At 40.4% G+C, this 144,179-nt stretch overlaps 6 protein-coding genes across 12 annotated transcripts; 1 reads left to right on the forward strand and 5 right to left on the reverse strand.

Annotated features, from left to right (window-relative positions):
* Nucleotides 1-4,065: 4,065 nt before the first annotated feature.
* On the reverse strand, nt 4,066-33,264 carry mylk4a (myosin light chain kinase family, member 4a). 3 transcript variants are annotated; one of them, XM_067361976.1, is made up of 15 exons: nt 33,040-33,264; nt 32,570-32,617; nt 10,748-10,835; nt 10,214-10,655; nt 9,526-9,782; nt 8,626-8,731; nt 7,987-8,080; nt 7,784-7,893; nt 7,236-7,377; nt 7,022-7,092; nt 6,790-6,918; nt 6,452-6,604; nt 4,936-5,014; nt 4,761-4,815; nt 4,066-4,633 (listed from the first exon to the last, which is right to left on the reverse strand). In XM_067361976.1, the coding sequence occupies exons 1-14, from the start codon at nt 33,175-33,177 to the stop codon at nt 4,762-4,764; spliced, it is 1,911 nt and encodes a 636-aa protein (XP_067218077.1). In that variant the 5' UTR covers nt 33,178-33,264; the 3' UTR covers nt 4,066-4,633; nt 4,761. The 3 variants fall into 3 exon arrangements, with proteins under 3 accessions (XP_067218077.1, XP_067218076.1, XP_067218075.1); XM_067361975.1 differs by lacking the exons at nt 32,570-32,617; nt 33,040-33,264 and adding an exon at nt 12,083-12,876 and having other exon boundaries at nt 9,526-9,779; XM_067361974.1 differs by lacking the exons at nt 32,570-32,617; nt 33,040-33,264 and adding an exon at nt 12,083-12,874 and having other exon boundaries at nt 4,068-4,633.
* wrnip1 (WRN helicase interacting protein 1) lies at nt 32,265-76,225 on the forward strand. 5 transcript variants are annotated; one of them, XM_067361979.1, is made up of 7 exons: nt 32,265-32,628; nt 53,850-54,044; nt 58,943-59,175; nt 72,003-72,226; nt 73,780-73,935; nt 74,107-74,186; nt 75,325-76,225. In XM_067361979.1, exons 1-7 carry the CDS (start codon nt 32,404-32,406, stop codon nt 75,604-75,606), a joined length of 1,395 nt encoding a protein of 464 aa, XP_067218080.1. In that variant the 5' UTR covers nt 32,265-32,403; the 3' UTR covers nt 75,607-76,225. The 5 variants fall into 5 exon arrangements, 3 of the variants coding, with proteins under 3 accessions (XP_067218080.1, XP_067218078.1, XP_067218079.1); XR_010891853.1 differs by lacking the exon at nt 32,265-32,628 and adding an exon at nt 50,290-51,731 and having other exon boundaries at nt 74,064-74,186; nt 75,325-75,393; XR_010891854.1 differs by lacking the exon at nt 32,265-32,628 and adding an exon at nt 50,290-51,731 and having other exon boundaries at nt 74,079-74,186; nt 75,325-75,393.
* Nucleotides 61,566-69,314, reverse strand: LOC137003010 (uncharacterized). Its single transcript, XM_067363017.1, has 3 exons — nt 69,255-69,314; nt 62,416-68,742; nt 61,566-61,903 (listed from the first exon to the last, which is right to left on the reverse strand). Exon 2 carries the CDS (start codon nt 68,509-68,511, stop codon nt 62,602-62,604), a length of 5,910 nt encoding a protein of 1,969 aa, XP_067219118.1. The 5' UTR covers nt 68,512-68,742; nt 69,255-69,314; the 3' UTR covers nt 61,566-61,903; nt 62,416-62,601.
* A 3,721-nt stretch (nt 76,226-79,946) lies between the features above and the next one.
* Nucleotides 79,947-84,391, reverse strand: LOC137003072 (gastrula zinc finger protein XlCGF57.1-like). Its single transcript, XM_067363104.1, has 2 exons — nt 83,372-84,391; nt 79,947-80,267 (listed from the first exon to the last, which is right to left on the reverse strand). Exons 1-2 carry the CDS (start codon nt 84,389-84,391, stop codon nt 79,947-79,949), a joined length of 1,341 nt encoding a protein of 446 aa, XP_067219205.1.
* Nucleotides 84,392-99,080: 14,689 nt separating this feature from the next.
* On the reverse strand, nt 99,081-105,056 carry LOC137003073 (gastrula zinc finger protein XlCGF7.1-like). Its single transcript, XM_067363105.1, has 3 exons — nt 104,795-105,056; nt 104,516-104,743; nt 99,081-99,166 (listed from the first exon to the last, which is right to left on the reverse strand). Exons 1-3 carry the CDS (start codon nt 105,054-105,056, stop codon nt 99,081-99,083), a joined length of 576 nt encoding a protein of 191 aa, XP_067219206.1.
* Nucleotides 105,057-107,378: 2,322 nt separating this feature from the next.
* On the reverse strand, nt 107,379-126,968 carry si:ch211-241e1.3 (laminin subunit alpha-3). The gene is made up of 32 exons (XM_067363106.1): nt 126,591-126,968; nt 123,772-124,062; nt 121,634-121,744; nt 121,385-121,503; nt 120,176-120,256; nt 119,897-119,991; nt 119,419-119,472; nt 119,164-119,315; nt 118,261-118,371; nt 117,976-118,087; nt 117,347-117,514; nt 117,025-117,218; nt 116,827-116,943; nt 116,483-116,637; nt 116,066-116,207; nt 114,012-114,111; nt 113,787-113,903; nt 113,296-113,466; nt 113,037-113,179; nt 112,249-112,455; nt 112,000-112,148; nt 110,698-110,860; nt 110,447-110,574; nt 110,083-110,236; nt 109,863-109,973; nt 109,639-109,781; nt 109,436-109,553; nt 109,168-109,305; nt 108,478-108,608; nt 108,071-108,202; nt 107,788-107,908; nt 107,379-107,695 (listed from the first exon to the last, which is right to left on the reverse strand). Exons 1-31 carry the CDS (start codon nt 126,966-126,968, stop codon nt 107,815-107,817), a joined length of 4,479 nt encoding a protein of 1,492 aa, XP_067219207.1. The 3' UTR covers nt 107,379-107,695; nt 107,788-107,814.
* Nucleotides 126,969-144,179: the final 17,211 nt, after the last annotated feature.

Consider the following 144,179-nt stretch of genomic DNA (forward strand, 5'->3'; position numbering starts at 1 on the left):
GGGATAACAGTACCTGGTTGGCCCCTCCTTGTCAGGGGCACAACAAATACAGTTCACCTAGACAGCCCCTACCCTGGGTCGGGGATGACTAGCAGGGGGTTGAGATGCCACTATCAAACCTGGCTCGTTGGTTGAACTTACACAACACAGAGGGTAGGCGTATGTTCAGTGTGGCACAGTGGGTATTAACGTTCCCATAGCGGCATCATCAACACAGCGTAGAATTCCACTTTGAAAGGGAAGGTCTGGGATACAAGTAACTTCAGTTCCCTGATAAGGGGAACGAGACGCTGCTTCTGTGGTGTCAATACTCGCAACACTGTGTACACTGTCAATATTCACTGCTGTGTGTGTGCACATGGATGGGTGAAATGCAGAGCACAAATTTTGGCTACATGTCACATATATACATTTACACATTAAGGCTTAATGCTGGTGGTCCCCCTGACAATGTTATTTATTGTCTTTAGGCCATAATACGTCCATCTGGTTTTGATTGTGCTTCCAGAACCCCCTCTTACTCTGGAGAGAGAGAAATCAAGAAAGGACTGACTGAAAAAGAGGAAGAGAGACAGTGGACAAACTTCTCATTTCATTCTAGCCACTCACATAATACCTGTGAAACAGACATGTGAAAAAACACCTGAAAAGAAATAATTTCCTCTGCTTTGACCAAGTGACATGCTGTTTGCATATTAATCACAGTAAGGCATTAACAGGACCAGGTTTGGATGCGTGAACTTTGCCCGGCCTCACAGACAGACCACATATCTTCTCTCAGTTTTCCTTATCAAAATCCCTGTTAAATTCTGCAGTTACTATTTGCTTTAAGTTGTAAAAAATTATATATAATATGAGGATGGAATGTATTTGTAGAGGACTCTCTAGAAATTATCTTTAATTGGCAAATGTGTCACCATATTATATATACACATTATATGGATATTTCAGGTGATTCAGTCAGATACATTGCTTCAAGTGTATAAAATCAAGCCATGCAGTGTGCATTTACAAACAATTGTGAAAAATGGTTCCATTCTGAAGAGGTCAGTGAATTCAAGTGTGGTACAGTGAAAGGATGCCACCTTTGCAATAAATTTGTTAAGTTTCATCGCTGCTAGATATTCCATGGTCAGCTATGAGTGGTATTATTGGAAAGTGGAAGCATTTAAGAACAGCAGCAGCGACGAGGAAGATCATGTAAAGTCACAGAGCGTGGTCACTGATTGCTGAGGTGTATGGTGCATAAAAGTCGCCGATGCTCTACTGATTCAATAGTTGAAGAGTTCCAAACTTCACTGGCATTAAAAATTAGCACAAAAACTGTGCGATGGGAGCTTCACGGAATGGGTTTCCATGTTCGAGCAGTTGCTTGCAAGCCTTACATTACCAAGTAAAATGCCAAGTTGCCATGGAGTGGTGTAAAGCACACTGCCTGGATTCTGGAGCAGTGGAAACATATTCTGTAGACTGACAAAACATGCTTCTCTGTTAGGCAGTCTGCTGGGTGACTCTGGGTTTGGTAGATGCCAGAAGAACATTGCCTGTCTGACGGAACAATTTTATTTTTAAGAAAGGAACCAAAAGATAAGAACTAACAAGATGTTATGTAACAGCTGTGAAAAAGTTTCATTTTTGACACATTGCCCCAGTTTCACAGACAAGACTTAAGCTTTGTCCCAGACTAAAATGCATGTTTGAGCTGTTTTAACAGAAAGCAACTTGTACTGACATTAATCTTAAAATCTGTCAGTGCCATTGTTTTGTCTAAAGATTCACTTTTCCTTTTGTATTTTCTAAGGAACATTTATGAAAGCTACTTAAATGTCCTAGTTGAACTAAGGCTTAATCCTGGCTAAGTCTAAACCCTGTCACAAATAAGAGAAAAACAAGAATACAAGAAATAAGGATGCAATTACATGAATATTTCACATAAAGACCTGCGAATTACTTATCATGCAAGAACTATAGCACAATCGCTATGTTAAAAAAAGAAAAAAAAAAGTTAGAAATACTGCAAATGTGCATTGTTTATATTCCTGTCAAGCTCCCATGGCCCATATTATAAACATTCTCTTACTAATCTGAATACATAACCACTTATGTATGACCTGTCAACCGAGGAACAGGCTTTTGCACACAGAAAGCATCTAACTGAGCTAATTATTCATGCTAACCAGCCAAACCTTAATCCATCAGGACTGAGGTATGCATTTTGATGTTTCAATAGCTATTGATTATTTGTATCATTGTTTTGATTGAAACTATAACTTTAAAGGAAGAACATTCTGCATACAGCTCTATAATGAATGACAAAATAAACCACATAAATGTGGTGGAAAAGTGTCTTCTGTCCTGCCCTCTGCTGGACACAAATGAGCGCTATGAAATGGGTTGTGACTGCTGCATTATGGAGTCAATGTCTCTGAAAGCTTCAGTTACAATCCAACACAGAAATGGAAGCAACTCACATGAGACCAACCAGATGTCTTCACTGGAAGTCCGTGTTCAGCTCTTTGGTAGGTCTTGCTTTTATTTAGCATGCTTTCACATGCTGTATTACATTTTTGAAATACCTAATGTAATACCTCAGTTCATGGAGAATTTTTGTCTCATTGTAAAAGTAAGTGTCAAATCCAAATCTCAGTCATTCAACACGTTTCTAGATTGGGCCCATTAACAAATATCTAGACATTAAAAATATAGGTAATGGAACACTTTACAACAAGGTTCATTAGTTAAACATTAGTTAATGTATTAACTAATATGAACTAACAATATGCAATACATTTGTTACTAATCTTTGTTAACATTAGTTACTGAAAATATGGTTGTTCATTATTTGTTCATGTTAGTTCGCAGTGCATTAACTAATGTTATCAAGATTTTAATAATGTATTAGTAAATGTTGAAATTAACATTAACAAAGATTAATAAATGCTGGAGAAGTGCAGTTTATTATTAGTTCATGTTAACGGATGTAGTTAACTTATGTTAACTAATGAACCTTGAAAGTAAAAAATAAATAAATTTTTGAATAATTTAATCAGGAAAAAAAAAAATTGAGATTTAAATCAAACATAACTTCACTGCTTAACCTGAAAGAGACTTAATCTTAATTAAATTATATTTGTCTCATCTCATTCAAAAGATCAGCTGAATAAAGGAAAAGGTAAGATTTTTTTTATTTCATTCATCTTTTTTTATTCTATGATATTCTTAATTTATGTTTACATGAAAAATACATTGTTATAAAATAAATTCTCTAAAACTAGACTTGCTTTTAAGATTGTTTTCATGTTATTTTCAAAATAAATAGTTCTAAAGTGCATATAATGCAATGTTACATACTCCACATTCAAAACATAAAGTGAAAAAAACTATATTCATATATTTTAGCTTTAGCATGATCAGTTTTCCATCAATACTCAGCTTGTATCCCTTTGCATTCCTGTAGAACATGTAAAACCTAAAAACAACATTTTTAACAACAATATTGAGTCAATAATCTCTCATATTCCCTAATAATTCAGGTATATTTCAATTATAATATTACGCATGTTCAAAAATCAGCATAAAACTGAGGAGACTTGAAAACTATAATGTTCTAGAGACAGAGCTTATTGGAGCATTATTGTGTTTTTTTTTTTTTTTTTTTTTTTTTTTGAGAGGAGGGAAGAGGAGGTAAAGTGTGCTGGTCATAGAATGTTTACGTAAACTGCTGAAATTCACAAGGTATGAACACCATAATAAACAATTGTGTGTTGTTGAAGTTACATTTATAATAGTCAAAAGCCCATGTTGTCTTTATATGTCCTTTATCAAACTTTCCTCCGGTTTCACAGAAAAGGCTTAATCTAATCCTAGACTAAAATGCATGTTTAAGCTGTTTTAACTGAAAGCAACTAAAAATATCTTAAAATATGTCAGTGCCATTGTTTTGTCTCAAGATGCATTTTTTTCAAGTGTACATTCATATACTATTATATATATATATATATATATATATATATATATATATATATATATATATATATATATAGATAGATAGATAGATAGATAGATAGATAGATAGATAGATAGATAGATAGATAGATAGATAGATATTACTTATATATCCTAATTGAACTAAGGCCTAATCCTGGCTTAGGCTAAGCCCTGTCTGTGAAACCGGGCCTTTATGATTTAGATTGCTTAATAGTTCAAGTATGTTTTTTGCACATTTTTCTAGTGCTTATTTCCTAATATATATATATATATATATATATATGTATATATATATATATATATATATATATATATATGTATATATATATATATATAACTGAACTGCCCAGTGCCTTAAAACAAGTGAATGGGCAAATTTTGCTTTCTACATCATTTTAAAATCTGCATATGAACCTGGAAGCAGTAAGATTATGAAGCCTGATTAAGATCTGCGAAATTCCACAAGGTAATTCCACCTTCCAAATTCTGGGGCAGCATCAGTTTCATGTGACACATAGTTTAAGAATTTCCATCAACTAACAACAAGGTAATGGGAAACATATAGTCAAATGACAGTTTATGAAATACATCTATATATAATATAACATCCAGTAATCCTCATGGTTCCACAGCAGTCTTGGTCCTTCTAAAAGGGGAAACAGAAAAAAAAGCGGTCAAATATCATAATGTCGCTTGCGGACACAAAAATAGCAAACAAAGTTCCTTAGATTCTATAAATTCCCTAGACTACGGCATATTGACAGTGTACTCACATTAATTTTCTGGTGGAGGCAGACAAGAGTTTCTGCGCGAACGGCACATATTTTTCTGTTAAGAAAACCAAGTCACTCTTAGAAAGCCCAAAGAAATCCCATAATTCACAGATCTTGGTGTACAACAGAACAATGTGACATCATTACAATGTCTTAAATGAAATGCAGACTGTACCTTCTGATGCAGGCGGAAATGGACGGCTGGATCAGACAGCCAGGGGTGCCTCAGTGCTTCTGTTGCTCCTATCCTCCAACTACACAAACGCACAGAAAGAACATCCATGGAACATAAAAACAAGGGTTTAGGTTTCAATCCATGTACTACTGTCATTATCTTATGAGACAGGAATTCTAAACTAAGTGAATCCAAAATGATTCACATGTATGTTCTATGTTCATGTTCTAACATGATTGGAGGGAATAACGATGCAACTGAATGCAGCTAACCAAATAATCACGCAATGGTGGCAATGGTGGCAACTACACCATTAGTATAGAAAAACATTGCAAATCCAGTTGACTGTCTCTTTAAAGGGGCAATATGTAGAATTCATAAACCCTTGTTATTTGGGACACCAGTGGCCATTAAGTGAACTGCAACCAGCAACTTAGTACTCTCATGCTCACACTTGTGCACATGTAACATACAAGAGATTCAATGCCCTGATATACTCATGGCAAAGTTCTTTTTCATTATTTTCTTAGAGATAAAAAATACGTTGGAAATACCTTTGCAGTGATAAAGCCTACTGTACTGTTAACCCATTTAAACCCAAGGGCAACTATAGTTGCCACAGTGTATAGTTGTCTTTTTTTTTTTCTAGATGTTATTCATGTTTTATGTCTCAATGACATGCAAGCAAACAACCAAAAAAAAAAAAAAAGGTATTCACTTCCTTCCTGTCACATGAGGCTGTCAACTTCCTACCCCAATTTCCAGGAAGCATGGTGAAGGCAAACCCTCTCAAAGAAAGGCAATTTTCATGTTACCAATAAGTATTTTTTGCTGATAAAGGTGTCAATATTTTTATTTATTTATTTTCATTTAACGATTTGACTGTTGGGGCAACTTAATGGCTGCATGTTGTTCTGCACAATGTTCAACTACTTTAAGACAAATGGATTTGTTGTTTGTTGTGTTTTCATATTCAAGAGATTATAAGCTAGATGCAGCTTTTTTGGGGTTCTTCGACTTTTATACATTATAAATTTGTTTATGAATAAAGATTCTTCTGTTGAAAACAGTTATTTTGGTGAATGAAGATACTTGCCAGGTCACTACTCCACTTTATTAATTTATCCATTGTAAAACCCGGACAACGCCACACAAATGTGGCTTTTTGTTAATGACTGTCCTACTACAGGATTTTACACAGAGCAACAGTCCAATACCAGTTACAAAAGACACTGTAACAGTCTGTCACAGGCAATTCTAGTTGCATTTTTCATTCATTAATTCAAATTATCCTTTGACTATGTTCTGGCCTGTCATCTAGTGGTGAAATTTTTTTTTTGGCCCGATGCCAAACTTAATTGCTGACCCCTAACTTAATTGCCGACCCCTGACCTAGGAAGTCAGGTCTCGTTTTTTAAGTTTCGTTGCAAGCTGTTCACATATTGGCAATACAAAATTGATACAGGAAAATTCTTAAATATAGCCCCTTTAATACATATGTTACTCTCTTGTATACCTTTTATCTACAACGAGCAGTTTGGAAATGAAATCCTTTGCTTCATTCGAGACTTCTGAGAATTCATCCTCCTCAAAGTTCCACTGGCAGGACAAAATGTTATTTAGCGTCTCATTCTCATCATCCCCGAGGAAGGGGGACAAACCACTGAGCCTATAAAACACAATTTATACACTGAAAAAAAGGTCTAGGATGTACTTTGACACTATTTACACTTAATTTACTTCTTTTTTTTTTTTACAACTTACTTAATTTACAACTTACTTTTTTTGTTAAAATGCTAATTTTAATTGTGCTAGAACATTTTCAGAGTGTGCCTGACAACACATGCAACTTACAGCATGTATGTGATAACACCCAGACTCCACATGTCTGTGTTGAATGACACAAAATCATAGTTGACCACCTCAGGCGAGAGAAACTCCGGCGTGCCGAAATTCACTCGTAACTTCTCCCTGGGCTGATACCTACAGAGAATGAAAGTTTCCCAATTCAAATGCACTCTACATACTATCCATGATGTTGCAGATATTTTTGTAACAAAGACAACAATGCCGTGACCATACTTACTTCCTTGCAAGTCCAAAGTCGATGATCTTGATTTTATTAGTTACTCTGCTGACACAAAGAATGTTCTCTGGCTGCCGGCCACAAGAAACAACAAGGTTACAGTGGTTATTTGTTCTAAAACTAAAAGGAATGTCAGCTGGTTCCCTCCTGTGAGGGTTATATTTTAAGATTTAAGTGTTTTTATTGTTGTATTGCTTTGGATCTCTGGTTGTACCTTTAGGTCTAGATGGAGGATGTACATTTTGTGCATGTAGCGCAAGCCTTCACAGATCTGCCTGATGAACATCACTGTGTCGAGCTCCGTCAACTTGTAGTTCTCGTCAATGATTCTGTCAAAGAGTTCTCCTCCATCAACACTGTTCAGGAGAAGGATCAACACAGAATTAGCTTTCCAATCCTTACTTTTCTAAACAACTGTAGTTTGCAGAGCTACTCAGCATTAGTTAAAGTATTAAGCTATTCATTCATCATTACAACAGTACGTTACATTAAAAAGTTATTAAAATTCTGAATAACACAAATGAAAGTGGATGAAACTTCAACTGTAGCAGCTTTTAGTCAGTCAAGCTACAACACTGGTAACACTATATATGTGTAATAACCCACAGCTCAAAATCATATTACAGACTAGCAGCTGATACTGTCTTATGATTGACACACAGCATTCAGACCAGGGGAAATAAAACAAAACCAATTGCATTCTGTTTCAATTACATTTAATGAGAACCAGCCAATAAGAATGCACCAATAAAAAGTACATACTATTCAAGTACAAGGATAATGTCATTCCTGGCCTCATAGGCTGCGTAAAGCTGGATCAAGTTGGCGTGGTCGAGCTGGTTCATAACCTGAATCTCATTCTTCACCACATCCTGTCAGATAAAGCACATTAACCTATTATTTTACAACTGAGCCTTTACATTACCTTTACATTTGGAAAAAAAATGCTGGTTGGTTTATTGTACCTTTTCTTTTTGACTCCTAGCTTTGATTATCTTGGCAGCCAAAGTAAGTCCAGAAGAATTTTCAATGCATCTATGCACCTGACCGAATCGACCTCTGCAAGGTAATAAAAGCAGTTATAAATGACAATTAAGACACCTAGAAAAGTCCAAATTATCCCTCCACTTATGTATATATAAACACGAACATACCTCTGCAATGACATTTACACATGTATAAGTGTGGCTTAAGTGTCCAAATACCTTTTGGAGCCACTGTATATGCAAAACGACATTTTAAAAGACTTATAGGCGCAGACCAGTAAAGACTTCAGGGACACTGTTATAATGCAGTAGGCGTCATATTTTTCAGATACTATTCCATTAACAACAAGAAGAACATTCCCTTTGAAGAGATGGATTAACACCTAGTGATTAGTGTCCAGCTGGCGTGGAGGTACAATTTCACATACTCTGAAATTGCTATGTAAAAATAACTGTCTTGACTCTGAAGTTATGAATCGGGTGAGTGGAGAATGACTGTGATGTTACGCAATTAGCCTTTGAGGGGATTAGCAGACTACACTGCCTGAATTTACACTGTCTCTAAAACATTCTGTTCTGAGAAACTGGTTCCAACTGCAAGAAAATACTTCCACAGACCCTCCGAGAACCTCCTGTCGGTTGATAGTGTAGAAGTTGTTAATCTGGTTGGGTTTGGCAGACACAACACGGTGTTTGAAGGGTGCTGGTGGAGGTGGGGTGCAATCTGCAGGACAATAGAAGATAGAGAAGGATGAAACGTTTGAAAAAGCATGGAGGTTAAACAGTTGGCATGCCTGTTGACCAGACACATATGTTGTGTTTTTGGAAGCAGCTCCCCAACATGAGATGCTCAGCTGCTTAACTAGTTTTCAAGACATTCTTGGTCAAACAATGCTAACCGTTATTTGTGATTATTACCAATTGACAGAAATGTTGGGACCTCTTTGTGACAGACTTATGTATATACATAAAGTCAAAGGTTTGGACATACTTAACTTAAATGTTTCACTGAGAAGTGTTTAAATTAGGGCTGCCCCTAATAGTCGACTAAATGTTAATCGATGAGTAAAGCCTTAGTCGACCAAAAATGTATTAGTTGGTTAGTCACAGGAAAAAGAAAATTCCAGTGGAAGTGACGAAGTCATGCAGTCCCATAAGGGACAGAACCAAGATAAATGTGCACTATCAGTTGACCACAGCTAGCTAGCAAAAATCAGCCTTAACCAGCATAGAACCAACATGGTACTGGTTGAAGTTAGTATTTTCGGTAGAGATATTACTTTGATATCTTAGATCATTAAAACATGATAAGAGTGTGTTTTATATCAACCCAATATTGTTAATTGCAGGGTAATTTTAGTATCATTGATACACTATTATAATTTTAGTTAATGATAATAACCATGGTAATTGTTATAGCAAACTGGTTAATAGGAAATGAATGGTGGATTATGTGATTATAAGACATATATTCCATTATTTTTATCAATTATACAAATGAACCACTGAGAATCTTACCAATGAAGAAGTTATCATTGTGATCTTCATCTTCATCCTTATAGGTCTCCTTCTTCAGTTTGCTGAAATCCAACTTGATTTCCACACCATCAGCTTTGAAAATACCACAGAGATCTTTGGGTTCCTGAAGCTCCTGCTCGCCCTGGTCTTGCCCCTCCTCAACCCTGCACTTCTTGTGGTCCTCCAAACCCAAATCTTCTTCTGTTACATGTCGTTTACTGATGGTAGTCACCTCATCCACCTGCTCAGACTCACTGCTGAAACAACAGACACATAAAAGTGGGTGAAGACATCAGGTCTCACTAATTATAGCCGTGCTGTTTGTGCCTAAAAAAAACTGTATGAATGTTTTCACAATGAAATAATTCGTAAACACTTTTTCTGACTCACAGTTAGTGTTCCAATTCATCTAAAAAGGTGTTTGATAAAGGTTCAGATCTGGGACATGTGTAGGCCAGTCAGTTTCTGAGTAAACCATATATGGACCTCCCCTCATGCACAGAGGCATGGTCATGCCAAGATAGAAAAGGGTTCCCATAAAATTGGAAGCACACAATTCTCTAGAATGCAGTAGGATTGAGGTGTGTAATGATTGGAATAGCCAAACCTCTTACTTAGAAGTGGGGTTTCCACATACTTTTGGTCATGTGGTGTATGACATGGAAACCACACCAGATTTACAACTCACCTTTGTGCTGAGGTCTCAGTTGGTGTAGTAATGTCAGATTTTGAAGGACCCTCAGTAGTCGTCTGGTCCTCCGTACATTCATCCTCCTGATCTTTGAGTATTTCAGTGGCCTTTAGGGGCATCTCCTTAGTCTCTTCTTCTGCTAATTTTTGTGTTTCACCTTGGATCTCCTCTATCTTTGGCTCTGTGTCTTTCATCTCATCTTCCTTCAGCTCCAGATTGACCTCCATCTCTTCTTTTGAGTTCTTCTCTTGTTCAGGTTCAAGCATATTGGCTTCCTCCAGGATAATGTCCTGCAGAATGGGAGTAACCGAGCCATCCTCTGATTTGTGCATGCCATTTTCCTGATGTTGGGATGCTTCAGAGCGTTCTGCATTCTCTTGATTCAGTTTCTGAACCTCTTTAAGCAACAGTGTCTGTTTCCTCAAAGAGACTGTAAAAACTGCAATAAGAACATAATAAAGAAAGAGTGAAAATGGTGTTATGTGTGTCACATTATTTTACTTTTTTTTTTTTTTTTCCTGCTGTATTTACCAGTTGAATCAGGTGGTTTCTTCTTCTGTGTCTTGAGGCCTTTAAAGCTCAGATGAAACTTTCCATCTTTACCTTTGTGGTCTTTTTGCTTTGGAGCAAATGAAAATATAGTAAAGAAATAAGATGAGAGAGTTAGTTTGAAGTGAAAATGTATTTGTTTTTATCTTCAACAAAATAAACTTAAAAACGGTAATGTGTACAGAATTTGTGCAATTCTTTCAGGGTCGCTAATAATTTGTGTAAAATGCATGGTTCATGAACCTACAAAGTTAGTACATTTGAAGCAAATATTTTTTTAAAATAAGAAATATTTTGATTCAAGATGCTTGAGCTTGTAAGTAGACTCAGGATGTTGGGCTCACATTCCAGAGTCACTTTAGAGTAGTAGATGTAGTTTTCTGTTACAGACACAATATAAATGAGATGGGTTGTTAGGAAGCACAGTTAGTAGTAGATGTAGTTTTCTGTTACAGACACAATATAAGTGAGATGGGTTGTTAGGAAGCACAGTTAGCCTTGGATAGCAAAATGGGATAGCAAAATGTTATATGAAAATAAACTGTTGGCTTCTCTTCTCGCAGTGATGCAGGAAGCAACTATACAGCTATGAATACAACAAAACACAGTGGGTAAATGAACGATAAAATTAATTTATGATGAAACAATCAATAAATATATTATTTGAAAGAATTTGAAATGTAACATTTATGCACAACATGTCATTTAAACAGTAGTTATAACAGAAGTGTTAGGGCATAAAATTGCTACATGGTCTCACTTGACTGTCATATTAAATACTAATAAGGAAGGCATAAATAGCATGGTTCCCCTAATGTGGCGCCATCAGTTGAAGTCTTTCCCTTACATAGCTTATGTAGGCTGATGATGTGTGGGGTATCTACAATAACACAACACATGGTATGTTGAAGGCCAAACAGGTGAGGGTGGGGGAGTAAGGCAGATGAAATTATAGCCCAACAAACAATTCCAGCTGACTTCATGTACATCATTTACATCGTGAAGACCAATTTAGTCATGTGCTTTAAAGTTAATCTAACTTTAGTGACTGGTATAATGGCCATACAAGTGTCTACATTTTAAAGACCTTTCAAAATGGCACCATACCTTCTATGTCAACTTGAGAAAGCTTCCATGTAATACTTGGAAATGTTTGAATCACAACATTGCTTCTTTCACTATAATGATGATGATGATTATGATGACATTTTCTTCATGGAACACACTTCAAGGAACACACAACAACTATTTTACCTCTTTGTATATAGCCAGACAATTGAGCATTGTCTAGCCTTCTTTACTGGATATTTAACTCACCTTGGTAAGGACAGGCTCACTGTTATTTGAGGATTGGTATTTAGTGATCAGTTTGATTTTACTATCCTTGGATTTGAGGGCTGAAGCTGTTTTGCTTTTTCGAGAAGCTGGCCCTTTGAACATAATATCCATGATTTTTGAAGTTTTCACTGTTTCTCCAATAAAGCTGACAACCTGCTGAATGCTCATCACCAGTCTCTCCATTCCTTCCAGCTTTTGGGTTTGCTGTTCTGAGCGTTGATTTACTGCCAACATGATGCTGTTCATTTCTTGGCACATTTCCTTCATCTCATTGGCTGGTTTTGTATGGATAACTGGAGGAAAATGGATCTCCTCCTTTTCCACTTTCAGAGTTTCTACATCTTTCTCAATTCCATCAATGTCCTGAGACATGCCATCGAGTCGGCTAAGCACTTTTTCCTGGATACTTATGAGTCTGTCCATTTTGCTGCTCAATGACTCAATCCTGACCTGGAGCAGGTCAATACCTGTGCTAGAGTCAGCAGAACTCATGGTAGCATTAAGAATCTCAACTAAAAACAACCAAGGAAAACTTAATAGAGAGTCACCGCTAGTAGATGAAGATAGCTCAGTCTGGGTATTCAAAAAGACATCAATAATCCAACAATAAACCAAGTAGAATATTCAGATGAGATCAAGGCCGGACAAAAACAATACATTTTAAATCCCCCAATAACAAATTGATCGTTCCATCTCTTCTTTACCATTGAACACTCTATGTACCTCTGTAAAGTGGAGGTCACATTAAGAATGGAATGAGCCGGTCTCAGTAAATGTAACTGGTATGGGGGCTTTTACGTCAGCAGTTCCCGGGGAGGGGCTATGTTTGGCTCAGGAATTGCTGTGTGACATCTTAGAAGCTTTGAGTGCTAAAGCCATGTCAGATTCCTCCCTGCCAGGTGTCAAAGGGGCCCCAGGGACACTCGGTTTCCAGAAAGGGCTGCTCAGAAAATGAATGGAAAGAAACTTGAGTGCTGACTTCTCTTTCACCTTGAGAGGTTCGATCAGAGACGTCATGTTATTTAAGATTTCACGTTTATGGAACTTCCCAGAAATTCCAGGGGCTCATATTCTGCAATCTGCAGGAATGAAGCCAGGAGTTGAGGAAGCCAAGAGCACATGAAGAGGTCAATCAAAAAATGATGGGAAAAACTGAACAAAATTACAGAGCTCCTAAGGGGACATGGTGATGGAAAAAAAATATGAGATGGAAGGTAAAATGCTTTTGCATTCTCTTGCAAAAGTATTGCGTTCTGAGAAACTTTTTTCTCTCACAAAAGAGTTCCTCCGAGAAATTTTGCAATCTCTCTCAAAAGTATTGCATTCCTCCAATTACGTTTGCATACATTTGCATTTTCTCTGCTGGTGGGTGGGTCAGAGCACCAAATTTGTATGGAAACCCCAGGGTTTTAAAAAAGTAAAAGCTTACCCATCCACAGTTAAGACAGTTACAGATCAATTTTAACTCCGAGGATGACATATGAAGCCGCTCTCGACCCTAACAAACTCTGCCCCATAATACAGTTCACTTGACCTAGTTGTAGTGTAGTAGTCCCGTGTGTATTTCAAATCAGTGTTCATTTTCTGTATTTCTCAAATGCCAATCTTACCAGACTAAAATGTCTCTTCCCAGAATAGCATGAGAACACTCAGAGGTGTCGCTCCAACACCATAGTCATCGTATCATAGCGACAGGCATCATTTGACCCAATGCCCCCTAATAGATGGCGCCATTGGATATCCGAAAGGCTAACAAACACAAATAAATTTGTAGTCTATGAAGCATACACAAATATGCTGAAATTAACAGATATTTACACAATATTTACTCAAAATGTAATAAATATTTGAAAAAAGAAAATATGCATTGGCCATTGACAAGCCTGTTGTTATTTTGGAACAAATACAACAGTTTTGATAATCAGCCAAGCAGCCACAGTTATTGATAAATTATATTTCCTATGTGTGACTACTCTTTATAGTTCACTTTGCAATTCTCCAGGGTGTATGTTTGAACCAGGGCTGCGCAAGTCTCAAGAGAAGGAGACTTCTGTTGTCTGTTTTCATAATGTACTGGCAGTGGACATCTGACACTGACGGTGCTGTGAAAATGGGATCAAAGTGAGACCTCATTTGCAACAGGGTGTGGATCACCTATCCTTGGACACCAACAGATGACAGAGTAGAAATGCAGACGGCAGTCATTCCATGTTGTCTAAGACAAAATAAACTGTGTAACAAGGCAGCACAAACGTGTTCAAGGACAAATTGAGGAATCAAAATACAATCAATCAACATCTACTTTACAAAAATGATTAGATTAACCTGGAACCTGGAAACATTGTTAGGGCCAACTATCTGACCACTGAATTAAAACGGAAACAAATGTTTAGCATATTTAGTAGATTGACTCCATGATTAAATGACAAACTGCCCATTGAATCATGAGAAAGACAAACATGGCAAGGGATAAAACACCCACAGTTTTCAAAAATATTTATTGACAAGTATGATTATTACTGACTTTCAGTTCATGATTCAGAAATGATGTTACATAATTCAAATCTAAATGTTGGTGCTGTCAGGGTACGCAATGTGAGTACTGTGTGTATAGGCAAGGACACCACTGTTCCAGTGTGAGTTAGATTGACAGCATTTGATATTTGATATATTTGATATGTCCAGCCCATCAGCATATCCAAGAAAAAGCACATCAGCTATCTTAGCCAGAGTATAAATCTGGACATTCGGAGTCAGAGTAACACAAAACTGCAGAGGACCATACCATTTCAAGACAACAAAACCATTAGGCTGAAGAGTAAACAGGCGCTAACACAAAACCTCTCTTGAGTTTATATTACTAGCAGTTTACAATGAAACCTGATAGATGGGAGGTAATACAGCCATACAGAGAATTAAGCCAAGTCTTACTGTGCAGTGCTGCGGTGAGCAAGTGACGAACACGGCTGTGCTGCTAGTTATGGCAGCATGGAAAAAAAGCTGCACAGCTGCCCAAGCTGACATAAACTACATTCAGGCCATTCATTTACTGATATGAAAGCTAAATAACACATGTTGTGCAGTAATGAATACTCAGCTACATAAATTGAGGCATACTGTGTCACCTCTTGGACAAGATGAGCCAATTTTTTTGAAGCCTGAACTAGTTCAACGAATGGGCTGAAATCGTCCAAGCACAAATTGTTCTTTTGGCAAGATGAAAAGTTGAAGTTGGGTAAATAGATACACACAAGAGGGCTATCGCTACAGGACATTGGAAGCACATTATGACTCTATGATGGGAAAAAAAACAAACAAAAAAAAAAACAATCCCATGCAAACTTGGATTTAAGTATCTGTTTTGTATGTCACCGATTAGACACCATCTATGTTAAATATCTATCTGTTAAAAACCTGATTAAGATGACCATTAAAGTTATTGTACAGAAATTAATTTGGTGTACTGTAAAACAAATAGAATACTGTACACAATAAAACACCAGTTACAATATATTTACAATGAAAGCTTCCCAGGTATTCAAAGGCAGGTGTAGTCCTGAAATACAGATTAAAATAATACTGAACCGATATTTGATCTTAACTTGACACGGACAATTTAAAGGTGCAGTGTGTAAACTTTAGCGACATCTAGCAGTGAGGTTGCGAACTGCAACTAATGGCGCACGCCCCTCACACCCCTCCCTTTCGGAGAAGCTACGGTGGCTGTCTGGCTGACATGTCATTGTCTGAGAGAGCAGAGAGTAGCTTGTGTGAAGCAGTGAGGTTTCTTCTTAAGCCCGGAGCACACCAAGCCGACGGTCAGCCATTGGGCAGTTTTTGTTCATCGACAGACTAAGTTTTCTCAGGGTGCTTTCACACTTGGTTCGATTGCTCTCCTCTCCCCCTGCCCCCACTGGATTGTGTTCACATTATATTATTTGGGTCCGACCCGCAGTTCGTTTGCGTCATCAAACCAGCAGTTGTTTACTCCGTTGCTTAGTAATGACGGCACAGGAGAAGGTGGCAAAAGCATAACATTGCCCTCCTCACTTTCATATTTTTGTTTTTGAACCATTGGTTTTGTTCATAAGAGCACTTGCCTCTATCTGCTGCGACTGTAGTACGCTGAAGGTAAGCAGAAATGAGAAAGGCTACACTACAGCTCTTTGCTTGCAGCACGTCAGTCACGCTCGTTGGGAAAGTGAGTGAAACACACGCACAAACACACAATTTTATCAAATAATATGCCATTAATAGCGGTTCACTTCTGCAATTTGGTATGTTTGCATTCATATCAGAAGCGAACCGTTTTTAAGCGGACTCGGGTACGGTTCACGGGTGCGCATTCGAGTTCAGAAGACAGTGTTGATATCATCCAAACGTACCGAACTGTTACGTCAATCAAACCCGGGTGCGCACCAAAAGTGCTAATGTGAAAGAACCCTCAGTGTTTTCCACACCGTCGGCTAAAGTTTGTCTTCGTCTCCTTTTTTTTCGGCCAATTCGGCGTCTGAGCTTGTCTGATCATTCTGATTGGCTGTTCAGCTACTCCAACCTGCTGGTACAGAAAGGCATTTCTTCTTATGCAGGCGCAGAATGGACATGCTACTTGGCCGTCGAGTGTTGAGTATCGGTTTGTTGTATCAGGGCAACTTTGGACCTAGACGCTGCCGACGTGAGCAAACCCCACAGTCTGCTTTCGTTGCCACTAGTCTGTCGGCTAGTCTGTTTCGGGCTTTACTTCTAACAAAGAATGGTCTCTGCTTCTAATAAACCAGACGACTACTACTACTACTTTGTGCGTATTCAACATTGTGAGGATGCAAGCTGCCTCTAAAAACATGAATGATTTAGAAGAACAACAACATAGTGATGAAACGCGCTCTGTGGAGTGTTTGTCCATTTAGGTCTGCTGTATAGAAATAGAAATGGCTCATTTTAAGGTAATAAAAACATAACGGTTCATTATGTAAGGTCTTTATGCACCACTGAAAACATAGTTATGTATAATATATTGCATTTCTGTCAATAGATCCTCCCAAATTTTACACATTGCACCTTTAACAAATAAATATAATATAAATTGTGTTTATTTTTGGATATTCCATTTGCCGTGACAACAATATTTTTGTTTATTTATTGTCACTGCGAGCAAAATTTGGGTTACTTTTATATGGCCCTCAGATAAATTTTGATGAAATTGTTACATCAGTGCACTCTATACCCAAAACCCATTGCTAAGTTTGACAGTACTTTGTCAATGTCAATTAGCTGATTGTGGTACATGTTAGTTGAGGAGTGGGCATGTTTGGCTAGAAACCGTAGTGTTCCTACACCATAAAATATTTTCAGTTGTTTTGTCCATACAATGAATATCAGTGTAAAAATTAATTATACAACTCCAGTGGTTTAATCTTAGTCTTATGAAGTCATACAATCACTGTTTTATGATAAAAACAGATCAATTTAAGTGGTTATCCACTCTAAAATGTAATATTCACTCTCAAATCCGAATACTAATCTAGCTTATAATTTAAACATGGCATTGTGTACATTGTATCTTACTGGCTCTTATGACAAATTGCTTGTGATCTTCCTTATTTGTAAGTCGTTTTGGATAAAAGCATCTGAATAGCTGTGTTGTCAATCTGAATAGCTGAAAAAGTCACGTGACATGCAAGAACATGGTTTGAATATTTGAAATCAGGTTCTATATACAGTACATGATTTGATCAATTATTTGATGTGATTTGAAAATTTTACTATACTACAATGTGATCATATCGCTTGAGAATATTACACTTTATGCTACCTTTACGTCCTTTTTGATGCTTGAATCTTTTGGAGTTTCAAATTTCATAATATTGGCAAAAAGAAAACAAGTTTAAACCAGAATGAGGGTGAGTAAATGTACTGTATGCATATGGAAAGAGAGAAGAACAGTTTGTATGTTGTTTATAATACTTGATTACCAGGAGTTCAAAAGACAGTGAGAGATGGATACATATAAACACTGAGTGTGCATGAATAAAGTGTGATGTCGCGACACCCATTCAGCAGGGGTGCCTTGGCAGGGCAGCCCCCTCCATCCAGACAGAACACTTTGTCCCAGGACATTTAGGGGTGGTTTGCAACCCCCTGGCCCTCAGTTCCAATATCAATTTGCCTGGAAACCATCCAACTTTCCAGTGACAGAACCAAGATATGACACGTGCCCCGAGGATATGTAACATATGAGCTGTACTCAGTGCTAGTGTAGTGCTCTGAAGCTCATGTGGATACAGTACACATACAACCTCTGTATGCTTTTCTACAGTAGAAGAATGGAATTTAAAATCAAATAAGGGGAGAAGAACTGTCTTTGCATATCATCACATCCTTTAAATAGCACAGGAGTTAAATAGCTTGAGCAAATGTTGACTTTTAGTGCCTCAGCACATTTGTGCTGTCATTATATGGAGTGGACTTTTTTTTTTCAGCAGAAAATATCTAACATTTGGATGAAAACCCCCAAGATTTGATGAGTAGCTAATATAAGGACCACAAATGGCTTGTAACTGCTGTGCCTACAAACAGTATGTAATGATTCTGAATATTATATTTTATTAGACTGTTCAGTTATTGCTTCAACAGTCCAGTTTATAATAGTTTTATTTTAGCTAAAGCTTAACTAAACCTTTATCTAAACAAAATCTGAAACAGATGCTATGACATATGAACAACAATAAATAAAATTTTACTATTGTGCTCAATCTATATTAAAGTGCACATTGTGCTATTTTAAAGGCTCATAATTTTGTTTTGGAGGTCTCCTATAACAGGTTTACATGCATCAAGGTCAAAAAAGCTTTAATTTTCTCATAATATACATTGTACATCACCACATTTTTCAATGATTCTCAAGTGACTCGTCAGATGATTCAGTCTATGGTGTTATTTTGTTGTGAAATGTCGAGAGCACATTATTGTGACGCGAGAGCATATCATTGTAATGTGCAAGCGCAAATCTGTCCGCTCACGCACAGATTTCCTTTGCTCTCTCGCAAACCTGGACGCGCGCTCTCAAATATACAGTGCTCTCTTATGAACTGCCTTTCTTCTTGCTCAGATATATCGTATGCACGCTCAAACTGTTTTCTGCGTGCTCAAACGTCCTGCGCGCTCAAACTGCACATGTGCGCTCACAAATCTCTCCGTGCTCTTGCAGCAATTACTTTGCTTTTGGATTAAACGTTAAAGACGTTAAAGTTACCAACCAATTAGAAGAGACGACTGATCCATGAAAATGCTACGTGTAATCTTATTGGCTGAGAGCGAACTGCGCCTGGAATTCTTTCGACAAAGCTGGATATTTCATTTCTTTACAATTTAATAATATTTATCAAATGTAACCTAGTCTAACTGCATCACATTACAGCTCAAACCCCAATTTATCTAAACAAACAAACAAAAAAAAATTTTGTAATAACAATTTATAGTCTATTACATTGTCTAATTTAATACACACTGATTTCAGCAATAAATGACCTTTGAAACTAATGTTATTACACTGTTCTGCCAGTAGGTGGTGACCACTGACTGTTAAAATGTATTTGATGTATCAGAATCATTAATTCAAGAAATTTGTTTTAAAACACTGGATGAAACATGTCTTCATTAAAGCTGCAGTCCACAACTTGTTTTGTGTTAAAAATTTACAAAAATTATATAATGAGAATATACAACATGAATCCATTTTCCAAACCGTGTTTTTGTCTTATCCTGAATCATTATGGTACACTTACAACAAGTGTTTATATTCAGACTATTTCAGACCAGACTGGTCGGACTCGCCGCAGATTATCATCACTGCGTGACTCGCCATAGACATACACGGAGAAAAGTAGCTCCGGCTAGAATGATCCTCCACAAGATGCATGCAGTTCTGTTTATTAACCGCTAGAGGGCCAAAAATCGTGGACAGCAGCTTTAATTTCACATGATATTGTAATGAATTCATTTAAATTAATACATATTTTTAATAGGCTTTATAACAATATACACATTTCTAAATAGACTGCAGTTCATAAGAGAGCACTGTATATTTGAGAGCGCGCGTTCAGTTTTGCGCGAGAGCAGAGGAAATCCGCGCGCGAGTGGACAGATTTGCGCGAGAGCAATGGAAATCCGTGCACGAGCGGACAGATTTGCGCTCGCGCATTACATTGAAATGCTCTCGCATCACAATAATGTGCTCTCGACATTTGACAGTAAAATAACGCCATGTCAGTCTCTCTAAATCCCTCCTTTTCATGAGCCTACTCTGATTGGCCAGATGGCCCAGTCTGTTGTGACTGGTCAACCACTTACAGTGCCTGTCAGAAATAAAATTCCCATTACCATAGCTGAACTTTAGCTCCAGAGGCTTCCTAAATCTTAGCGATTGTACACGCTGTAAAGACAGTAATGATGGTATTGATTTTACCATATCAATCCAATGATGAAACATTGGAAGAACTAGATATTCAACCCGAGCATCCATCACAAGAAGGAGCAGGACATTTCTTTTGAGCTGGTTTCAGTGGTTTCGTGTGTATGCATATTCCGTGTTTACGGATTTTTTTTTTTTTTTTTAGAACGGGGGGTGGGGGGGGGGTGGGAGATTGGCTAAGCTCTGGCTTGGTGTAGATGTGGCCTTAGTTTGTCTTAGAATATTTAAATGCACAAATTGTAATATTGTTACATTATGTTTGAGTTTTGTTTTCACTATTTTGCTCTGTTCTGTTTTTTCACTGTTACTTACTCTGTTCTCCTTGGCTGTTAATTAGTTCTATTACACCTGTTCTGTTTCATGCTTATTAATCCCCATGTATTTAAGCTTTGCGTTTTCCTTAGTTCTTGTTTGTATTAAAGTGATAGTTCACCCAAAAATGAAAATTTTATGTTTATCTGCTTACCCCCAGTGCATCCAAGATGTAGGTGACTTTTTTTCTTCAGTCGAACACAAATTATGATTTTTAACTGCAAACGCTGCCCTCTGTCAGTCAAATAATAGCAGTGGATGGGAACTTCAACTATAACAGTAAATAAAACTTGCTTAGACAAATCAAAATTAAAACCTGCGGCTCGTGACGACACATTAATGTCCTAAGAGACGAAACGATCGGTTTGTGCAAGAAACCGAACATTATTTATATAATTTTTACCTCTAATACACCACTATGTCCAACTTCGTTCAGCTTCCTGTTAGTGAGGTCAAAAAACGCTTTCTGGTGACGGAAGTGATGTCTCGCCCATATACTTCAATGAGCGCGAGACATCACTTCCATTGTCAGAGCGCGATCAGACCTCACTAGCCGGAAGCTGAACGAAGTTGGACATAGTGGTGTATTAGAGGTAAAAAATTATATAAATACTGTTCGGTTTCTCGCACAAACCGATCGTTTCGTGTCTTAGGACATCAATGTGCCGTCACGAGCCGCAGGGTTTAATTTGGATTTGTCTAAGGAAGTTTTTTCGACTCTTATTGTTCAAGTTCCCAATCACTGCTATTATTTGACTGACAGACGGCAGCGGTTTCATTTTTGGGTGAACTATCCCTTTAAAGTGGTTGTTCTATTTATCTACTGAGTGCTCTGTTTAGAGTTATTAAAGACTATTCTGATTTCCATTTCTTGACTTCCATTTCATTTAACATGCTCAAAGTGCTTGAACAATCACAACACTTTGGTCCAGCTGACCAATCAGAGCACATTCTGCTTTTCAGAAGGAAGGGCTTCATAGAGACAGGAACTAAACAGACCATTTCTGACAGACTGGGAAGAGAGGTGCTGCAATAATAGGCTCGTTTAAGATGAGCAAAATCTGCGCAGAACAGATCACCACAAGATGCATGCCGGTTAGAAATGTGTCCGAGTGTGGACTGCCTTGCTCTGATGTCATACCGATAAACTCTTGCATTTTTTTTATGTAATAAAGGGCAGAAATTCCTTGTACAGACACTTCCCCCGGAAGAGCATGCGTGCACACATCGACCATTGATAGCTTGCAGATGAACGCTAAGCAAAGGCTGCGCATACTCGTCACTCTTTAGCTCTGCTCACACGGCACACCTCCAGGTGCTCGGCTGTTTTCGGAAAGACTCTGTATAGCATATGTATATTTTATAAATATGATTAAACTAAAGACTTTTCAGAGATATGAAGAATGCACTACTATTCTATAGGTACTCAAGTTTAACATGAGATTGGCAGAAACTGTGTGTGGTACCCCCCTTTAAAGTAAAAAAAAACACATTTTTCGAATGGAAATAAATAAGTGTTACAGTACACTGGAGACGGACACAGACGTAATAGGTAATGTAGAGTTTATTGAACCACAGCAGAGCAAATGGATGAAACAGGTGAGTTAACAGATACTTGGAATTCGTGGAGTAGATATGAATGAGATAATTGCTGTCCTTTCTTTTGTAGTTGGAGTAATGCTGAAGACTGGAGATCGCTGGAGAACAATGGAGTTGGTGTAAACACACACACACAGCAGACGAGGAACACAATGGGAAGGAGACACGCTGGAGACAGGTAAGTATATGAAGAGTAGTCCTTGAGGTAAGCATCACACTGGGTATATACGAACGAGACCGGACAAATAGTGCTGTGTGTGTGTGTGCTTTATACTGGTGATGATGAGTGAGGTAATGAGGTGCAGGTGGCGGTGATCAGTACTTGGGAGATGGCGTGCGTTGTGATTGGTGGAGGTTGGAACCTTACGTGTCTGTGCCAGTACCCCCCCCTCCACGGCCCGCTCCTGAGGACCGAGAACCCCGACGCCGTGGTGGACATCCTCTACCCCGCGGTGCCGGCTTCTCAGGGTGATTGTCGTGAAAGGTTTGGAGTAAACTGGGATCTAAGATGTCGTTCCTTGGGACCCAGGAACGTTCCTCTGGACCATATCCTTCCCAATCCACCAGATATTCAAGTTGGCCACCACGACGTCGAGAGTTCAAGATCTTGTGAACCTCGTAGGCAGTTCCGTCCTCCAGGATGAGTGGAAGGGGGGGTTCGGCGGGAACCATGTCAGGTCCTGTGGGGGAAACAGAAGGGTAGTGAGCCTTGAGTAGTGACACATGGAAAGTGGGGTGAATACGATACCCTTGTGGCAGTTGAAGTTGGTATGTGACGGGGTTGACCTGCTTGATGATGGGGAATGGGCCAATGAACCTGGGACTCAGCTTTTTGCAGGGCAGGCGCATTCTGATGTCCCTCGTAGATAGCCAGACCAACTGACCAGGTTGGAAGACAGGGGTGTCAGAGCGTCGAAGGTCGGCTACCATCCTGCGTCTGCGTAGGGCTCGTTGCAACTGATGGTGAGCTGAGTCCCAGACCCTCTCGCTCTCCCGGAACCAGTAATCCACAGCTGGAACGTTGGAGGGTTCCCCATCCCAGGGGAACAGTGGGGGTTGGAAGCCGAGTACGCACTGGAACGGAGTAAGTCCTGTAGTAGACTGCTTGAGGGAGTTTTGAGCGTACTCGGCCCAACCCAGGAACTGGTTCCAGGAGTCCTGGTGGTCGTGACAGAAGGTACGTAGGAAGCGGCCTATTTCCTGTACCTTCCTTTCCGTCTGCCCGTTCGACTGGGGGTGATAGCCGGATGTCAGGCTAACGGCCACACCTAGGAGAGAGAAGAAAGATCTCCACACTCTCGATATGAACTGTGGACCTCGGTCGGAAACAATGTCCTCTGGTATTCCGAAGTATCTGAAAACTTGATTGAAGAGTACTTCGGCTGTCTCCATGGCAGTTGGTAATCCTGGGAGTGGAATGAGACGACAGGATTTAGAAAAACGATCAACTACAACTAGGATGGTGGTATTACCGTCTGAAGCAGGGAGATCGGTTATGAAGTCCACTCCTAGGTGTGACCATGGGCGTTCTGGAACGGGCAGAGGAAGGAGTTTTCCAGATGGCAGATGACGAGGTGACTTGGAAATGGCGCACTCCCTACAGCCCCGCACGTACCTTCTGACATCAGAAGCCATTCCTGGCCACCAGAAGCGTTCTTTTAGCAACGAGAGGGTTTCATTGACCCCCGGGTGGCCAGTACCAAGTGACGTGTGAGCCGAGTGAATGGTGGGAGTGCGACGTTTCCGTGGTAGGTAGAGCAAGCCTGGTGGACAGCCCGGCGGAGGGTTTGTGGAGGCATTGGAGGAGGGGATCGTCTCCTCAGACCAAGTGATGGGACTTACTATGAGGGAGCTTGGGATGATAGGTTCAGGTTCCTCAGTTTGTTCCTCAGGAGTCTGGGAGCATGGAGCATGGAGAGAGCATCCGCTTTAACGTTCTTAGTCCCTGGACGGTAGGAGATTGTATAATTGAAACGGGAGAAAAACATAGCCCAGCGGGCTTGTCTGGGGTTAAGTCTCTTGGCAGACCGAAGGTATTCGAGGTTCTTGTGATCTGTTAACACCAGGAAAGCATGTTTAGCACCCTCCAACCAATGCCTCCACTCTTCCAATGCGAGTTTGACTGCTAGAAGTTCCCTGTCACCGATGGAGTAGTTGACTTCCGCCGGGCTGAGCTTGCGGGAGAAGAAGGCACATGGATGAAGTCTACTCGGTGTCCCCTGCTGCTGCGACAACACCGCTCCCACTCCAGTCGTTGATGCATCAACTTCAACAATGAAGGGTTCTTCTGGGTCTGGATGTATGAGTAAGGGAGCGGTGGTGAAGGCTTTCTTGAGTTTTTCAAAGGCGTTGGTGGCTGCTGGAGTCCAGGACAGAGACTTGGGTTTATTTCTGAGGAGACTGGTGAGTGGATGGGTGATAGAACTGTAACCTTGAATGAATCTTCTGTAGAAGTTGGAGAAACCTAGGAATCGTTGGAGCTCTTTTATGGTTGTGGGTGCTGGCTAGTTAGTGATGGATTCCACCTTCCCCTCGTCCATCCGGATGCCACTGTGGTCAATGTGATAACCCAGGAATGAAACGGAATCTTGATGGAATGAACACTTTTCAGCCTTGAGGAATAGATAGAATTGACGGAGACGGTTGAGGACCTCCGCAACGTGTTGGCGATGTTCGGCCTGGCTCCGGGAGTATATGAGAATGTCGTCGATGTAGACTAGGACAAATCGGTGGAGAAACTCCCGGAGCACCTCATGAATGAAGTCCTGGAATACAGAGGGGGCGTTGACCAGTCCATACGGCATGACGAGGTATTCATAGTGTCCAGTAGGTGTTATAAAGGCGGTTTTCCACTCGTCCCCCTCACGTATCCGGATGAGGTTGTACGCGCTGCGGAGGTCCAGTTTGGTGAATATAGTGGCACCACAGAGATGTTCCAGGGCTGCTGGGACGAGAGGAAGGGGATAACAGAACTTCACCGTGATTTTGTTAAGTGCTCGATAATCTATACATGGCCGCAAGCCTCCGTCCTTCTTCGCCACTAAGAAAAAGCTGGAAGCAGCAGGGGAAATAGACGGTCTGATGTAACCTTGGGCGAGGGCTTCCTTGATGTAATCTTCCATGGCCTTCTCCTCCGGGATGGAAAGTGGGTATATCTTACCCTTTGGTACTGGTTCACCTGGAAGCAGGTCGATGGCACAGTCCCATGGCCGGTGTGGAGGCAGCTTGGAAGCCCGTTGTGGACAGAAGACATCGCTGAAGGGGGCGTAACACTTGGGGATATCCACTGAACGTTGTTCCATTGGACTTTCGATGGAAGTGGCACAGAGAGATAGATCAGGTGGAGATGATGGTGGAAGAGGAAGTTCCATCAGGCAACGTGAGAAGCAAGTGTCGCCCCACTTCAGGATTTCGCCCGATTTCCAGGAGATGGTGGGATTATGCTGCTCCAACCAGGGGCGCCCCAGAACCACGTCAGCCGTTGATTCCTCCAGAACCAGCATATGAGCTTCCTCACGGTGTAGAAGACCCACTTGGAGAGTTACTGGTCCAGCCACTTTACACACGCTCTTACGACTGAGGGGTCTACCGGTTATAGAGTTGATCTTGTAGATTGTCGGAGACGGAGTGGTTTTGAGTTGAAGTTGACGACAGATGGCCCCAGAGAGGAAGTTGCCGGCAGACCCCGAGTCGAGGAGCGCGACCACTGAAATACAGACATTGGCGGCAGTAAGAATGACAACAGTGGTGAGTGGTTTCATTTTATGTGTAGCGGGAATAATGGCACTCACCAGGGGTCGTGGAGGTCTAGTGGGGCATGCAGCAATGACATGCCCAGGTTCACCACAGTAGAGACAGAGACATAGAGTCAGACGACGGCGTCGTTCTTCAGAAGATAATCGTGAATGTTCAAGTTCCATGGGTTCTTGGGCTGGTTCTGGAGTGCTGACGGGTTCGGATCGACAGGAGGGCACGTTGATGTTGTACTGGTCCTGGTGCTCTTGGATGCACGCTTGCATGCGAGTGGCGCAGCGTATGGAAAGCTGGATGAACTTCTCAAGACCGATGTTATCCTCGCATGCAGCGAGATGCAGCCGTACCAGAGTATTCAATCCTTGCCGGTAGGTGGTGACAAGCGCTTGTTCATTCCATCCGCTGATTGCAGCAAGCGTTCTGAACTGTAAAGCATAGTCATAGATAGACATAGATCCTTGTTTAAGATTATAAAGTTTCTCACCAGCAGACGAATCAGTGATGGGTTTCCCAAACACCTCCCGGAAGTGAGAGATGAACGCTGAATATGATTGCGTAACTGCACCCTGTTGTGACCAGATGGAATCAGCCCACATTAACGCTTTACCGCTGAGTTGAGAGATGACAAAGGCAATTTTAGATGTATCACTCGGGTACAGGTGCGGCTGCATCTCCAGGACCAGTGTGCATTGCAGCAGAAATCCGCTGCAATCCTCCGCCGATCCTGAGTAGGGCGCCGGTTTGGCCATGGGACTGGCGTACGGAGGCAGTGAAGGAGGAATGTTGACTGTGCTACCGGTGTCCGCTGGTGCAGGTGAATGAACTGGATCAGGAGCTGGTGGTGGTGAATGAACTGGATCAGGAGCTGGTGGTGGAGAATGGACAGTTAATGTACGCCAAAGCGCATCCACCAGCTCCTGAAATGGATCCGGGAGGCTCATGCTGGGTTGACTGTATTGGTCCGGTCTTCTGTTACAGTACACTGGAGACGGACACAGACGTAATAGGTAATGTAGAGTTTATTGAACCACAGCAGAGCAAATGGATGAAACAGGTGAGTTAACAGATACTTGGAATTCGTGGAGTAGATATGAATGAGATAATTGCTGTCCTTTCTTTTGTAGTTGGAGTAATGCTGAAGACTGGAGATCGCTGGAGAACAATGGAGTTGGTGTAAACACACACACACACACACACAGCAGACGAGGAACACAATGGGAAGGAGACACGCTGGAGACAGGTAAGTATATGAAGAGTAGTCCTTGAGGTAAGCATCACACTGGGTATATGCGAACGAGACCGGACAAGTAGTGCTGTGTGTGTGTGTGCTTTATACTGGTGATGATGAGTGAAGTAATGAGGTGCAGGTGGCGGTGATCAGTACTCGGGAGATGGCGTGCGTTGTGATTGGTGGAGGTTGGAACCTGACGTGTCTGTGACAATAAGTACTTTGGACATCTTATACATTATATTTATTTTCATTTGAAAGCAACAGAACTTAAATGACATCCATTTTATCAGCAACACAGCACATGGGTGTGAATCCAACCTTTGATCTCTAGGTGTCTCATCCACTATGAAAAGAGAGAACTGTCCATCTTGCCTGCACTTTTTTCACTCCCCTCACTGCAGCCGCCTACTATTTCAGGTGAGGTGCATCTCAAACGAGCCTAATGTCAAATGTGAGAAAAATAATGTATTTTTTGACCATTCAAGCATGAAAACCTAGTTTAGTAGAGCCCAAAAACAAAATCAAGACTTTGAAAAAGGGCAAAATAGGTCCCCTTTAAGGATATAAGCCATTTAACTGCTATTGATTGCCTCAAACAAAAAATCTTGAATATCTTTCAAAGATTCACAATCCAGTGACTGGTTCAATCTGAGGAGAGTTAATCATAGTAGCCATGTAACTGGCAACAAAACTTCCTGGTGGCAAAATATAAAATTTATGTACTCTGACTCCTGCAAACTGCATAAAGCCAACCATGCAGAATGAACCTGCTGCTTTTTGCCAGTTGTTTCCATTTTTGTGTGCAATATGTTTTATATTCCAAGTATTATTGCCATCACAAGTTATATTACAACAAATGGTTTTAAAGACACTCTGTTGTTATTTCATATTTATTTACACACTCGTGTCATCGAACTGTTGTATAAACGCAATATCACACTCATAGCCGTGCAGTGTGGCACACTGTGATTACCTATGGCCGAATCACAGCCGTGCTGATAGCCATATCGCACAGCTATGAGTGAAATGTTGTTTATATATATATATATATGTATATGAGCAATATCACACGAGTAGCCGTGCGATATGGCTGTATATCAGCACGCTGTGATTCGTCCGTAGGCACGAGGCCGCAGGCCGAGTGCCGTAGGTAATCACAGCGTGCTGATATACAGCCATATCGCACGGCTACGACTGTGATATTGCGTTTATACAACAGTTCGACGGCACGAGTGTGTTAATAAATAAGAACAACAACGGAGTGTCTTTAAAACCCTCTTTTGTGCAGCACTACTTCCTTCCGCCATGGATTCAAATCTCAATTTGACAGTTGGACCAAGCTTCCGTTACTAATTCTAAAACGTCACTTCAGAACTAGTAACGAAGGAACGTTTCAAAACTCATGTTGTCAGTTGGACCAAGCCTCCGTTGCTAACTCTAAAATGTCACTTTAGAACTAGTAACGAAGGAACGTTGAGTCGCTTCATTGAAACACATTGAATTTTCTACAGTATTAGAGAGAGAGAGAGAGAGCGCGAGAGAGAGAGTAGGCTATTACCTGTGTCTGGTATATTGCATTACATTCATTCATCAAGTCGATGTCCATAATATTACATCCTTTATACAAGTCCGTTTGAATGTCCGCTGAGGTAAGCAATCTTTGTATTTGTCTTTTTTTCAGCTTTGGGAATTTTCCATCCAACACCACAGCGCTAAAACAACTTCCTTTTGCAAAAGTTCCTTTCAATTTAAAAGTCTCACTGACTAATTCTCCTGTAAAGTGTTGCCGCCATCTAATGGCGTATTAATGTAATGTTCACTCAATCCATATTACTTAATGGACATATTTATATAAAATAATATTTATTGAACAACATATAAGCACATGTACAGTTCAGTCAAACATAAAGCTCTAGTTATTAAAAAAAAATAGGTCACCATTTACGTTGGTACGTGGGTTTTACAAATATTTAACAAATGAAAAGGATTTTAAAGAGCTTGTGACAAAACCTCCCAACTCCATTGGATCCTCAAACTGTCAATCAAGCCTCATTTATCTGCCTCACCTCGTGAATGAAGTGCACACGCAGTTTGGACATCTCTGTGCAATGCGAAGGTAAATAAAGATCTGATGTTTGAAAAAAAAACTGTAAAGCGTTTTCTTTACTCAAATAAAGTTTAATGTTTTACATATTTGAAGCGGAGAAGAGTCTGATATGTCCCGTCTAGTTGTAGTCAATGTGCTATATAAGGATGTAACGTAACGTTTATTATTATTAAATTTAATATAGCACAATTCTACTTGCTCTGTAACAAATAATAGATTAATAAGACCAAAGATTGCCCGTTCTATGTACTCAAATTTAATTATGTCTCGTGTTTAACCACTATAAGAGCCAGCGGCAAATCCCCGAGGAACTGGCCGAGATGAAGCTGTTCTCGGCGGTTACAGAAGCACTGAACGGCCGCTGACGCACTCGAGATCGCATCTCAGAAAACGTCAAAACAAATTGTAAAATAGGCGCTGTCATTAAATATGAGTCACATATTTCAGGTCTAAACAACTACATTCTCGTCTAAAAAACTATTAAAACTACAGTTTGTGGTACAAGAAGTAGTATTTGTAAAAATTACGGTTGATTTGATCGGCCGCCATGACGGTCACTTCAAGCGGAGTGATACAAACGGTGGCAGTAGGAGTGCTGTTATCACTGAAATATCGCATGGCTATCAGCCAATCAGATTCGAGAACCAGACAGAACTAGACAGACAGAAATATATATTTATACAACAGTTCTGTCTGGTTCTCGAATCTGATTGGCTGATAGCCATGCGATATTTCAGTGATAACAGCACTCCTACTGCCACCGTTTGTATCACTCCGCTTGAAGTGACCGTCATGGCGGCCGATCAAATCAACCGTAATTTTTACAAATACTATATATATATATATTTATATAAAGGATGATGGATGGTGCAACTATTTGTTAACATATAGATGACTATTTCAAATTCAGCCACATGACAAAATAGGGTGGTCATCCCATTTATCCTAGCTGCAGACAATGAGCATACCAACTGTTTGTTTGGCAGCACTAAATCACCTGACACTACATAGTTCTGCCTCCCTTTGGTGGCCCTAGGAGAAAAAATACAATGGCATTTGCCATGCAAGCTAAATACAACAACTCAACAAAATTAGCTCAGAACAAACTGATAAATAATTAAAAACTAATCAAACTCTTTTCATATAGCAACAATAAGTGGCAAATGAAACATTTGGAAAAGCACTGTCTTCAACATAACAGAAGTGTATATGACTTCCTTCCTTCCAGAGGTTGAGTTTTCAGTGAAAAAGCAGAACTTTTCATTTAGGTTCTTTGACATTACAAAAAAAAATAAAATAAAAAATAAATCTAAGAAAGTAATATATTTAAAGACAAATATGTTAAAATCGGTCATATCATGCTGTGTGATGTGTAACTACCATGAGTAACTGATTATGAGTAATCATACCAAATAACAGTTTACAAGAAGCATCAGAGCACAAATGAATCAGTGTGTCGAATCTGCTGTTCGGAGCGACAAAGTCACGTGATTTCAGCCGTTGGTAGTTTGACACGCGATCTGAATCATGATCAGACACACTGATTCATTTGTGCTCCGATGCTTCATGAAGCATTGTTTTGAAATCGGCCATCACTAAATAAGTCGTTATTATGTTTTTTTGGTGCTCCAAAAATATTCTTGTCGATTTATATTATTATTGAACAACTGTACTCACATAAACTGATTTAAATATGTTTTTAGTACCTTTATGCATCTTGAGAGAGGAAATGTCATTGCTCCCTATGGAGGCCTCACGGAGCCATCGGATTTCAACTAAAATATCTTAATTTGTGTTCCGAAGATTAACGAAGGTCTTATGGGTGTGGACACTGGCAATATATTATAAATACATTTTGTATATATTCATTATATATTAATCATTTATTTGAAATACATCATAAGTCCATTTTTAAAAGTGTTTGAAAGATGGGTTCAAGTGTACTACAAGTGGTAACTAAATACATTTTTCTATACAGAGATGTTAAAAGCACATTTTAGTTCAAATTCATGGTGTCTCAAAATAGCACAGTTGAGTACACTTAGATGTTCTTAAGATTATCTTAAGGAGTACTAAAGAAGAGCTTTTAGTATATTAAGTACAAAATAAGTGCATGGAAATAGAGCACTGTACATTATGGAAGTGTAAAAGTGTACTAAAATAAAGTGTATTTTACTGCACTTTTTTTTCACCTGGGTAGACACTCCAACACTTTCCGTTTGCATTAAGATTATTTTTATTACCACACTGGCAGATATTGATCATTTTACTTAAGTAAAATGCACTTAATTTAGATCCCCCCAGGAAACAAGACTAAATATCATATATAATTTTCTCATATAGAAAATCCATCTTGATTTAAGATTTTTTTTTAAATTTACTTGAAATAGGATAAAAAATACTTAGTATGAAAAGCATTTTTGCAGTGTGAATGAGTGAGTTAACTTTTTAAACATCACTTGCACTCCCTCATTTCAGGATTAACATACTCAGAGTTTTCACTTAACCTCCTTTCTGAAACCGGCCCATGGTCAATCAAGTTCTCTGCTTTTAGCAGCCCTCCCTCCCCCACACATACAAACAAGCCACCAGCAACAATTCACACACACACACACCCAACCCCCCTGCAGATTGCTCAGGTAATGACCATATTTACACATGAATTGATGCTAATGATAGCCAAAAGACTAGCCAGTTAGCATCCACTTGGCTAAAGGAGGGTTACAAATCTCTGGGACTTCTAATGTTAACTCAAATATGACTTCAATAAGCAAAGAAAGTCTTCATTTGTACTGTAACTGTTTACTGATTGAGTTGGATGTTAACTGATGAATGTACTTGAAAAAATGTCACTAACAAATGGTCTATCAGATACTCAGATCTCAAGGATCAATGGATTACACGGCAGTTCATTCTCATATGAAACAAGAGACTATTCCGACCTCATCACATGGCATCGGTCAACATGTAAAGTCTTATATCTATGTGACTCACTGCATCAGGTGCTGACAACGTCTTTACGTCACTGCTGCTCAACACTATCTGTAAAACAGGTGAATGAGTTTATGTGACTATTACGCATCTAGTTTGTGATGAATTGACATGTAGCATTAAATCAGGTTGGTGTGCACTGCCAAATGCTTACATTGTTTCCAGAGGCATGCCTACACTTGATACGTTTAAATATAGCATTGTATCATTTAGAATTATTTAAAATTTTGTACTAACTTCTGTTAATAAATCAAATGTTGTAAAAAAGACAAGTCTGTACTTGAAAAAATTAAGATTTTAAAAAAATTAAGATTGATTTGCTTAAGCAGCTGCAAATGCATCAGATTGCAAATTGAAGGTATAAAATGAACAGAAAATAAAGATGTTCTTATTACCACTTTTTAGCTTTTACAGATTGACATCAGTGGTAAACATACATTCGTATGTATTACGTACATAAACAAAAAATGTACCTGTTCGTTGATGGAAGAGGAGGATCTGGCTTTTCTCCGGTATGAAAGAAAGTCCCAGATTTTATGCCAAATATACGATGCCATAAGATACACACTGCCAACAGTCCAAATGTCTCTGCCCTTGAAGAAACAATCCATTGTCACTGACTACTTGTTATTTCTTCTCATATGACTATAATGGGAAACTCTGGGTGGCTAGGACAAGCACATAATGTGGCTTTTGCAGTGTGATGGCCTCCCTTAAAACAACACCCCCTTTTTGTTTCACATGCCTTTGCATTCTGCAAGCCCCTACCTTTGCGACTACTGGAAGGACTAAAGGAACAAACCCATCTATCTCTAGTGACACTGGAGTGACAGGTGGAGAGATAAGGCTATTTGAATGGGCAGCTCTCTTTTCACTCTCACTCACCATCCTTGTGATATCTAAACAACTGTTATGCAATGAGTTCATGCTGGACAAGGCAGCCAATTTTCCTCTACTTGAGACACCAATGCTACAGTTAAGCTCTGATTGAATAAAAAGCATTGCCTATGAAATGATAAAATATGATAAAAATATGTTTCTGTTGAAGGAACATCGTATTTCAGCTCCTTCAACAGTAGCATATTTTTATCATTCACAAAGTATGCTCTCAACATCATTCTGTGAACGCCAAATATATACAGAATGCATTTCTTTGATTGGACACATGTCTGGCCATGATATTTTAATGTCATAAAGATACAAATAGTACATAGGCATCCTTCAGGTTGAACTATAATAAGTTGTTTTTGTCTTTTGGTTGTTTGTGGGCAACCCCTATTACATAAATCAGACATATAGTCCCAATCAGACTCTCGAATTAAGCTCATGGACCATCTAATGCATTTTGGACACTGGTGACTGGTCTTTACAGAACAATAGGGAATTCAGTGGTGCACAGGGACTTATTAGTCTTCAACAAAACAATGCTTTGTTCTCCAGTTGCTAGGATGATATAATAATATGATAATGAATGGAGATGTGACAGTATCAACCCCTTAGCCAGACTAAGAGGTGTCAGTGCATACTCAGCCCAAGGAAAGTAATAACTCCAGTGATGTTGATGGCGTTGAATATGTTGATGGCATTGAGGATGCAGCCGATCTCCTCAAACTTTATTTCTGCCTGACTTTTTGTCTGCAGGTAATACCTTTATAAGAAGCTGACAAACGCACCAGGGAGTGAGAAGGTTTAAATGAACAGGGGGCCACAGACACTAAGTTTTCAGGGAGGCCAAATTTCCTGAAAACATGGTGGTACAGTGTCTCCTCAGTCTCGAGAGCAATAATTACCAAGATAAAATAAGTATCTAATTAAGATAAATTTTGTTGTACTTATACTGGTACAGTGACAATAAATTATCTTACATCTCACATCTTACATAATTAATAAATATAATTAAGTAGATTATGTTACTATATTCATTGAACTGTCAGATTTGTGGGAGTCTTTGAGGTCCATCCAAGTTTGAACAGTAGAGTGCAGGTAGATGCTGTCCATCTGGGAGCAGTAGCAATCCTCAGTTATGCAAGATAGAAGAGACACAGACATTTAATCACTGAGATGCTCCATGCTGGTCACACGGCACAGGTCGTGATACCAATCAGATAACAGTGTGCCTGGCATCAGCTCAATCACACAATCCCAGGGACGGTGAGCAGGAAGCTGAACAGCATTTTGTGAACTGAATACATCATGGAAGTTCTTATATTCTGGAGGAATGGAGACAGCACAATCACTGTAAGGACTTCCCACAGACGTGGCATAGATGGAAACATTGGCTGGTGAAGAAGGAACAAGACTAGGAGGGGAAAAAATGGTGTGGCAGGGCCAGACACCCTTGCAGCACTGCTCTCCTCATGATCTCACCAGAAGATCAAGATACATTGGGAATACAAGGGAATGCTGAACCGGGGACCCGTACGGGTTCGGGTCTATTTAACATTGTGTGTAATACCCGAGCCAATCGGACTCGGAGATCACCAGGCCGTGTTCAGAGTCAGTCAGCACTGTGTGTGTTTTGTAACTTGCAGGCATGAAAATGGGTCAGGGGTGAAAAAGCTGAGAAGGATATTACCCCTCTAGGGGGTAAGAAAAATTTATATATTCCATATTTTAAAGCATCAATCTGATGCATTTTGAGATGCTTTTTTTGCCAACCTGGGGAGAGCTGGAGAAACTTAACTTCAGCCATGAGTCAAAAATGATTATGGCCTCCTTACTAAGTATTATGAAGGGGGATCGAGCGGGAATCTTTATTGGTGTCGATTTTCAGTCTCTTTTTAATGATAGGCTTTACGCATGTGTCAATCATCCCAACTTGCTATTTGGTCGAACTCTTCTTCTTTTGCTGTTGTTTGATTTGAGGACTGCGCGTGCACAGAGGCATCACCAGGTTTTTGCGTAGTTTAGAGTGACAAATCGTACCAGCGTACTTTGAAGTCAAAATGCGTATCCGCTACGCAAATTGCGTACAGGTTTGCAGGTCTGCTTATTGATAGAACGGTGGACCACTTTACCTTCTGCCTTGTCAGTCCCCTTACCTCAAAATCTACCTCCTCAAAAACGGTAGCGTTAGCTAATAATTTTCCACCGGAGCTTAAGCTAGCTGGCTAATGTTGTGTTCTCTCCTGCTGTGTTCAATGACTCAATTCGTCAAGCTGTAGCTAATGTTAGCTAAGTCTATGTCAACAGAGCTCCTGGGTATACTTAGATATACCAGAAAATATTAAAATTATTGAAACCATCACTCACCAAATTCAGTCATACTTGCAAAATATGAGCCGGGAAATGAGGTGAAAAAAACACGAGCGACCCCACCCATCAGAAGCAGAGCAGGCGGAGTTAATGCAAACGAATTATGCTCATTGAGTTCCCTTTCGTGGGAACTATCGACGCTGCGTGGTAACGCATTGGGAACCTTCTGCGTGATGTCGTCACTGAAGCACTCATGTATCTAGCAAATCGCGTAGCGAGACGTCAGAGACGGGTGACGTCACGGACCAGGAAGCTATAAAGCACACTCGGATGCAGAGCACGCCAGCTTCTGTGTCTTCAGCAAGCGCTCTATGTTATCTTGTGTGTCTTATTTGGTGTTGTTTGTCCTGCTTTGGAAAACATTATCTCTTCGTCTGAGGACAAGAGTATTACTGTGCACCACATATATATATATAAGACACGAACAAAATGGCGGAAGACAGACAATTTAAAAAGTGTGTTCACCCGTGTACACGATACATTCCTGACGGGGACACTCATGACATGTGTGTTGTCTGTCTGGGGGTTGAGCATGCACAGGCAGCTCTCGAGGGGGCTGTCTGTGTCCATTGTGAAAAGCACACCCTCAGAGTTTTAAGATCACGCCAGGCACTCTTTCACAATAAAGAGGGTGCTCCGGTCGGCGTTCCCCGCGGATCGGGTCCCGCTGTTGTTGAGGCGCAGCGGCGGCTTCATTCGTGGGGTTCGCAAATGGAGCTGGCAGAGGGGGTTGAGACGGGCCCTGCCTTATCTCGCTCCTTACCTGCCAGCCCCAGTGCCTCTTCTCAGGCAGCGGAAGTACGCGTAGCGGTTTCTTCCCCCCAGAGAGAGGCACCCGCGCTTCATCTCTCTTCCTCTGAGGAGGTTGATGTGATGAGCGTGGGGGAAGAGGAACCGCCATCCTCTTCCCCAGCACATGAGGAGCTCCTGGAGGTAGTGACCAGGGCTGTGGCCAAATTAAAAATTGACTGGCCAGCAGAGCGGGCAGACGTTAGACCAAAAAGTAAGCTGGATGAGCGCTTTCTGCCCGCTCGGTCACTACCCCAGCGTCGGGGTTTGCCCTTCTTCCCGGACCTCCACAACGAGGTCTCGAGGTCGTGGAAGAAGCCGGCTTCATTTCGTGTATTCAGCCCCCAGACCTCAATGTATAGCAACATCGTGGGGCTGAATCAGCAAGGTTATGCGGCGATGCCTCGGGTGGAAGAGACGTTTGCGGGCTATCTCTCCCCCAAGTCGGCATCGTCGCTGAGAACCCAGACGTTGCCCACCAAGCCATTAAAAACCACATCGGGCTTGGTGGGCAAGGCTTATGTGGCAGCAAGTCAGGTGGCTGCATGCTTACATACTATGTCGCTTTTACAAGCATATCAAGCCGACCTGCTGGGGGAAGTGGAGAATAGCGGGGAGGCCACGTATGAGTGCATCCAGGAAATCAGGATGGCAACTGACCTGGCTCTCCGTGCCACCAAAGAGACGGCAAAAGAAATCGGCCGCTCTATGGCAGCATTGGTGGCTACGGAGAGGCACTTGTTACAACAGTCGTCGAGAGGTTCCAGGAGGTTAAGAAACAGTCTGCGGCGTTCCAGAGGTTCATCCCCCGCAAACCCAGAATCCCTCCCCCCGAGGCTGTGGAGGAGCAGCCTCGGCCACCAACGAGCTCCTCAGCGCACCACAGAGCGCACCACAGAGCGCAGCAAAAGATCAGCATGGCCACCCGCGCTCCCCCGCAGAGAGCTTGGGGATCGGGCAGGCCCGCCCAGCCGAGGCCTTCTAGGGGAAGAACGGACCTGCGCGCCGTTATCATGGCCCATAAGGCTTTGAAGCGGTCCTGATGTCTGTGGGTCAGGAACCGATAAGGGCGGCCCCCTCCGAAGGGCGCCGGAAAAAAATATATCTAACAGCCGCTCCCCTTCGGCGCCCTCAGAGGATCGTTATGCCAACCCTGCCACTCAATGTGCGTCAGGGCCTCCGAGGAGGGCCGGTAACACGATTCGATTATCCTCTGCCGGTGCGCCGCTTCAGAGCATCGAATCGGGTGCTCAAGAAACACCAGAGGCCAGTCTCGAGAGACTGGTTCCCTTAGTAGTTTTTCTGGGGGAATGGAAACTTCTCTCGAATATATCAAAATGGGTGCTGCTCACTATAAAAGAGGGTTACAAAATTCAGTTCGGGTCTCGCCCGCCCAGATTCAACGGGGTTCTTCCCACAGTGGTAACCCCCTAGCAGTCTCTGGTTATGGAACAAGAGGTTACGACATTATTGCGAAAAGGAGCTATAGAAAGGGTCCCTCCTCTCAGCGATCAGTCAGGATTTTACAGCCGTTATCTCAATACAAAAGCTCAAGTTCAAGATGCTGACACTCACAGATTATAAACAGATTATACCACAGATCAGGTCTGAGGACTGGTTTGTGGCAATAGACCTGAAAGATGCATATTTTCATGTGTCCATCCATCCTTCTCACAGGAAGTTCCTCAGGTTTGCTTTCGGGGGCGAAGCTTACCAGTACAGGGTTCTTCCGTTTGGCCTATCATTATCACCCCGCACATTCACGAAATGCGTAGATGCAGCTCTGGCCCCGTTGAGGATCCAGGGCATTTGCATACTGAATTATATCGACGACTGGTTGATTCTAGCTCAGTCAGAGCAGTTAGCAGTTCAGCATCGAGATGCTGTTCTGTCCCATATGAGGAGGCTTGGGCTGAGGCTCAACGCCAAAAAGAGTGTGCTAGTTCCAGCTCAATCCACCAATTATCTGGGTGTAGTGTGGGACTCCACCACGATGCGGGCACATCTGTCTCCTGCTCGGGTGAGTGCCATTCGTATGGCTATGAAAGGGGTGAAGTTAGGCCAGTCACTCACTGTAAAACAGTTCCAGAAACTGCTGGGGCTGATGGCAGCTGCATCCAACGTAATACCTTTTGGCCTTCTGCACATGAGACCCCTACAGTGGTGGCTCAGGACCAGGGGGTTTTCCCCGAGGGGAAATCCCTTTCGCATGATCAAAGTCTCAAAACGATGCCTTCGTTCTCTGATCATGTGGAAAGACCCCCGGTTCCTGTCCCAGGGTCCCGTGTTGGGGGCTCCCAATCGTCGAGTAATGCTTACGACAGACGCCTCCCTCACGGGCTGGGGAGCGATCATGAGTGGTCGCTCAGCTCAGGGCCTTTGGGAAGACCATCAGCTCTCTTGGCACATAAATCAGCTAGAGATGATGGCAGTGTTTCTAACTTTAAAACACTTTCTCCCAGACCTGAGAGGCTACCATGTGTTGGTTCGTACGGACAACACTGCAGTGGATGCATACATAAATCATCAGGGGGGTCTGCGGTCTCGCCGACTATATTACTTGGCCCGTCAGATCCTCCTGTGGTCCCAAGGGAAGCTGCTCTCGCTGAGGGCAGCCTACATCCCGGGACATCAAAATGTGGGAGCAGATGCCCTGTCGAGGCAGGGGCCAAGGCCCGGGGAGTGGAGACTCCACCCTGAAATGGTGAGTCTCCTATGGAAAAATTTCGGTCGAGCGGAAGTCGACCTGTTGGCTTCGGGAGAGTCAACCCAGTGTCCGCTCTGGTACTCCCTAACACATCCAGCACCGCTGGGTCTGGATGCTATGGTACAGACGTGGCCGAGGCGGCGCCTGTACGCATTTCCCCCGATCACCCTGCTCCCGGGAGTTCTGGAAAAAGTACGCCTAGAAGGGGCCAATCTAATACTGGTAGCCCCATTCTGGCCGACCAGGATATGGTTCTCAGACCTAGTGTCATTACTCAATGGCTCCCCGATGGAGCTTCCTCTCAGACAGGATCTCCTGTCCCAAGCAGGCAGCACGATCATACATCCCCGCCCAGAACGACTGAAACTATGGGCTTGGCCTCTGAGGGGGCCAGGCTCGTAGATGCTGGTCTCCCAACCGAGGTTGTGGAGACCATTCTTAACTCCAGAGCTCCCGCCACGAGGAAGTTGTATGCTTACAAATGGAATTTGTTTTCTACCTGGTGTAGACAGTCAAATATGGACCCTGTCCTTTCTTCTATTAGCAGTTTGCTAAAATTCGTCCAAGAAAAATTCTCGGAGGGCTTATCTCATTCAACCCTAAAGGTTTATGTTGCAGCAATCTCAGCATATCATGCTCCTCTAGAGGGGACTATCTCGGTAGGACGAGACCCCCTCGTCACACGCTTCCTCCGTGGCACACTGAGGTTGAGGCCTCCAGTGCGCACAAGGGTGCCAACCTGGGACTTGGCTGTGGTCTTACAAGGGCTAGCTGAGGCTCCCTTTGAACCACTAGAGGAGGTTCCTTAGAGGTTCCTCACTCTGAAAACAATTCTTTTATTGGCCATCACTTCTCTGAAGCGGATAGGAGATTTACAAGCACTTTCCGTTGCTCCCTCTTTTCTTGAATTTGCTCCAGGAATGGTGAAAGCATTGGGAAAGGCCGGGGTATGTCCCAAAGGTCCCTACCAATGTCCCAGGCCCCATTGTGCTTCAGTCTTTCTATCCTCCTCCATTTGAATCTGCGGATCAGGAAAAGTTGAATCTGTTATGCCCAGTAAGGGCTTTGGATACTTATGTCCACAGAGCTGCCCTGTGGCGTAAGTCAGATCAGTTGTTTGTCTGTTATGGGTCTCCTAAAAAAAGGGGCCCAGCATCAAAACAGAATGAGCAAGTGGGTGGTCGAGGCCATCTCACTTGCATATGAAGCGGCCAGACAGCCTTCACCTTTGAATGTTCGCGCCCATTCAACCAGGGGTATGGCGGCATCGAAAGCTCTGATGTCAGGAGTCTCCATGAATGACATATGTAATGCAGCTGGATGGTCATGCCAGCACACATTTATTAAATACTATAACCTTGATGTTGGCTCCACTCCGGGGTCCTTTGTCCTGTCAAGATAACCTTGGCAAGTGCTTGAGCTACGGCTCAGTTGGGATTGCGTTCCCAATGCGTTACCACGCAGCGTCGATAGTTCTCACGAAAGGGAATGTCTCAGGTTACAGATGTAACCCTGGTTCCCTGAGTAGGGAACGAGACGCTGCGTCTCTTGCCGTACCCCTGCACACTTGCGAGTGCTTGCTTCAGACTTACTTAGAAGCTGGCGTGCTCTGCATCCGAGTGTGCTTTATAGCTTCCTGGTCCGTGACGTCACCCGTCTCTGACGTCTCGTTACGCGATTGGCTAGATACATGAGTGCTTCAGTGACGACATCACACAGAAGGTTCCCAATGCGTTACCACGCAGCGTCTCGTTCCCTACTCAGGGAACCAGGGTTATATCTGTAACCTGAGACGTTTTCCTATTCCTATTATCTGCAACAGTAATGCAAACACACTTCAAATCTCAGAAACTGCTTGCAGCCTTGCACACTCACATTTAAATAACATATTTCAAATCAGCAACAAAATCTAAGAGGAACTATCACATGAATGTTTTGTATGATGCTCAAAAATACGTTTAAAAGCTTTCAGATTGCTCCAGCTAACAGGCATGTGCAGTCTCAAGCGAGCCCACTTTCTTTCTCCTATTTTTATGAATAAACTGTCTTGTTAAATCTAAAATTTTGGTCAGACTTGGCTCATAGGGCACAGAAATGATCGCAAATAAGTAATGCTAACATCAGCGGCCATGTCACTGAACAAGCAATCGATATTATAGTTCAAAAGGGCAAACAGTCAAATTATTTTATTTTACGAATTGACTCGAGTTACAACAAAATGCAAAACTGCAAAGTCGCATTTGTCATTGTGACAGCAAGTGGACTTTTAAAGCTGGAATAATGAGTGGATTAAGCATTTCAATCGGCAAGAGAGGAATAACATGGATGGAACTTTCTTTGCAAGGAGGACTGTGCATCACAGTCTGGTACAAGGGAGAAGGCTACTATAGGTAAGACAATTTTTGCAACTTGTTTATTGACTTATTAATAGCTATTTGCTGTGGAATAAACCTATGTGCCGATCAGGTCCGGTCGGGTCTCTATCTTCCCAGCCAGGTTTGGGTCCAGCTTTCAAATAATAGACGGGTCCACGTTGGTGGATTTCTCAGTCCTGCACGGGTCCGGGTCCGGGTCCAACTTTCAAAATAAGAGTCGGGTCCGGGTCAGTTTTGTGTAGCACATTTACGAGTCTCTTCGGGTTCGGGTACGAATTTTTGGACCCGTGAAGACCTCTAGTCGGAGGCTCTCAGTATGGTATGAACCCACCCACCCACAGGATAACAGGGTTGGTCTGGTGCAGTGTTTTCTATAATCCTGAAGACCTTGAATAGCTGGTTTAGGTGTGTTTAATTAGGGCTGGAGCTAAATTCTGCCTGAAGGTGGCCCTCCAAAAACAGGATTGGACCACCCAGGTCTGGTGAGTTTACCAAGTGGTTATCTCATGAATTATAATTGTGTGATTCATCCACAGGCCTTGGCAGAGAAAGTCATGGACTTTTCACACATAATGACACTGGTGGTCAAACTGATAAACCCGATGCGAGTAAAAGCACTTTAGCATTGCTTTTTCAAGGCATTTTTGGATGAGTTCGATGCAGCGTACAGAGACCTACTAATTCATGCTGATGTCCGGTGTTTTTGGTGAGTGAGACATCATGGAATAAATTGCTGCATTTGTCTCAAACCCATTTATTCTCATTAATATAGAACAGGGTGCAGTTTTTGCTTTGTCAAGTGGAGTTGACATGGAGATAGTTGATTTGCAAAATGAAATAGAGCTGAAAGTCAGAAAAAGGGACAATGACTTTTGGGGACTTTTCAACAGAGAAAAGTTTCCGCTCCTCACCGCATATGCACTAAAAGTGAGTACCTACTTTGGATTCACTTACCTCTGTAAAATGCCGTTTTCACAGATAAAAATTACATTTTATGATCTGCTCACTGCACTGTTACAGTGTTGTTACATTGTTTTCTTGGTTGAATCAGTTTTAAAGTATAAACTCAAAGAATTTAATTTAATTCAAACAGGGCTGGCCCTGACCAATTTTCTGCCCTGGGCAAGATTCTATCTGGTGCCCCTTGTACTGCAGCCAATACCACCACTAATAATTGTGTTCATACACTCACACAGAAACTGTATATACTGGATTATATGTGACCATTATATTATATTTTATTGTATTATATTATATTATAAAAAATTGTGAAACTATACAAAGAAGCACCTAAACCACATTATACCCTTGTTACGGTTGTACTGGTTTGAAGAGATGAGGCAGGTACGGATTTCCACAATACACAATACTTTAATCCAAAAGGCAAGGAGAACCAAACATACAACATAAACATAACATTAAGACGGACGAGGAGTGAAGGGAGTGAGTGCAATATAAAGGGAGTGCAGATAATAGAGTCCAGGTGCAGGTGATCCGTGATGATGAGGAACTGACGAGGGAAGTGAGTGCAGGTGTGGAGAACAGGAGGATCATGGGAAATGGAGTCCAGGGGAACAAGGGATCTGTGACAGTACCTCCCCCTCCCGGTAGGCGCGTCCTCGCGCCGTAAATAGAATAACCGGGAGGGGGGGGCGGGCGCCCTGGACCTCATGCAGGTGCCGGGGGATGAGTGGACTGGAGTGGAGGTCTCCAGGGCGGATCCATGAGCCACGGCGGGTCAGGAGCCTTGGCAGGCCACGGCGGGTCAGGAGCCTTGGCAGGCCACGGCGGGTCAGGAGCCTTGGCAGGCCACGGCGGGTCAGGAGCCTTGGCAGGCCACGGCGGGTCAGGAGCCTTGGCAGGCCACGGCGGGTCAGGAGCCTTGGCAGGCCACGGCGGGTCAGGAGCCTTGGCAGGCCACGGCGGGTCAGGAGCCTTGGCAGGCCACGTCAGAGGCCCACCCACATGTGTGGCGCCCACATGTCCCCCACCCACGGGTACTTGGCCCCCCCCCAAAAAATACTTTGAGAGGTTAAGGATCATATAGAGGAGTCCAAGGAATAAAGTCAATGTGTGGGTGGAGGAGCATGGAGCTGGTTTGGCGGCGGAGACTGGAGAACTTGGCTCGGCGGCGGAGACTGGAGAACTTGGCTCGGCGGCGGAGACTGGAGAACTTGGCTCGGCGGCGGAGACTGGAGAACTTGGCTCGGCGGCGGAGACTGGAGAACTTGGCTCGGCGGCGGCGGCTGGAGCGGCGGGCTCGGCGGCGGCGGCTGGAGCGGCGGGCTCGGCGGCGGCGGCTGGAGCGGCAGGCTCGGCGGCGGCGGCTGGAGCGGCGGGCTCGGCGGCGGCGGCTGGAGCGGCGGGCTCGGCGGCGGCGGCTGGAGCGGCGGGCTCGGCGGCGGCGGCTGGAGCGGCGGGCTCGGCGGCGGCGGCTGGAGCGGCGGGCTCGGCGGCGGCGGCTGGAGCGGCGGGCTCGGCGGCGGCGGCTGGAGCGGCGGGCTCGGCGGCTGGAGCGGAGGGCTCGGCGGCGGCTGGAGCGGCGGGCTCGGCGGCGGCGGCTGGAGCGGCGGGCTCGGCGGCGGCGGCTGGAGCGGCGGGCTCGGCGGCGGCGGCTGGAGCGGCGGGCTCGGCGGCGGCGGCTGGAGCGGCGGGCTCGGCGGCGGCGGCTGGAGCGGCGGGCTCGGCGGCGGCGGCTGGAGCGGCGGGCTCGGCGGCGGCGGCTGGAGCGGCGGGCTCGGCGGCTGGAGCGGAGGGCTCGGCGGCGGCGGCTGGAGCGGAGGGCTCGGCGGCGGCGGCTGGAGCGGAGGGCTCGGAGGCGGCGGCTGGAGCTGAGGGCTCGTAGGCGGCGGCTGGAGCTGAGGGCTCGTAGGCGGCGGCTGGAGCTGAGGGCTCGGCGGCGGCGGCTGGAGCTGAGGGCTCGGCGGCGGCGGCTGGAGCTGAGGGCTCGTAGGCGGCGGCTGGAGCTGAGGGCTCGTAGGCGGCGGCTGGAGCTGAGGGCTCGTAGGCGGCGGCTGGAGCTGAGGGCTCGTAGGCGGCGGCTGGAGCTGAGGGCTCGTAGGCGGCGGCTGGAGCTGAGGGCTCGTAGGCGGCGGCTGGAGCTGAGGGCTCGTAGGCGGCGGCTGGAGCTGAGGGCTCGTAGGCGGCGGCTGGAGCTGAGGGCTCGTAGGCGGCGGCTGGAGCTGAGGGCTCGTAGGCGGCGGCTGGAGCTGAGGGCTCGTAGGCGGCGGCTGGAGCTGAGGGCTCGTAGGCGGCGGCTGGAGCTGAGGGCTCGTAGGCGGCGGCTGGAGCTGAGGGCTCGTAGGCGGCGGCTGGAGCTGAGGGCTCGTAGGCGGCGGCTGGAGCTGAGGGCTCGTTAAAAAAGTCAATAAGCCAGTCCATATCTGGCGGCTCGCACAGGGTTGGAGCGGGCTCTGGAGATACAGGAGCGGGCTCTGGAGATACAGGAGCGGGCTCTGGAGATACAGGAGCGGGCTCTGGAGATACAGGAGCGGGCTCTGGAGATACAGGAGCGGGCTCTGGAGATACAGGAGCGGGCTCTGGAGATACAGGAGCGGGCTCTGGAGATACAGGAGCGGGCTCTGGAGATACAGGAGCGGGCTCTGGAGATACAGGAGCGGGCTCTGGAGATACAGGAGCGGGCTCTGGAGATACAGGAGCGGGCTCTGGAGATACAGGAGCGGGCTCTGGAGATACAGGAGCGGGCTCTGGAGATACAGGAGCGGGCTCTGGAGATACAGGAGCGGGCTCTGGAGATACAGGAGCGGGCTCTGGAAAGACTGGAGCGGGCTGCTTCCTCCTCCGCTGCTTTCTGGACCCAATTGAGGAGTGTGGGTCCAGCGTTGACCAGGAAATCAGTTCACTGGAGGGATATGCGGAGGGAGAGGCAGGCTGACCAACTGGCCTGGCCACCCGTGTTTCAGGAGAGACTGGACGAGATGAACACGTATCCTGAACCTCATCACAATAGAAACTAGATCCGTTTAAATATAAAATTAGATTAATGGTTTCGCTCAGGGAAAAATAATCTTCAGGTTCATAAAAACGGATAGTGTTCTCGTCCAGTCCGTCCAGAAACAGGGTGATTAAACGTGCCTCAGACCAGTTAGTCAGAAAAGCTAGCTCTACGAACTCCTCCACATACCTCTCCAGTGAACGTCCAATCTGGAAGAGCCCGATAAGGCGATCGCCGGGTGACAGGGTGAGAGGCGTTGGAGGAGCAGGAGCCAGGGAGCTGGTCAAAGTCTCCATCTTCTTGTGGAAATCCAGTCTATATAGGTCCGTCTTTCTGTTACGGTTGTACTGGTTTGAAGAGATGAGGCAGGTACGGATTTCCACACTACACAATACTTTAATCCAAAAGGCAAGGAGAACCAAACATACAACATAAACATAACATTAAGACGGACGAGGAGTGAAGGGAGTGAGTGCAATATAAAGGGAGTGCAGATAATAGAGTCCAGGTGCAGGTGATCCGTGATGATGAGGAACTGACGAGGGAAGTGAGTGCAGGTGTGGAGAACAGGAGGATCATGGGAAATGGAGTCCAGGGGAACAAGGGATCTGTGACAACCCTAAATACAAGAGTGATTACATCCAGTGTTGGGTGTAATACATTACAAAGTAATTAGTTACTGTAATTTAATTACTTTCCTTTGAAAAGGTAAGAGATTACTCCTAATTTTCTGTATTTAATTAGGTTACTTCTGATGTAATTGCATTAAATACTGTATACACAATAGAACAATTATTTATATATATATATATATATATATATATATATATATATATATATATATATATATATATATATATAAGTAACAACAAAAAATTGGATCAGTAAAGTGAGAAACATGATAACTCTCTACTAACTACTGAAGTCATTGTAAACTTTTGAGGTTTTTATAAAGTATTGGATAGTAATAACTCAAGAGTTACAACATAATTCTAAAGGAACTACTACCTTTTTGGATCAGTATTCTACAATGAAGATCGTAATAACCCACTAGTAATTAAGTGTTACCAAATACATCAGAAGCAATTACTGTACAAAACCGTACAAAACTGTACAAAAACCTCAAAAGTTTACAATGACTTCAGTAGTTACAAGAGACTACCCAGCCTCCCTTTTCTGCCTCCTCTTCAAACTTCAGCTACTTCCTCTGCCCAGTCTCCACTGTCTCCCTTAAGTCACTCGGATCCTTCTCCTGGCATGGATCCACCTCTGGCCTTCCGGCATCCAGCTGCTCCTGGACAAAGGTGTCCCCAGGCTCCGCCTCCAACCACTGATCCCGTCACTCGGCCCGTCATCCATACTCCTCCACCTTGGCTCCTCCCTCCCTTGGCTCCACTGGGCTCCCTCAATCCTCTAGCTCCACCTCGGTCAGACGTCACATCACCTGTGCCATCCGCTGCACTCCGTATCTCCACCCCTACGGCTCCATCTGGCTCCAAGAGTTCTCTCTCTTACTGATGTCCCAATGCAGATTCTACATGTTGAATAAACCAAAAAAAAAAAAAAAAAAAAACAGACCGCGTCCGACTAGAGCCAACAGTGGAACACACCGAAAAAACGAATTCAGTCGACACTCAAAAATGGCCCAACATAGCCCAACGACCGACCATCGGCTTGGTGTGTCCCTGGCTTAACTTGGATCATGTGTGCCTTAATAACCAGTCACATTACAGCCTTGATGTCACTGAATTATACAAGATATTTTAGTGAGAACGACGATCGATGCACACTTAACTCTGATATTATGGAAGACACTGCTGGATTCGGTGGTCGAATGGTCCGTTGTCCTGTTTGAATAGTTCCAATGATCTTACTGTATAACCACAGCTGCACGGTGGTGTTGTCGTGTGAAGGATCTTCAAACAATTACCACTGTATATGAAGGATATAATTTGAGGAAAACTGTAAGATTTGCATGTTTCCTTTTTAAAATACTTCAGTGAAGCGCTGAGAAAGACAATTGTATTTACACTGCAATAAATAAGTAGGCCGATCTGTTTCCACTTAAAAATATAGCCTATAAATATCCTAAAAGATATATTCACCTTATCAACAAAACTTCATAAATTTGATTTGAATTGTTTAAAACAATTAAAATACTATTTGGCCAGTGGAAATTAATAAATCAACTATATTCTAAAACCTTTATCTTAAGTATTTAATACAATTTTGTTTTTATGCGTATTTTGATATATTTATTCTAAAACATAAGAATATTGGATGATTTTTAGCAATGTAATGTGTATGGCACAAATGTTAACCATGGTGTCACGTGGATGGGAACATGCATGGAAATAATATGCAGATGAGGTTATGCATAGTAAAACTAGGCGTCATAAGCTCCATATATGGTGATTTCAGGGAGGAGACAGGGTGGAGACGCACGAACGCACAATCTTCCGCTGACTGGGATTTATAAAGGGATTTGTGTGCAGGATCTGGCATACGCATGGTTTTATAAATCTGATTTTTTTTTTGTGCATACGCAGAATCTAGCTTTTGCGTGTACGTAAACTTTTAGGATTAAATCTACGCACAGTTTTATAAATTACACCCCAGGTGTTAACGGGTGTGTCTCCATTGGTTACTTGATACAATGGACCAAAGGTAACAGGTGTAAACAGGGCCTAAGTATAGTCATTCAAGTTGCACAAGCCACTCCACTAGATGGCAGCCCTGTGCCTTGCAATCTAGTGGAGTATACACATTACACACTAATGAATGGGAAAATGCTTGTATCTGAAGCTAATTGCATTGCAGTTAAACATTTTATAAGATTCAAATCAATAATCTTACTGTTAATATAGCAGTTCTCTGAGTATTGCTACAGGAACACAGGGAATGACTGGCATGGAATTCAAAAGGTTAAACCATATATAAATAATATGTATTTCAACTTTGTTTGAGGTAATAAGTGTTTGTGTGTGCATATGTCTACCTGTTCACCCTTGAGCTCAATATGTTTTAGCTCCCAGAAGCGGCGCAAGGTCTTTACCCTCTCCAAATAGTGGAAAAAGGCCAGTTTTCCCAAACTTATGCTTTGGCACTGATGCACAACTTTCAGTCTGGCCTGTTTGCATTGAGGAGATTCATCTGGAGTCTCTGTGTTTTTGAGCAGGGTTAGTTCAATCACTGGCCTTTCATGGCTTGGTTTCTTTTTAGGGCTAGATGCATAAAAAAGGGGGGAAAAGTGAAATGAGTGCAGCAGGAAGTAAATGCACTTAAAACCAAATAAAGAAATTAAAAAGTAGTATTATAAATGTTCTTAGGCCCAGTTGTTAGACACAAGCCATGTTATATATGAAAACAGTTATCAACAGTTAACACAAACCACTTTGGAGTGGACTGACTTGCATTCAGTTGTTTTAAATCAATGCACAGTATGAGAACCTATAGTTCTTAAGCTAATGGTTACTATAGCATTACTTTACATCCCACATGTGTAATTTAAAAAAACTCAAAATTTAAACTTTATTTCGTAAAATTACAACTTGATATTTAATTGTGTCACATGGCTTATAGAAATGATATAGGTGTTGTTTGACATCTTAACGTTGTCATACTGTATGAAGTACACTGATTTAAATCTCAGTCCTTCCAGCAGTCAGACTTCAACGTTTGTTTTTAATTAATTAAAAGGAACCTGCTCACAAGAGCCATTTCTTTATGAACTGAAGTAAACTCTTTCGAATGACACCCTGCTGCTGTGTTTGTTTCACTAATGAATAAGCAGTGCAGGAAACTCATAATAACCTACTTTAGTACCCTAATAGATTGTATTCACAGCAGGGCCATCTTTAATTTTTAACAGGAATGAAATCGAGGCTGTGAAGGACAGACACCTCTTCAGTGGGTTATACTGTTATTTAAAGGGTTAGTTCACCAAAAGTGAAAATTCTGTCATTTATAACGCAAATTAAGATATTTTTGTTGAAATCCGATGGCTCTGTGAGGCCTGCATAGCCAGCAATGACATTTCCTCTCTCAAGACCCATAAAGGTACTAAAAACATATGTAAATCAGTTCATGTAAGTACAGTGGTTCAATATTAATTTTATAAAGAGAATATTTTTTGATGTGCCAAAAAACAAAATAACTACTTATATAGTGATGGCCGATTTCAAAACACTGCTTCAGCTTCGGAGCAAGAGTCAGCGTGTCGAATCAGCGGTTCGTCAAGTGATTTCAGAAGTTTGGCGGTTTGACACGCGATCCGAATCATGATTCGATACGCTGATTCATAATGCTCCAATGCTTCCTGAAGCAGTGTTTTGAAATCAGCCATCACTGTTTTTTTTTTGGTGCACCAAAAATATTCTCTTCCCTTTATAATATTAATATTGAACCACTGTACTCACATGAACTGATTTAAATATGTTTTTAGTACATTAATGGATCTTGAGAGAGAGGAAATGTCATTGCTGGCTATGCAGGCCTCACTGAGCCATGTGATTTCAACAAAAATATCTTAATTTGTGTTCCGAAGATTAACGAAGGTCTTACGGGTGAAAAACGGCATGAGGGTGAGTAATAAATGACATTATTTTAACTTTTGGGTGAACAAACCCTTTAACGTGTTTTTGGATTGTTCCATTTGCGACGGCCCGATACCGGCTTGATTCCGGCAGTGTCGGCATGGTAATGGCTGCCGCGTCTGGCCCGATTGACTCGGGCCGGAATCGGGACAGTGAGTGCACCAGGCATTCGGTCCGAGTGCAGCAGATGGAAGCGGGCCGCGTCTCCGGCAGGCGAGAATCTATCCAGAACTGGCCCGATTGTATTTTCTGGGAAAACACTGCAAAATATCTTGTCAAAGAAATTTCAGTAGATAAAAACACCCAACAACATGAACTGTGGAAAAGTTATCAAGAAACTTACAGCTTTTTACAGCGGATGCCATTGAAAAAAAATTCCATCTCACAGCCTCGTTTTCATACCTGTCATGGCTAAGTTCTGGGACCTCCTTGACTGTTTAAATCCTGTTTAAAACATCAAATAAAGTCAATGTGCAATCGAAAATGCAATAATACAGATATAAAAAGAAGAACACAAAGCCAGGGGGGTAGGCTAAACACGTAAAAAGGACTCACATATAGAAACGTGATAATAGCTTTCTTATTAGGCTATGTGAACGAAACATATATATTTGAATTTCTTTTTCAAGGACTAACACAAAGGCTGGGTTCTACTTACATTTATGTAGCATATGATATTTAACAAAATTAAAGCATAATATCCTTTATTTTTATTTGAGGGGATATTGGTAAACTCAAATATAACGTTTTCTAAATACAAACGGAAAGTGGGCGTGGAACTCAACTTTGCTGTCACTAAAGAATCTCGCGAGACGAGATTACTATTCTCCCGCGTCATAACCTCTCGGAAAAGCGCTTTTTTTTTTACACGTGGGTGAATGTCAACAAGACGCGAAAGGTGATTTTTTATCTCGCGCCGGGACTCGGGAAATAAGCACAGGAAGTTAGTGTGGACATGGCGGAGAATGAATCAGATACTGTAAAGTGTCCGGTTTGCGCGGGTGACTTTGAACCGGGCAGAATTAATGCGCACTTGGATGAGTGTTTACAAAGCAGTGATGTTCATCGCCACACAGCTGATCAGGAACCATCTGGACCACCCTCCAAAAAACCCCGCACTAGCACTACTGACACCCGTCCTTCTGCTGTATTCTCCGTGTTTCAAACCAGATCTAAAGCGACTGATCAGAAACAGAAGCTCGCATCATTGGTCACATGCAAAGAGAGTACAGAAGTCTCCGTCAGTCCTGACGTGAAAGTTACGGGGAAACTTGAGTGTCCAGATGTACCAGCTGCATCTGCTGCCTCTTCACCAAAAGCATTACGACTGAATAATGACAAACCCCTGGCAGAAGTCATGAGACCCAGCACTCTGGAGGAGTATTTCGGCCAGAATAAACTGATTGGAGAGCAGACCCTGCTGAGATCCCTGCTGCAGTCACAGGAGATCCCTTCTCTGATACTCTGGGGACCCCCAGGCTGTGGAAAGGTCTCTGGTTTGTAGTTAATTCACCCATTTGCACTAGATACCTTCAAACCTTATGCTCTATTAAAGTCACCATGAAATCAAAACTGACAATTCTTATTTTTTTAATGAAATATTGCAGTATTTATTATAAATTATTAACTGTCTCCAATCCTTTCCATTGTTTGGTGCCTTTGTGGAAATACTACTGCCTAGTTGTGATGGTCTTGTTATGTTTAAGAATACTGCACACGTGATAGTCACTATACGACTGTGTAAGTTACTTGTCTCAAACAGGAAGTAATATTCAGATATTATACAGTTTGTGAACCCCTTGCAGAATCTGTGAAAATGTGAATAATTTTAACAAAATAAGAGGGATCATACAATATGCATGTTATTTTTTATTTAGTAGCTACTGTCCTGAGTAAGAGATTTTCCAAAAAAAAAAAAAAAAAAAGGTTTGTGAAAAAAAGGTTTGTGAACCCTTGATTTTTAATACTGTGTGTGGTTACCTGGATGATCCATGACTGTTTTTTGTTTTGTGATGGTTGTTCATGTGTCCCTTGTTTGTCCTGAGCAGTCCAAACTGCCCAATATTCTTCAGAAAAATCCTCCAGGTCCCGAAAATTCTTCAGATTTCCAGCATCCTTTGCATATTTGAACCCATTCCAGCAGTGACTGTATGATTTTGAGATCCATCTTTTCACACTGAGGACAAAAGGTTGACTTTTTTTTGAAGAAGAAGAAGAACATTGGGCAGTTTAACTTCTCAGGACAAAGAAGTGACTCATGAACAACCATCACAAAACAAAAAAACGGTCATGGATCATCCAGGTAACCACACACAGTGTTAAGAATCAAGGGTTCATAAACTTTTGAATGGGGTCATATTTATAAATTTAGCTTTTTTTTTTTTTTTTTTTTTGTCTTGTGGACTTTGTGTAAACATTGTTTATGTAAAATATCTTATTCAGGACAGTACTAAATAAAAAAATGGCATTTTGTATGATCCCTCTAAATTTTGTTAAAATTATTCACATTTTTACAGATTCTGCAAGTGGTTCACAAACTTTCAATCAGCACTGTATGTGGGTAAATCTCACAGAGGAATTAAAATGAAAATAAAAGTACAATTTTATTCAATTAAAAATAACAAATAAGCACTATTCCCCCCAATTATCATTACAGTTAGAAAATAAATTATTTATGCATTCATATTTTGGCCATAATAGACCATTTAATGTCTTCTGTACAGATCTTTTCATTGTAGATGGTTGATACGAGCCTATATCAGTAATATTATTAAGATTAGAATAATTGATTCTGGTCAAAAGTAATAACAATTTTGACCCTGGACCACAAAAGTCATAAAGGTCTATTTTTTGAAATTGAGATGTATGCATCATCTGAAATCTGAATAAATAAGCTTTCCATTGATGTATGATTGGTTAGGACAATATTTGGCCGAGATACAACTATTTGAAAATTTGGAATCTGAGGGTGCAAAAAAAAAAATAAAAAAAAATAAATAAATCAAAATATTGAGAAAATGGCCTTTAAATTTGTACAGATGAAGTCCTTAGCAATGCATATCCACTTACAAAAATACATTTTTGATAGGAAATTAACAAAATATCTTCATGGAACATGATCTTTACTTTGATCTATATCCTAATGATTTTTGGCATAAAAGATGAATCAATAATGTAGTATTGTTGGTGATTGCTATAAATGTATATCTAGAAGCTTATTTTCAATTGCTGTGATGGATGGTTCACTTTGTGATGTGTTAGTAACCCAGTGTAATGGAAAAGAGGACAAACTAACCTGGAGGATTCAGAAAAGTATCTGGTTTTACTCATTTATTTTGTAATTTTATAAATTGTCACATGGATCTGCAGCAGAGGGTATCAAATTTTGGGGTCTGCTCCCCTCTACATGAGTTTACTCATATCGAATTTTGCTTTTTCACTTTTTCAAATGGAAGCAATAAGTTGAAAACAACAGACATGTTTTGAACTTGAGTCAAAAGTGATCACATTTGATAAGCCACTTAGAAAAAAAGAACAATCATGACAAGATCTAAAGATTCTCGTAAATATCACAATGTCATTTTGTTTTTCTGTTTTTTGTTTACAGACCACCTTGGCCCATATTATTGCCAGTTCCATTAAGAAGAAAGGTACAGGACGCTTCATCACACTCTCCGCCACCAATGCGTCAACCAATGATGTGCGTGAGGTGATCAAACAGGCCCAGAATGAGCTTCGTCTGTGCAAAAGAAAGACTGTTCTGTTCATCGATGAGATACACCGTTTTAACAAATCCCAGCAGGTCAGTTACATTACATTAGAGGTACAGTGACCCCAAAGTATTTTGATGTCAGCGCATTAGGTGAACGTTTGAAACACTAGAAACAATAGATCTAGTATTGAAATTGAAGACAAATCCTATTGTGGCACTTTGTGGTTCAAAACATTATTGGAAAATGTTGATAGTTGGTGTGATTCTCTACACTTGTGGTTCCTCTGCTAGGACACCCGTGTGAACTTGAGGAAAACTGATTTCATACGGTATATCAAAAAACAAACAAACAAAAAAACAGCTGATTCTTACAGCATTTTAGATACAGACACTTGATTTAAAATTCAGATGTTTTTGAATGCAGCTTCAGTCTCCAAATATCTTTTGCAACCACTGTATGTCAGTAAATGAAAATTTATTTTTGTAAAATTTGTTGTGTAGGTACACCTGGCACAAGATCACTCTGTAAGCATGTTTATTTGTGTATGCCAGGCAGCCAGTATAGTTTATCCTTAACGACAGTTCCAGTGGCCTTAAAATACACCCACAATTATATTTGTAAATGCAATAGTCCAGCCAAGGGTATACCGTTCTCATTCGTTCTTATTTAGCTTGGATTCAAAGAACCTGAACCATATTTCAAAAATAAAAATAAAAAAGAGAGAGAGAGAGATTTATACTCGAAATTATTGTGTGCCTTAATTGTTTGCTGCCAAAATACCAAAGTGTCCTCATTGAGCTTATTTAGATCTCAAGCTGGAAACTATTAGACAGAAAATATGTGGTATAAAGATGAGGTCAACAGGAAGATAAAAATAATTTTGTACCCCATCTACAGCACTCTGCCATGTGCAAATGTCCGATTAATCAAACAAACAGCTACTTTAAATAGAACCCTGTTTGTTTAAAGCATTTTTTTTATTCATTGACTCAAATTAAGTGGGTAATACCTATATCCATTTATTTCCATTTATCTCAAATGGTTGGCAAAGACACCCCCGATGGACCAAAGTTCCAGAAACATCCAGAGCCATTAATATCACAAGAAACTATCTTGAAGCAATTTTGGATGCCCATTAAGGGACATTCAGACTTTTTGCCCACACACCAGTTTAGATGTGGAATCTATCAGCAAGGCTTAACTGAAAAACATATGTACTGATAAATAATCATCAAAAGCTGTTCTTATTCCTATTCTGATAAGAAAAATGTGTAAAATGCATGATTTCTAAATGTACGGTTCATTGTCAGTAAAGGCTGGTTAAAAAATATTGATTTCTCAATTTTAATTGATTGTCATTTTGAAGAAACGATATTGATTCTTAAATCTCAAGAATCAATCTTTCAGTTGATGAATGAACAATGCATCAACAATTCAAGCGCCCGAACTTTGTAGTGTGCCTCCCCTTCAATTAATCGCAAATAAGCTTTGTGCTTTATTACTTATGATATGAAACAACAATTCAGCTTTCAAATTCTGTACATTTTATTATGAAATTCAAATAATAAATACCATTATTTAATGAGGCATGACAGATTAGAAATCTTCAGTTCAAGCGAAGCAGTAGCGTGAAGCGCACATGAATCATCTTTTCTGTACTTTATTGCTAGTTACAGCATGAAATAAACTTGAATGAACATCAGAAGATATGTTGAAAGATACAGTATAACTTACTGAAATCCCTAACATGTCTCATGTAATCACTCAATCAGTGTTTCAACTCCTGAAAGATGTCTTGTAAACAATTATATTTACCTCATTAAAGCCAGTGTCAAAAAAACTTGTTAGTCAGCTAGAAAAATGATCTTAGAGAGGAGTATTTTGATAAATATATGCACTATATATTTCATATTCATTTTATTTCTACTCAACTTGTTCTTCAATATTTAATTTATTTTTGAATAAATCATCCTGTTTTAAGACAGTCACCATTTAAATGTTTATATTTAAAAAAATAAACGAGCAGGAACATAATCATGTCATTATTATTATTAGAAAAACTTCCTTATGTGTAATTTAAATGTGAGTAGCCTACAAATCAGTTAATTATAACCATTAATATCATAGTGATGTACCAATTAGGATTCCATGTAAAGTTTAGCTTTAAGAGATTTTTATTTATTTATTTATTTTTGCTTTGTTTTGATAGTCTCCAATTAATCAATATCAAATCGAATCGCAAGCTTGTGAATCGAGATTGAATCGAATCATGAAATTTGTGTCAATGCCCAGCCCTATTGTCAGTGTTCATTGTGTATGGTCAATAGTGTAGCGATGTATGAAGCAAAACTCACTAGGCATGTGACGGTATCAAATTTTCATGTTGTGATAATTGCTGAAACTTGTATCACGGAATACGGTATTATCACAATATTGAAATAAGTTGCAAAAAAGTGTTGTCATAGTATAATAAGTTTAAGAACTCCTTTTCTTATAACAAAAAAGAACTCTGAATGTTTAAATACAATAACACAATACTATAAAAAAAAATTAAAATGTTTCAAACAGATTAAAGTGCAAAAGAATTATAAAGAACAACGATAACACTATATAAGGTCACATTATTTAATGCATTAACTAAGATTAAGAATAAGCAAAAGCTACATTTGTTACAGAAGGTATTATTTTTTGTTAATATTAGTTAAAAAATGCAACTGATCATTGTTAGTTTTAGGTCCAATAAATAATAATTACAACTTCTGATTTTAGTAATGTTAATAAACATTAACTAGAAATTAACATTAAATAATATTGATAAATGCTATTTCAAATATTGATAAATGCTATAATAAAAGTATTTTTCATTGTCAGTTTGGTAATAATGAATTGACATGCTAACTAATGAAGCCTTAGGTCATCAAGTGTTACTGAACAATCACAAATAATCAGAAAATTTTTAGTCATAGGGCATGTTGTAGTCCATATTAAAATAATAAAAAAAATAATAATTTGAAAATAAATAGCCTATTAAAAGGTTAGTTCACCCAAAAATGAAAATTCTGTCATTTATTACTCACCCTCATGGCGTTCCACACCTGTAAAACCTTCATTAATCTTCGGAACACAAATTAAGATATTTTTGTTGAAATCCGATGGTTCAGTGAGGCCTGCATAGGGAGCAATGTCATTTCCTCTCTTAAGATCCATAAATGTACTAAAAACATATTTAAATCAGTTCATGTGAGTACAGTGGTTCAATATTAATATTATAAAGCGACGAGTATATTTTTGGTCCGGCAAAAAAACGACTTATATAGAGATGGCTGATTTCAAAACACTGCTTCATTAAGGTTCAGAGCGTTATGAATATTTTGTGTTGAATCATGATTCGGATCGCATGTCAAACCGCCAAACTACTGAAATCACGTGACTTTGGCGCTTTGAACTGCTGATTCGTTACAAAACATTCATAACGCTCCGAAGCTTCCTGAAGCAGTGTTTTGAAATCGGCCATCACTATATAAGTCGTTATTTTTGGGTTTTTTGGTGCACAGAAAATATTCTTGTCACTTTATAATATTAATATTGAACCACTGTACTCACATGAACTGAATTAAATATGTTTTTAGTACATTTATGGATCTTGAGAGAGGAAGTGACATTGCTGGCTATGCAGGCCTCACTGAGCCTCGGATTTCAACAAAAATATCTTAATTTGTGTTCCGAAGATTAACGAAAGGTCTTACGAGTGTGGAACAGCATGAGGGTGAGTAATAAATTACATTATTTTTATTTTTGGCTGAACTAATCCTAAGTATGAAGTATTTGGTGCTGTGATGAACAACATTGGGAAGGCAAAAAAACATTCAATGGCTGTTTGAAGCATTTTAAATACTGTAGTACTGCAGTTGCTTTGTTTACAGGGTTTCCGGGGTAACTGCAGCATTTCTGCTGTTCCATCAGTGCCCTCTGCTGTCAGAGAGTAAACATGCACTTCCATCTCCTTCACACATTCCGCCATGTGGTTCTCATGCAAGTTTGGGTTTTTTGACGCCGCATACAGCGGTATTGTGCATTTTATATGGTTGATAGGTAAATTATTCTTAAAATGTTATATAAACATTTGAGTAATTCATAATAAATATTTATTTGCCCACAGTAACAATATAGTGCATATTCATTATCGTGATATATCGTATTACCGAATAATACCACATGTCTAAAACTCAAACAGAAGTCAATTTCAAATCAAGCAGCCTTCAATGAATGTGTATGACTAACTTGAATCCAATGCGAAATCTGAATGGGCAGATCTTTTGCTCTGAAATTCCCGAATGGCCAGAAATGACTGGACTAGAGCTGGCTAGTTTGGAACATTTGTTTCTGGAACATGGCACATTTTCTCATCGTTTCGGCATAAAAGAACAAGGCAGTCACACTCTGATTTGCACCTTTACAATCACTCTGAGATTAACTGAACAAGGTGGTCTCGGCCTGATTGAAACCAAGCTCTGGAGCGGTTTGCTTGTGGTGAGAGAGCCATCCGACCCAACACACCAGTGAACCAAGTGGTATTATAATTCATAAATCGATAGTGTGTTATGTAAAAAGCAGCAGTCTCTGATTATGTAGGTGAGCATATTAGTTATCACAGTTGAAAACCAAAGAGCGTCTCTTCATCTTAAATGTCATGTAATTGCAATTCTCCAAAACCATTGCATGATTGCACTCACATCACCTGCATAAACCCATGTTGGTGCCCTTTGAAATGTTGCCTTGTAAAAGCAAAACAAACCAAGAAAAAGCAAACAATCAACAAACCCCTTTAGCCTATTATGCTTTTCCAAGACAAAGATATAAACACTGTCATTCTTACTTCTAGAACATACTCACCTTTGATATTTAGCCATTTTTGGAATGCTTGGTATCTTCTCTTTCCCCCCCATGTTACCTTACTTCAATATTTCTCTTCCTGTTCTTGCGTCAGGACACCTTTCTGCCTCACGTGGAGTGTGGGACAATCACTCTTATTGGGGCAACCACAGAAAACCCGTCCTTCCAGGTCAACAGCGCGTTGCTCAGTCGGTGCAGGGTTCTGGTCCTGGAAAGGTTGTCGGTGGAAGCGATGGGCTTGATTCTGCGTCGGGCTGTAGACTTTCTCGGACTGCAAGTATTGAATGGGGATCCAGTGGAACAGGACTATTCTGAGATCTGCTCAGAGTAAGTGTCAGTTGTGCCCTTTTTATCACAGTTTATCACCCGAACAGAGGTAGCTCTTCCACCCACTTTAATGCCTCATTTTGGTAGTTTATTAGCTTGTTAGTCATTTGGATTGGTAAGTAGGACAGTTGTCTCTAACCCTGAGCTCATGTGGACCAGCTGTGAACTGCTCCGGATCAGGTTTTAGGACCCTCAAGAGTCATGAAAGCACCTGCAGTAAATCCAAAACGCTTGGAGCCGGTGTTGAGTTTCAGTGAACCGAATGTTCTCATTGTTTTACGAGACTCCGTCTGTAGAACAACCTGTGACTTGGATCTTGCTGATGAGTATAAAACATAGTTGATGAGTAGCACCACTAGTGTAGGGATGGAAAAGAAAGATCTGAAGGTATTTAATGACAGCTACACTATATTGCCAAAAGTGTTGGGACACCCCACCAAAGCATTGAATTCATGTGTTCCAATCACTTCCATGGCCACAGGTGTATAAAATCAAGCACCTAGGCATGCAGACAGCTTCTACAAACATTTGTGAAAGAATGGGCAATTAAATTAAAAATATATAAAATAAAATAAATTCAGTCATTTAAGTGAGCCTAAACCTGCAGCTCAGAACAGAAATTGAATTATTTTCTGTAAAAAAAAAAAAAAAAAAGTTGCAGTCACTTCAGTGAGTTAAGCATTTGATCAGCTAAAGATATAAAAATATAAACAAATATTAATAGTTATTGTATGATATAATAATTTTATTTTTATATTACAATACTAATATCCATGATGTCTTTATTTCTTGCTATCAAACGTTAAATCATTGAGCTTTTATTTTGACAAAAAAACCACAGGGAGATCCAGGAAGATGTTTATAAACTACACTCTTAGTACAGATGGTTGGTGCACGTTGCGTTCCTAAATGCAAATTATAAGCGACTCAAACGCAGCACTTGCAGAGCAGCATTTTCTATGAATCGAAATCTGTTTTACTCTATGCAGTGCGTCAGACTATATATTTCTATATTTACATCACAACCTTTGCGATTTGATGATCGCAGTAAGACACATCACATTCTTACATCCATGCATTGCAAAAATTCATAAAAAGTTACTGGGCAACTGGTGAATAAGTGTTTTAGTGCTGATTTTTACTCGCATTTTGCGTTTTGAACCCTGGCGATCATGCTAAGTGCCCCGCAAATGGCGCTGCGACTTTGCGCAGCTCTGTCAGAAGCAATCCGTGAATGAAATAAAGGTATTAGATAATGTAACATTTGCAATTTATTAAGTAATTGTTAAGGCCATTTTGAGATTTCAATCATCAGGGAGTACCAGCCACCTCACTTCATCTTTTTTGATGGGGGAAAGCATTTCAGGGGTTCACCTGCTTCTGCCATCCTACACACACAAACATACAGGTGACTGACTTACTGACTGCTCGCACCAACATAGGGGGAGGGGTCGTGTTGCTACCTACTCTGCACACAGCCTGGAGGATTCCTGCACTTTGTGTCTGTGTTGCGACATAAAAAAAGAGCTCCTACCACAGGATCGGTATCACGGAAAATTATTGTCATTATAGCCATAAAAATCATTATTGTCAAAATAGCTGGCAACGAAAGTGAGTACACCCAAAGTGATAACAGTTGTATGTTGTTTAACCATGTTCTATTCATCATGTTCATGTTTTTGTCTGCTTGACAGGACCATACAAAGGTGTGGATCTTGTATTAGAGCAGTTAAAATTTGGTGCTTTGAGTACAATTATCTCATACTGATCACTGGATGTTCAACATGGCATCTCATGGCAAAGAACTCTCTGAGGATTAGGTTATAAGAAGATCGGTAACACCATGAAACTGAGTTACAGTACAGTGGCCAGGGTCATAGAGAGAGGTTTTCCAAGATGGGTTCCACTGGGAACAGGCCAAAGAAGTTGTATCAAAGCAGTTGAGACCTTGTGCTGTGCATCAGGTGCAGAAGCTGGCTCCAAAAAACAGATGCATGAGTGCTGCCAGCATTGCTTTAGAGCAGCGGTTCCCAAATTGGGATATTGGTGAGTTTTGACGTTCATTTAATTCTTCCCTGTCTTAAAATAACATTAAAACAGAGCATGTATTTCTATCAGGCACAATGCCGTAAATACATGAAATCTAATCAAAATACCACATATTTTGTGGTCAAAACTGACTGCATCCATTTCCACATAAGCAGCTGCACGTATACGGGTGGTATACTGCAGAGTCTGCTGCCTTAGCAAATCGCACTACATTACTGCCGTTCTCGACAATGTACCTGTAGATTTAGCACTTACTAGCATGAAAAACAAATAGCCTGGCACAGAAGGTGCATAAAGATCAATTTAGAGATTCAAACATACCAAAAGAGATTCAAACTTACCTTTTTGTGAGTTCTTGTTTTTAATGTTGATTACTTATTACACAAGCAAGAATGCAAATCCAAATATCCACATGATTGCTAATGTGACATTGATTTTATACAACAGTTCAACAACCAAAATGTTAATATTAAGTGATGTAGTTCAATAGCAGGTTTGAAAAGGTCGGACTGTATTAGGTGATGGTCTGTTTCTAGCTTTCCTCAATGGGGTGTCGGTTAGAACACACTGAATCAGATCAGTTCCATGAAAGGGGGTTTAATGTTGACAATTTGGGTGGTACACAACACAGCAGTACACAGGATTTACAGGCTTTTGTGTGTATAAATTTAGGTGTGGTCTACAAAGGAAAGAAATAAAGATATATATTAACAAACATCTTGGCTATTATTACACAGCATTACTTCAATTAACAGTCACAAATCTCTCAAATAAAGAAGTTCAAGTTAAATCTAGAATTAAATAAAGAAATCACCATACAAGCCATGAATTCTTATACAATACTGCCACCCAGTGGTCAAAAACGGGAAAACATTCAAAACGAAACTAATCGTAAAATTATTCAAACGAGCAGCATGTAATCAGGAACATCGCGTACACAAACTATAAATAGCAGATATATCAGTAACAAATGTGATGATAATACATCCATACATAGGTATCAAACACTGATTACAAGATATATCTTAGTAATATTGAATATAATCAACATATTCATGGGCACTCGACAGTACGCGATAATGGCTTCAATGATGATAAATACTCGTCTGTCATGAACAGTATAACATTGTACTAATGCAGTACCTACACTTAATCAATATTTATCAACTATTGATTATGTAAAGAACTTACATTTGTTTATCAACGCACACGTTGCATACACACAGCGCCCTTGCACCTTCTGCTGAGTCACTCTCTCTTCAATGATGACTGATGGAATCAGCGCATGCGCACAGAACTCGGCCTTTCTAACACAGCCGCCCCCAAATTTGGTCCCAAATTTGCTCCACTGAAAGGCGGATACTATATGGGTTACCATTAGTCTCTAGTTTGGATGTGATCTTCTTCATCTTGGATCTCTGGCAGAACAATCAAGCGAGCGATGGGTCTTGTATAGACTCTGTCCCTTATCTGTATCTCAGCTGTTCGTACTCGATCATCAGCCCCAGGGAATACATTTACTACTCTTCCAATCTGCCAGAACGAACGTGGTAACTGGGGGTCAACGAGCATTACAACCATGCCAGGTTGGATGTCTGCTGATGGAGTCTGCCATTTTGTCCTGGTCTGAAGTTCAGGTAAGTAGTTCTTTATAAAGGCTGTCCAGAATCTGTCAGACAATACTTGTGAATGCCTCCACCGACGTCTTCCCAGGAGCTCAGATACTGGGTATATAACCTGAGGCAGGGAACCATCTGGCCGCCCCATCAAAAGGCAGTTTGGGGTGATGGGATCCAAATCAGCAATATCCGCTGAAACATACCCAAGAGGTTTAGAGTTCAGGATGGCCTCTATTTCTATGAGGACAGTTCGAAGCACTTCTTCAGTTACTGTGTCTGATCCCAGGGTTGTGTAAAGTGCAGCTTTGATAGAGCGAATCTCTCTTTCCCACACTCCTCCGAAGTGTGGAGCAGCTGGAGGATTGAAATGAAAGCTAATCTGCTGCTTAGCCAGTTGCTGTTGTAGATCGCCACTGAGCTGACGGAAGGCTTCTTTCAGCTCTGTGTTACCTCCTCGGAAGTTGGTGCCTTGGTCTGAGTATAGCTCTGCTGGTTTCCCACGGCGACCTATGAAACGGCGAAGTGCCATGAGAAAAGCATCACTGTCTATGGATGTCAGAACCTCAAGGTGCACAGCCCGAGTGGTCAGACACTTAAAAAGAAGTCCCCATCTCTTCTCTGTACGACGTCCCACTTTGACCAAGAAAGGTCCAAAGCAGTCCATTCCAGCTGAATGGAATGCAGGCTTGAACAATCGAAGCCGAGGTGGAGGGAGATCAACCATTTTCTGAGAGGCTGGCTTCGACCTCCATTTGCAGCATTCAGGACACAATCGCTGGTGCTTCCTCACAGCCTCTCTCCCTTTCAATATCCATACCTTTCGACGAAGCTCAGCGAACACTCGCTCTGGTCCTGGATGGCAAAGGCGAGCATCGTAATCCCTTATGAGCAACCGAGTGTTAGGGTGACTGGGATCCAATACAATAGGATGTAGTGTGCTTGGGTCGAGTCCTTCCGCACGTCTTAATCGTCCTCCAACACGTATTAATTCACTGGCTTCATCGAATTCTGGGGAGAGACAAAGTAACCAGCTGCTGGAACGAACGGGCTTACCATTCTTCAACAGCTGGTAGTCATCAGGGAAACTGTCCATCTGGATCTGTCTTAGTACAGACATCTCAGCTTTTTGGTAAGCACTTGCTAGAGTGGAGCCCCTCTGCTCTGCCGCCCCCTGAAGCTCCTGTGCTACTGCTTCAACCAAGTCTTTCCAGCTACTGAACTTGCGGCCATCTGCTGTCAGCGGTGCTGAGTTAATCATGCCACAAAAGGCACTACGCTTTAATTCTGTGGCATCCTCAGGCTCTGAGCTGTGCATGACTGGTGGTGATGGCCAATTACTCTGAGGTTGAATGAGGAATTCTGGTCCTTGTATCCACCGATTGGGTACAGTGAGGTCCTTCAGGCTCTTACCACGGGTAAGATCATCCGCAGGGTTCCTGGCAGAGTCAACATAATGCCATGATTTGAGATCAGTTAATTCTTGAATCTCTGCCACCCTCGTTCCCACAAACACCTTAAAGCGGCAGGATTCAGAATGCAGCCAGTGGAGGACAGTTGTTGAATCTGTCCAGAGAATGACTTTCTGGATGTTCAAGGTGAGCTCTTTCTCAGCTAGTTTGGCCAACTGCGCTCCTATGAGAGCAGCGCATAGCTCAAGTCTAGGAATTGAGCACTGCTTACGTGGGGCTACACGTGACCGGGCCAGGAGGAAGGAAAGGTGTATCCTCCCACTAGGATCCTCTGAACGAAGGTAAGCAACTGCCCCGTAAGCTTTCTCCGAGGCATCTGTGAAGATATGAATCTCACGTGTAACTTTCGGTGTGTCCATGCTGGATGGAGTGTAGCACCTAGGTAGGACTACTTGAGGTAAGTACTGAAGCTCAGTTTCCCACACCTTCCATGCCCGCTGAAGACCCTCAGGAAGTTGTGGATCATCCCAGTTCCTATCCTTAGTCCAGAGTTGTTGAACAATCACCTTGGCACGTGTAGTGTACGGAAGAATAACACCAAGGGGGTCGTATTGACTTGCTAAGACACGATATATGTTCCGCATAGTCAGAGCATGGTAAGTAACAGGTCTGTGCCGGAATCCTAGACAGTCTGATTCACAGAGCCAATTCAGTCCCAGGGTGCATTCACGTGGGTCCACTTTATCATGTGAAAGCCACAGCTCTAGCTTAGAAGATCTGGCTTCTGGGGGTAAGTGACTGACAACCTCTTGCACATTGCTGGCCCACTGGCGGATATCGAATCCTCCTGTTGCCAGCAACTTACGAATTTTGTCTAGTAACTGTCTTGCTTCTTGAGCAGATGGTAAGCTCTGCAGACAATTATCCACATAGAAGAATCTTTCAACAGAATGCCTCACATCTTCATCTGCTGTGCTATGTGACAAGACGTGCCTTTGAAGGGCGAAGGAGGCACAGCAGGGACTGCATGTGGTTCCGAACGGCAGTACTTGCCATTCATAGATGTCAGGTGGGTCATCTCGTCTCATGTCGCGCCACAGAAAGCGCAGGAGGGGCCTGTCCTCAGGTAGGAGGAGGACTTGGTGGAACATTCCACGTATATCGCCGCTAATCGCCACACAATGCTCCCTGAAACGAAGTAGAACACCCAGAAGAGAGGGGCTCAGGGTTGGACCAGGCATCAAGGAATCATTAAGATTCAGTCCCTTATATTGGAAGGAGCAATTGAACACAATGCGGTCCTTGTCATTGTGGCTGACTAAATGGTGTGGGATATACCAGGTCTCTTCTGTCACATTGCTTCCACTCGATGAGAGTTTGGTAACTGCGCCATTCAGTACTAACTTCTCAATCTCCGCATTGTACACTGCTGCTTTCTCTGGATCTTGGGCCAGTCGTCGTTCCATGCTCCGAAGACTTGGCATCACAGCTTCTTTGGGGGCACAAAAGAGGGGTGAATTCTTTCTGCGCAGCAAGGGTGTAGCATAGCGGAAGATACCATTCACCTCTACGCGGGTTGTCCTGCTCTCTAAGAGATTAATGGCCTCCTGATCCTCCCTGCTCCTTGTCACCTGCTTTTCACAGCGGAAAGGCAAAATATCAAGTTGCCATAACCTTTTAACGTCTCCTATGAGTTCTAGTTCAGTTGGGGTGAGAGACAGGAAAAGGCACTGTTGTGGCTGCAATTGGGTCTCCAGGATTTTGGCTGGTCCCTGCAGTGTCCATCCAAGCCTCGTCTTTATGGCGGCTGGACCACCAAGAGGACCAATTCGGACAGGTGCGATAGGGGTGATTAGGTGGGTATTATCAGCACCGATGAGAAGTGAAGGACTCACTCTTTCAAAGGCTTGCAGTGGGAGATCTTTCAGGTGCCTGTATTTCTCTAGCAAACTCACTGGATAAGAGTGATCGGCCAGACCAAGGTGTTTGGCAGTGAATGCTGCATTGATCTTGAATGTCTTCCGAGGTTGAGTTGCAGGAGATATGTGGAAGTCAACTGAAGTACCACTGATGGTCTGCACATCTTGGCGGACGGTCCGCAAGGCTATATTTTCAGCTTGACCTTGTATACCAAGTACACGAGCAGCATCAGGAAGAAGAATTGTGCGCTCAGACCCATCATCCATAACAGCATAAGTGTCAAGCGTCTTGCCTCCATAGCGCAGCAGAACCCTGATGACCTTAAGCAGAACACGTTTGCAGTCAGTGGGTCTATCCAAGTACAGTGTCTCAGTAGTTGAACTAACCAGGCAGGAACCCTCTCTGGTACACCTGGTGTTGACCTCATGCAGGATTTGCAAGTGCTTCCCTTTGCAGATGCTACAAGGCTTCTTCAGTGTGCACTGGGCTGCTTGGTGTGCACGTCCACATCGCCAGCAACGATGATTGGTTTGGATCCAGTCAATCATTTGCTGTTTATCAAAGGACTTAAAGGTCAAACACTGACTTAGAAAATGGTCATCTTTATCACAGAAAGGACAGAAGGCTTTAGGTGAGACTTTGGGTTTCTCCACCTTAACTTGGGCTGCTGCAGGGGGTACCTTTGTGACCGTGTCATTTGCCCCATGAAGGATAGTTGCTGTACGAGCAGTAGGTTTGGTTTCTCGCCTGCGTTCTGGTCTCTGCTCTGGTCTTTGGCTCTTGTAACTGATCTGCGACTCACTGCTTTGGCACCAAGCCTCATACTGGAGCCACTTAGAAAATTCACGGAGGTTATACACCGACCCCTGACGGTGGTACATCTGTCTTCGAAATCCTGATCTCATTTCAGCGGGTAACTTACTCAACAGTCTCTCCACATGTGACCCACATTGCAGCTCAGATTCTCCTTCATCTCCAAGAGTCTCCAACATACCAACAAGAGCGCTAATTTGTAGAGCGAATCTGTCAAATGCCTCGATATCTCCTCTTCGGAGATCTGGGGAATCCATCACTTTGGCTATCTTCTTAAGTGCTAACTTGTGTGGCTGGCCAAACCTCTCGTTCAAAGCAGCCATAGTATCTGAGTAAGGGAATGATGAGTTGAGATAGGAATCTGCCACCAGACGTGCTTCATCTAGCTTCAGATGATCTAGTAGGATTTGGTATCGGAACAGTTCTGTGGCATCTGGTGGTAAAAGGTTATCAAGGGCTATCTTCAATCGAGTAAACTCGCTGGGATCTTTAGTACAGAAGTTAGGGATGGTTGGCACTGGACCTCTGTAGGTGCTTTCTTGTCCTGCAGGATTCAGGTTAAGAAAATTAGTTCTAGGTGCTAACTTCAGCCCAGTGGGTTGCTTGTACTGATAACGCTCTTGTTCAGGATATTCCATTGTTTCCTTAGGTGATTCATACAATGTTCTTGAATGCCAGTGAGGGACAGGAGTATTAACATAGAAGTCTGGTATTGGTTGAGCTGTATTCTGATAATTGGTTTTATCAGGATGCTGCCAGGGAGGTGTATTATGGTGAGGAGGTTCACCAGTCTGAGCTAAATCAATGCGTGATTTAGTAGGTGTGGCAGCCAGGATATGATCTTTCATAATTTGAAGTTCACCCATCATTGTTCCCAAAATGTCTAGCATGTTTGTGGCACTCTGAGGCTCTACTGTTCTCTCCATTGCTGTGTTGGACATAATATGATAACCAGTCCCTTGATTCAAACTAAGTGAGGAGCTACCAGGGTTGATATGAAAGGGTTGGTATGGGCCCAAGGATGGAGATAACATAGATGGTGGATGGTAGGATGCTTGCTCACGATGTGGGATTCTCTTAGTTTGTGGAGTGTAAGAGATCTGAGGCGAAGGCGTGGACTGATGCTCTTCCCATGGCCGATGATATGGAGAAGACTGAGGATGATGAACTGGCTGCACTGGGCTGTATCTGGCACTAGGTGGTTGCAGTTCAGTATTATCCATAACTTGAAAGGAAGGAGCCCTTTCGCCGACCATGGACCATTTATCCACTGTATCCCATGGACCTTGACTTATGGGACTCGATACTCTGGTAGAGGGCGAAGGAATGTTCTCTGCAGCATCTCCAAGAACCTGTGTATGCTGTGTTGTGTCAGGTAATGCCGGCTGGCTAAGTACTCTATGACGCACAGTCGTAAGGTCAAAGTCTTTAAAGTAGGCAGGAGGATGAACCTGACGTTTGGGTCTTACAATCTGTGCTGATGCTCCTTCAGGTTGCATTTGGCCACTGATCAAGGCTTTATCCATGAGAAACGCCAGATCCGGCTCGAAGGACCATGAGTTCAATAGCAGGTTTGAAAAGGTCGGACTGTATTAGGTGATGGTCTGTTTCTAGCTTTCCTCAATGGGGTGTCGGTTAGAACACACTGAATCAGATCAGTTCCATGAAAGGGGGTTTAATGTTGACAATTTGGGTGGTACACAACACAGCAGTACACAGGATTTACAGGCTTTTGTGTGTATAAATTTAGGTGTGGTCTACAAAGGAAAGAAATAAAGATATATATTAACAAACATCTTGGCTATTATTACACAGCATTACTTCAATTAACAGTCACAAATCTCTCAAATAAAGAAGTTCAAGTTAAATCTAGAATTAAATAAAGAAATCACCATACAAGCCATGAATTCTTATACAATACTGCCACCCAGTGGTCAAAAACGGGAAAACATTCAAAACGAAACTAATCGTAAAATTATTCAAACGAGCAGCATGTAATCAGGAACATCGCGTACACAAACTATAAATAGCAGATATATCAGTAACAAATGTGATGATAATACATCCATACATAGGTATCAAACACTGTTTACAAGATATATCTTAGTAATATTGAATATAATCAACATATTCATGGGCACTCGACAGCACGCGATAATGGCTTCAATGATGATAAATACTCGTCTGTCATGAACAGTATAACATTGTACTAATGCAGTACCTACACTTAATCAATATTTATCAACTATTGATTATGTAAAGAACTTACATTTGTTTATCAACGCACACGTTGCATACACACAGCGCCCTTGCACCTTCTGCTGAGTCACTCTCTCTTCAATGATGACTGATGGAATCAGCGCATGCGCACAGAACTCGGCCTTTCTAACAGATGTTCTTCACAGTATTGTCAGTATTTGCTCTATTTTGCAATGAAATAGTTCCAATGAAAGCCACAGCAGAACTACAACATACAGCGGTGTTTAGTGAAGGAATCGTTCGTGAAAGTCATTAATTCAATGATTCATTCATAAATACAGTCACTTGCTTCTTTACTGAATGACCGAATGACTCGATGACTTGCGCATTAAGACAGTGACTTACCACCACCTACTGGCAGTTTTAGTATTTAAAAGAATCACTTTTCACATTTTTATCATCATTGCATATTTCTCTATTGATTTTTTTTTTATTTTTTTTATTTTTTTTTTTATTATTATTAATGTTGTAAAGGTATTATAAGCATACAAAAAATGCACTGGAAAGTCAGTTTAGGGGGCAGATATTGTCCCTTAATGGAAAAGGTGCAGTCTGTGGAAAAGAGGGGGTATGCAGAAGGATGGTAAATGCCTCAGGGGGTACTCCATTCTTAAAAGTTTGGGAACCACTGAGGTTGCAGAAGCGGAAGGTCAGCTTGTCAGTGCTCAGACCATACGGCGCACACTGCAAGAAGTGCATGGCCATCATCGCAGAAGGAAGCCTCTTCTGAAGCTGACTGACAAGAAAGACGGCATACAGTTTGCTGAAGACAACCTGTCCAAGAGCATGAATTACTGAAACCATGTCCTGTGGTCTGATCAGACTAAGATAAACTTGTTTGACTCAGATGATGTCCAGCATGTGTGGCAACGCCCTGGTAAGAAGTACCAAGAAAATTGTGCCTTGCCTACAGTCAAGCATGGTCTGGGGCTGCATGATTGTTGCTGGTACTGGGAAGCTCTGCTTCATTGAAGGAAACATGGATTCCAACATGTACTGTGACATTCTGAAGCAGAACATGATGCCATCCCTTCTGAAACTGGACTGAACGGCAGTTTTCCAACATGATAACGACCCCAAACACACCTGTGTGTATATATATATATATATATATATATATATATATATATATATATATATATATATATATATATATATATGTATATGTATGCACACACACACACACACATTTTTACACATTTTTATCTAATTAACTACACAATGTGGTGATTAATTAATCTAATGATCAAATTTGGCTCAAATTTACATCTGAACACCGGCTCAGTATTGGCCGACGCTGTACACGTGAGCGACACATACATGTGATGCTGATGCAGGAGCCCTTATACATCAGCCAGTTGAGATTTGCTATACAGTATCGGTTTACATTATCACATGCTTTACTAAAGAACAATTAGATGAACTAATCAAAACAGGAATTTTTAATGAAAGTCATAGATTTACTTGATGAACTTTCATATTTCCATTCAAGTTCAAAGTAGCCCTGCATGCCAAGTTTTTTTTTTTTTTTTTTTTACTTTTCTTTTTTTCACTGTCATAAATGTAGGTAAGATAAGACCAGAGTTATGCTCCATTTAAACATTAGACAACATCCAGACTCTCTTTCTCTCGTCTGCATGCGTTTCATGAGATCAATATCCATTTCACCTGGTAGGACGCTCTGTTCTTGTACTTGTATATTTCAATGATCGAACTGTCATAACTGCCTAAAAGAAACCAGCGCAGCAGCTTATTAATGATCTGCTGAAGACCAGGGTATTATTGAGTGTTACAGTGTCTGTGTTCCAATGAAACCCAACCAGCCCAGCAATGCTAAATCTTGTATACCAATAGACCAGATTGTAGTGTGGTACAAGGTGAGCCCCTTCTTTCATCTCTGCTGGTATGTGGTTTATGGATGGACACCTTCATCTTTGAGACACAAAGTTATGTAGTAATAATGAAAACAAAGCAAAATTACCAATGTTTCAGATCTTAAGTTGCAGCATGCAGAATTAAATAGATTTTCACATTTTCTGAACTCAGCATCACCTGAGCCAAGGCTTTGCTATGTTGTTTCAATGGTGATCTGGGTTGTTGTTGGGTTTTTGCTTCCTGGCCCAAATCAAAAGGGGTTTGGGATCTGGCAAAGCCACTGATGAGTTAACAGAGCTTGCAGTCTACAGATATTTAATGTGTTAGTTCACCCTCACCCTCATGTCATTCTACACCCGTAAGACCTTCGTTCATCTTCAGAAAACAAATTAAGATATATATATTTTTTATATATATAAAATCCGATGGCTCAGTGAGGCCTCTATTGCCAGTAATGTCACTGAACCTATCAAGATCCAGAAAGGTACTAAAGACTACTACAGTGGTTCTACCGTAATATTCTAAAGCGACAAGAAAACTTTTTGTGCGCTAACAAAACAAAATAATGACTTTTCAACAATATCTAGTGATGGGTGATTTCAAAGCACTACTTTAAAGCTTTACGAATCTTTTTGTTTTGAATCAGTGGTTCGGAGAACCAAAGTCACATGATTTCAGTAAACGAGGCTTCATTTACATTTTTCATTTACAATGAGGCTTCATTTAGTAGTTAATGAACTACTCCTTTGAGAATTTATAAAAGTGTACTTAAATTATATTGTATATTTTGATATTTGATGTAATCTTTCATATTTCTTGAAAAAGGGTTGGGAAACACTGGTTTGTTGAAGAGGCCTGAACTCAATGTGCTGTTTTTCTTCAGATTTCAGGTGTGTATTGAGCAGAAAGCCCTGGACACTGTGGCACACCTGTGTGATGGTGATGCCCGAGCTGCTCTCAACGGCCTTCAGCTGGCGGTGCAGGCGTGTGTTGTGCAGGTGCGCGTGGCTTCCTCAAAACCCAGCGACAGCCCTCAGCAAATAATCGTCCGTGAGCAACACATTAAAGAGGGACTTCAGAGATCCCACATTCTTTATGATAAAGCAGGTATGTCCTGTTTGCACTTAAGCCACTGTCCAAGAATCACTCCAGTCAATCTAGTGCAATTATTGTGGCTAACCTAACCTGTAACAAAAGATTACAAGTTTGATCCACACAAAATAAATCCAGCTGTTGAACCACTATAGTTGAACAGCTTAAGCTTTTTTTACCACAAAAAAAAAAAAAAAAGTTTCATTGTGGTATGCTTTTAGGGTCTTTTCAGGTGTGTCATACATTTTATTAAAGTTAGGGTTTATTAAAGTATTTGGGGTTACACTTTATTTTAAGGTGTCCTTGTTACAGCGTAACTACACATTTAAGTACTGAGTGATATTAACATCATGTACTTACTATATAATTAGGTTTTGTTTTAGGGTTAGTTGCATGTAATTATGCTTAATTTACTTTTATTACTGGATTAAGTACATGTAACATGTAACAAGAACACTTTAAAATATGGTAATATAATATTTTGTCATTAGCATATTAGCTTAGCAACCTACTGATGGAAAAAAAAATATATATATATATTTTAATATATTTTGCATGCTCACTATGTCAAAAAATAGATTTGAAAGTATTGCTTTAATCCCTCAGAAATATGTAGTTGCAAGAATTCTTCCTACATTACTTGCAATAGTTTTCAGTTAGAGAGTTTTTCTGCACATTTTTATGAAAAAGAATAAATTCCAGGTAAGAGAGCATCGCTATGAATGAATATATTCTAGGGATATATAAACACAAAATCTATATCAATAGGACTGTTTCATGAGAGCAGTTGAGTGTTTGTAGTCCCATGATTATATCTTAAGTAAATTACTGCCAAAAGCTGCTATAATAATTGTCCTTAGTTTGAATAAATAATTGTAACTTCATGTTATGAAATCAGTTTTTCTTGCAGTGTTAATTACAGGATATACTGTATTTATATTGCATAAGTGCAGTCTTGAGTTAAAGGGGCTACAGAGGATGTTTTCGAGACTGAGAAACCAAAGACTGTTAGTGAGTTTTTGAAATGAGCGCATGCGTAAGAACAACCCCCCTCCTTCACAGGGGGGGAACGCTTCCCAAAACTCGTGCACGAGTATTGGAACATGAGTGTTTGTTTACCACCGGCATTCGCTGTATCGTGTTAGTGGATTCATTATGTCGGACTCACCGCAGGTAACTCATAATCTGCAGTTGTTACTCCTGACAAAAACATTGCATGCGACGCCTGTGGAAAGTTACTGGAGCGTGCACGTCTCTCACAAGGAACGTCATGGCAGTGATTGACAAGCCAGAGGGCAAATTGGTTGATGTTTTTAAGGCACAGATGATGTATATTAATATTATTCCTTTCAGTGCTCCTAATAAATAGTCTTTTATCAGTTAGTAAAGACAGTTTCAAGTAATATTGCAAAAATGTATAAAACAAAACATCCTCTGTAGCACCTTTAACATTTACATGTTTAATGAATATTCTCATTATGCCCATGAAGGTAATTGTACTCATACTCTCACTGACACTGATACATTTAGTCAGAGACCACTAGAAATGTAAAATCTGTGACACACAGGTGAGGAGCACTACAACTGTATCTCAGCCCTGCACAAGTCAATGAGAGGATCAGAACCAAATGCTGCCCTCTATTGGCTGGGAAGAATGCTGGAGGGAGGTGAAGACCCCCTGTATGTGGCTCGCAGACTGGTCCGGTTCGCTAGTGAGGATATTGGTAAGTAGCTGGTCTTTTTCAACTTTTTTATTTATTTATTTTTTATTTTTTTTCCCCTTAAGGTCCATTTATAAATTGTTCAGTGTTTTCCAAAATTGTAACTAATTAATTAGTGTGTAATCCAAAAGTTAACATCTTGACAGACTGGATCTGTTGTGGACTCTTCTAAAGGTCTGGCGGACCCTGTTGCACTCACTCAGGCTGTATCAGCATTCCAGGCCTGTCACTTCATCGGCATGCCCGAATGTGAGGTACAACACAGACAAATACACTGCATTTGCTGCTAACAGTGGGAATCTCATGATTCAATCTCATGATTTCGATTCACAGTCACAATCAGATTCTAAAACAATTGTTTATCTACATTAGTTCAACTACTTTAAGTATAAATATAATATAATTCTATAAATATTTAATTTTAAGTATTTTTTTTAAATAATTAGAAATTAATAATAAATTAAAACAGTTGCATGCCAAGTAATGTATAAGATTTTTGGATTAAAATATCCAAACACCACTAGAACAGTGTTATATATTTTGTTGACTTGGGTACTTATCTCGTTTTCTTGATTTCCCTGGGTACCATGATTTTACCATTCCTCAGAGAAAAATTCTTTTGTCAAGTAGCTAACATAGCATAATCAGATGCAGCTTTATTTTTGATAACAGTAATACAGCATTTTCTCCATCATACAATATGATTTCAAATTAATTGCATGCCATTTAGCAACACAAGCCATCCAGCATTTGTTAATATGATATTCTAATATCAATCTAGCTTACTGCAGTGTGCAACAAGTGTCTCATAGCAGCCGCAGAGCGAACGCACAGAGTAACATTCTAACATCATTTTCAACACATTCAAATGCATCTAATATGATAAACAGCACTGTGCTACCCCACATACGCTTGACCAGAAGAAGTGGAAGCGGCGACTGCAGCATAATAAAAGTTTCGCTGCTCTCGAGCCGTGTGTTGCGTTTGTCTGTCATTAGCAATCGCTCCAGTGGCCTCGTTCCACTGTCACAGCACTCGGCCCTGCTCTGCTTCATACTACAGTAACATCAATAATTTTAAATTTCTCCGCATAATTGCTACTTTCTCCGAATTGTGAGTTTATATCTCGCAATTTGGACTTCAACTTGCAATTACAAGTTTTTATCTTGCAATTCTGAGAAGAAAAAAATGTCTGAATTGTGAGATGTAAACTTGCAATTGTGAGGAAAAAAGTGAGATAAAAAGTAGCAATTGCAATTACTTTTTTTATTTAGTGGCAGAAACAAGCTTATATAATGTGTAGGTAATTGTTGATCATAATTGATATCCCTGATCTTTCTCACTAACATTTCATCTTCAATCTCACCTACATCTCTTCTTGAATTGTTTTAGGTCATTTTAGCCCAGTGTGTGGTTTATATGGCCAGAGCACCCAAGTCTGTGGAGGTGTACAAAGCCTATAATAACGTCAAGGCCTGTCTGAGAAACCATCAGGGCCCTTTACCGTCCGTTCCGCTCCATTTACGCAACGCCCCCACCAAACTAATGAAGAATCTGGGCTACGCTAAAGGATACAAATATAACCCAGACTTCAATGGGCCAGTGGATCAAGAATATCTTCCTGAGGAGCTTCATGGTGTCAACTTTTTTACCTGGATGCCCTCCAATCAATGACTGTTCCCTTTTTGGGTTCATGAGAAATGGACTTTTAAGTTTGCAGTTTTGCTGTTGACTTTGTCATTGTTGTTGTTGCTTCTTCCACTTATTACAGCCAGATTTTATACCTTTGGTCCATATAATGAAAAACTCTGCATTTGCTTATGCTGCTAATAATGGTTTAATATTATACAGTTTTATTTATAAAAAATGGTAAATATAAAATTAACAAAGATTGCAGAGACAGATTTCCATTTTTATTTCAGGCAAGTAAGAAATGAACAAATTGAAACAATGACATGAATCAATACAAACCAAAGATTGATCAATAAGGGATTCTTGAACATTTATACATGTTCTCCACATCCCAGACAGTTCATGTTTTAGCTTCATTAGATGTTTAAACAGTTGTTCTACACTCTTATCTACAAGCAACCAACATTATATATGTTGTACATTAAACTTAATATACTCTTTATTAAAACCAAGTCTTACCTTGTTTTTGTACATTGCAATTTTTTTTTTCACTTTGAAATTATATTATATTTCATGTCATGTTGATTCAGACATGAACTTGACTGAACGTGATGAGGGTCAAAGTGTAATTTCCACAAGATTGAGTCATTAAAGGTATGGTTCACCCAAAAATGAAAATATGTCGTCATTTACTAACCATCATGTCATTCCAAAACCTCTGACTTTTTTGAAAGTCAATGTTGTTTGGAGTCAACATTTAGTTGAGAGATTCATCTTTGACATTAATATACAGTTTATTGAGGGGCTATTCAGATGTCTATAAGAAAAATGTAAAACAGATTTTTTTTAGGCTTAATGATACCCGATTTGTCTACCTGTGTCACAGGCCACAGTTTCAATATAAAAAAGCAGTCATTCCAATCGAATAATATTTTGTATAAAATAAAATATAAAATAACAAAAACTATGAGAAAAAAAAAAAATAAAACTGCAGAAAATGTCCACTGGAATAAATGCAGGGTCTGAAAGGGTTATTATATTGATTTGATTGCATGTTTTAATGAAATGCCACAGCATTTATGAAGCTAAAGAGTTTTTTTTTTTTTTTTTTTTTGACTTTTTGTTGGACACCTTGGATGCCTCAAAGAGATGTTAACTAGAATAAAGACTGAAGGTCTATAACTAATAAGCCTAACAAAGGTGCCTTAGCCAGTATGGAGACCCAGTATCGAGGGCAGTCCTGGAGGGCCAGTGTCCTGCTGAGCTTAGCTCTAACCCTAAACAAACACCCCAAACAAGCTAATCACTGTGTTCAGAATAATGCTGCCTTCATGTGCTATCTGAATTATCATAAATAGTTTCCCTAGTCAGAAATTGGACATGAACACCTTCTGAAGTCGTATTTACTACTGGGAAATTCTCAGATCATTTTGATCATTTCAGAGTTGGTCGGGCCATTAACTATGAAGAAAGCAGAGGAGAGAAAGATTGCTGCTGTGACTGGTATAGCCTAAAGTGATTTGTAAAACGCCATGTCTTTTAAATAAGAAAACATTTCAGAAGCCTGGATTATAATATATATATTTATATATTAAAGGAACACTCCACTTTTTTTGAAAATAGGCTCATTTTCCAACTCCCCTAGAGTTAAACAGTTGAGTTTTACCTTTTTCGAATCCATTCAGCCGATCTCCGGTTCTGGCGGTACCACTTTTAGCATAGCTTAGCATAGTTCATTGAATCTGATTAGACCGTTAGCATCTCGCTTAAAAATGACCAAAGAGTTTTTTAATTTTTTCCTATTTAAAACTTGACACTTCTGTAGTTAAATCGTGTACTAAGACCGACAGAAAATGAAAAGTTGCGATTTTCTAGGCTGATATGGCTAGGAACTCTACTCTCATTCAGGCGTAATAATCAAGGGACTTTACTGTCGTATCATGGCTGCAGCAGTGCAATGATATTAGGCAGCGTCTCTCACATACGTCTCCATGGTTGCAAGGCACGTTCCCGGTGCAAGCAGGGGCTCACAGGCGCTGCGTAATATCATTGCACTGCTGCAGCCATGGAACGGCAGCAAAGTTCCTTGATTATTACACCTGAATGAGAGTATAGTTCCTAGCCATATCAGCCTAGAAAATCACAACTTTTTATTTTCCGTCGGTCTTAGTACACGATGTAACTACAGAAGAGTCAAGTTTTAAATAGGAAAAATATCAAAACTCTTTGGTCATTTTTAAGCGCGATGCTAACGGTCTAATCAGATTCAATGAACTATGCTAAGCTATGCTAAAAGTGGTACTGCCAGAACCGGAGATCGGCTGAATGGATTCGAAAACGGTAAAACTCAACTGTTTACCTCTAGGGGAGTTGGAAAATGAATCTATTTTCAAAAAAAGTGGAGTGTTCCTTTAAGCATAATTTATGATTCTGGATAATCTGGATTTGTAATTTTACAATGACTCTGAAAACAAAGCATAGATAACTAAACTTGAGGTTATGACAAAATGTCCAATTTAATGTTATAAAACTATATGTCTAAAATGTTATAAAATATATAACATTATATATAAATATATAACATATAACATTTGTTATAAAATATATAACAAAATAAAAAAATTATATATATATATATATATATATATATTATATATATATATATATATATATATATATATATATATATATTATATATAAAATGAATTCATCATGTTAAAAAAATGTTTGAACGCGTTTTTAGGCCAAAACATTTTTTGTCACATACAGCAAACATCTCCTCACTATCCGGTCTCTGTAGTCGCCACAAGCTTCAAAAACGGCAATAAAAACAAACTGGTGCAGCCTGGACCACGAATCATAATAAACATTCTCCAGCCAATAACCGACAAGAATGATTTTAAATGCGCGTTCATGAGGAAGCACGGATGGGAGGGGAGGAGGAGGCGGAGGGAGGGTCTAGCTAGCCTCTGTTTTGTTTGACAACACTTCGAACGTCAACAGGAAGTTACTCCGCTCAGGATCGCTTAGAGAACCTTTAATGAATGGAGACTTGTTTCCTCCAGAGTTTTTGAACTAATCTCTCAAACACATTTTAAGAGTCATTGGTCACCACCTACTGGCATAACAATGTAATAAAATCTTTATTTGAAGCATAACAATAGTTTCAGGTCATTTACTCATTTTAATTGATGATGCAACAGTGTTTATATCTGGTCAGGGTCTGCTAAAATATGGCAGATGTGCATCATTGTTGCAATGTGGTTCTTTCCTTTGTACACTGGGGTTAGTTACCCCACATAATTGCGTTTCTTGGGTTTGGGCCATTCCTTCAAAGCAGTTGTTTAGTGACGGTAGTGTTGAAGTAAGCCAGAAATGCGCAAGTGCTACTCATCTCGGCTATATTTAATATTCATATTGTCTTATGAGTTGAGTAAATGCTCTAAAGCTGCAAAGATTGCATAAACTTCACCAGAAATTTGAGTGAACATAATTTGTGAAACATATCCTGCCAAACTGCCTAGTGTATTGATTTGACATTGTTACCTTCCACTGTTTACCCGCATTTTACAGGTCATTATGAAATTGCACAGAACATCTTGTGTGTGTAAAAGCAAACTGTTTAATTATGTTATGACAATATAGTATAGTAGAGCTCAACTAAAGTTGTACTTGTTGGCAAAATGGCAATGTTAGTAGCGTTATACAAGTTGTATTTGGAATAATAAAAAATATGTTCAATTAAGTGGAAATAACCAAACAGTGGAAATCACAACAAGTCAGCCATGTCAGGCTTATTAACAGTTCCAAGCTTTATATCGATACTTATGACAATTAAAAGAAGGTTATCATAACACTACTTTATGAAATTCTTACGTTAAGGCATGCAGGTAGACCTAGAGGAGATGACTCATCCGTCGTGCACTCTTCCCAGGAGCGTTGCACATGGTGTGAAGCCAGGAGTTTTTGTTTTTTTTTGGACAACTGAGAAGGTGTGATTCTCATGATTTCATTCACCATGACCCTGTCCAAAGACTGTCCTCTCAGACTACCACTTTTTTGGGGTGTCCTCAGAGTGTGCCCATACATATGTGTGTTAATTTTGGTAAAAAATATCTCATTTCGTTTTGAAGTTATACAGTATGTCACAGAAGTGAGTACACCCCTCAATTTTTTTAAAATATTTTATTATCTTTTCATGTGACAACACTGAAGAAATGACACTTTGCTACAATGTAAAGTAGTGAGTGTACAGCTTGTATAGCAGTGTAAATTTGCAGTCCCCTCAAAATAACAACACACAGCCATTAATGTCTAAACCGCTGGCCACAAAAGTGAGTACACCCCTAAGTGAAAAAGTCCAAATTGGGCCCAAAGTGTCACTATTTTGTGTGACCACCATTATTGTCCACCATGGCCTTAACCCTCTTGGGCATGGAGTTCACCAGAGCTTCACAAGTTGCCACTGGAGTCCTCTTCCACTCCTCCATGACAACATCACATAGCTGGTGGATGTTAGAGACCTTGCGCTCCTCCACCTTCCGTTTGATGATGCCCCACAGATGCTCAATAGGGTTTAGGTCTGGTGACATGCTTGACCAGTCCATCACCTTTACCCTCAGCTTCTTTAGGAAGGTAGTGGTCGTCTTGGAGGTGTGTTTGGGGTTGTTATCATGTTGGAATACTGCCCTGCGGCCCAGTCTCTGAAGGGAGGGGATCATGCTCTGCTCATTCATGGTTCCCTCAATGAACTGTAGCTCCCCAGTGCCAGCAGCACTCATGCAGCCCCAGATCATGACACTCCCACCACCATGCTTGACTGTAGGCAAGACACACTTGTCTTTGTATTCCTCACCTGGTTGCCGTCACACACACTTGATACCATCCGAACCAAATAAGCTTAACTTGGTCTCAACTTGGCCTTAACTCTTGTCTTCAGCAAACTGTTTGTGGGCTTTCTTTCTTTAGAAGAGGCTTCCTTCTGGGACTAAATCACAACGTTGCACAAACCATAAGCCGAAACCTGGCATTTTCACTCCCGTGAAAATAAGTCGACCACACCCAAAGTTATATACATTTTCATCCAAAACAATTAAAAACATGTTTTTTAAAGGTTTTTAAGAGTTATAGTGCCACCTATGGTCCGATCTCCATAAAAAATGGCATGCTTTCATATGCTGCATTTTTGTGAAGTTCTGAGTTTTCGTTAAGGCTTTATAAGTTTTGGGGTATATTTAGCCACACCCACTTTCTAAATGACCCTGTTATAGCGATCCAAAGGGTAAAGTTCTTTTTTTTTTTTCATGCACTGGTTTGGTTCGGATCAGGTGAAAAACCAAGGACTAGTTCGCAAAAAATGTTTTTTCACGTATTTGCGAATTAATGGACAATTTGATTGACAGCACTGTTTGTTGAGGTAAAGTTGTTCGGCATGAGGAGATCTATCAAATGATATGCATGTTGTGTGGATCTGTGAAAAAGCACACGATTACTGAGGCGTAAAGCTCGTTAGCGCCAACTAGTGGCCTTCTTACAGACCTCTAGGACCATGAGTCAAACATGTCCACCGAGTTTTGTTCCGATTGGCCTCCATTAACCTTGTCTAATAGGTCATGCCCCCTTGGACCAAGACACTGCATTCCAAATTTCAAGTCCATCAGACTAATGGTTGCATAGTTACAGCTGTTTTCATGTTGTTTGTTTTTTTCAAGTTACAGCGCCACCTAGTGTCCAATCAATGCATTTTTTTTTATCTTGACCAAAGATTGAGCCTCTACACATGTGTACCGAGTTTCGTGCAAATATCTAAATTCGTTCTTGAGTCATAGCCATTTTAGTAAAAGTGGCTAAACCTTCATCGTACGTTTTGGCGCCCCTTAGCGACTGTGAATCACAAACTCTTTTATATAATTATTGATATTCAGACTCCAGAGAACATTTCTGCACTGGTTTGGTTCTGATTTGGTGAAAAACCTAGGACTAGTTCGCAAAAGTAGGTTTTGGACAAAATTCTAAATGGCGGAATTTTTTTCCAGGCAGAAATGAAATCGGAGATATACATTTTGTCCGTCTTGAGCCAAGGATTCCAATGATATCCGGTTGTTAAGTCTGACGTCACGTGGCAGCGCTTCCAGGTCCTAACACTCTATCTCATACCACAAGAAAACAACAAATGGTGCTAATATACATAGACGATGTACTACAAAAAATATATATAATTATAACCTTTATCTCCATACCAAAATTCCAGATGGCCAGACAATGATTCATCTTTTATAAATCATTAAAATATTAATATCTGTGACGCTGTGAGCACGGAGACTGTTGTGTAGACTGTAAGTATTTAAAATGTTTAACTTTTTTAAATGATTGATGTTTAATATGAATAAATAGCGCTCATAAGTGGCCGTCGATGGCATTCTCAAGTGAAACGAGTTGAGGCTTGGACCCGGAAATGGCGTTCTTTACGTCACGACTTAACAAGCGGATAAGACACTTGAATCAGACGGTCTAGGACTTAAGCGTTTTTCAACTTTTGAAAGCTGTAGCACCACCTATTGGGCGAATGGGGTCATACTTTGTCAACCTCTCCGCAAATTGAGACCTATCATCTGGCCAAGTTTCTGCACGATTCGTTTTACGGCGGAAGAAAAATAATAAAAATCCTTACAATTACAGTAGGGTTTCAGCACTACGTGCTTGAACCCCTAAAAACAACAATATCTAGTGATGGCCGATTTCAAAACACTGCTTCCAAGCTTTACGAATCAGTGGTTCGGAGCGTGTATCAAACTGCCAAAATCATGTGAACTACTGAAATTTCGAAACACTTACGAAGTAACAAAGCCTCATTTACTGAAATCACGCGGCGCTCAGAACGACTGATTTGAAACAAAAGATTTTTTGCCGCACAAAAAGTATTCTCTTTGCTTTATAATATTAAAGTTGAACCACTGTACTCACATGAACTGTTTTAAATATGTTTTTAGTACCTTTCTGGGCATCTGAAAGTGTAAATTAACTTGCTGGCAATGCAGGCCTCACTCAGCCATCTGATTTCATCAAAGATATCTTAATTTGTGTTCCGAAGATGAACAAAGGTCTTAAGGGTGTAGAACGACTTGAGGGTGAGTAATAAATTACAATTTTCATTTTGGGTGAACTAACCCTTTAATAAAGCAGATGTTAACATTTCAAGTTCAATCTTTTTTTCTTTTTTTTTTTATTAATTTTATGACTTACAAATCAGCTCACTGTAAATGCACATTACTACTAAGAAGTGAAAATCTAAGAAGTGACAGTGGAACTGAAACAAACCAAAGAAGAATAAACTTTTGTTATAGTGACAACTTGGAGCAATGCTTTTATATACAAGTCAGCAGAGTATGTAACTGTGCAAAAAAACTCTTCCAACATGGAGATGAGGGGTATCTCCAGTATGCACTTTCTCATGTTGTGTCAGCTTTCCAGTCTCAGTAAACCCCTTTCCACAATGTGAACATGTGTATGGTTTTTCTCCTGTATGGATTTTTTTGTGTATTTTCAAGCTGCCAGCTCTAGTAAAAGCTTTACCACACACAGTGCACAAATGAGCTTTCACACCTGTATGAATTTTCTGATGATGTGTAAAATTACTAAGCCATAAAAAAGTCTTGCCACAAAAAGAACACAAGTAGGGCCTCTCGTTTGTATGAATTTTAAGGTGGGTCTTGAATTGTCTTGGCAAAATAAATTTTTGACTGCACTGATCACAGTTAAACAGCCTTTCTCCAGAGTGAGACCGCAGATGATTTTGAAGATATGTTGCCCGGGTAAAACTCTTCCCACACGGATGGCATGTGAAGGGCTTCTCTCCAGTGTGAATCCGTATGTGAGCATTAAGGTGTCCTTTCTGTGTGAAACTCTTTCCACACTGAGAGCATGTGAAAGGGCTCCCTCCACTGTGAATTCTCATGTGATCTTTAAAGTATCCTTTTTGTGTGAAACTCTTTCCACACTGAACACATGCAAAGGGCTTCTTTCCAGAGTTAACTTTCATGTGATCCCTAAAGAATCCTTCATGTGTAAAAGTCTTTCCACCCTGAGGGCAAGTGAAAGGCATTCTTCCAGTATGAATTCTTGTGTGATACTTAAGGGTTCCTTTACGTGAGAATCTTTTTCCACACTGAGGGCATGTGTAAGGCTTCTCTCTTGTGTGAATTCTCATGTGGTCTTTTAGATTGTCCTTACACGTGAAACCCTTTCCACAGAGAGGGCATGCAAAACGACTCTCTCCAGTGTGAACTCTCATGTGATCCTTACAGTATCCTTCACGTGTGAAACTCTTTCCACACTGAGGGCATGTGAAAGGCTTCTCTCCAGAGTGAACACGTATGTGATCTTTCAGATTTCCTTTACGTGCGAAACTTTTACCACATTGAGGGCATATGAAAGGTTTCTCTCCAGCATGAATTTTCATGTGATCCTTAAGATTTCCTATGCGTGAAAACCTCTTTCCACACTGATGGCATGCATAAGGCTTCTCTCCTGTGTGAATCCGTATGTGGTCTTTAAGATGGTCCTTACATGTGAAACTCTTTCCACACTGGGGGCATGCAAAACGGCTCTCTCCTGTGTGAACTCTCATGTGATCCTTACAGTATCTTTCACGTGTGAAACTCTTTCCACATTGAGGGCATGTGAACGGCTTCTCTCCAGAGTGAACTCGTATGTGATCCTTAAGATTTCCTTTACGCGCAAAACTTTTGCCACACTGAAGGCACGTGAAAGGCTTCTCACCAGTGTGTATTCTTAAATGATTCTCAAGGTTTCCTTTGTTTGTGAACATTCTTCCACACTGATGGCAGGTGAAAGGCTTTGTGGCTCCTATTCTTTTTTGTGAGGAACAGTTGACAAACTCTGAGCAACTAGAATTTTCTCCAGTTATAAAATTATGGGGTTTTTGATACTGATGATTCTCCTCCACTTTATTCTGATCTTGACTTTCCTCTTTCACTCCCATCAAGTCTAAAATGAACATATTAAACTGTCAAAAATTCAGTTAAAAAGGGACAACCATGAAATAAAGGTGAAACATTTTAATTGCAGAAAGCAAAAGTTGGTCAAGTGTCTAATTTTATGTGATTTTTTTTAAGTCAGCCTTCAGAAATCTACTCAAGGTGTCAGGTGTGTGAGAGCAGGGTAAGAACAAAACTTAAAGTGATAGTTCACCCAAAAATGAAAATTATTCCATGATTTGCTCACCTCAAGCCATCCTAGGTGTATCCTCATTCAGACGAACACAATTGGAGTTATATTAAAACACATCCTCTTCCAAGTTTTATAATGGTAGTGAAGGGGGCGTGAGATTTTGAAGCCCAAAAAAATGCATCCATCCATCATAAAAGTAATCTATACGGCTCTAGTGGGTTAATAAAGGCCTAAATAAAGTGAAGTGATGGGTGTAATTAAAATATCCATATTTCAAACTTTATTTACTATAATAACTAGCTTCGACAGACAGCTGTATGCATCGATTTATGGGCGAAAAGCAACCTCTGACGCAATGTAGGAGTAGCATAAGCTTAGATGCCTCTTGCTGTTCAAACAAACAGGGCTGGGCAACAAACTCAAACTCCTCTTCTCTTATATCGAAATCCTCTGACATTTCTCTTTAAAAATTCTTGTTTTAGACTTCTAATTCATGACTGGTGTTTTGTTTTGCTCTATCCTTTGTGCTTCTGCATTCGCCAATACATCATGCGTCACTGAAAATCGATGCCATACGGCCGTCTGCCAGTAGCTAGTTAATACAGTTTACATAAGTTTTAAATATGGATTTTTTTTCTCACAAAAACCTTTATTAATCCCCTGGGGCTGTATGGATACACTTTTTTTGGGCTTCAAGAGAAAATTGATAAAATTATTTAATATAATTCCGATTGTGTTAGTCTGAAAGATAGTTATATACACCTAGGATGTCTTGAGGGTGAGTAAATCATAGGAACATTTTCATTTTTAAGTGAACTATCCCTTCAAATCCGTGGTCCTCCAGAGTTTGGTTAATATATAATGTATAAACCTTTGCATAGATTTTATCATATCAAGTGTGTGTATGCACAAAAAGTACATTTTGCGTATGCACAAAAGTTTTCAGATTTGTAAAACCGTAAATTAAAAATACTGGTCAGCAGAAGATGAGGGTGAAAATCCACTGTTGCAGATAACGCATATCAACACACTAAACAATTTGGCAGGTTATGATTCATAAATTATGTTTTATCACTTTGCATGGCATTGCTATCAGGGCCCTTCCCCTAAAAGGAGCATCAAACATTAGCAAAACAACATGCAAAGACTGTAGCACACTGAGAGAAATGCCGCACAACGCCACATCTAAAATGTCTAAAATTCGAACACATTGTTTTCTATTACCATACGCATACTGGCAGCGTTGTTTTGCTCATGTTTGAGGCTCCTTTTAGGGGAAGGGCTCTGATAGCGATGCCATGCAAAGTGATAGAACATAATTAATTAACTATAACCCTCCAAACTGACAGGTAAGTGAAAAAGATCATTTCAAACCCTGCATGCATCCCCATCCTGTCTCCTCCCCAACATAACCATATCTGGAGTTTACAACGCCTATAGTTTACTGAGCATAACCTTATCTCTAAATAATTTCTATATGCGTATTTTCATCTATGTGATCCTACCTAATGGTACAAGACACTTGGGAAATATCTAATGTGGGCTGCAGTTTGTGCTGTTGCATAACATTGCTAAAAATCATTAAGTATCCTTGATTTGTTTGAGAATAATAATGTCTAAAAATCTATAAAACCAAATATATTTGCCAAAATTGTAAAGTACAATTCAGAGAATGTTTTCAGAAAAGAACAGTTATCATTGATTCCCATTGGCAAAACATTTTTAATTGTTTTAAAGGGGGGGTTACATGGTTTTTTTCTAGGCTTGATTGTGTTTTGGGGGCACAGTTTAACATGTCTTAATGCTTCGTTTTTTTAAAAAATGCTGTATTTTTCATATATTTTATCTTAATTCTACACCTCTGTTTCCACTGTCATATGAACGGCTCGTTTGACTTCCTGCTTCTATGAAGCCACTCCCTCTGACATACGCAATGTGCTCAGATTGGTCAGCAGGTTGGTAACTGGCCCAGTCTGTCGTGATTCGCTGAAGCGTCCGGAAACGCCACGCCCCTTACCATTCGTAGTTACGCGCTTAGGTGGAAAGTAAATAATAGCGCCTACATTGCTTTATCAAATTGAGCCGAATCAGACCCAGATGAAGAGGAAAAAGTAGAACCTCTGCAATCGCGGCTTTTGAAGGATGTTTATGAATGGTATTTCATTTAGTATTTGTGTCAAAGTGTTTAGATAAGCTGTCACTGCTGTTTGTTAGCTTTCAATATACAGTTTTATCCTGATTAAAGCTTTCCTGTAGTAAATACATGCCTGAGTAGTCGCATTTTTGTAAAGGTAGCGTTTAATTTATAGCATGAACAACTGTTTGTCTATGAACATAGACGTTTGTTGGTGTTTGTTGCACTAGAATTTAGCTAACTGGCTAGCAAAAACGAGTTGCTCTTTGTATACGTCCTAGATGCATTAAAAATAGCAACAGAACTATAACATTACGTTTAAAAGACAAACAATAAAACGTACTTACAGTTTGGGGCTGATAAACAGCAGCTTCTGCTTTTAAAGTGGGAACTGCTTCATCTTTCAGTAAAAGTCTTTGTGTAAATCCAGCATTAAACTCGTGTAGATTCAGGAATCTGTCTTCAGCACCGCATCCAGTGTAGAAAATATCACAGATAATAATGGGTTCTATATCTTTTGATGCGTCGCGTCGCACAGCTCGCATTCGGTGTAAACAACTCTTCCGCTTTCATTATGCTGCGCCACATGGCCTCGCCCACATTGTTGCGTGTTCCCGGGGGCAGTGTTTATGTTAATAGCAAGGGTTTATGATGTCACCAACCCGGGAAGAAGCTCGTTGTAGTCCAAACCACCCGTTTTTGTAGGCAATAAAATGCCATAACTTTAAAAGACAATATCTCCGTGTGCATTGAACTTTCAGCGCTGTAACTTTGCAGATACTGTTTATGCTCAAGCAGCAACATTACACACTAACTAAAGTTAAAAAAGTGAAATCGCATGCAACCCCCCCTTTAAACAAATCAAATTTATGCAAAAAGTTGAGATATTTTAAGATGTTTTGATTTTTTTTCCTGTGAAACTACACTTATTTTTGATATTAGTGCATCAAATCGTATTTTTAATAATGTTGGGAAGACCACAGAAATGATTATCATTAAGATACTACATATAGCAGCTAATCCAACCTTTCTGACACAGAGGAACTCTGTTGTCAAAGACAATGTTTGAAGGCCCTCCAAGTAATTACTGGTACACTGCTTATTTTAATGTATATTTTGTCTTATTTGAAATCATTTTAAGCCATCTTGAGGCCCGCTTATAGTGGGCCCTCGACCCTTTGGTTGAGAGCCACTAATATACAGTATCTCACAAAAGTGAGTACACCCCTCACATTTCAGTAACTATTTTAGTATATCTTCTCAAGGGACAATACTATAGAAACGAAACTTGTATATATTTTAGAATAGTCAATATGCTGCTTGTATAGCAGTATAGATTTACGGTCCTCTGAAAATAACTTAAACAGCCATTATTGTCTAAATAGCTGGCAACAAAAGTGAGTACATCCTAACCGTGCGTTCACACCGCTGCCAGCGAGAGCGTCAAAGTTAATGACAAGTCGCGTCAACCAATCGGAAGCCTCTCAAGCGAGGACCTCTACATTCCAATTGGTTGCCGCCGAACCGCGTCATAGCTCATTACCATAAAGTTAACCTGATTCAACTCTCCTGGACGCTCTCACCGTCCAAGACGCGCCGCGCTGCGCCGCTCTCGCCGGAGCTCGCCGCCGGCTCTCATTGAAAATGAATGACTAGCGTCACTTTAATGCTCTCGCCGCTGGCGGTGTGAACACACAGTAAGTGATAACAGCTCTACATCTTATAACCATGCAAAGCCACATGTCCTATTCATCATGTTTTTGTCTGCATGATAGGACAATACAAATGTGCATATCTTGTATTAGAGTAGTTAAAATTTGGTGCTTTGAGTAAAATTTTCTCATACTGACCACTGAATGTTCAACATGGCACTTCATGGCAATGAACTCTAAAGATTTGAGAATTAGAATTGTTGCTCTCCACAAAGTTGGCCTAGGCTATAAGGACATCAGTGACACTCTGAAACGGAGTACAGTGGCCAGGGTCATACAGAGGTGTTCAGAGACGGGTTCCACTCGGAACAGGCCTCGCAAGCGTTGATCAAAGTAGCTGGCTTCAAAAAACAGACACAGGAGTGCTGCCAGCATTGCTTTAGAGGTTGCAGAAGCGGAAGGTCAGCTTGTCAGTGCTCAGACCATACGCCACACACTGCAACAAGTCGGTTTGCATGGCTGTCGTCCCAGAAAGAAGCCTCCTCTGAAGCTGGCTCATAAAAAAATCTGCAAACAGTTTGCTGAAGACAACCTGTCCAAGAGCATGAATTATTGGAACCATGTCCTGTGGTCTGATGAGACTAAGATAAACTTGTTTGACTCAGATAGTGTCCAGCATGTGTGGCGACGCCCTGGTGTGAAACACCAAGAAAATGGTTTCTTGCCTACAGTCAAGCATGGTGGTGCTAGCATCATCTGAGGCTGCATGAGTGCTGCTGGGACTGGGGAACTGCACTTGATTGAGGGAAAGATGGATTCCAACATGCACTGTGACATACAGAAGCACAGTATGATGCCATCCCTTCAGAAACTAGGCCGAACAGCAGTTTTCCAACATGATAACGACCCCAAACACACCGCCAAGATGACAACTGCCTTGCTGAGGAAGCTGAAGGTGAGGGTGATGGAGTTTCTAAGTATGTCTCCAGACCTGAACCCTATTGAGCACCTGTGGGGCATCCTCAAGCATAAGGTGGAGAAGGAGGATTAAGGCAGTGCTAGATAACAGTGGTGCTCACACAAAATATTGACACTTTGGTCACAGTTTTGACATGTTCACTTAGGGTGTACTCACTTTTGTTGCCAGTTATTTAGACAATAATGACTGTATGTTGAGTTATTTTTAGAGGACAGTAAATCTGTACTACTATACAAGCAGCACATTGACTACTCTAAAGTATACTCTAAATATAATTTTCATTTCTATTTTCGTATTGTCGCTCGAGAAGATATACTAAAATGGTTGCTGAAATGTGAGGGTGTACTCACTTTTGTGAGATACTGTATATAGTCATTTGAAGGGGAGGAATGAAGAAGATGTGGACTATTTAATTAATGAATTTAATAATAATCATTTTTAATCAATGATTGATAATAAAAGATCCACCATAAGATTGCATAGTGTACAATTAATTTTCATCTCAAAAGATAAAGGACAATTGGATTCTTCATGATATGACAACTTTAAAGAAGAATCAGGAATGTATACCGACCTCTTTGTTTCTCAATAGCTTCATATTCCAGTCTGGATGGTTCTTGATCACTCGTCTCTCCAATTTCCACTTTAATAAACTCCATGTTTACAACAGCATGTTATGTAGATTCCTATGGTTACATATGAGGTCATTTCTTCTGCACATGCTTTTCACTTGTCGAATGATGGAATATTTCCAAGCCATTATCAGTGAACTGCTGTGAAAAAAAAAGCAAAATCAATTTATACATTCTTATTTAAATATTGTGCACACTGATAGGGAAAAGGTCTCAAAAATTCCAGTGACCAAATGCATTTTTCAAAGCCTCTTGCATCACAACAGTTATTAAGGTCTGGGTAGATTAGATTATAAAGAAAACAATCAGTTCTCATAATCAGCATGTTGAATTCAAGAGAAATGGGCAGGAATAAAGATCTGAGCAACTTGGACAATAGAGTAGAGTAAATAAGTAGAAAATACTCACATCTTTACTTGATTTCTTGCAATACTCCATATCTTCAGATATCACAGTGGAACTTCTCAATACCATGGTGGAAACTGATGCAAATACACACAAAGATATTTTGTTATACTTATTTGATAAAATAAGAGAGTAGTATACTCTTTAAACAAAGCAATAGAGTTTGCAACTCTGTATGCAGTGTCCAAAATGCCGAGTAGAATTCGAGTAGAATTTACTTAGTCATGGTCAGAATTATTGTTAAATATTGTTATTGTTAAATATGATCAAAGAAGGCTGTGAAACTAAATCTGCATTGTTTATCCTTTATATCTTTAATAAAATAAATAAATAAATAATAAACTATTGTTACCCCTAGAAACTGTTATGAGTAAAACATATTCCCCTTCATATTTACATTTTAGCACACCAGGGTGACTAGGAACATGAAACTATCCAGCCATGACTTCGTTTCACAGGAGTATAAATATTAGGAAACACAAAGGCCAAATTACCTTAATCATCCATCACAATGAGTAAAATCTAAGAATATAGTTCTGATGTGCAGCAAAAGATTGTTGAGCTTCACAAACTAGAAAACTGCTGAAAGAAAATAGCTAAAGATTTGAAAATTCCCATTTCCATCATCAGGGCAATAATGAAAAAGTTCCAGTCAACAAAAGATGTTGCAATTCTGCCTGGAAGAAGACGTCTGCCTATATTGTCATAATGCAAGGTAAGGAGAAAAGTGGACGAAGACTCTCCAAGGATCACAGCAGGAGAATTGCAGAAATTAGTTGAGTCTTGGGGTCAGAAAAATATGACAACTGCTTGTATGACAATGTTAAACGTGTAAAAGGTCAAGTAACGGCAGAATATTCTGGCGAAATAGACCACAAACTTAAATTACTTAAGGACTTGCTGACAAGATGCCTAACACTCAGTGATAATACAGAAATCATGTATTTTCCAATCCAAAGATTTTGACGTAATGTGATAACAGATGCACCAATTCATCATATCAACCTTCATGTAAAAAACACAATGCATCAATTTGATAAGCAAAAAAAAAAAAAAAAATGCTGTATTACATTCAATTATAATGTACATGTCATATTACAACGCTAAATGGTATCAATTATAGTATTAAATAAGTAGTAATGATGTTGTTGGAGTACATTTATACGACTTTTAACAGGTTATGAATATGAATGCATTATGTTTGTCACATTAAATAAAGAACTTAAACAAACCTTCTCGCAGCCGATCAGCCGAGACGCAGCTCTGTGACGTCACGTCACATCATGACCTAACCGTTTAGAGAGGCAAAATAAATGTCCATGTACTCAACTATATGAATTAACCTCAGTGACTCAAGTCAAATATAATCTTTCAGCGGAATGCAAAATGATTGTTATCTTCATTTCACCCGTACTCTGTGAAATTTACTAAACAGCGCAATGCAATAATAATGCAATGAGCTCAGAATGGGGTATTTTTTTTTTTTTTGAAGAGGCAAATGTGTACATTTTCATTTAACTGAGTAACTTTTGATTAGCTAGAGACAAAAGTGCAAGTAAACAAATTACAAATAACAATCCGGTAGTCCTATCAGATGTGTGTGGTTTTTCATTTCACTTTAATTTTGTAAAAATAAATAAATATTTAAAAGAAAAACTTTAGCCAAAACATTCTGAATTTCTAGTGAACATGCAATGATATTCTTATAGTAATGAATGTAACGTTTACGCTCAATTGACAGATGATCTGCACACTCCTATTTCAGTGTTAAGTTGTGGATGCTTTCAGCAAACAGTTTGCTTCATACATTCAGTTTAATGGCATTAAATGTTATTATTCAACTGATATGCAAACACATATGTTCTTTGTCCATGAAATAAAAGCACGTCCCTGAATCTTCTCAGGTAATGCTAATGGTATGATCCATTTCAGGGGTGAAATGTACTTATACTTAATGTATATTCGTATTCATAGGTAAAAGCTTCATATTATGGGTATAGATTACTTTCTTTAACATCTAATTTTGATATCCTTCAGGGAGGATCAAGCCATCCTTAGAGGGGGTCAAGACTGTAGACAGCACGGCAAGAGTAAGGCGTGAAACAGTAGGGGTAGACAACATGATGACAGGCAGAGAGGATGACCAATGAGACCAGTCCTGGGTCAATGGGCTTGAAGACTGCGGCAGAAGAGGCAGCACCAGACGGGATGATGGTGAGGAAATCCAGGCAGGAACACAAGGAACCAGAGGCTTGGTGATCTCTCAGACAGAATCAGACAGCTACACCAGCCTCAATAAATGACTGGAACTTGCAAAAAAAAAAAAAAAAAACTTGCAGGGAACTAGATGGACTAGACACTGGAGAAGAAATAAAAGAAAGAAAGAAAAAAAAGACTGGGATGCTAGTGATGTTACATATGACACTGAATCTTCAAAGATTGTATTGAGTATTCAGCGCAATTTCTCACGAAGCTCACTGCCTCTGACTCTTTTGGTCTATTTATTATTATTATTACATTGAATTTATTGCCACAATTTAAAGGTGCCCTAGAATCAGAATTTGAATTTACCTCGGCATAGTTGAATAACAAGAGTTCGGTACATGGAAAAGACATACAGTGAGTTTCAAACCCCATTGTTTCCTCCTTATGTAAATCTCATTTGTTTAAAATACTTCTGGAAAACACTCGGATCTCAACATAACACAGACTGTTACGTAACAGTCGGGATCATTAATATGTATGACCCCAATATTTGCATAATGCCAGCCCATTGGACACATTAGACAAGGAAAGGCAGCATCTGTGCACAGACAAGGTAAGCAAGCAAGAACAACAGCGAAAAATGGCAGATGGAGCAATAATAACTGACATGATCCATGATAACATGATATTTTTAGTGATATTTGTAAATTGTCTTTCTAAATGTTTCATTAGCATGTTGCCAATACACTGTTAAATGTGGTTAAAGTTACCATTGTTTCTTACTGTATTCACGGAGACAAGAGAGCAGTCGCTATTTTCATTTTTAAACACTGGCAGTCTGTATAATGCATAAACACAACTTCATTCTTTATAAATCTCTCCAACAGTATAGAATTAAACGTTAGCCACAGAGCATAGCCTCAAACTCACACAGAATCAAACGTAACCATCTAAATACATACTTTACTCACATAATTGGAAGCATGCATACAGCATGCATGACGAACATCTTGTAAAGATCAGTTTGAGGGTTATATTAGCTGTGTGAACTTTGTAAATGCACTGTAATATAGTCGAGAGCTGGTGGGGCAGAGGGAACGCATCTCTTAAAGGGATCGTGCTGAAAAAAAAAAAATCAGTGCATAGTTAATGATGCCCCAAAATAGGCAGTTAAAAAAATGAATTAAAAAAAAAATCTATGGGGTATTTTGAGCTGAAACTTCACAGACACTGTAATGAAGGGTCAACAGAGTGCGGATCCATTTGCAGCTTTTTATTAAAACACAGCAGTGTTTACAAACAAGGGCAAAGCAGTACCGTAAACAGGGACAGGCAGGGGTCGAGGCTGGCAGCAGAGAATCAGAGTCGGGTCACAGGCAGAGATCAAGACAGGCGGCAAAGGTTCAGCAGAGAGTAACAGTCCAAGAAACAACGAGATAACAGTCCAGGGAATAACGCTCAGAAATGACCACCGTAGCAAATCAAGACTTTGCGATGTATGAATGCAAGTGTGTGTGTTATATAGGGTGTGTGTGATGCCGTGCAGGTGTGTGTGCAATCAGTCCCAGGAATGAGGGCCTATGGGTAATGGAGTCCGAATGAGATTCAGTATTCCGGTGATGGCTCCCTCCGGCGGTCCGGAGGCTGAGACGAGGGAGCCACATTCATGACAGAGCCCCCACCCTGCGAGCGGCTCCAGACGCGAGGCGGCGGACGCCGGGGTCTACCACGTGGTCGAGGGGCCGGCCTCTCCGGGTGCGTCCGATGGAATTCCTCCATGAGTGTGGGGTCTAGGATATCATCCCGGTTGACCCAGGATCGCTCCTCCAGTCCGTACCCCTCCCAGTCGACCAGGTATTGTAGTCTCTGACCCCGACGCCTGGAATCGAGCAGTTCCCGAACTTGGTAAGCCTCCTCGCCCTCAATTACCAGCGGTGGGGGATGACGGCCCTCGGCTCCCTCTGGTTCTCTTGGACCCCCGGAGGATTTCAGCAGCGAAACATGGAAAGTGGGAGAAACACGATAGTTAGCAGGTAAACTTAACCGAAAAGAGACAGGAGTGATCTGTTTAACAATTTGGAAAGGCCCTACAAACCTGGGACTGAGTTTCTTGGATGGAAGTCTTAGTCGGAGGTCTCTCGTGGAGAGCCAGACCCATTGACCCACGGTGTACTGGGGATTGGGACGCCGGTGTCGATTGGCCTGTACCTCCTGTCGCCGAACTGCCCGTTGTAGGTGGCGATGAGCCAAGTTCCAAGTCTCCTCGCTCCTTTGTAACCATTCGTTGACAGAGGGTAGGTCAGAGGGTTCACCAGACCACGGGAACATTGGTGGTTGAAATCCTAAGACACATTGGAAGGGAGTGATACCCGTGGCCGGTTTTCTCAGAGAATTCTGTGCATACTCCGCCCACATCAAATACCGACTCCATTCAGCCTGGTTCTGCTGACAGTAGGTGCGGAGGAACCGTGTGATCTCCTGGTTTAGCCGTTCTGTCTGGCCATTAGATTCTGGGTGGTAGCCCGATGTCAGGCGGATATTGACGTTCAGTTGTTTAAAGAACGCTGCCCACACACGAGAGGTAAATTGTGGTCCCCTGTCTGACACGATATCCTCAGGCAGCCCATAGAACCTGAACACGAAGTTGCATAGTTCCGCAGTCTCGAAGGCAGTGGGAAGTTTAGGAAGGGGAATGAGGCGGCAGGCTTTGGAGAATCTGTCAACAACCGTGAGTATGGTGGTGTTGCCCTGTGACAGTGGTAGATCGGTTACAAAGTCTATGGCTATGTGTGACCAGGGACGTTGTGGAATGGGTAGTGGCTGAAGCAGGCCAGCGGGAGATTGATGTGGTGTCTTGGATGTCTGACAAGCGGTGCAGTGGTGAATGAACTGGGTGACGTCACGGAGCATGGCGTCCCACCAGAACCGGTTTTGCAAGAGGTGGTGAGTTGCGGTAATTCCTGGGTGTCCAGAGCTGGGCAAATCGTGAACATGATGCATGAGCCTCTCTCTCAGAGCAACTGGTACGAACAGACGGTTAGGGGGGCATGTAGCTGGAGGAGCAGACTGTTCGTTGGCCTGTGTGATCTCGGATATTACATCCCACTGGACGGGTGCGAGAAGCAGAGTGTCAGGAATGATATGTTCTGCGTGTTCAGTACGTTCTAGGTGTTCAGCTTGCCGGGATAGTGCGTCGGCTTTCGTGTTCTTGGACCCAGGTCTGTATGTCACCTTGAACTGGAAGCGAGTAAAGAACATTGCCCACCGAGCCTGGCGAGGGTTAAGCCGTTTGGCTGAGCGGAGGTACTCTAGATTTTTATGGTCCGTGAGTACCGTGAATGGATGTTGGGCTCCCTCCAACCAATGACGCCATTCTTCCAGCGCCGCCTTCATTGCCAGCAATTCACGATCTCCCACATCATAATTACGTTCAGCCGCGGATAACTTTCTGGAGTAAAAAGCACGAGGAAACATTTTCTCTGGGGTACCTTGGCGTTGGGAAAGAATGGCACCAATGCCCGTGTTGGAGGCATCAACCTCGACGATGAAGGGCCTTTCAGGATCAGGATGACGGAGTATGGGAGCTGTAGTGAACCGTTCCTTCAATCCTTTAAAAGCCGCCTCTGCCTCTGGGGACCAGTGCAGCCGAGATATGTGACGCTTAGTCATGGAAGTTAAAGGGGCTGCAACACTGCTGAAGCCTCGTATAAACCGCCTGTAGAAATTAGCGAAGCCCAGGAATCTCTGTAGTTCCTTTAGCGTGCGTGGTTTCGGCCAGTCCAGTACGGCTTTCACCTTCGTGTCATCCATTGCGATGCCGTCTTGACTGATAACATACCCCAGGAAGGAGGTTGAAGTCTGGTGGAACTCACACTTCTCTGCTTTTGCGTATAACTGGTGTTGGATGAGTCTTTGTAGCACGGCCCGAACATGTTGTATGTGTTCCTCCAGTGTATTGGAATATATGAGGATGTCGTCGATGTAGACGATAACCCAACGGTTCAACATGTCTCTGAACACATCATTAATGTAGGATTGGAAGACGGATGGACTGTTGGAGAGCCCGAACGGCGTAACAAGGGTCTCATAGTGACCGGTGGTTGTGGAGAATGCCGTCTTCCATTCGTCCCCCTCACGTATCCGAATGAGGTTGTAGGCACAGCGGAGGTCGAGTTTCGTGAAGTATCTGGCTTGTCTTAGTTGCTCCAGAGCGGCAGGTACTAATGGTAATGGGTAGCGAAACTTGACTGTGATCTCGTTCAGACCTCGATAGTCAATGCAGGGTCTCAGACCTCCATCCTTTTTTTTAACAAAGAAGAACCCTGATGATGCAGGGGACGTGGATGGTCGAATAAAACCTTTGGCTAGTTCCTCCTCAATGTAAGCTTTCATGGCCGCGGATTCTGGTTGTGACAGAGGAAAAATTCTGCCTTTAGGAGGCGAGGTGTCGGGTAGCAAGTCTATAGCGCAGTCTCCAGGTCGGTGAGGTGGTAATTCTGTAGCTTTTTGTTTGCTAAAGGCTATGGCCAGGTCTGTGTACTCAGCTGGGATGTCAAGCTGTCCAGGGACGGTTTCCTGTATTTCCACAGAGCGAATGGGTAAAGGAGTGACGCGTTTTAAACAGTTTTGGTGGCAAAGAGTGTCCCACTGCAGGATTTGACCCTCCTTCCAGGAGATGTGGGTTATGGATACGAAGCCACGGTATACCAAGGATGATGGGGTTGTTAGGTGAGTGGATGACGTAGAAGCGGATGGGTTCTTGATGAAGGATTCCTACTTGGAGTTTAAGTTCGTCGGTGATATGAGCGATCTTTCCTCCTCCAATGGGTTTCCCGTCTAGCGCCTCCACTGTTAAGGGAAAGTGGCAGTCAGTTAAGGGGATATGGTGATCTTTAATGAACGTGTCAGACATGAAGTTTCCCGCAGCTCCAGAATCCAGCAGGGCGTGAGTGAGTATGTTCCGTTCATGAAAGGTGATCTGGACAGGAATTTTGAGGCAGTTAGATGCGTAATCAGAGGGAAGAGGAGAACTCACCGCCCGGGAGCTGGTTGACGTGGGTCGAACTGGACAGTTAGCCTTGACGTGGCCAGCCTGGCCGCAGTATAGACAGAGATGCATCTGCCGTCTCCTCTCTCTCTCCTCCGGCAGAAGTGGAGTGTATCCGATTTGCATGGCCTCAGGGGCAATGTTGGTTGCGCTGGGAATCCGTGCAAGACGCCTGGTATGAAGGAGGTTATCAATGTGAATAGCAAGTTCGATAAACGTGTTTAGTGAGCTTCCCTCATCGCGGCAAGCGAGTTCTGCTTGTAATTCCAGCGATAACCCTCGACGAAACAGCAGTTTCAGTGTATCCTCCACCCAGTTAGTTTGAGCTGCTAGAGTGCGGAATTGCAGGGCATATTCAGAGGCTGTTGTTTTACCTTGCGTGAGAGAGATTAACTGGTCACCCGGGCTCTGGCCGCCTGCAGGATGTTCGAACACCTCTCTGAATTGTTTCAGAAACTCAGTGAAAGTGGGGAATACTGAGCTGTCATTCCTCCAAACAGCAGTAGCCCAGTCCAAAGCCTTACCCGTCAGTAACGAGCAGACAAATTATATTCTACTCGTCTCTGTGGTATACAGAGAGGGCTGTTGGTTAACATACAGGGAGCACTGTAGCAGAAAGCCCTTACATTTGGCCGGGGTACCATCAAACTTCTCAGGAAGGGCCAGGCGGGGATTGACAGCAGGAGGAGACGGGAAGGTTGGTGTGGCAGACGCCATGGGAGGCGGCGTGGCGACCTCGGTGGGGTTGAGCCGTAGGCCCTGCAGTGTCTTTACTAATTCCTCCGTTAATGAAGTTAGTCGACTCAGCTGATGGTGATGTATCGCTAGCTGGTTGGCTTGAGCTGAGAGCTCGGAGGAAATCTGTATTAGAGCTGCTGGATCACCGGGTGGCGAAGTCTTCTGTAATGAAGGGTCAACAGAGTGCGGATCCATTTGCAGCTTTTTATTAAAACACAGCAGTGTTTACAAACAAGGGCAAAGCAGTACCGTAAACAGGGACAGGCAGGGGTCGAGGCTGGCAGCAGAGAATCAGAGTCGGGTCACAGGCAGAGATCAAGACAGGCGGCAAACAAACACAGTCCAGGGCACAGGCAGAGATCGGGGTAGGCAGCAAAGGTTCAGCAGAGAGTAACAGTCCAAGAAACAACGAGATAACAGTCCAGGGAATAACGCTCAGAAATGACCACCGTAGCAAATCAAGACTTCACGATGTATGAATGCAAGTGTGTGTGTTATATAGGGTGTGTGTGATGCCGTGCAGGTGTGTGTGCAATCAGTCCCAGGAATGAGGGCCTATGGGTAATGGAGTCCGAATGAGATTCAGTATTCCGGTGATGGCTCCCTCCGGCGGTCCAGAGGCTGAGACGAGGGAGCCACATACATGACAGACACATTCAGGGGACACCTTAGACTTATATTACATCTTGTAAAAAAACAATCTAGGGCACCTTTAATATGTGAATTATATGATCAGAAAACTAAACACATGTAGCATTAAATACAGGCTTTTATTTATGCTGTGCACTTGGGTTTAAGGCTGCTATAAATTTGACCTTCCACAAGATGGCACTGATTTTGACACTTCTGGTGCTTCAAACCTTTTCCAGAATCAAATGGAGGAAAACTTCAAAGTTTTAAGAGGCTTCATCTTTCCATCTCTATGGGATGCACAAGAGCAACAACTAACTAGAACAAGACTAGGGAAAAAAGCTAATTAGCAAGGACACACTAGAATTAGAATCAATTCTTGGCACGATCAATTGGAATCAATTCTTGGCACGACTAAAAGCAATGATTAACTGCAGACACAGGCAAGTGAACAGAAACACAACACAAGGCATACAAAGGACCAGCAAAGGCATGAGGGAAAGGAGCACAATATAAAGGGTGGCAGGATGAGAACCAATGCAAAGCAAAGACAGAGCCAAGTGCTCAAGCACAAGACAAAAAAACAAAATAGAGAGAAAACAGACAGGACTGCAGGACAGGATCCTGACACTATATGCATGGACAAATCATTCAAAGTTAAAATCAATAACATGCAATTAGAAAACAGAAAAGGTGGATTTATATTTCATGTCAACTTTAACGGTGCAGTAAGCAATTTCTGATAAACGCTGTTAAAAGTGGTAGCCAATCGGCAGTAGCGTGTCCACTCATGATGGGGGAGGAGAGAGAGTTAGCAAGGCGAAAAAAAAGCCTGTTGAAAGAGAGATGGCTGAGAGATATTACAAAAGAAAAAGGTCAAAGGAATTTCACTGGAAAAAAAAGAAGTGTTGAGACAAGAGCTTTAGGATCTGCATTAATATTAGAAAAGCTTTCCAGTGCTGGAAAGACCTAATCGGGAAGGCCTTAAAACAGATGCCAAGGTTGCATTGTTTCTGCTCCATACATGTGTGTGATGAGGCTCTGGCGTGGCAGCCATGACATGACGAGGATCTGGCATGGCAGCAATGACTGATAAGGCTCAGGCTTGGCGGCCATGATGTGATGAGGCTTAGGCTTGGCGGATATTGTTATGGGAGAGATGAAGGAGGGAGGAGCTGAGGGAGTGAGGAATGGTCTCCATGGCTGAAACGAAGCAGCTAGGAACAATATCCAGGTCCGGAACCTCTTGGGTTCAGAGATAGGAAGGAGTCGACTGGGCACACTTGGAAGGCTCTGCTGCTCTCGTACTGGTGGTCATGTTAGGAACCAGGTACCCAGTCATTCAAAAAAGTCTCAAAAGTGTTCCACATCTGTTATCTGATCAGCCAGCTTTTGCAGTGCTGTGCTTACAGAGGCTTGAAAAGGGACATAAACATTGACCAAAACTAATGAGAGCTTACAATATAGTATATTTGTACAGAACTGACACTCCTCTTACTAAAATGTCCAGTAAAATGTCAGAGTTCAAAATTTGGCAAAAGATTGGTGGGTGTGCAATGTCTAAGATCTAACAGTTTGTCCCTAGTACAAATTATAGGAAAAAGTGACTAAAGACAGGACAAACAAACAATAAAAACAGTAAGACTCACGAGCTCCAAACCAAGGCAGCCATCCATGGTGCCATCTTGAAAAAAAGAATGTAATGGAGTAAAGCAAAGATCTAATTTTCCTAGCCCTTGTGTTCAATCATTTAATTTAGATTTATATATATATTTATTTATGTATTTATTTTTATTTTCATTTATTTTTTTATTATTTTTTTTTTTTTAAATAGAGTAATAAAGAGAAGTACAAATTAATTTCTATCCAAGAACTTTGACTGCATAACCAGATTGTGCATATGTGCAAACTCTTTTGGGATCTTTAATTATCTGACCTTAAAACAGAGATTACTAAACAACTACCACTATTCAAGGGTGAGTATTCTATTTCTCAAGTGCCAAGAAGTGAGACAGTTGACATCATCAATATTGATATTAACACAAAAGAGAAATGTATAACAGACATTTTTTTGCATATGCAAACGTAAATAATGTAATGTTTTTGTGTTTTTTTTTTTGTTTGTTTTTTTTTTTTTACTTTGGCTATATGTGTGTAGTCTTTGTATTCATTGAAGAAAAAAAAAATCACAGAAGTGTAAAATGAACAAAAGTCTGTCATTAAGAATGACAAGTGCTATTTAAATAATTCATTACCTTTTCAAAAACACATCCACCATACTGTATTCTACTATTACTTTTCTTTGTGCAAACTTTAGAGATAATTCAAAATTTTAACTTATGTGGTCTACCACAGAGTAGACCACATAATGCTTGCATTTGTCAAGATTACTGGCTGGGTTGGGGAAGAAATCAAAATATTCAGGTAGATGTGCACATCCCAAAAAAAAAAAACACAAACTGGGCTCAGGTGCAGGACAAAGAAATGTGAAGTCCACACACTGAAAATAACTTCTCCAATAAATAATTTATTAAATAATGCAACGTTTCAACCAACAGGTCTTCATCAGGCACAAACATGCGGCATACACTCAACTCTTTATAGGTTTTGGGGAAGGAACAGACAAAACTCCATTCACTAACCTCATTGGATACCTACAGGGAATTTGGCAAAAAAAAAAAAAAGGACAACGATTACAAAAATAATGGGAGAAGTATTCATTGAAGTAGGAATGCATTAAACGGGTTCTCAAGGTCCACTTTCCTACAGAGTTTAGCTCCAACTTTGATCAAACTAACATGTCTGTAACTTTCTATGGGTGCTTCTCAAATGGAAGGCTGCATCCTAAAGTGACGCTGTATCCTTCTTAGTCCAGTCCTTCTGAGGCTTGTAGGTTAGATTCCTCGGTATTAAAGGGTTCATCCAAAAATGAAAATAATGTAATTTATTACTCACCATCATACCATTCCACATCTGTAAGATGATGGGTGATTTCAAAACACTGCTTCATGAATATAACACACTTGATTCAGGTCTACAGAAGATACTCAAAGACCTGAAATGGGTGTGTCAGACAAAAGAGATATTCAAAATGTGCAGTGTTGGTGGTCTCCAGGAACAGGTTTAAGAACCACAGAGTTAAAGGTATTCTGCATGGATGAATGGGCAAGTATTTCTCCTTGTCGAAGGGACTGGGACAATTTTAAGAAAAGGCTAAAAGAATGTATTTCTACTAGAGATGCACTGACACTAAATTTCCCCGCGGATACTGATAAATTGATATTCAGAATGATATCTGGCGATACCTATACCGATGCTCTACACTGCCGCTTGAACTGAGGCTCTACAGAGATGTCACGTCACATTTATGAACGTCAAAATAGTGTCAATAATAGCATTTCTGTCATGACAACTCTCAGAGTGTTTGCATGGTAATGGATATGACAATGCAGGTATATTTGGTCTTGGCGGAATAGATCTGCTACGCTGCTGCTGCTTTATTGCTGCTGCTGCTGCTGCAGAGCAAGTACGGGACTTGCTACTGCCAATACATACACGACACGCTGTTCTGAGCAAGTAAGACATGCTGCTGCTGTACAATATAGCATACATGAATAACCGTAGCAGATCTATACAGGTGGAGCTGGGGAAGGTGGAGGGTTTCTGAAGCACGCTGCGCTGCTAAGCAATGCCAACTCATGTATTTAAAGATTAAGCACACAAGCTCATTGGCTACTAATACAGCAGGAACCAATCATCAGTGACCTATAGATAATGATGCGATAATTAGCAGTTTGTGTTAAAGGACATATTAGCCTGCCCATTAGAGTTCCATGCCAGAACTTTGTATTTATCTGCCGATACATTTTTGCATCTTTAATTTATTGTTTGATATTTTTTTTCATAAAATGGACAGAATTTGAAAGCTGACATTTTGTCTTATTAGAACTAAAAAAGGTCTTTGCGAATATTGGATGGTAGGCACGCTACAAACAATGTTCAGTGTAGAGAAAAACAACGGACCTGGCACACTTTTGATTAACAGGATATAATTTGATCATTTAAACAGGTACACTGAAACATTAAAAGTCAGAAAAGATGCAAATGTGTTATTTACACTATTTCAGTGGTTCTCAAACCTGTCCTGGAGTACCACCACCCCTGCACATTTAGTATGTCTCCCTCATCTATCACATGTGATTCAACTCATGAGCTCATTAGTAGAGACTGCAAGACCTGAAATGGGTGTGTCAGATATTGGGAGACATACAAAACATGCAGGGTGGGTCGTGCTTCAGAACAGGTTTGCACTATTTCATTCATGAAAGGACAAACTAAACTATTTTGAGCTGGAACTGAGCTGGGAGTTCTTCCAGTCAAAAATCATTAGAACATAATGACACATGACTGCAACTAATAGCTTGTTCCATAACTTATGGAGATTCAGACTTCAAAGTCCTTGATTCTGCTTTGTATTTGCCCCATTGAAAGCACTCCATAGTTAAATTTACAATAGCTGTTTATTTGTGAAGAAGGCTTCTGCATCCACATGTAAAACCATGCATAGCTCTTTATTATCAGGATGAATGAAAGACTGTATTTTAGTTTCTAAACATATATAAATACTATAAATATGTCTGCCACTTTTACAGTATAAACGGAGTAGATCTATAGTGTCTGACTTTCACAGGGACTTTGTAATAATAACTGCAGCAATTATTTTTTTTTTAATTTTTTTTTTTTTTTGCGCATGGGTGTTTAAATAAATCATGCTGCATGGTCAAAACAAGTTTGAACACTATCCAGTGAGTCACCGAAGGGGAAAAAAAGAAAGAAAGAAAAAAAAACTCTACCAAAATTGGTCACACAGCCTGGAAAAACACAATCATATATCTGCATTCTGGAGCCCCAATATTTGCTCTTTGCTCACAGTGACAACAGCTTTTGGCAACATTTTTTTTCTATGTCTCAGTAAAGTACTTGATGCAGTGAAACTCCTCATACATAAAAGGCATTGGTATGGCTTTTCTCCAGTATGCACTCTCTCATGTCTTTTCAAAGTACTTGAATGAGTGAAACACCTTCCGCAATGAGAACATGTGTAAGGTTTTTCTCCAGTATGGGTTCTTTGGTGCTCTTTCAAGAAAGGGATTGTAGAAAATATATTTCCACACTCAGAACACACATGAGCTTTCACACCAGTATGTATTTTCTCATGCTTTTTCAAATATTCAATCATTGAAAAAGTTTTCCCACAAAAAGAACATAGGTAAGACTTCTCATCTGCATGAATTTTCAAATGTCTTTTTAGCTGTAATGCTGAAAGAATTTTTTTTCCACAGTGATCACAGTCAAATGGCCTTTCTTTGGAATGAGAGTGCTGATGAATTCTGAGATATGCTGCTTTTGTGAAATTCCTTCCACAATTAAGGCAGATGAACGGCTTCTCTCCAGAGTGAATTCGCAGGTTATTCTTAAGGATTTCTTTACGTGTGAAACTCTTTCCACACTGAGGGCACATGAATAACCGCTCACCAGTGTGAATTCTTATGTGATCCTTAAGGGTTCCTTAATGTAAAAAACTCTTTCCACACTGTAGGCAAATGAAAGGCCTCTCACCAGAGTGAATTTTCAAGTGGTTCTCAAGCTGCCCTTTTTGTGTGAAACTCCTTTCACGCTGATGGCACATGTAAGGCTTCTCTCCAGTGTGAATCCGTATGTGATTCTTAAGTTGCCCTTTTTGGGTAAAACCCCACTGATGGCATGTGAAAGGCTTCTCTCCAGTGTGAATTCTCATGTGTTCCTTAAGGTTTGGTTTTTGTGTGAAATCCTTTCCACAGTGATGGCACATGAAAAGCCCAGCTCCAACGTGAATTCGCATGTGATACTTCTTTCTGTGTGAAACTCTTTCCGCAATGAGGGCAGGAGCAAAAAAATATTGGTTTTGGTTTTGTTAAGTATTTTTGGTTCCTGGTTTTGATGCATCTCTTCCACTTCAGTCAGTTCTTCACATTCTTCTTTGACTTCCATCAGATCTGAAATTAAATTATATATATATATATATATATATGTATGTGTGTGTGTGTGTGTGTGTATATATATATATAAAGAAACCTTTAAGAAACACTGTGCAATTATGAAACACTGCACGATCCCAGATGAGGAATAAGGGTCTCATCTAGAGAAACCATCGCTCATTTTCTAAAAAAAAATAAATAAATAACTTATATACTTTTATACTTTTTAGCTCATGTACATGTATGCTCATGTTTGTGTTTTTGAAGGAATAACGTTTGTGCGTGGTTATAGAAAAAAAACAAAAAACTTAAGTCACTGAAATAAAGCCAAAAAATATATATTAAATCTGTGTTCACAAGACTTCTGGGTATTGGAGGTTATAGACTAGAGTTTTTGCTTCAAAATGAAGTAAAAATTATGCTGCTTGCTTGTTCATATAAAACAATAGGGAGATTTAAATTTTCTAAAACATCTTTGGTCAAGAAACACAGTATGCATGGAGGCGTGAATCATCATGAATAACGGGTGATTCTCACCTGAGAAGACAAATTGCATAAAGAGCTCTAATGACCTGCATAAATAATGAGCTCTTTCAGTCAGGTAGGCTGTGAAAAAACCCTCTGTTGATCATGTCTCAAGCTCATCATAATGTAAATCAAACATACAGAAAAAACAGCAATACTGTGAAATATTATTACAATTTAAAATAATGGTATTCTATTACATTCTTTAAAATATAATGCATTTCTGTGATGCAAAGTGTCTGAACAATTATGTTACCTCTATGGCATTTCATATAGACTTTTAGCTTAAAAGCATGCACATTTGGAGAAATATTGATGAATTCCCATGTTTATGTCAATTTTCTATACGGAGGAGTAATATTTATTCAATATTTATTGTCTTCACTATGAACGCTGGATACTGTTTTCAATTCATACTTTAGTCCACAAATTAATGTATAGAAGAACAGGAACCAGGAACTAACGGCATGTCTTCCAGAGATCGCTAACCATGGCTTTAACATCCAGATGAACAATTTTCAAGACAATAAATACACGATTGAGACGATGAATGCATGTATTGCGTCTGAATTTGCGTCTAAATAGCGCTTGCTTCGTGGGCGTGGCCGCATTAGCGGATAAATGAGCTGAATCACAGACTTCTGACATGGCTCTCTTTTCATACAGATACATAAACATGGAATTTTTATTTTCGATTTGACTTACACTTAAAACCTGACCTTTCAACGTTTCTTTAGACACAAGTCTAATTTTTTTGTCATTAGTATTCACTAAGTTACAGTTCATTTTCTGAGAACTATCAGATTGGAGTTCGTTCAGAGGGAGAGGAGAGATCACGCATCATGTTAGTTTTCTTTATTTTACAAAAAGCACAACATTGTGTTTTTACTCTGAGTGTACACAAATAAAAGAAGATATTCCACAGATTAAAATGGTGTATAGCTCTTAATTGTATGTGCAACATTAACGGAGTATTTTGAGTCTCTTTCACACTGGTTAGAAAAAAAACGTGGTGGTGACCGCCGACCCGAGGGAGTTAAAGAACTGTCTGGATCGGTTTTAAGTGGCGAGAAGTTGGCTATGTAAATAATGACAATGTAATGATTGGAATTGTTTTGTTGCATAGGCATAATTAAATGATGCCGATGTAATTTCTAAAAGGGCCCCTGAAATTCATGTGCCCCCCCCTGTTAAAATGTTCTGGCACCAGGACTGCCTATTTGTTTGCATATTACCCCTCTAGTATTTATATCTCAATGATTTTTGTGTTCCTTGTCAAGTCTTGTCCTACACGGATGTACGTTTGGTGCTACTCATTCTGTTTCCTGGTTCTCTGGTCTCTGTTGTGGATTTGTTATGTTTATTTTGTTAAACTCTTTGCATTTGGATCCAGCTCTCCCTTGTTTTTGAGTTAGGCAAGCGTTCTGAGAACATTTCTTATTAGGTGGGAAGACAGGCATTACTGTTCACAGAAGCTGAACATGAACTTCAGTTTTAATGGTGAAAGAGTGCAAGGTAAAATGCGAGTTGCCAAATATTTGGTGGGAAACATTCATTCATTAAAATTTTAAGACAAAAGAAGAAATATTGTTTTAATAATACTTAGGTACACAATTTAATTTTATGAATTTAATTTTATTCACAGCAAAAATGTGTCTCCCCATTGTTCAAGACATGGTAAGAGCCTTACAATGGTATAGTGTTTGCAAACATTTCACTGCCAACCAAGCTGCTGGGATTAGTGTTGAGATGAGTTGCAGCCTCTCAATAACAGAACTAAAGTTTCCAATTGTAATTGGATTCTTTTACAATACAATTTTTATATCAATAATGGGACTTATGCAATATGATATGTAATTATGAAAATAAAACATATATCGCAGTAGCCGGTTTGGGCAGCTTGGTTATGCTGACAAAATAACAGCGTTGATTTTCAAATATCTCCATGTGAAATGTTTGTGTCAGGTGCTCTTCATCTCTGGAAACAAAGGACACAAAACAGAACACTGAGTTTGCTGTCAAAACACAATGTAATGTTGTTTTAATGATGATAAAAATAAACCAACCTACTCAAAGCTACGCTGTGGTTTGCAGCTTCTACATATTTTGTGAGGCACTGCATGTGCTCAACATCACGTCTCCTGTGGAAGAGTAAGTACTCAGGTCCTCTGCTCTATAAAGAGAATCAGGTCTGCAAACACACACACACAAACTTGTAAGAGCTGACACATAATACATTTTTACTGGTATAAACCCAGAGATAATGTAAATATATTTTATGTGAAAATTCAGGCAAGTGGAGAGACTTTCCAGTGCAGAAATAATAGATTCAATAAATGTTACAAATAGTGACCTCCTGAGATAAAGGTTGGTGATGCAGCCCTTAAAGTTGTCCTTGCCCAGGAACAAGCTAGAGGAAAATGGTCCAGATGAAGAGTCTCTCTCTCTCTGTCCAACGTCTTCTTCGTCAATACGAAGTTCAGTGCTGAAAAAGGTGAACATTATAAAAAGAGAAGGCTTATTTACAATTTAAGAGACTTACATTTACTAGTATTTGCAGGTAAACAGGAACCATTCATTTGGATATTGTCACACTTCTCATAGGTAGAGATGTCAGAAAATAACTTTCAAATAAATAGCAAGTAAACTCTCCCTTAATAGGACAATAGTTCAGTGGCTCAAGTTACAATAGCTAGGTTTCCATAAAACATATTTGTATACCAAAAAGAAATTGATAGAATCAAATCAAATGAATCTTACCGTTGACCCTGTCCAGCAACAGAGAGATAATGCCATTTACCATCCTGGTATTGCTTAGTAGATTTCCACATATAGCCTTGGAATTTCAGGATCACATATCCTTTCTCCATGGAAAGTTCAATGTCATTATTCTACCACAGAAAAAAAAAAAAAAAAATCACAGTGCCACAATGAGAAGATCTGTGTAATATTTTTCTACAGTTTGTAAATTTCTAATGCAATGCCCAGTGAGAATGTGTGTCACTGAGCATGTGAACTTTGTACAAAAGGTAAGCTTTTATTGCACAAGATGCTCTTCTGAACTTTCTCAAATAATTCTTAATATCACGATCAGGTTGTATAAACTGCCAGGAATAGTCTTACTAGTTAGTCATCTTTTTTTCTTTTTTTTTTTGTATGGCAGTTCATAACTTTTTATAGTCAGTTACATAATGTAAATTGGTCTAATTTGATAACGAAAAGACTGATTGCCCTTTGGCTAAATGCTAGTTAGTCAGTCTAGTTCTCAAGACACACAATGGCTATGTTTATGCAACTGACCAAAGTTTTGTTGATGTTAGCTTTAGTTCTACAGATTTTGGAGAACAAATCAAATGCTAAGAAATTCTGAAAGCCAAACCCATTAATCAGAACAGTGAACACAAATGCTTTTGACCACATAGTGGATGTAATTGTGGAAAGGATGCATACATTTTTGCTGTTCTGCAGCAGGATGCCGTCTGATTTTGTACTCCTGAAACCCAGTGAAAGGTTCAGATCATCTAAGCTGAAGTTTGCAAGGGGTTTCTCCAATGCACTGTCTAGGTTGAATTCAGCTTTCCTGGCCATCTGGAAGAAAAATATGATGGTTATTATATCATTCTGTGTTTCATTTGTCAATTTGGGTAATTTTGATGAAATCAAGCAAGCATATTTTTATTTGAATGCAATATAAGTAATAAAAGATTAACTTGATTACCAGAAAGTCACTTGAGCAGCCTCTGCCAATCCCTACTTTCTCTTTAACCTCTGGCGTTATACTACCAGCAGTGCCGATTTTCACACACCCTTTCAGAGCAGGGATAGTGATATTGTATCTAGGGTAAAATAATTCTGAATTAGTAAAAAATCATATGATTGCTCAGAAAAGGTCTAAATCACTTGTGCTTTGAAGACACGGACCTCTCACGCAAAGTGTTGGGTATGCCACCGATGTAGAAGTGATAGAACCTTTGTAGAATGTTGTCCGTCGTTTTGACCTCTGTGTTCCCTACTCTGACCTTAATCTCTTTCCCTACAGTAATGAACAATTTCACATCTGTTTCCTGAAATACAGAAGAAAAAGTTCATTTTCACTGCCATGACTATGTATAGTATCTTATAGAAAAAGTTAGCATCATTCTTACCACAGTTAGGCTTGGTTTATCTACACTTATGATGGGCTCCAAAATATAATCGTTCCCTTGGCCACGTAGAACAACGTAACCTCTCTCAAGAGAGACACTGTAGTAAAAATCCTGATAGGATATGAAGAATAAAAAAAATTATGAAAGATCTCAAAACTGTATAAAAGACACAACAGAAAAGGGTTCAATAGGTATGAACAAATTAGCAGACTGTTCTTACATTAGTCTCATCTCCTAAATACAGCAAAAGGGCATCCTTAGCTCGGGTTTCCACTTTCTCCTGGATCGATAGATTGATGGGGAATCTTTCAAGCGCGACTTTGGCATAACCAGTGCCTTCAAAGTAATCTGACTCTGAGATCAGTGAGATTTGTCTGATCACACAGAAAGAAAGAGAAACAGATTTTTTCCCTTCATTTTTATAAAGTGACAAAAATGATGCTCTGTTTTCACAATGTACAGTCTACAGTACTCATGTTGTACATGCAAATATAGTGATGTGATTAACATGGTTGCTGTTATTGTTAACATATCACTACTTATTAGTACATAATCATCACACCATTCACACATTGAGAGCTTACCTCTTGCAAGGGGTTTCCAAGTTAATATTAACTGCATTCTTAAAGTTGTAGAGACTGATAAATTTGTCATTGAAGGTGGAAAATTCAATGCAGCCCTTGTATTTGCCATAGTTGAGTGAGGCAGGTGGCTAAAGAAGGCAAAGAAAAATGGTCTTAATAAATAAAAAAATCCATATTAAAAAGTAACCAAGAATTAAAGAGCTCATCACACAAAATCCAGTGACACTAGGAGAAAAAAAAGGCATATTTACTGTGAAGTCATCTGGATAACCTCCTACATAGAAGACCACATTATCTGGATTGAGATCCAGCAGGTTGTGTGTCAGCTCTCCCAGGTTTTCTTTTGTCTGCGGAGCCTTCGGATTGATTGATGTGAACTGCTGTGTGTGAACGACTTGTGCATCTTGATAAATTCTAGATGGGTAACAAATAATATATATTATATATGTGCACATATAGTGGATAAAATAAAAGGGTAAACCTTTACAATAAGGTTCCAACATAAGTCAACTACTTTAGTGGCATGTATTAATCTTATAGTTAATTTTATTTTCAACATTTACTAATGCATAATTAGAATAAATAGAATTTTTTTTTCTTCTCATTGTTAGTTAATGTTACTGCATAATGCTAACTAATGGGACCATGCCAATAAAATGCAAGCAAACCAATTGAGTTGTAATGGTATTTTTAGTAATTAAGTTGTGATTTTATAAACATATGGCTCAAGTAAAAAAAAGGCCCCAAGAAAGTACAAATCAACATACTTCATTCCTTTAAATAGACACAAAACGAGAGCATAATTAATGACAGCTATTTGTGACTCAGCGTTTCACACAAACTCAGCTGTTTGCATATAAATGAATGTTTGTTCAAAATTCAGCATTCAGCACGTTGCCAAGATTGTACTGGAAATTGTTTGGAGATGTACAAGTAAAACCTTATAGATATACTGTGGGAGATAGTAACCGATACATTTAAGGGGCTTTCGCACCGGGTAGCTATAGGAACTCATTTATAGAAACTGGCCACCAAATAGTTAATTTTCTCCTAGGGCCATTTTCCTGTTTGCATTCACAGCACCCAGAAGGAAATCTGAAGTGACGTAAGCCGGCCGACAGCAACATCATTTAAGCGTGGCATTCAGCAATGTCAACAACTGGAGGATGGAGGACACCGTGATTGGAACTGTGTTTTTGATGTGTGTCGTGGGTTTCATGATAAATGGGAATGGAATGGAATTGAGAGAGCGTTAACTTTTTGTTAGTTTGTGAAGAGAGTATATGTAAACTGTGTGTTTACACGGCTTTTTTAAAAATGGCCTATAACTAAAATCCTTCCCAGTTCTTGCAGTGTGTATACGCCAAAAAGTGGGTACTTCCACCAGGAACTATGAAAATGTTCCTTTGTTGCAAAATCCTCTTTACATTGAGTCACAGCGTTGACTGGATTCAGACCAAAGCACACTAATAATTGTTTCTGCCTAAAAGAAACAAACTAAATATATACCAATAGTTTTTTTTTTTTTTAATTGATACGGTATTTTACTATACCTGTAAAGGTCAATTTTGTCAAAGAAAGACAGATCAGATGAGGACTCAGTGATGTTGGTTGTCTTGATTTCATACTCCTTTCCATTGAGCTTATAAATGACATGCAGGATATTATTTCGAAGAGCCATGCCGATGAAGTCTCCAGATGCCTGTGAGAACATTCAGTGAATACAATTATGAGATTAACAATTAGAAGGCTTAAAATTACCCTACCCGATGTAGCTTGATACCACAGGAAATAACACTCACGTCTTTTTTTCCGAGGTATAGCACAAACAGATTGTCTTCGTCCTGCTGTGCCTGACGACGACGTCTAGTGCCATCCCCTCTAATGGGGGGTTTTTCGGGTCTCTGGAGGGACAGAGTGAGAGAGGTGTACGCCCGCAGGTCATCTAAGTCTCGAGGGGGGCGCATCTCCACATATCCTGTACCAGTGAATTTCATAGGCACGACAATCTGCAATAGATTTGAAACATGAAGAGGACCATGAAACATTGTGCAAATGTTTTCTATTAAACAAAAAAAGGAGCTATGGGTCATGAAAACTAGACAAGCCTTTACACAGTACAACCTTTCGACGATGTATCCCTCACAGCCTCCTTATCATTTTTGTCAAATTATACATGCAACTACTGTACATGTCAACTAACTCTCATTAAAGTATTAGTAGACTGCTTAATATCTGCTAACACTTTATTTTGATGCTCCCCTTCACATTCTAATGACTAAAAATAACTTTGCAACTACATGTCAACTTATTCCTAACCTAAACACTTAAACCTAACAGTCTACTAATACTCTAATGTGTTAGTTGACATGTAGTTGCAAAGTTACTTATAGTCAGTAGAATGTCTAAAGTGATCATCAAAAATAAAGTGTAACCAACATTTATTTCATCTCAATTTTTTTTATTTTTTTTTTATTTCTTTGATGAATTAAAATGTGGTTGAAAAATGCTGCAGCCTATTTTATGTCTTTAATTATAGCAATTACACTTAATTTCAATGAATGTAGGATATAAAAATAAATAGTCTTACTTTGTTAGCAGCTTCACGTGCTTGCTCAATCAGTTCCTTTATCTTATTAATATTTTCAGACACATTGTTCCCGGAGCCAATCTGAGAATTCAACTCTTCAATTTTATCCAGCAGGGACGGGATGGATCCGCTCACATTTTTGACTGTCAAATGGAAATCGCAGAGAAAGTGAGATAATAATACAAGCAAAGCTGTTGAAGAAACTGTAAAAACAGCATCACATTACAACAGTACAGCCCATTAAAGGTGCAGCACTTACCAGTCATTTCCACATTATTGAGAACATTGTCCATATTTGAAACAGTTGGACTAATAGAGATATTGTTAACTTCTGCTTTGATGTCATTTAGCTGGTCCATTATGTCACTTGTGGTGCGATTGGCTTCTGCTGCCGCTTTCTTAGCCGCGTCGATAATATTTCCAATGTCATCTGTGATCAGACAGAATGAAAACATATTTTCAAGCATATTCATATCCCTGGTCTAAGTTGACAGCTAAGCTGTGTCCACTGATCAGACTGATCTGGTTTTGGGTACTTCAGTTCCCCCCCATCCCAGCAAAGTAAACTATATAACATACAATACATGAAAATCAAACATGCCAGCACTTGTCCTTTCATAAAGCCTCTGTAAACCAAACTTCTCAGTGAACTCAGCTACCAAAAGCATCAGGTTATATGAGACTGTCTTATGCATTGAATGGGCGTAATTGTTTCAAACAGTGCTCTAAACGGCAATGCTCTTTTCATACCTCTCTGAATTCCTCTCAAACCATCCTTAACAGTGAGCAGCTCCTTTTCTAGTGCTTTCTTTTTCTCCTCAGCAACTTGCAAACGATCCTTCTGATTATTGAGTTCTTTGGTTGCTCCTGATAAAGATGTAATAACAGTTTATAAGTAACCAATGTTTGATTTAATAAAAACAAGTTCAATATAGATTGATCTTTGTATAGTTAAGTTTTTAATTTTAAACTCACCTTTAAGATCTTTAGCTGCATTTTTGGCATCTTTAAGTAGGTTATTGCCATTGTTTTTCAGATTTGTTGCCCTGTTGATTAAGTCCCCTTCACTGACATCCTGTAAAGAAAAATCAATAAAAGTCACACTTAAAAATATATGACTGACAAAATATCGATATGAAATCAGTTCCCCTAAAGTTCCCACGGTAACCACACATGCAATTTAAAAAGTTCAGCTGTCATTTCACAACAACACTGTAAACCTGAACGCTCAAAATTGGTTTGAGTAGGACAAACTTAAATTGAAACTGCTATGAGTATTTAGAACTTTCTTTTTCTGACATATTTCAAGTAAACTGAACTGTTTCTTTGTTTTGAGTTGTATGAACTCAATTCCTTAAGTTTAACTAAAACTGGGCTGGGATTTCTATTTCCCAGCTTGCTTTGCCCATTGCACTCAAAAGGGAGAGTATGCTAAAATGAAGTGTTATATAATCTATTTTTTGTTTGTTTGTTTGTTTGTTTGTTTGTTTGTTTGTTTGTTTGTTTGTTTGTTTGTGCAAGATTAATAGTAAGGGAGATTTAGTAGTGATTAATGTTTTGTTATGTTAATTTAGAAGAGTTTCTGTTAATGTTGGTTTTTGGAGAGTTACCATCATGGTGACAAGTAGCGCATGCGGCTTGGTTTGAGAGCAGCTAAGTTACAGTACATGTTTTAAGTTGCTGTACTCGTTCAGTACACTGTAAAACTCAATAAGTTCAGAATACTCAAAACATTTGAGGAAACTTATTACCTCAAAACATTTAAGTTAACTAACTTATTTTTTTTAAGTTAGTAGAACTTAATTTTTTTGTGACAAGTGGGGCGGGGCCGAGAGCCATGGAAGTGGAGCAATGCTAATGTGGTGCACAGGTGTCTCTCATTAACAATCACATCACTGGCATTCCTTCGCTCCCACAGTTCTCAGCCTCGCCCTACTCAAGTACATATAGTTAATTTACATAAACATCACATTCAAATCTTGGTTAAATGTTAGTTAGCAAAAAACACATGCTATTATAATTATCAAAGAGACTGTCAATATATACTTGCATGTATATAATCAAACAACATACAGTATATGTGGTCTTAAAACTTTTGCATCCCATCCTCAACCTAACCACACGGTCTACTCTTCACCAGAATGGTAACCCTACAAAACTAACATAACAGAACCCCCTGTCAATCCCAACATAACACAACATTAAACACTAACTTATGTCTCCCCATGTTAATCTTATGCAAAAACACACAAAATAACACTTTATTTCAACATTTAGACAGTCTGATGCAAAGCATGCTGGGAATTAGAAATCTGCTGCAACTAAAACAGTTTAGTTTACTTGAAATATGTCAGTGCTGTGAACTCAAAAGTAAAAGAAAGTTTTAAATACTCATAACTGTTAATTTAACTGAACTAATTTGTTTAATTTAAGTTTGTCCTACTCAAACGAATTAAGTATTTTGAGCATTAGGGTTTACAGTGATACCATGCTATTGTTAACATGTTAGAAAATTAGCAAGTTGGTATTTTCTTAGGGTTTACAGTGAAATAAATGACTCATTTGATTTGCAAGAACTCAAAAGTTAATTCAATATTTTATGTTAATTGCTATCAAAATTAGTTTAGAGTTAGTTAACTCAGTACTTCAAGCTAGGAGGAATTAACATGCATGAGTACTACAAACTCAAAACTTGACAGTTCTGCTTACTTAAAATTGGCAACATCATAACTCAAAAAAATTGAGGTAACTGATTACCTCAAATTTTTTGAGTTAGCCCAACTTATTCTGGTTTACAGTGAACACTTTTTCTCATTTTACAACACTATATCTTTTTTTTTTTTTTTACATTTTTACATGACGATGTACTAAAAACAGAAAAAATGCATCTGAATCTGATCTAATTGTTATCTAATTCAATGACATTCAAAAGTGTTCAAGTGTGACATAAGTGTCCAAATACTTTTTGGGGCAATGTACTGTATGTATCCTAACTTTGACATTCATGCTCATTTGATTAAGTCTCCTACATTAAGTGCTTTGTCTGCCGCCTCTTTGGCCTTCTTAGCAGCCTCCTCTGCAGCATTGACAGCGTCTGTGATGTTTTTGTACGCCTCTATCCCAGAGAGAGCGGTCTGCACACCAGAGCGCCCACTCACATTCTGTACAGCCCTGTCCGAGAGAAAAAGATAAATTCTATTCATATCAACATTATCTTCCTTCTGAGGAAAAAAAAAAAAATGTGGAAGACCATACATGCACGAGGAATACATGGAACGTCCATTAAACCATTTTTTATGAGAAGGTGAGAAGGTGAAAAGCGGCGTGAAAGTTTGGCATGATTTATTTGATTAGAGTTGCATGGGAACATTTGTGGTAATATGAGAGCCACTCTGAGATACACATGATCTTACACAGGTGTCAAAAAAACTAATAAAACCTCTTACTCTTGGAGCTCTTTGGCCAGTTTGTACATGTTCTCTGCATGTTCTTCTGCCTGTTTCACAATTTTCTCTTTGGCTGCTGCTTGTGAGATGACTTGGACTTTATCTTTGAGTTCAGTCTTTGCACCGTTAAGTTGTGCTGCAAGCTGTTCATACTCCTGTGGGAACATAAGAGGATTTGTCACCAGTGAAATCATTAAAACTGTAACTGAGATATAACTGATCTGTAACTGGTACTACTCAGTCAGTTAGAAAAGCAAATTAAAGAATAAATTAATCTGAAAATATTTCTGTTGGGTTTCATAACATTCACCCAAACCCAAAGGTGTATAAGTGTGAAAGTTTACCTTTTTACTGTCATTGAACATATTCAGGAGGCCCTGAGTGTCTTTCAGCTGGTTCACTGCAAGAGCAATCTGATCCCCAACAAGGTCTCTCTCGCTCTCCAAATCATTCACTCGTTTCTTTAAGAAGAAAAATAAAACTTAATGTACATTCCCTCTTGATAGAACGTGTTTTGAGGATTGTAAAATTCTTATGCTTACCAGAATGTCTTTAAGGCTTTCAGTATTAATGTCATTTTGATTGTTGGTTTTCTTCACCATATTATCAGCCTGTTTTAGCAAATCCTCCAATTCTTTCAGCTTGGCTTCATAGTTGCTCAGCAGGCTATCAACACGCTTGGATGCCACTTCATTCTCATCGCATTGCTTTATGATGTTTTTAACATGCTCTAAGACTGCAATGAAAACATAAAAGTGATATCACCACACATTAATACAGCAGCTGCCAGTAATTATTACATGTTAGCATAAGAAGCTTAGACATTCACAGGCCAAATCGATAGTTTGATCTGGGTATATTTACATTTGTTTGCTTCAGCTTGCTCTTTCTTGGCTGCATCTTTGTGGTTCGTGAAGCTTCGCTTTTCCATATCTTTCACCAGGTTCTCGGACTGTTCCAGAAGTTTTGCTAAATCCGCAGAGGGCAGAACTGCTCCATTGCTGTTAGAGTCCATGAGCTGTTTCAGGAGCTCTGAAGAACAAATTGTATATGTATTTCAAAAATGTTACTTATTCGATTACTTATAGAATTATAGAAGAGTTTTTAAATGGATATAAATTCTAAAATCTGAAATTTCTTCAAAAAATCTTACATTTTGAACATAAAAAAGACAACTACCCATTATGGGTGTTTAAAATAAACCATGTCTCTAAGGAGCTGTGGCTGGAAACAATTAGGGTCAGTGTATTATGGTATTGCTTACAGGATCTGTTAGGGCAAGCCTGCTACACAAGAGGCATCACTGATTCAGATTCTTCAACAGCAAAAAAAAAAAAAAAATGCACACCTGTGGCTACTTAGAACACAAAAGGAGTGCTGCTAACCCAAGTTACTAAAATGTAAACTAAGGTTTATTAACTAAACTGCTGTCCTCATTACCACATAAAATTACAGGTTAATTCTTATTAACAAAAACATATTTGTGTTTTTACCTTTTATTTTTGTAAGGAGGTTCTGTGCCTCAGTGTCCAGATCTTTTGCCCTTTGATGGCTGTTTTCAGCATTAGCAAGAGCTTTCTGAGAGACTTCTGATCGCTTTCTGGCCTGGACAAACAAAAGATTGGTGAAATATTTGATTCCCGCAGCAGGTGCAATGACAATAGACAGATTTAGAAACACTAAAATGTTTTTCAGCCCAACAATTCTAACTTGTTTATAAACAGTATTCTACATGAAATCTGCATCTGTTTTTATATCAGAGAAAAGTCTTCTAGTACCTGTTCTTTTAGATTGTCCATATCATCAGCCAGATTGATAACATCTCGTTCCAGTTGGTTAATTTTAGGCATCTGATTGTTGACTGTGAAGCTGAATGTATTCACCAGATTCTGAAAGAAAAAAAGCATGAATATACAGATATTAATTACATTACGTCTCTTATCCTGTTCATGTTATTATTATTTATTGATGTTCTTTGAAACATTGGGTGTCAGCAGTTTTTCAGGATCTGCTTGTTTGATTTAAAATTACCTTATACCAAAACAACCAAAAACTCATAAAATTAGAATTTGCTTTGCTTTTGCCTTAGTGGTTGAAACAAACTTTAAAGTATTCTGACTGTTTTTAGACAGTTATGTCTGGAAATTTAGCTGACTCACCAAATTACCCACAGAATGTTCCAGACTACATCTAACCACAGCCGCCAATGCATTTTAATGTAATAGTGCATTATGTTCATTATGATCATTAAGTTGGATGCGGATGTGGATTCTGAGGTAAATGATAATCACTAGGATACTTTGAGCCACCTACTTATTTCGTACAATAGCCTTTCAGAAAAGAACAGCTGTGTGTGTGTGTTGGGGGGGGGGGGGGGGGGGGGGGTTTGTGGGTGTGTGGTCCTGGTAAACCCTACGTTATGGGGACAAAACGTGCTCACAAAGATTGGAATATCCGAAATCCTTGTACTTGTGGGGAAATGTTTTGGTCCCCATGTAGAATGATCACACTTTTTCTATGTGCAATAATAACTATTGAGTTACTCTTTTACAACTTATATTGTTATATTACAATAATAATGAATTTGTCTTTACCCCTTTGTTTCATAGACTCACAGGACAGAATACTGAGGAATAAAAGAGGAGGAATCAGGAAAACTACAGAAGGAGATGAAGAAATACCGTTGTGGCAGTTATGGCTTCTTCAAGCTTTCTCAGATGTTCTTTTGATGAAGGTCTGAGAGTATCTAAATCCAGCTGATCTTTGATTCTTCTCAGCTCAACATCAAGCTTTTCCAAATCGTTCAGCAATGTCTGTGCACAGTTATCACACTCTGAAAAATGACATAAAATGTTACAAAATAACATAGGACACAAAAAGAAATATTGAAAATAATGTAAACCTGTGATTTATGTGATGCCAGTAATATCCTTTACCTTCACACTGTTCTTCTGTGTTTGTGTCTTGGAGCTCAAGAGAATCCCTGCACACTGTTAAAGAACAAGATATGTTTTTAATGAAGTTTTATTTTACAATTACAGCCTATTATTAGGACCTATATTATAATATTCATTAAAAAATATTAAAAAGATACATTAATAATAATAAAAAAAAAAAAAGTAGTATTCGCTATACTGCCATTAATTAATTCTGGTTTAAATAAATTTAAATTTAAAATAACTAAAATATATTAATAATAAAATATAACCAATCCATATGCATTTTGATGTTTTGGAAAAAAAAAAAAATGTTTGTAGTATAGTAATGAGAAAAAGAGTGTGTTGGAGGGTGGGAGGGGATGATATGTTTAAAAAACCTAATGGTGCTATTTATTTTTTACATTTATTATTAAGCTTAAATGTCACATTCACCCTTGAAAAACTAAATACATATAATACAAAAACAAATCCATACCTCCAGTCTTAGAATCACACAAGTTTCCAGGACAGTTGCACAAACGACAGCGCCCACCAGCAACCAGAGGTTCACCATAATATCCCGTGGCACATCTGAGGAAACATATAAAAAAAAAAAAGCTTGTATTTTCAGCAGTGATGATGCAGAGTCATATATGGCATGAATGGGTTTGAGTTTTTACATAAGTACTGCATAGAGTATGTGAAGAACAGAGGGATATTTTATGGAAAGATCAATTTTTAGGAAATTTAAGCATTTTATTTTTGTCCCACTTACCGCTCACATCTTTCGCCTGTGTGACCCTCTTTACACAGACACTGGAATCTGCCATTCATTTCAATGCAGCCCACTGCAAAACTGCAGAAAGATATGCCACATCATAAGTTAACATCATAAATGCATTAAACCATTAGGTAAAATTTTGATAAAAAAAGGCACAATATTCACTTAACACTGTCAGTAAACCTAAAGAGGCCATATTATGCTGATTACAAGGTCATGATTTTGTTTTTGGACTCTACTAGAATAGGTTTTCATGCTTGGATATTCAAAAAACACATTAATTCCCCCCATATTTTACATTGTTGCAACTCCTCTCTCTGTCAGAAATGTAGTTATTGTTTCTGAAGCCCCTACTTCTGAAAAGCACAATGTGCTCTGATTGGTTTGCTGGACCAGTGTGTTGTGATTGGTCAAGCGCTTCTAGCATGTTTCGCCATATTCACGGACTCACGTCCCTTACCATAACCTTACCATTATCATAACACTAGTACTATTAATTAATTCAACCAGGACTTGCCTATTGTGATGGAAGAAAACTAAAAACTACAACTGAAGCATTTCAGGGAGTTCAAGAAACAGTTCTTACTGATATTGAGAATAAATCCCTTTGGAGTGACTGTGTGCTTATTAACTTTGCAGACCCTTTTCATGCTCAACAACAACATTACACACTAAAGAACACTGGACGTAAAAAGCATAATAGGTCCTCTTTAATGTACAACAATTTGTTGAACTTCATTCAACATAAATATAATACATGCCTTTGTACAAATGATGCCGTTGTACATACTGATTAGTATGAGTACCATTTTGTGAAGCAAAAAAATGAGTTTAAATCTCAATAGCTTTTCAGTTATCCACTTCTACAGTTGTCTTTCTCTTCAGCTTCATTCATTGATTTTCCAAAGTCAGTTTGAATGTTAAATTGTCAGTACAGTAACTGAAGTTTGAGAGTTATTTCCCTAAAATTGTTTTGTTTGAAGTTTGAAGATGTTCCACCTTGTTACACTTGTGGTGTTACCAAAACGTACTTAAAATCTCTAAGAGTTAAGAATACAAACACACAACTTATCTATACAAAGTTGTATTAAGCTTTATCAACTAAAAAATGATGAAATGCTACTTGCAAATTTTAAGGCAGGTTTTCTAAGTAAAGTCAATTAATTTACATTGTACTTTTTCGATTACACATGTGAGACTTACTTGTTGGCTTCATTGCTGAAAGGACATGGGCACACCCTGCATTTTCTTTGAGCTGCATTAGAGTAATATCCCTCTCTGCAGCGCTCACAGTGCTCACCCACAGTATCATCCTGACAGTTCTGTTGAACAGAGCATTTGTGTTATACTACAAACAGACAAACAAAATAAATGATAAAAATGTAAATGTGCCCAGGTAACAAATCAATACAAAAAACAGAGCACATTATTGGAGGTCAGTGTAGCACTTACAAGACATCGGCCGGTGTTCTGCTCACACTCATTTGAGTGGCCGTTGCAGGAGCAGGGAACACAGCGAGCAAACTGACCACTTCTGTCTAGATAGTAACCAGCAGCACATCTCTGATAAGAGAGAAACACACATACTGTATACTGTAGAACAAGGAATGTTTAAGTAAGCAATAAGGTACTCGAGGCTGTGCTGTATCGTGAATAAGTCACAGCTGAAGGGCGTTGTTAGGCACGACGTGAAGCGGAGTGCCTGCAACCCCTTCAGCCATGAATTATTCGAGATACAGCACTAGCCTCGAGTACCTTATTGCTTTTATAAAACGGTTACACATACAATACAAATATGTATCAAAGCAACTTTCAATGAAGTAAAATCACTAAAAGCCTTCCTTCCGCCGCAAAAAATAGTCCCTGACTGTGAACAGCAACAGAAGTTACATACGCCATTAGAAAATTTGGCAAAGACTGGTTTTATTAGTGTGTCAGTCAGTAGCGAAGACTTTTATATTGAAAAGACTGAATTGCCGTGAACACTGAACAAAACGCAACTGACAAATGCTTTGACTAGTGCTGTTAGCCATGGGAAAACCCCTTAAATGTTATTGCAGCAGACATTTAAACAGATTTTTTATTATGAACATGACTGACCTGAAGGAAAATGCTAAATCTGAATGCAGGTAATAAACTCGCTCAATCGATCTCTTTCTCACAAAACTCTTCTACATAATACAGTAGCTTTAATGAACAATATAAATTGAGAACGGTTAAGTTGCTAAGAGTGGTTGCTAAGGGTGTTGTTTAGTGATACACAGAACAGTTCGGTGAAGCGGTCATAGCCGTGTTTTATCATGAATAAAACACAGCTATTGACCAATCAGAATCAAGGACAGGAACTAACCGTTTTATAAAAAAAATGAATAAAAATTATCCTCTGTTAAAACTTTGAATTACAGGTAAAACAATACACACACAAAAAAGAAAAAGTTAAAATGAAAAACAATGTCTTACATTATATCCAGTGAGATTATATAAAAAATTATAGACTCAAAGCAGAAATGTATTCCTTTTAACTCATATTTTACTGATGTCTTTTAACATTGTCGTTCATTTTATTAAAGTGGTCATTATTACAATACTTCACAAAAGCAATAGATAGTGTTGGTGAAAAATTGAGTACTGTGTTTTTTAATGAGATGCCGATCTTTTTTCAGTTCACAAGTTTTTACTTTATATAGATTAAAAAAAGCCAAAGCGAAATTCTTTTAAGTACCCAAGGCAAACACGAAATCAATTTTCTGGGACCAGTATAGGGGAGACTGAGGATGGCACATAAGATGCAGCATAACTTTACTTAAGCTCTTACTTTACTTGTAATTACTTTGCACATTTTATACACTCTTGACTTCACCAACATTTGTAGCAGACACATGTGATAAAATGATCAAAGTTGCACAAATGCTGCATAAAAAAATAAACAATAAAGTTTTCTTATAGCTTTTACACCAAATATTAAAACTGAAATCTTAGTCCTGAAACCATTTACCTGAAATTGTAAAGCTTTTAATCTGGCTATAGATGATTTTACTTGGAATATGAAATATAGTTCTTCGGACTAATCACCAACTGTAACATTCAACAATGTCTATAACTACAGCCTATTGCTATAGTGACCGATGAAATATGTCTTTTTTTGACCATACTTGTATCCAAATACAATTTATTCTGAAATGAATGTCACCAGCTATAAAAGTAATTTGATTTAAAACTCAGTGAAATATGTATATATATATATATATATATATATATATATATATATATATATATATATATATATATATATATATATATATATATATATATAATTATATCATGACTTTGGTTCTCCAGAATTCTAAATGGAAGACTAACAACTATCTATCATGTAATGTACAAGTTGTTGTTGTAATAGGTACTTCAAACCCCTGGATGCTATTTAAAAAAAAAAAAAGAAAGAAAGAAAAAAAACCTTTTCTGGCAATTATGAAAACTTAAAATTTTGAACAAAAACACTATTCATCCAAAATCAAATTCAATTACCTGTTTTAGTTCACACACATACATAAAAAGCAATACTTGTAAACAATAATATTTCTCTTTACCTGTCCATCATCCACTGAAGGAAACTGGACCTGCTGTGTTTCATGGAGGGAAGGGAACTGAACGCGCTGACCATCATTTAATGCTGGATACTGAACTCTTTGATTCCACTCTGCCTGTTCTCTCTGAGGATGGTCTGGGGTCCTGTGTTCTGGTCGGGGCCCTCCAGAAACCAGCGCTAGCAGGGCCGCATACAGAATAGCCCTCAATGCTGCACTCCTCCATGCGATTGACTCTGACATTCCTGTCCGTTTGATGCGTGTAAAATAACTCCTATCACGCTCAGGTATGGTCTACTTAAAGAGGGAGAAAAACGCCCCAGACAAATGCTCATACATGAATCAGTCATGGACACGTTACCACAAATGAACCAGGAAATTGTGTCAGACTTAGGTATGCGAGTGAGGATAGATGCCTACTGTACTCAACACCTGGAGAAATAACTGAGTAAACAAGACATGAACTAAAAAAATTACTCAGCAATTTATCACTACATGGCAGTACATGGTTGTTTTGGCGTTCATTTATTATTAATATTTTCTCTCATCTCTCAATAATCTCTTATGTTTGCTATTATGATGTTTTTATTTTCATCCATTAGCTGTTTTGCCATGTCATTGCTTGTAACTATGACAAACAGTGACTGTTTAAGACACAGCTACACATTTATCAGAATGACTCACAGCAACAGTTTGTTTTGTCAGCTTCCACACCCAGTCTAGAGAAGTCCGCACACGCCCCGTGCGTAAGAAAACATGCCCTCTGGTTACAGACTTCACAGGTCTTCCCTTCCCTTTATAGGCATGTCATGAAAACAAAATGTATTTAGGGTGTGGTGGGAAGGATATGCCAGAAAAGCTTCTGAATGCAATAGAAAAGATAATAAATTCTGTTAATTTTAAAATATAAGTCAAATTAAAGCATACTGAACTTGAATTGTCACTCATTTTTAATTAACTAGAATTTTTTAATGAAATATTTTTGTGAAAATTAAATATGTGTGGAATTAAATATATTCTATGTTTAAATAATATTAATTAAATAAAAATGAATCGATTGGTATGTGTTCAACAACTTGTAGGTCTTTCATTTAGTTAAAAAATGGGTAAAAATATGATTCATGTGTGCACGCCTGTGTAAAAATATGATTCATATAGGTGTCGCATGAAACAAATGGTGTACAATTAATGAACATAAATACTTCCTGAAGGCAATATAACAAAGTTAAAGTTAAAGTCATCAGTCTCACTTTATGGTTGTATTAAACATATATTTAAAATGAAGCATTTAGTTGTTCTGAGAAAAAAACAAAAAACAAAAAAAACAAAACAAGCATTTGCTGTTATTTAGGTTGTGATACAGGTGTAGGTTTAGGTGGTAGGTTTAAGCGGTTGTAATTATATTAGTATATTAAAGGGGACCTATTATGCTCCTTTTTACAAGATGTAATATAAGTCTCAGGTGTCCCCAGAATTTATCTGTGAAGTTTCAGCTCAAAATACCCCACATACCATTTATTACATGTTGTAAATACCCATTTTTGAGTGGAAAGAAAAACATGCTGTTTTTGTGCATGTATCTTTATAAGCAAATCAGCTGCTGCTCCCCACCACATCTTTATAGCTCTTGCCTCGGAATAATACTCTGCCAAAAACTAAAACATCTGTTTTTTGATTATCATGAATGATTATCTGGTTTTGATTATCATCTCTATCGCTGTCACCCTCACGTGACCTTGCAGTTTTCATCATCATTATTATCTGCATGCGTTTTAAAGCCAGCATGCTAAACTTCTGATATATGGTTTTCTGAGCACACACACCCGAAGCATGCGCACAAAGAGCTGGATGTCAGATGGCACATCCAGTGAGTATTATATCATGTGTTATTGAGCTTAAACTGTCAAATGCACACAAAGTTATGTCAAAAACAGACAGTTCATATAAACACATTTAGTTATGTCTGTGGACGTAAACAGCAAGTAAAGAAATCGCATGTGTATATTCGATCTGTGTATTAACGTGAAAGCAGTGTAATAATCAGTACCTACTGCTATATATGTTGTTAATGTGAATCAAACAACAAAAGAAAAAAACAAAATCACTAGCTACTCTTGTTTGAATTATCTTTAGTAGCTTTAATAAGAATACATTTTCACATAGGAATGACATTTTTACATTTTATGGAGAAATTCTTCATATTGTAATGTCCCTGCTATGCTTCACAAAATTATATGAATCTTGAATGTGTCCCTAGGAAAAAGAAAGAAATATTTGCTTGTCTCTCTCTCTCTCTCTCTCTCTCTCTGTTTTTCTGTTTTTTTTTTCTTTCTTATCCTTATTCTTCAGAATGTTTGTGACTGTTATATCTATCTCTTAAAGCATTCTTTCTTAATTGTATTTTGAGACGTGTTATGTTGCATTTGGTTAAATTATAAAAAAAAAAAGAAAAAAAAAGACAATGCTTATGTTCCCTTTCAATACTCTCACTCATACTGCGTATGGGGAAAAGCTCCTTTTTCCTCCTTGCTGAAGCCTTTTTCAATAGCGCAGTGTAACTGCATGTCTGTTGGTTCAAAGGAATGCAACACTTTGAGCCAATGACGGCGCGGCGTAGTCGTGCGAGCCTATGGCGAAACAGCACGCCAACGTGCCCGCAAAAACGGGCGTGGCTTACGGCTATATAAGCCGGCGTTTCGCTTGTGGCACCTGCAGAGCCCCTCTGCAGGATGATGACGCGAGCCGGCCAGAAAGAGACAGCGAGGCAAAGGGGCCCAGCGCTCGGATTTGGCAGAGCTTACACCGCCCCCCCGCCCGCCTACCTCTCCCTCTCCCGTGAGAGAGCCGTCCCCCGTCCTCTTCGCACGCCCGGAACTGCGTCCCTCAGCAGAAGCGAGTGACCTAGTCTCCTTTGGCGGCTCAGAGGATGAGCAGCTCAATGACTCCATGCCGCTCGCAGCATCTGAAGCGGAGGAGTGGTTCGGCGACGAGGAGCCCGCCTCCCTGCCGTCACTACAGCCCATTGACTCCAGGCCAGGGATGAACGCCGAATTAATCCGCATCCTCTCAAGGGCCGCCGAGGAGCTCGACTTAGAATGGGCTACACCTAAAGAGCCGACTCGCAGTAGGCTGGACGAGTGGTATCTGCCAGGTATCTGCGCCCTTCTTCCCTGAGGTCCACACGGAGCTGACGAAGTCATGGCGCTCTCCTTACTCCGCCCACCTTCGCACTTCTTCGCTCTCACCTTGGTTGACGGCTCACATGAGAAGGGCTATGAGCAGATGCCGCCACTGGACGAAGCCATGGCCGCTCATCTCTGCCCTAAAGAGCCCTCCTTTCCAAGCCCTGTCGTACGACCTCCGCCATCGCCGGCCAAGCGTACTCCTCAGCCGGGCAAGCTGCATCTGCACTCCACACTATGGCCATTCTTCAAGTCTTCCAGGCCAAACTCCTCCGCTCCCAGGATGAGTCTGGAAATTACGCGCCAGCTTTCCTTGACTTACGCAGCGCTACTGACCTGGCCCTGCACACCACGAAAGCCACGGCTCAAGCCATCGGAAGATCCATGGCCAACTTAGTCATTTTGGAGCACCATATCTGGCTCAACCTCACAGAGATCAAGGAAGCAGACAAGATGGCCTTCTTGGACGCCCCCGTCTCACCTTCCAGTCGTGGAAGGGTTCACCAAACGCTTCACCGCTGCGCAGAAATCGTCCCAAGCAATGCGACATTCCTTGCCCAAGCGCTCCAGCTCTTTGTCTGCTGCAAGTCAACCCAGCACCAGAGCAAGCCTGCCCCTTCCGCTTCTCAAACAGCACCACCCAAGGAGCAGCTCCTGCGAGCCCACGCTGCGAAGCGCTCCACGCTCCGAGACGCCAAGGTCCCCGGCCTAAGATAGTGCTGGACCCGACGCCTCCGGCGTCTTCCTGATCCAACAGGAAGAAAGAGGATGGGGCCAGGTCTCGCCACGGCCGGACCACCCCAAAAGCTCTCCCGCTTAGATCCCCCGCAATCTCGCTCAGTGCCAGGTATTGGGGATCATCGAGTTATGTGTCCTGGGCCCACAGAAATTGCGCCCACACAAAACGCCGTTCTAACGGCGAACTCAATATTTTTAAATATCCAAAAAGAGAGCAAATTTCCTCCCCCTTTTACGTCAGTGCAAAGACCCCTTCACAGCGGTCTGTCACCAGATGCCATTCAGCCCCTGGTCACACGGGTCGAGGCCTGGCAAGCCATCCCCGACGTGTCACAGTGGGTCATCGGGACTATATCCCGCGGCTATTCCCTCCAGTTCACCCGAAGACCCCAGCGCTTCAGTGGTGTGGTAACCACTTCAGTCAAACCGGACGACGCACACGTCCTCCGTACGGAATTGATGTCTCTGCTGAAAAAGGGAGCCATAGAAATTGTTCCCCCTGCAGAGAGCGAATCGGGCTTCTACAGCCGCTATTTCCCCAAGAAAGATGGCAGTCTCAGACCCATCTTAGATTTCAGAATTCCTTCTGTCATCAAACGCATCAGGGAAGATAATCACAGAGTCCTCCTGGTGGCCCCGCTCTGGAGGACCCAAATCTGGTCCCCAGAGCTGTTCAGACTCTCTACGAGAGCACCATGGCCAATTCCCCTGAGACGGGACCTCCTCTCTCAGGCAAACGGGACGATCTGGCACCCCCAGCCATCATTATGGGCTCTACACCTTTGGTCCCTCGATGGGAGCCGAGATGCTGGCAGTGGAACGAGCCCTTGCTGTGTTCCAAAAGTTCCTGAAAGGACATCACGTCCTGGTCCAATCGTACAGCATGACGGTCGTATCATATATAAATCATCAGGGGGGCCTGTCGTCCAGCCGCCTTTGCGCCCTGACGCAGCACCTCCTTGAATGGGCAACACCCAGATTGCAGTCGCTCGGAGCGACACACATAGCTGGGAAATCGAACCTGGGAGCAGACATGCTGTCTCGGAGCAACATTCCCTCAGACGAGTGGATGCTCCATCCCCGGACGGTGCAACAGATATGAGAAATCTTCGGGAAGGCAGAGGTCAACCTCTTCGCCTCAGAAGACAATTCTCATTGCCCAACCTTCTTCTCAAAGGAAAGGGATGCGCTGGCCCACACCTGACCCAGGCTCCTCCTTTACGCTTTTCCCCCGATCACGATTTTACACACCATCTCTCAAGCTAGAGCTCCGTCTACCAGACGTCTCTATGCTCAGAAATGGTCTGTCTTTGCTGACTGGTGCTCAACACACAGCATTGACCCTGTGGAGAGTGACGTATCTCAGATACTGTCTTTCCTCCAAGAGCGACTGGACAAGGGTCTCACCCCATCCACGCTCAAGGTCTACGTTGCAGCCATCGGAGCATTTTACGCCCCCATCGCCTTCATCCCCCTAGACCACTTACAGTTCCCACCTGGGACCTTTCCACTGTCCTTGCAGCACTCAAGGGCCCGCCCTTTGAACCACTGCAGTCAGCCGATCTCCGGCCTTTAACGCTCAAAACCGCGCTGCTACTAGCATTAGCATCGGTCAAGCGTGTTAGCGACCTGCAGGCCCTCTCTGTGAGCCCTGCATGCATGGAGTTTGGGACCAACGACTCTAAGGTCATTCTGAAACCCCAACATGGCTATGTCCCTAAGGTGCTCTCGACTCCATTCAGAGCACAAGTCATTTCCCTCTGTGCACTACTTCCTCCTTCGGACGAGCGAGAGACGGAATCACTCTGCCCCATCAGGGCATTGAGAATCTATGTTGAGCGGTCCAAGCCATTCAGGCAATCTGACCAGCTCTTCGTCTGCTTTAGTGTCCGCACCAAGGGGTCTCCGGAATCACTCTGCCCCATCAGGGCATTGAGAATCTATGTTGAGCGGTCCAAGCCATTCAGGCAATCTGACCAGCTCTTCGTCTGCTTTAGTGGCCGCACCAAGGGGTCTCCGGTCTCAAAGCAGCGCCTCTCATGTTGGATAGTCGACGCGATTGCTCTATGCTACTCCTCTATGGGCCTGGATTGCCCCATAGGAGTAAGAGCTCATTCCACTAGAGGCATGGCCTTGTCCTGGACTTGGTCTAGTGGAGTATCTCTCAAAGACATATGTGAGGCGGCCGGCTGGTCCTCGCAGTCCACGTTTGTCAGGTTTTACAACTTCACGACCTTTACACATTCCGACCTTACATGCTCGGGTCCTCTCAGTGTGATTCGACAGCCTCATTGAGCATCGTCATTACACTTCCCCAGGGTTCTCCCGGGACATAGGGTTCAACAGCCTTGGCCCCTCACGTATCCTCTGGGCCCCTCTGGTGCCCATGATATGTTCATGTCATTCCCTAACCGTAACCTTGGTTCCCTGAGATACGGGAACAAGTACTGCGTTCTATGCCAGGCCACAACACTGTGGCTCAGTCTCGTCGCTTCAGTCGAGTTAAACTGAATCCCATGGCGAAACGCCGGCTTATATAGCCGTAAGCCACGCCCGTTTTGGCGGGCTCGTTGGGTGACTATATATTTAGGAACGCTCTTGTGGATGGCATGTTCAGCCAGTTTTAGGTCACAGGATCCTTACGCAGTGACAAGAGGTTTAAAGGGAGGGTAGGTGCGTAGGTGACTTTGTTTTTTTCAGTAGAACACAAATGATGATTTTTAACTCCAACTGTTGCCATCTGTCAGTCAAATAATGCAAGTGAATGGGAACTCTATCAATAAGAGTTGAAAAAACATGCATAGACAAATCTAATTTAAACCCTGTGGCTCGTAACGACACATTGATGTCCTAAGACACAAAACGATGGGTTTGTACTTCAGTTGTCAGAGTGCGATCAGACCTCATTAACCGAGTGCTGAACACAGTTGGACATAGTAGTGTTTTAGAGGTAAAAAATTATATAAATACTGTTCGGTTTCTCGTACAAACCAAACGTTTTGTGTTTTAGGACATCAATGGGTTTTAATTGGATTTGTCTATGCACGTTTTTTCAACTCTTATTAATAAAGTTCCCATTCACTCGCATTATTTGACTGACAGACGGCAACGGTAGAAGTTAAAAATTATCATTTGTGTTCTAGTGAAGAAGCAAAGTCACCTACATCTTGGATGCACTGGGGGTAAGCAGATAAACATCAAATTTTCATTTTTGGGTGAACTACCCCTTTAAAATTTAATAGGTCAATGGTGGAACAACTGCCATTGTGACCATGCATCAGTGAAATTGGGACAGGCACTTGCAATTTATTTTGATGGCGGGCCAATCTACTGTGCAAGATTTAAACTCATGCACACCCGCCCTTCTTGTGTTGGGGCGGGAGATCAAAACACCTGAGGAAATGGCTTTTGGTAGGCCACCTGATGCACCTTCTGTGCCTTCTGTGCTATTAGTGGTTCTGAAAAATGCATACTTTCATATCCAGTTAGCCCCCCATCACAAATCATTCTTAAGATTCATGTTTGAGGGGTTGGCATACCAATATACAGTCCTTCCGTTCAGATTCTCTCTAGCTCCACGTACTTTTATGCAGCTCTCTCCCCTCTGAGACAGATGGGAATCCGCATTCTAAACTACCTCAATGATTGCCTGCTTATAGCCCAATGCGAATAGAAGCTTTGTGCCCACAGATCCCTGCTCCTCAGCCATCTAGAATACCTGGGCTTCAGGGTCAACTCTCCACTAGTGGTCACCCTGAACTCCACCACCATTGAAAGTCCTGAGACCAAGAGCAAAAAGAAAATTCCTCCAGAGCACCGGGCGTTCCAGGATGTGTTCAGCAAGCAGTTGGCTACCCAGTTACCACCTCATTGGCCATGGGATTGTGTAATCGACCTGCTGCCTGGGGCTACTCTGCCCAAAGGTAGAGTTTACCCATTGTCCATCCCAGAGCAGAAGGCCATGGAGGAGTACATCCAGGAGGCACTACAACAGCAATTAATTCGACCTTCCACATCCCCTGCCACTTCCAGCTTCTTGTTTGTCACCAAAAAAGGACAGAGGTTTGTGGCCATGTATAGATTACCGCCACCTTAACTCCCAGACGGTGAAGTACACTTATCCTCTGGTCCCTGCAGCATTAGAACAGCTGTGTGGGGCTCACACCTCATTCACATTCACAAGGGAGATGAATGGAAAACTGCCTTCGTGATGCCATCAGGTCTTAATGAATACTGAGTTTTGCCGTATTCCAGGGCTACATGAATGAGGTGTTCCGGGAGTTCCTCCAATGATTTGTCATCATCTATATGGACGATATCCTGATTTACTCCCGGAACCTGGCCGAAAATCGCCAACACATAACCAAGGTCCTCAAGAAGCTGAGAGAACACTATCTATACCTCAAGTTGGAGAAGTACAAGTTCCACCCCACCTCCGTTCATTTTCTGGGTTACGTCATTGACCAACGTGGCATCCAAGTGGACCAGAGGAAGGTGGAAACCATCCAGAACTGGCCCCAACCCATCACTGTTCAGGAACTGCAAATTGTCCATTGCCGGTTTGCCAAATTTTATTGGCACTTCATCCACAACTACTCCTCAGCTCTCCTCTCCCCTTACTCCTCAAGAACTGGCCCACGTCTCTGTCCTGGAACCCACTATCCATGCATTCAAGAACCACAAAGAAGCCTTTCTGTCCACTTCCTTCCTGGTTCATCCCAATCTTGTCCTCCCTTTCGTCATGGAAGTGGATGCCTTCACCACCAGCATAGGAACCTTACTGTCACAGCAGCAGGGTGATCCTCCACACCTCCATTCATGTGCCTTCTACTAAAAAAAAAAGCTGTCCCTAGTGGAACAGAACTACAATATCGACAATCGAGAGCTCAAACTTGCCCTTGTGGAGAGCAGACATTGGCTGGAGGGAGCAAACCATTGTTTTGAGGTCATCACCAACCATAAAACCTGCAATACCTGCGAGATGTTAAACATCTGAATCCACGTCAAGCCAGATGGGCTCTGTTCTTCATCAGATTCGACTTTTTCATCACTTACAGACCCAGCCACAAGAACTGCAAGGCAGATGCCCTCTATCGACTGCATCATCTTGATCCAGAGTCTTGTGTGACGAGCAGGGCGGGCGAGAGCCGTGAGGGAACGGCGCGAGGCCGGTGACGCGAGTGATAATGAGCGTCACCTGCGAGGCGTGCCGGCCTCGAGTCTCTCACGGAGGAGCTCCGGAGGCATAAAAGGAGGAGCGACTACAGTGAAGGATGAGAGAGGACCAGGCCTGGACTTTATGTTATGTTTTATTATGTTTGTGTGGCCGGCAGACGTCCGTGAGGGTCTGCCGGCATTACTTTCGTTTTGTTCTTTGTTTATTTTATATTAAAGTTTGTTGAATGTTCGCCGGTTCCCGCCTCCTTCTTCCTGACATTGAACTTCGTTACATTGGTGCCGAAACCCGGGAGGAAGGAGGGACATGCTGTCGAAAAGCCCTCGCTGCTGAGGGGGATCGCGGTGCTGCGGAGTTCGGGCAGCGCGGGAGTATGTGTAGACCACGAGATACTGCCCGAGGCGGTGGTGCTGGAGCCTTGTGAAAGGTGGGACGGAGACCCGGATGCCGTGCTCCTGGGACGAGGTGGGGTGGCTGCCGTCCTGGACCTGGAGGGAGCGGAAGAGTCGCCGCAGTCTGCCGTGGGCCGGAGCCTGCTGCCGTCCGCCATGAAGGGGAGGAGCAGGGGACAGGGGACTCGCTGCTGGCTGCCCTCAGTCGGAGGAGCCATCGCCGGCCGCCAGGAGGCGGTCGAGGATCGGGCCGTCCACCGAGCGTCCAGTGCAACCGCATGGCACCGCGAAGAAGAGCCTCTTGGCAGGCTGAGGACCGAGTGGCAGTGTGTCGGGGAACCGGACCAAGAATTTTTTTTTTTTCTTTCTTTTTCCTCTCTCCCCTCTCTCGTCCTGTTGCTCCCCTTGCTTCCATCTCCTTTCTCTCGTCACGTCTGTCCTTACCCCCAGGTGCTGCGGCCGCCGAGACAGGCCCCGGGGGGAGAATAAGCGCAGTCGTGGGAGTACCCCCCGGCCTGCGAGGGGCGTTGGGGGTATGTGACCAGCAGGGTGGGCGAGAGCCGTGAGGGAATGGCACGAGGCCGGTGACGCGAGTGATAATTAAAAATAATTACTTTCATTTTGTTCTTTGTTTATTTTATATTAACACTAGAAGTCCCAGAGATTTGTAACTCTCCTTTAGCCAAGTGGATGCTAACTGGCTAGTCTTTTGGCTATCATTAGCATCAATTCATGTGTAAATATGGTCATTACCTGAGCAATCTGCAGGGGGGTTGGGGGTGTGTGTGTGTGAATGGTTGCTGGTGGCTTGTTTGTATGTGTGGGGGAGGGAGGGCTGCTAAAAGCAGAGAACTTGATTGACCATGGGCCGGTTTCAGAAAGGAGGTTAAGTGAAAACTCTGACTATGTTAACCCTGAAATGAAGTGATGTTTAAAAAGTTAACTCACTCATTCATACTGCAAAAATGCTTTTCATACTAAGTTTTTTTTTTATCCTATTTCAAGTAAATAAAAAATAAAAAATCTTAAATCAAGATGGATTTTCTATATGAGAAAATTATATATGATATTTAGTCTTGTTTCCTGGGGGGATCTAAATTAAGTGCATTTTACTTAAGTAAAATGATCAATATCTGCCAGTGTGGTAATAAAAATAATCTTAATGCAAACGGAAAGTGTTGGAGTGTCTACCCAGGTGAAAAAAAGTGCAGTAAAATACACTTTATTTTAGTACACTTATACACTTCCATAATGTCCAGTGCTCTATTTCCGTGCACTTATTTTGTACTTAATATACTAAAAGCTCTTCTTTAGTACTTCTTAAGATAATCTTAAGAACATCTAAGTGTACTCAACTGTGCTATTTTGAGGCACCATGAATTTGAACTAAAATGTGCTTTTAACATTCTATCTCTGTATAGAAAAATGTATTTAGTTACCACTTGTAGTACACTTGAACCCATCTTTCAAACACTTTTAAAAATGGACTTATGATGTATTTCAAATATAAGATTAATATATAATGAATATATACAAAATGTATTTATAATATATTGCCAGGCAGTGCCAGGATTGTGAGTGATTGCTGGAATGTACTCACTCACTTTTTAATATTATTTGTAAATATGTGTACAAATGGTTGGTTTCTTTATTTTATTTTGTACTATTTTTATCAATAGATCTCAGCAACAAAGGAAAAAAAAAAACATGTGTGTGGATTTCTCTCTAAGATGGCAAAGTGAAACACAAGTTTCCTTGAAGTGGCTCAGCATGGCCCCACATTGTTTACATAACAAAAGCAACTGTTCACAGCTGATTAAGGATATTAGCCTAAAGACTTCCAGCCCATCGGCTGTCCTGCGGGTTTTATAGGTAGAAAAGCCAAATGGCTGCTCTCTGGGACTTCTAGTGTTAAAGTTTGTTGAATGTTCGCCGGTTCCCGCCTCCTTCTTCCTGACATTGAACTTCGTTACATCTTGTCTTCCAGAACCCATCCTCCAGCCATGATAGTCAGTCCCATCCAGTCGTCCCTCGTCAATCAATTCCTTTTAGCCACATGCTCTGAACCTGCACCGCTAGGAGGTCCTGAGGGACGGATCCATGTTCCATCCGCTTGCCCCCTGTCCCTCAAGGACTCAGCTCACTCTTCTCTGGGCTTTGGACACCCAGGTAGTCAGCGAACCCTCTCGCTCCTCCATCACCACTACTATTGGCCCTCAATGGCCCAGGATATCTCCCGATACGCCAAGGGATGATCAGACTGTGCCGTCACCAACACTCCATGGAAACTCCCAGAGGGGAAGCTGGTATTGTTACAAATTCCTCAACGTCCCACATGGGTATAGACTTCATTACTGATGTACCTCCCTCTGATTTTCATACCTGTGTGTTCATCATCGTAGACCGCTTCTCCAATGCGCATAAACTAATCCCCTTGAAGGGCCTACCCACGGCATTTAAAGCTGCAGAAATCCTCTTTCAACATGTGTTTCGACATACGTATCTGATTGCGGTCCCCAATTCATCTCTAGCCCAGAATTCCCTCCGTCAGACTACTACCAGGCTTACTCCATTCCAGTGTATCCTTGGTTACCAACCTCCTTTGTTCCCCTCATCCGGCGAGCCATCAGAGGTTCCAACTGTTAACCACTGGTTCAAGCGGAGCAAGAGGATGTGGACTCAGTGCATATGCATCTCCAACAGGCAATGCGAAGACACAAGAGGAAGGCTGACACCTGCATATCTTCTTAGATAGCTTTGCCTGCCTTGCTGTAAGCTGAGTCCCTGCCATATAGGTCCTTTCACTGTGGAGAGGCAGATAAACGAAGTCACATACCAGTTCAACCTACCCTTGTACTACAGAATCTCTCCATCGTTTCATGTCACACTTCTCAAACCCCACACTGAACATTTGTTGTCTACCCACACAGGATCCATTAAAGTTTTTAATATATTTTATATTTAAAGTCCCCCTGTATTCCATCAAACTCATCTTTGATCACCAAATTGACATATTTAAAAAAATAAAAAAAAAATAAAGTGAAAAAAAATTTCTTCATGCCTTAAAATAGCTTGAATGTAACTCTACAACCTTGCCTCATTTTATATACACGGATTAATGAATATTCAAATTAGCCCCACCTCCACTCGCTCACGCCACCTCGGAGAGTCTAGTGTTGCTATAGTGATGAGCAATTTGTTGTTTGTGTTGTGGATATTTAAGAAAGCAGCTTGCTTCGCTTTGTATATTCAGTTTAATTTCTGACGCTTAAATTCTGTTTTAAATTATGAATTGGTGAAACGCCTTTGCAAAACGGTCTGAATCCACTTGCATTTCTTTAGACTGCTCTCTCACTGAATCAATTCACTGAAGCGATTTCTCAGTAAAACAGACAGTATCAAGAGAACAAGCAGCCGTTTTCCTCTGTGAACATGCGCTAAATGGATGTTTGACAATTTTGTCGCTTTTTGGAGTTCAGATTTAAAAAAAAAACATTCTGCAGGTGCCCTGCAGGTGCTCGTACATGAAATAAATGCACGTCCTTGAACGAGCACGGATTCCCAGCATATTTACTTGAACTTATCAGGTAGGCTAATATCTATGGGTTGATCCATTTCAGAGGCAGACAAAATCAGAATTTATAATGGACTGAATAGCTCTCTCAGAACTTGGCATGCAATTCCACACTGATTGACATATGCACATGAATCACGGTCACGCGCACATGCCCAGAGCAATATTGTTTTAGCTATGTTTTATAGTATTAAAATATTTCGAAGGACAAAAACATTAACTTTATTGGCTTTAATTCAAGTCAGCTGTCACTTTACTTTGGCGCGAGCCACTATGTGCTTGCACACTTGACACAGCCCTTGTGATGGTTCTGTCATTAATTAATATGAATTAACATAGGTAGCCTTTTGCTTGACTACGTTATCAAACAGCTAATAATGTGTTGCTAATGTTACACACATCATTCCTGTTCTTTATCTCAGAGTCAGACAGCTGCCTTCTAACAATCAGTATCTTTACAAATGCTTTGAACAACTCAGAACATCAGTGGAGAAAGGCTTATAGTTCATCATAACATCGTAATAGACTCGCTATATTGATAAATCTACACAATTTTTCATATCACAGAAAATTTACTGGGATAACCTGGCTTCTCTCGAGACTTTCCTGCTTCAGAGCAGTCATAATTAATGATATGCTAAAGCCTGCCGGCACGTTGTTGTGATTAGTTACAAGGTAATCTGTGACGTCACAAACACCCATGATTCAAACCGCGGGTTTTAGACTGTCTTTGGTTTACTTCAGTTTAAATAATAAAATACTGAGCAATGGTGCTGACTTATGAATTTGCACATGGTTTGTAAAAGCATATTAAAAACACATATAAACAACATTAAAAACTTGATTTTCACCACAGGGGGTCTTTAAATAACTTCACATTTAATCTCCAAATGAATGTATAAGCAACATAAAGACAGTATATTTTAAAATATTTGATATAATACAAAGTATACAGAAATGGAATAAAGTTATCAAACACTTCACAATCTTCACTGCATAAGTTATAAAATTAAATTTAGATTAATCCTTTTTGTCTTTGATTAACATTAATGAAAGACATCACAGCAGAAGGTTTATTAGGCTGCTGTCACTTTAAGACTAGATGCACATGAGGCGGATCTGACAGATTGACACACATTCAACATCCTCACAACTCTTTACGGTCATGTAAGAGTTTATTTAACTCATTTATGACTGTGCTTATGAGGATACTCAACAAAGTGGGCATTTTGGCATAATTTTGTGTTTCTGTCTGTTGAAGTGCAAATGCATGCAGCTGTCAACTTTATTTCAGCTATTGTTTTTCTTATGTATATTTTTCTTTCTTTCTTTAAAAAAAAAAAAAAAAAATTCTGATTATATTCCTTACCATAAAGCACTTTGGATCATCTATGCCCAGGTGAAAAAGAATTATATTAAAAATATACTTTAATAAAGTGTACTAAGTATATTTTCTACATTTTGTACTATTTTCGTCAAATCCAAGTATAGTTAAGTGTATTCAATTATGTATTAACTTCAACTTAACATCTATTTAACTACACTTCTAGTGTAAATAGTATACTAAAATGGAACAACTTTTTTTAAACTTCAAGTGCACTAAAATACACTAATGAAAATCAAGATTCATGAGCAATTAAGCACACTTACAGTACAATTGCATTGTATTGCTATTCTAATGTAAATACACTTAAAAAGGCATTGCAGTGCAAATTATAGTTGTGTTTAAGTACATTTTGTGCATACTGCTATCATACTTATAATTACTATAAACAGTTAATTTAGTATGCCTCTGTAACATTTCAAGTGATCTACAAATGCACTTCCTAACTATATTTAGTGCTTTTAAAGTGTCCCACTATGACAATAATAATGTTTTTGAAGTGAAGTTCAATTACAACCTAAACATCATAGACACGTACTTTCAGTGCAATGTTATTATAGTGTAAGGTAGAAACAAATTGAAAGTACATTTCATTTGTAATTTTATCCCCATTTTGTTATACTTAAGCATGAATGTTGGTATTACACTACAAGTGTATTACATTACAATTCAGTTCAAATACATTAAATCAACAGATTACAAATTGCATTTCAGAAAAGGATCTTTATTATTAACACTAAAGTAACACACAAAAGCAGATATTGGCAAAAGGAGGAACCTTGAACAGTCGACTTTCTCTGAAATGCCGGGAACAGAACAATGGCAAACAACTTACTACACATGCATATCTACAGGTGCTGGTCATATAATTAGAATATCGTGAAAAAGTTCATTTTTTCATTGTAAATTATTTAAAAAAATGAAACTTTCATTTATACTAGATTCCCTACATGTAAAGTAAAACATTTCAAAAGTTTTTTTTTTTTTTTTTTTTTTTTAATTTGTTGATTAGAGCATACAGCTAATGAAAGTCCAAAATCCAGTATCTCAAAATATTAGAATATTTACATTTGAGTTTCATTAAACGACCATCCCTACAGTATAAATTCCGGGTATCTCTTGTTCTTTGAAACCACACTAATGGGGAAGACTGCTGACTTGGCAATGGTCCAGGAGACAATCACTGACACCCTCCTCAAAGAGAGTAAGTCACAGAAGGTCATTACTGAATGGGGTGGCTGTTTACAGAGTGATGTATCAAAGCATATTAAATGCAAAGTTGACTAGAAGGAAGAAATTGGGTAGGCAAAGGAGCACAAGCAACAGGGATGACCACAAGCTTGAGAATACTGTCAAGTAAAGCCGATTCAAACACTTGGGAGAGCTTCAAAATGAGTCAAATGAAGCCGGAGTCAGAGCATCAAGAGTCACCACACTTAGACATCTTCAGGAAAAGGACTACCAAGCCACTTCTGAAACAGAAACAACGTCAGAAGCATCTTACCTGGGCTAAGGAGAAAAAGAACTGGACAGTGAACAGTGGTCGAAAGTCCTCTTTTCAGATAAAAGTAAATTTTGCATTTCATGTTGACATCATGGTCCCAGAGTCTGAAGGAAGACTGGAGAGGCACAGAATCCAAGCTGCTTGAAGTCTAGTGGGAAGTTTCTGAAGTCAGTAATGATTTGGGGGGCCGTGACATCTGCTAGTGTTGGTCCATTGTGTTTTATCAAGTGCAACGTCAATGCAGCCATCTTCCAGGAGATTTTGGAGCACTTTATGCTTCCATCTGCTGACAAGCTTTATGGAGATGCTGATTTCCTTTTCCAGCAGGACTTTAGCACCTGCCCACAGTGCAAAACACTTCCAAGTGGTTTGCTGACCATGATATTACTGTGTTTTATTGGCCAGCCAACATGCCTGACCTGAATCTATGGGATATTTTCAAGAGAAAGATGAGAAACAGTCGATCCAACAATATACAGATGATCTGAAGGCTCAATAGTGCCTCAGCAGTGCCACAGGCTGATCATTTCCATGCCACACTTCACTGATGCTGTAATTTGTGCTAGGAGCAAGTCATTTGCTGTAATATGTGCTGCCGACCAAGTATTGAGTGCACAAATGAACATGCTAAAGCAAGAACTTGAACTTTTCTGTTTTGAAAATCCATTTTTTGATTGATCTTAGAAAATATTCTAATATTTTGAGATACTGGATTTTGGACTTTCATGAGCTGTACACTCTAATCATCAAAATAAAAAAAAATTAAAAAATTAAAAAAAAACTTTTGAAATGTTTTACTTTACATGTAGGGAATCTAGAATATATGAAAGTTTCATTTTTAAAAATAATTTACAATAAAAAAAAAGTAACTTTCTCACGATATTCTAATTATATGACCAGCACCTGTAGCTCTGACTTGAGTTACTAGAGGCCTTGTAGCTCTCATTGTTGCACTTCCTCCGTAGAAGGGCCTGGATCTCTGCCACCTCGGTGTTGGGGAATCGCTCCCTCACTGCATCTGTGAAAACAGGAAAGAGACATGGGGATGAATGAAAACAGGATAGACAATGTATAACATTGAAATACAATCATTGATTATAATGGATTTGTCAATCAATCATGACAATGGATTTGGATTCATAACTACGACATTACTGTACCTAAAATTGCGTTGTTTTTTCTGGCTCAAGCTGCTCCTTCAGCTCGCCTTTTTTTCCTTTCCCTGTGAGGGTTGCCTATAAATGCAATATGTCACTTGTGGTCACAGTATTGGTACCTGCGCCAATTTGCCAGAGGCCTTGTAGTTATTTCCGTACCAGGGCTGGGATGAACAAAGTTTCACATGGAGCATTCTGAGATAATTTTTTTGCTGAAAAGTTGTGCTAAAAAATAAACTGCCGGGATAATCATACAGCGCTTACACATCCAATAATGACATGTCTGATTCACGAACTAATGACTCAGTTGAACTGATTCACTTAAATGAATGGTTAAAACAACTGATCTGTCCAACACTGAACTCATGAGACATCTGAATCCGTGTATAACAAATCGATACACTTTACAATAATGTTCCATTTATTAAATTCTAGTTACCTACATTAGTATTTTTTTTTTTTAAGAAAAAGGTGAGTGGCAGAGTGTATTACTACTATACGTTGATGTTATTTTTATGTGAATGAAGAATTAAAAGATGCACTTTTTTCAGTAAGATATGCGTTTTCAACAAATGTTAAATTCTGTTGGTTCAGGAAGGACACCATGACAGGCTGCTGGCTCCCACTGTCAATGTTAATTTTTTGTTGGAAAAGCACTCTCTGTGTTAGCTTAAAGCCCTCAAGTTTACATTGGTTACTGTATTCTTTCAATTGCTCTAAACAAGTATTTTGGGCGACCTTTTTTTTTTATTTATTGAATGCTAGACATCAATTTGTTGTTATTTTCATCTGAAAGAAGAATTACAAGATGCACTTTTTTTAGTAAGCTAGTTTATCGAACGCGACCTCTGACTAATGCATTACTTTGCACTTGGATAGTCTTTTATTTTGGACTTTTTCATAAATTGGTATTAGTCAATTAATGGGGAGATTATCGATAATCGAATCAAACCGAAATAGAATCGGACTGGAAAAATGAATAGTTAGATTAATCGATGCATCGAAAAATAATCGCCAAAATAATCGTAAAAAAATTATCGTTTATCCCAGCCTTAATCCGTACCAGCCCACTGTCACTTTTACCATATTGCTTAATCAGTGAAATTCAAACAAGAAGTTCCCGGCAAAAATGGCAGAGTTAAGTGGATTTTCAAATTTGTAATCTGGGAAGTCAAGTCTGTATTCCAAGACATAACGTGAACATGCATGTTCTTCAAATTAAAGGGTTAGTTCACCCAAATAGCAAAATTATGTCATTAATAACTTACCCTCATGTTGTTCCAAACCCGTAAGACCTCTGTTTATCTTTGGAACAAAGTTTAAGATATTTTAGATTTAGTCCGAGAGCTCTAAAGGTAAGAAAAACATCATCAAAGTAGTCCATGTGACATCAGAGGGTCAGTTAGATTTTTTTGAAGCATCGAAAATACATTTTGGTCCAAAAATAGCAAAAACTACGACTTTATTCAGCATTGTCTTCTTTTCCGTATCTGTTGTGAGAGAGAGTTCAAAACAAAGCAGTTTGTGATGATATCCGGTTCGCGAACGAATCATTCGATGTAACCGGATCTTTTTGAACCAGTTCACCAAATCGAACTGAATCGTTTTAAACGGTTCGCGTCTCCAATACACATTAATCCACAAATGACTTAAGCTGTTAACTTTTTTAATGTGGCTGACACTCCCTCTGAGTTCAAACAAACCAATATCCCCGAGTAAGTCATGTACTCAAACAGTACACTGACTGAACTGCTGTGAAGAGAGAACTGAAGATGAACACCGAGCCGAGCCAGATAACGACAGACTGACTCTAAGATTACACTACAGATGAAGTGAAATCAGTGTACACTTTAATAAATTATACTTTGTATTACAAATAAGCGTACTTACTAAAAGTACACTAAATTACCACTATACATTTTTGTATTTTAACATATTTTATGAGTACTCTGATATGCCACTAAAAATACACTTATTTTAGAGTGTACTGTATAAGTCACACTTCTAATGAAGTGAGAACATAGTACACTTTAAAAAAAGTATACTAACAATTAATTTCCAAAAAATATATACTTCCCATAAGTACACTGAATTGCCACTCTAAGTATGTCAAATTTAATACACTTAAAAAAAATAAACTTCAATACAATTTAAAATACATTAACAACAAAGTACACTTTCAAAAAGTACATTTAGAAAATAATTTGATTACTGATAAATTAGTATACTTACTGTTTGGACTATTAAGTTGAACTTAATTACATCTTTTTTGAAGTATACTTTTAAAAAGTACAAATCAAATACTCTTTAAATAAAGTACAACAAGTAGAAGTATACTTGTTTTATAATTCATGTACTTCATTCATATTTCAAATACACTAAAGTATACTACTTTTTTACCTGGGTGGTTGTGTAAAGTTGTGTAATCTTTGTGCGCAATTCTGTAGTTTCCCAAACCCTTTAGGCACTGTGTTTCATAGGTGGTGTCCAGATTTCAGCTCGTTCAGTCAACTCTTAATCATTCATGCGCGTCCATGCGCTATATTTCCACAACGCAGACATTCAGACTTTATCCACACAAAAATAATCCAACAGAGCATCTTCACGACATGCTGAAACAATGGCCTTGCTTTCCTTCTGACTTTCCAAACACTGCTTCAAAATTCCCAACCAGGCTCTCACTTCCACTTCTCTGCTTCCTCTTTTCCTCTTTTCTTTTCTTTTCCCCCTCAATCAACCATATTGCCGTACTCTTTCAGCAATTGCTATGCTATGCTAATGTTATCAAAGCATTGTATGACCAATTAGCATTTGTTGAATTAGCTAGTTATAACTAGATACATTTTCACTACAAAATATCATTTAAGATGTTGGCGCTGAACTAACTTACTCAAAAATGTCTAGTTAAGAGCAATTAAAATGTATGAGTACAAAATTGAAATCTGCCAGTTATTCTTACTTTTAATTTCTTAACTTAAAAAAAATATATATATATCAGTAACTGATTACCTAATTGCCAACTTAATCAGGTTTACAGTGAATGATAAAACTTGATTTTCACCACAATGCATCTTTAACTATTCTGTAGTTATTTATTTACATCACGTTTATGTTGTTTTTATACAATCCCGATTCCAAAAAAGGGGAACTGTACAAATTGTGAATAAAAACAGAATGCAATGTGGAAGTTTCAAATTTCAATATTTTATTTTATTTAATACAACATAGATGACATATCAAATGTTTAAACTGAGAAAATGTATCATTTTAAGGGAAAAATAAGTTGATTTTAAATTTCATGGCA

This window comes from Chanodichthys erythropterus, chromosome 16 (genome assembly GCF_024489055.1).
Source record: "Chanodichthys erythropterus isolate Z2021 chromosome 16, ASM2448905v1, whole genome shotgun sequence".
Taxonomy (NCBI): domain Eukaryota; kingdom Metazoa; phylum Chordata; class Actinopteri; order Cypriniformes; family Xenocyprididae; genus Chanodichthys; species Chanodichthys erythropterus.

Excerpts from the sequence above, each read along its gene's own strand:
- si:ch211-241e1.3 (XM_067363106.1), bottom strand. The coding sequence starts at position 126,968 with ATGACTTCGTCAGCTCCGTGTGGACCTCAGGGAAGAAGGGCGCAGATA. Across the intron at positions 113,180-113,295 it reads CAATAATGTGGAAATGACTG|TCAAAAATGTGAGCGGATCC; the intron begins GTAAGTGCTGCA and ends TCCATTTGACAG. Across the intron at positions 109,554-109,638 it reads CCCAACACTTTGCGTGAGAG|ATACAATATCACTATCCCTG; the intron begins GTCCGTGTCTTC and ends ATTTTACCCTAG.
- wrnip1 (XM_067361977.1), top strand. The coding sequence starts at position 51,198 with ATGGCGGAGAATGAATCAGATACTGTAAAGTGTCCGGTTTGCGCGGGT. Across the intron at positions 54,045-58,942 it reads GTTTTAACAAATCCCAGCAG|GACACCTTTCTGCCTCACGT; the intron begins GTCAGTTACATT and ends TTCTTGCGTCAG. Across the intron at positions 73,936-74,106 it reads GTTCGCTAGTGAGGATATTG|GTCTGGCGGACCCTGTTGCA; the intron begins GTAAGTAGCTGG and ends ACTCTTCTAAAG.
- LOC137003072 (XM_067363104.1), bottom strand. The coding sequence starts at position 84,391 with ATGTTCACAAACAAAGGAAACCTTGAGAATCATTTAAGAATACACACT. Across the intron at positions 80,268-83,371 it reads GTGGGAAGAGTTTTACCCGG|AGACTGGGCCGCAGGGCAGT; the intron begins GCAACATATCTT and ends CCCTCCCTTCAG.
- LOC137003010 (XM_067363017.1), bottom strand. The coding sequence starts at position 68,511 with ATGGATAAAGCCTTGATCAGTGGCCAAATGCAACCTGAAGGAGCATCA.
- LOC137003073 (XM_067363105.1), bottom strand. The coding sequence starts at position 105,056 with ATGCGAATTCACGTTGGAGCTGGGCTTTTCATGTGCCATCACTGTGGA. Across the intron at positions 104,744-104,794 it reads CCACTTGAAAATTCACTCTG|GAACCCTTAAGGATCACATA; the intron begins GTGAGAGGCCTT and ends TTTTACATTAAG. Across the intron at positions 99,167-104,515 it reads GCCATTTGACTGTGATCACT|CCTCTGGACCGCCGGAGGGA; the intron begins GTGGAAAAAAAA and ends CCCTCGTCTCAG.
- mylk4a (XM_067361974.1), bottom strand. The coding sequence starts at position 12,595 with ATGAGTTCTGCTGACTCTAGCACAGGTATTGACCTGCTCCAGGTCAGG. Across the intron at positions 7,378-7,783 it reads ATTATCCTTGTACTTGAATA|TGTTGATGGAGGAGAACTCT; the intron begins GTATGTACTTTT and ends TCTCCTGAACAG. Across the intron at positions 4,816-4,935 it reads ATTTCCGCCTGCATCAGAAG|AAAAATATGTGCCGTTCGCG; the intron begins GTACAGTCTGCA and ends TTTTCTTAACAG.